The sequence below is a fragment of the Cannabis sativa genome, chromosome 5 (assembly GCF_029168945.1).
Source record: "Cannabis sativa cultivar Pink pepper isolate KNU-18-1 chromosome 5, ASM2916894v1, whole genome shotgun sequence".
Lineage (NCBI taxonomy): Eukaryota > Viridiplantae > Streptophyta > Magnoliopsida > Rosales > Cannabaceae > Cannabis > Cannabis sativa.
In genome coordinates this window covers 3,468,953-3,613,131 of record NC_083605.1, presented here as the reverse complement: position 1 = coordinate 3,613,131, position 144,179 = coordinate 3,468,953, and the positions used below count along the sequence as shown (strand labels likewise).

Genomic DNA, 144,179 nt, shown 5'->3' with positions numbered 1-144,179 from the left:
CACAATTAATATCCCAAGGAGAGAAAAAAATTAAATACTATTTTAAATCTGGATATTACATTCTACCCTCCTTAAAAGAAATTTCGTCCTCGAAATTTAACTTACCAACACTCGGGGTGTTGAGTCTTCATGTCTTTCACCACTTACCGCATAACCTCCTTATCTACTATATGGAGCCAACAAATATGCATTTAACCTATATCTTGTCGATCAATCCATAACATATATAATACAAATAACTTATTAATTAAGCATTATTATTTCTCTATACATTACTTAAATATCAAAACGTACTCAATCATAATGAATTACACATACATACTTTAAATACATAAGTTTTGCAATAGCATGCTCGTGATATTATAAAAAAAATTCTTCTCTTATGACCATCCTTACATGTTATTAAGAGTTAAACTATTTATTCTCTAATGAACATCCTTACATGCCATCAAGAGTAAAACTATTCATTCTCTCATGAACATCCTTACATGTCACTTGAGAACACATTATATAATACAAAAATAACAAACACAGAGAGTAGGGTAGAAGATCTTATGCAAACTTATCTTTAATTATTCCCATTCTTTAGTTGAATGTTATTACCTATAAAAATCTTACTTCTCTACTTGATTTTCTACTATAAGGCTACAATGTCATTCTTTCAATTTCATAGGTATTACCCACTCATCGATAGACACTTGTTCCATGACACTTGGAAATAAACATTTAAGCTCTTTAAAAGGTCTTCTATATATAAATATTTAATGATCCATTTCGACCACCTTTTTGTCTAACATTCACCTCTTGATATCCTTTATCCATGTATTCATTGCACTTGTCACGCCTTCCCATTTTCCTAGGTAACCACTGTCGGTTCCTTTTGTAGTCTCTTTCTTGTATCACTATATTGTATTTTCTTTGCTAATCTCTCCTATGGTGCTTGGTCCTCCATTACCCCCTTCAATCAAGTTGACTTGATTATGAGATTAGCTAGTTTTCTATACTAACTTTTATCTACTTTGGTATTATCTTGCTATAGTGGTGAACTTTGAATCTGTAATGCTGATAGATTCTGATAGTTATGTTCAATGATTGCTTCTTCTAATATACTAGCCATCTAAGGTATCACATAATTTCATACTTATCATAGCATTGATTATTCCAGCCATATTCATGCCCTGTATATTGTAGCCTTCTTTAATTCACCAGAAAAAAAAAAAATATCTCAACTTCTTAATTGTACCTCTAAATCTTCCAAATCTCTTAAACATACATTCCAATACTGATTATTTACTTAAGACTATAACATATATGTATTAAAACATAGAAAGCACACTAATAACCCCTTTAAAATAAGTTCAATCCTACCATAGCTTATCGTAGCCCAACTATTTATTATTTGTTGACTTTTAACAATAAGTCAACCATACCAATCTCATAATGTATTGATCATCCAAGTTATCAGGGTAAGGATACTATATATATAATTTGCAAACTATGCCGAACAGACCTTACTCTGTCCATCACTATTATACCTCCTATACCCCTACTTGTATTTGATTTATTACTGGAGACTCACTATTTATAATTCCTTAGTCAGGAATTTTTTATTCTTACTTCCCATACTACCTTTAAGCACAAGTCAATAATTCGTTCAAGCGTCTCATTTTACATCCAAACGCCACAAAATTATCAATACCTATCTTGTTTTTTTCTTCTTCTAACTTTTGCACTTTCAATTGGACAAGACTTAGTAGTGTGCAATAAGTTAGTTATTGTCAGCTTGAGAGAGTCCTTCCAAAGATCTCTATTACTGGCTTTTTAGATTGAGAAAAATATCTAATATTTTTCCTTTTTTTTTCGCTCTTAACAATTTTAGCTTTTGACAAATCCATAGTCATTTTCTTCTCGGGCATTATAGGACCTAGAAACACCATCTCTTTTCAGCAGGGCTGGACTTTGTGAGTTTTCCTCTTAGTTTCTCATTAGATGACACTCCAACATACTTATACTATTGCCCATAATATAAGTCGTAATTGGATTGTAGTATCCTTTGCTTACGTTGTGCCTTGAATTCCTTTATGTTGCATGAGTGTATTTTCTAATCCCAACACTTATCAAAAACTTGTATAGTCCTTGACATGCCATGACATTCTTCAATATATGTTACTTTGGTCCTAATTGTGTCTCACTTTTCTCCTGTCTCTAAGTGAGGCTTTCCTAACATTTTCTCATTGAGCTATACTCCACACCATTGTTGTTGTATCAGTGAGTATTTGGAATCTAGGGATGTCACCCTTGAATGCTAATTCCTCCTCTTTCTCAAGTTTTGAATTTGCGATCTACTCTCTATAGTTGTTTGTTGTACACCCGCCACAAAGTTGCATCCACAATCTCTTAGTTGTGTAGTTGTGATCAATTCCGATTAGTCACCCTCTTAGTTGTCTCTCATTCATGTTGTACCCAAATTGTTAGCCGTGCCTGGACCTTTTTTTGTCTTTCTCCTTTGAAAATGTCTCTGTCGAAACCATACACATTTTTCTCTGTTATCTCCTCCACCAAGTAGATGACCTTGAGTTTAAAGTTTACAACTTTCCTTCGGTAATCTAATATTTGTTGATGCTCTGTTTATCTCTTAGTGTTTAAGATACCTTCATAAGTTATTACCTCTAGTAATTTTATCATGTCTCTTTCTAACTTCTCATTTTGGATTCTATTCAGCACACCGCACTCATTTCTATATGATGGCATCGTCCTCTCCTGACTCATTTCTATAACATACTTATCTCCAATGTCTTTGCATACAGTACTCATACTTCTTACCATCTAACTTAAGAGTGTGTAACTTATAGAATATCCAACAAGATAGTACCTTCTCCTTAAAGATCTATTATTTCATCCTTCTTTATAAGTAGGTTTCGTAAATTATATTGTCCCAGTCCGGTATAACGTCTACTATTCTAAGTCATCCCTACTTCCTATATGTTGGGCTTCCATTCATGGCTAGGTGTAGAGACCGCTTCTTCAACCATTCATAGATAGGTGAAAATATATGCGTCAGTACTTAGTTGGCTGTTGGTACATTTCATTATGTGCTTCAAGTTCCACTACTAGTGTTGGTGATATTTTGCTGAGCCTGTGAAAACTCTTCAACAAATTGTCTTAGTCATGCTCGTAGTCCTTCCAATACCTCTATTAGATCGTTAGCCTTAACTATTATTGGGTTCTCTGGAACATTAACCATCTGTGGGTCAGCGGAACACACATCCTTAGCCCCCACCTCTATTGGTCGTTCCTTTCACATTGATTCTAACTGATCTTCTAGTTTCATGTGTGAGCTCTTACAAGAAAGGTTGATTTAAAAGAAACAAAAGAGTTCAATTATTGGAAGAGAAGATTCTATGTACATATCTAAACTTAATGTTGTCAAGCTTAACTAGTAATATTCTATTTATCAAATAAAGTCTTATGAACTCCTAATATAATTTATTCTAAATTTTCAAGAAAGGAACACGGTCCTTCCTAGTTCAATCAAGACAATAAAGAAATATAAACCTATACATCTTCTTCCTAAAAAGTGTAATCAATCATAAGAGATAGAGGGTACTATTGATGTATCTAAGCACCACCTAAGATGAGGCTCTAATTATATGTATCACATATAAGACTATTAATGGCAATACCAAGAAAATTAAAACTGACACTTACATAATAGTGAGAGGGATCTTTTTCAGTCTTTTGTATGTATACCGTGAGTATCCTTCGGGCTAACGGACGATCGGCTCTGATACCATTTGTAACGTCCCCGCTTCAAGCCTCCATTGGGCCCTTACACCCACGGAATGAATGGCTCTTATACACGAGTACGTCACTCTGGCTGCTTCCTGGATCGATGACTGACCCTACAGACCAACACGAGTGTTTCCAGCGTGCTTTGTCCTCACTCGCACGCTTCCTGGGAAAACTTCCCAGGAGGTCACCCATCCTGAAATTGCTCCCAGGTCAAGCACGCTTAACTGTGGAGTTCTTTCGTGATGGGCTACCGAAAAACAAGATGCACCTTGTTGACATAGGTAGTACCAATCAATCCATTTAAGCTCTCTTCAACTGTGTAGTCCCATACCTACACAGTCTCAGAATCATCCCACTTGACCTTCCCCAGGCGGTGTGGGATTGCACAGCTTACCCGGTATTTCCCCTTACGGATCACGGGACTACTGACTGTCACAATCACCCCCCCTTACGGGGTCCGATCAAAATGCAACAGAGAAGGATCCTTCATTTGTAAAACAAGATACAGTAAGTAAATAATTTTAAATAATGCATTTCCACTGTGTTAGATTTATCAACTGCTTAAAATAAAACTAAGGCACCACCGGCGTTCTAGATCGTTTGTCCGCCCGTAGCCGCTCACAGTATACGTACCAGAACCGACCCTGCTCACTATACATACTTCCCTGTCTAATACCTGTAGGGGGAAAGTAAGGGGGGGTGAGCTAAAAGCTCAGTAAGGAAATGCTTATCAAACAATACCATATAATATCACACATACCATTAATGTAATTATTAAGTTTTAGCAATATCATACATGCTCTTTTATAACTATAACCAAATAACTGTACATATGGAAACCTTTATCATACAAGTCTATACTATTTGTTCACACCGTACACATATACAGAGATCATAACTCCAGTATCATACTCATAACATAATCATATCAATACTATAAATAATAATGTCATTATCACAACATTGGCATATCATAGCCATTACTTACATAACCCGGGCCTAGCCTGACCCTACAATATCCTGGGCCTAATCTGCCCATATAATAACATGGGCCTATGCAGCCCTACCATTGTTATAGGATAGGGTATCTCTATATTCAACAGTAACATCACCGTATCATACCCACCATAACAATCTCATACACGACTCGGTAGAAATGCGGGGTAGGGTATCTCTACATTCAACGGCCTTATCCCGTATCATACCCCACCATGGTCCCCCACTTTACCTGAGACGTTAGCATACAACATACAACATATAACATGCAACATACAAATACATCATACAACACACAACCTGAAACATACAAATACAACATACAACATATACAAGTCATACAACCATAATCTATGTATCAATTCACAAAGTCATATTGTGTCCATACCACACATTCTCAGTACCATATACATATTCATAAAAACAAATCATAAGTCATATTTCAATACATAAAGAATTTAAATTTATGCAGATAAACACATACAAAACTATCTAATTTCCTTACCTCAAATCCCGCTGCTTAAACTTGTTATCTCGTCACTACTACCTATAATAACACATGGGTCAAGGCCCTAACATTAAAATTCACACTCTTACAGTACAGCAGAAAGAATACTATTTTTGACCAATAACTACACGAATTCAGTAAAAGTTTCCTTCATAAAAATTATAGGAAATTCAATTATCTTTCCAACGATATATAGATCATTAAAAATGGATTAAAACTGAGGGAGTTATGATAGTTTTACTGAAACTATTTCTGAGAAGGAATATGGAGTAACGAATTACAGGAGACATCGGAAATACAAAGTTTTGATACTGAAATATTCCAAATCAGAGAATACTATCTTCATAAAAGTTTTAGAAAATCAAATTCCCTTTCTAATGACACTAAAATCTTTAAAATCGGAGTTATAACGTAAGAGATATAGATATTATACCGAAACAGTTTTCTAGAAATCCTGAAACAAATGGATTTCGAACTACAGCAATAAAACAATAATTTTGACTTAGAATAATCAATAATTAGTGAATAGTTTCTTCATAAAACATTTAGAAAATTGAATTATCTCTTCAACAGTACCAAGATCGCTAGAATCGGATCATTATTCAGAGAGATATTCGGATTTTACTGAAACAACTTATATAGAAAATATGAAAAACGATTTACAACAAACAGCGTAAAAATACTAATTTTTGACATAGATAAATTTCGATTCAGTAAAACCTTTCTTCATAAGAATTATAGGAAATTTAATAAGCTTTCTATAGACACCAAGATTGCGAGAATCAGATGAGTATTTAAAGAGATATGACAGTTTTACTGAGACATGTTTCATTCTGAAAAATAAGAAAAGGAGACCTACGAAAATTCTCCTATTGTGATCAATAAATAAGTAAATGTAGAGTTTCTTACCTCAAATACATCAAGCTACTTGGATCGATAGACATAAGATGATAAGATGATGGTGATCAAAGATGAGAGTGAAGAGTGGTATAGATTTGGCTAAGGATGTAATGGAAAGATGACTTGAAAATTTTTAGGGTTAGTCTTGCTCAGATGGGTGGGAAGAATAGAACGATATAATTTTAGGGTTAATGAAACCTATACTGACTCTTATTAGGTTTAGTTTTATGAATAATAATAATATTAACATAATAACAATAATAATATGATAAATTATTAAATAAACAAATATCTAACTTTTAAATTTAAATTGTAAGCTCTCAATCTCGTAACTTTAGGGCTTAGTTTTGACCTAGAAAAATTACGAATTCTGATATAGTTATTTCTACAAAATTTATAGATCTTTAAATTATCTTTCCAACGCCACTGGAATCACCTCAATCGGAGCTCTAGAACTCCAGATATGATCATTTTAGTAAAACAGTTTTTAATCCTGCGAATTTATCCAAACCTACGAATTTTTAACATTAATTAATTAAACTCACTAAACATATTATAAAACCCTAATGGACCTTCATATTGGGCTTTAATTAAACGATTACTTACTCTGTAAAAATACCATAATATTTTACTTTCGTAGTTAATATAACTTTAACTCTCTCTAGAAAATTGGTACAATAATCTAAGCAACAATCTCAACTCACTAACAACACAAATATATAAGATAATTATCCTCACACAATTAATATCCCAAGGAGAGAAAAAAATTAAATACTATTTTAAATCTGGATATTACAAGTACAAAAATATATTTTGTATTCTTTTCAGAAAAAAAAAAATTAAAAAATTGAGACTAATTAGGAAAAATAAAAACTTGAGTAAGAAATTAATCAATCACCCATAAAAAAAATAATATTTTTTAGATAAAGGAAAGTATTGTAATAAGAATATTATTTATAACCTACATAGATAAAACCTAAACAGTTTTTAAACAATGTGGGACTTTTAGTTTGTTTGTGTGGTTTAGTTTTCAAATAAAATAAGAAAATGTGTTAGAAATTAAGAAAAATAGGAAGAAAATTTTATAAAATGACACATAAACTCTTCTTGTGCTTTCCTTTATATTATATAATATAGAAGGATGTCACCTCATTTTCTTTAGTGTTTTCTTTTATATTTATACTAGGGAATAGATCCGCGCTTCGCGCGATTTTAATAATTTTTTTAAAATTTTACATTAAAAAAATTAATTTTTAGTTATGAATGAAATTTTAAGTCTAATATTTTTTAATTATTTTTTTATGAATAATATAAAATTATATAATATATTATGTAATTTTTTTTTACATAATTAGCATAAATATTAATCATAATATAATAAAAATAAAGACGCATCTCAGATGAAGTTATTTATAATAATTAAAAGTTATTAAAAATATATTCTTTTTAAATGAGTTAGATATTATAATGGTATAAGTTTTTAAGTAATAAAAAAATCTCATTTTTCTTATTTTTTTCATTCATAGCAAACTTAATTTTATAATCATATATATTTAAATTAAATATTTTTATAGAGTTAATAAGTATAATACTCAGAAGATATATTATAAAATAAAAATAATCATAAGATGACATCTCATTTGATTTCTATTTTTTCATATATGTATATATAGAGAAAAAAAAATATTTAGTTCATTTAAAATAATTTATTTTGAAATTTTTTAAGCTAATAAAAAATACAGAATAGTATATATAAAATTCTTAAAATAAAATTATTTCATAATAAATTATATATTACATGAAAAATAAAAAATTTATAAAACAAATAATTATTAAATTATAAATAACTATTTTTAAAAATATAAATAGTAAATTGTATATTAGATAAAAAAATAACAAACTTATAGAGTAAGACATTAAAAGTAAAAAATAAATAAAAACTTATAGTGTAAGAAATTAATCAACCACCCATAAAAAATATAATTTAATATAGCATAATAAGAACAATATTTATAACATATATGAATAATACCTACATAATTTATAAATAATGTGAGACATTTAGTTCTAATATATTTGAAGAAGTAATTTTATACATAGTTTTGTTTGTGTAGTTGTTTTTCAAATAAAATAGAAAAAATTCACAAATTTTCAAAAATAGAATGAAAAAAGTCTAATATGTCACCAGGACTTGCTTTGTGTTTTTCGTATATATAAATATAGATATAAAATCCTAAGTATTTATATTTTACACAACTATATTTTAAATAAATAATAAAAAAAATATTTCACATGTATTGTTGTGGTTGCCTCCATTTTTTAGAGATGATCATCAATTTGCATTTTTACACCAATGAGAGTGTGAGACAACAATCTCTAATGAGAATATATATATATATATATATATATATATATATATATGAATATATAGTAAGGTCAAGAAATTACACAAATATTATGAAAATATCAATGAATCATGTCAATATATATTTGATGAGGAAAAAAAGTATATATAGTAAGACCAAGAAATTACACAAATTTTATGAAAAATGAAAAATAAGAAGCTATCTAATGTTACACTACTCTATATATATGCATACATAACACAAATAAAAATAATATTATTTAAAATTAGTATGTTTAATTTAGAATATGTATTTACAAACATAACTCATGATTTTTTTTTTTTCACAATTATCTTTGAAAGATCTTTTACTACCACCTGGGAGCATATGAGACAAACAATACTAAATAAAAGATTAAAGTACCCAAAATCTTAGAGCTCATTCTATTATCAATTTTTTAAAAAACAATATTAATCTATATTGTATACAGAGAAGGATGAATATGAAAAAGATAATATCTCAACAAAATACTATATGAAATACATAAAATATTATTATCACTATTTATAGAGAACTATTTAGGTTGTGAGTTATAAAAATAAAAAGTCACTATATAAATTATATTTATGAATGATTTGATAGTTTTTTATTATTTATAGGTAATTATTTAGGGTGAGAGTTATCAAAATTGAAAAGACACTATTTTAATATCTTACTATTGAATGATTTAATAATTTATTTATTTGTAAAAAATTAAAAATTCTAAAAAAAATATTGAGATATATAAACTCTCTTGTGCTAAATTTAATAATTAATAATCAATATAAGAGAGACCCATACTATTTTTTAAAAAAATAAACTATCACAATATCTAAGTTTATCCATATAAGTCATCTGTTCAAATAATAATGAAATTAACTTGACTTTTACTAACAAAAATAACACAAAAGAGTGAAGAAGAAAATAAATTAAATGAAACAGTTTGAATTATTGTAAATTCCATTTGTACATCTATTGTGCCTTACTTATAGAAATACATGGCATTTGTCTGAGCATATTATTTTTGTTGAGGAAAAAATAAGAATATAGATAATTCACCATTTCGTTTTTAAAAGGGAATATACTAAAAGTCAATAGAACTACTCAAGGAAATCGATATATGAGTTATACTTAAATTTACAAATCTATCAATAAGAATGGAATACCACTAAAAAATAATTAAGAAAGGGAATTCATTAATAAACAAAATTAAAAAATGAATATGAGAAAAAGGAAGAAAGGAAACCTTGTTGAGATCGTCATTAGAGAGAACACCACGAAGGATATAGACCCCTACATGAGATATTAGCTTGTATTTTTTATTTATGGCTTCTGATAATCAAAAAGGTTTTAGTACTATATATATTCTTTTCAAATTACGTTTTTCTTAGTATTCTTCTATTGATTGTCTTTTTTAATTATATTTATTACTTATTATAATTAATTAAAATTATCACGTAAAAAAATAATTATAATTATTATTAATTGCATGTCTATTTCTTATAAAAAAAAACACTTGTTTTAATTAACTTATACATGTTGGAATAATATTCTTTAAAAATTGACTACCTATACAAACGAAGCCTATAAAAAGATTATACACTATTTTAACAAAAATAAAAATAAAACTATTATTGAGTTTATTATTATATATTTTTATGATACAAAGAGAAGTCTAAAAGACAATAAGCTATTCATTAATTACTATTAATATTAATATGAAACTGTATTACTAATGACAGTAACATTTTGATTTTTTTTTTTCGATTTTAACAAAAAAAAAATTATTATTGGATTTATTATTATTGTTATGATCCTAACAGAAGTCTAAAAGAATATAAGTTATTCCTTAATTACTATTAATATTAAAATGTATTACTAATATTGGCAGTTACATTTTGATTTTTTTTAAGAGTATGGTGCAATTATTATAAGAATGTGAATAGTTTGTTTATTAATATGTTTGTTACACTTGTTATAGTTTGTGTATATATGTATGTTACATTTTTTATATGTAATATATTATTTTTTTTTAATAAATTTATTTTTAATCATATATGGAATGTTTTTGTTTAATAAAAAAAATTAGAAAAAACCCATAAAATTAAAAAATTAGAATCCTAGATATGTAAAAGTAAAATAAAATAATTAAATAAATAATAAAAGTGAACTAAAATAATTGAGCATACTTTGAACAAAAAAAATTATAAAATTGATTTAAAATATTATTTGTATTATTTATTTTTTATTATTATTTGAGATTTGAGATAGATTATTATTACTATTATTGAACTTTTTATTTTTTATACACAAATATGATAAAAATTAAAAAATGTATAGAAAAAATCATTGCTCTCTTAAACCCAACTATATACACTTGTGAAATTGATATAAATATACTACGTTTTTTTATAAGAGAATATATCACATCTTTATTTTTAATAAAGACTAAATAATATTCAATAGTGTGTCTTTTAAATTTTTGTATGAGTATTAATGATGATGATCAAAATTAATAAAAATCTTAAATAAATAGAAAAATAGATAAAACAAAGAATAGGAAATATAGCTCATGCCACATGGCCGCCTCTCTTATACTTTTAATAAATTATAAAAGTTCAAATATGAAATGAAAATCTAAAATAACTACAAAATAGATAAATTAGAAAGAAAAAAGGGGAGTATGTCACGTAAACTCTTGAATGCTTTCCTTTATATATATATTGATTGATATAGATATAGATGATTTATTTATTAAAAAATGATTTTTTTTCAATTTAAAATATTTTACAAAGATTAAAAAATGAAAAAATATGTGTAAATAAATAATATCTGTTATTCACATATTTGATGAAATAAATATAACTTAAAAGTTTAACATTCACAAAGTCTCATGTCACATAAGTATATATAAAAAATATATATTTAAGGTGTCTTATTATTCTAATAAATATCATATATAAATAAATCATTATAGTTTTAACTATTTAAATAAAATTAAAATAAATAATTATAAGAGATTAATTTTTATATGAAAAACAAAATTAAATGATTTTTTTTATAATTATTTATAACCTACATAGATAAAATTAAATAGTTTTGAAACAATGTGGGACTTTTAGTTTGTTTGTGTGGTTTGGTTTTAAAAAAAAATAGGAAAATATGTTAGAAAATAAGAAAAATAGGAAGAAAAAATTATAAAATGACACATAAACTTTTATTGTGCTTTCTTTTGTTAAAATAATTTATATATTTTCTGTCCATATTTTTTTTGAATAAAAGTTAGTGTAAGAATACTTTGTTTATAGTTTAGAAGTATATTAATTATGTAGTTCTTAATTCATGTGAGATTTTCACAAATAATAATAATAATAATAATAATAATAAATTACTAAGAAGTCATATTTCTCAATATCTATAAATATATAAAATAAACTAAATTTACTAAAATTCTTTTTATAGTAAAAATGGATTAAAATATTGTAGGATGCCACCTCATTTTCTTTAGTGTTTTCTTTTATATACATATTGATTTATTTGTTAAAAACTGATTTTTTTTTTTAATTTTAAATATTTTGCAAAGATTGAAAAATGTAAAAATATGTGTAAATAAATAATATCTATCATTTACATATTTGATGAAATATATATAACTTAAAAGTTTAACATTCATAATAGTCTTATATCAAAGAAGTATATATAAAAAAAGATATATTTAAGGTGTCTTATTATACTAATAAATATCATTTATTAATATATTAATATAGTTGTAATTATTAAATAAAATTAAAATAAAGAATTATAAGAAAATAATTTTTATACGAAAAAATAATTAAATGATTTTTTTTATAATTATTTTAAAATTAACAAAGATTGAAAAATGCAAAAATATATTCGGCATTCACTTTAAAAAAATTACAATGGGCAAGATTAAGTTCACCAATCACCCACATAGAAAATAATTACTATATTTTTTATATGAAAAAGTTAATTAAAGATCTTTTTTTATAATTATTTTAAACTTGACAAATATTGAGAAGTACAAAAATATATTTTGTATTCTTTTCAGAAAAAAAAAATTAAAAAATTGAGACTAATTAGGAAAAATAAAAACTTGAGTAAGAAATTAATCAATCACCCATAAAAAAAATAATATTTTTTAGATAAAGGAAAGTATTGTAATAAGAATATTATTTATAACCTACATAGATAAAACCTAAACAGTTAAACAATGTGGGACTTTTAGTTTGTTTGTGTGGTTTAGTTTTCAAACAAAATAAGAAAATGTGTTAGAAATTAAGAAAAATAGGAAGAAAATTTTATAAAATGACACATAAACTCTTCTTGTGCTTTCCTTTATATTATATATAGATAGAAGGATGTCACCTCATTTTCTTTAGTGTTTTCTTTTATATTTATACTAGGGAATAGATCCGCGCTTCGCGCGATTTTAATAATTTTTTTAAAATTTTACATTAAAAAAATTAATTTTTAGTTATGAATGAAATTTTAAGTCTAATATTTTTTAATTATTTTTTTATGAATAATATAAAATTATATAATATATTATGTAATTTTTTTTTACATAATTAGCATAAATATTAATCATAATATAATAAAAATAAAGACGCGTCTCAGATGAAGTTATTTATAATAATTAAAATTTATTAAAAATATATTCTTTTTAAATGAGTTAGATATTATAATGGTATAAGTTTTTAAGTAATAAAAAAATCTCATTTTTCTTATTTTTTTCATTCATAGCAAACTTAATTTTATAATCATATATATTTAAATTAAATATTTTTATAGAGTTAATAAGTATAATACTCAGAAGATATATTATAAAATAAAAATAATCATAAGATGACATCTCATTTGATTTCTATTTTTTCATATATGTATATATAGAGAAAAAAAAATATTTAGTTCATTTAAAATAATTTATTTTGAAATTTTTTAAGCTAATAAAAAATACAGAATAGTATATATAAAATTCTTAAAATAAAATTATTTCATAATAAATTATATATTACATGAAAAATAAAAAATTTATAAAACAAATAATTATTAAATTATAAATAACTATTTTTAAAAATATAAATAGTAAATTGTATATTAGATAAAAAAATAACAAACTTATAGAGTAAGACATTAAAAGTAAAAAATAAATAAAAACTTATAGTGTAAGAAATTAATCAACCACCCATAAAAAATATAATTTAATATAGCATAATAAGAACAATATTTATAACATATATGAATAATACCTACATAATTTATAAATAATGTGAGACATTTAGTTCTAATATATTTGAAGAAGTAATTTTATACATAGTTTTGTTTGTGTAGTTGTTTTTCAAATAAAATAGAAAAAATTCACAAATTTTCAAAAATAGAATGAAAAAAGTCTAATATGTCACCAGGACTTGCTTTGTGTTTTTCGTATATATAAATATAGATATAAAATCCTAAGTATTTATATTTTACACAACTATATTTTAAATAAATAATAAAAAAAATATTTCACATGTATTGTTGTGGTTGCCTCCATTTTTTAGAGATGATCATCAATTTGCATTTTTACACCAATGAGAGTGTGAGACAACAATCTCTAATGAGAATATATATAAATATATATATATATGAATATATAGTAAGGTCAAGAAATTACACAAATATTATGAAAATATCAATGAATCATGTCAATATATATTTGATGAGGAAAAAAAGTATATATAGTAAGACCAAGAAATTACACAAATTTTATGAAAAATGAAAAATAAGAAGCTATCTAATGTTACACTACTCTATATATATGCATACATAACACAAATAAAAATAATATTATTTAAAATTAGTATGTTTAATTTAGAATATGTATTTACAAACATAACTCATGATTTTTTTTTTTTCACAATTATCTTTGAAAGATCTTTTACTACCACCTGGGAGCATATGAGACAAACAATACTAAATAAAAGATTAAAGTACCCAAAATCTTAGAGCTCATTCTATTATCAATTTTTTAAAAAACAATATTAATCTATATTGTATACAGAGAAGGATGAATATGAAAAAGATAATATCTCAACAAAATACTATATGAAATACATAAAATATTATTATCACTATTTATAGAGAACTATTTAGGTTGTGAGTTATAAAAATAAAAAGTCACTATATAAATTATATTTATGAATGATTTGATAGTTTTTTATTATTTATAGGTAATTATTTAGGGTGAGAGTTATCAAAATTGAAAAGACACTATTTTAATATCTTACTATTGAATGATTTAATAATTTATTTATTTGTAAAAAATTAAAAATTCTAAAAAAAATATTGAGATATATAAACTCTCTTGTGCTAAATTTAATAATTAATAATCAATATAAGAGAGACCCATACTATTTTTTAAAAAAATAAACTATCACAATATCTAAGTTTATCCATATAAGTCATCTGTTCAAATAATAATGAAATTAACTTGACTTTTACTAACAAAAATAACACAAAAGAGTGAAGAAGAAAATAAATTAAATGAAACAGTTTGAATTATTGTAAATTCCATTTGTACATCTATTGTGCCTTACTTATAGAAATACATGGCATTTGTCTGAGCATATTATTTTTGTTGAGGAAAAAATAAGAATATAGATAATTCACCATTTCGTTTTTAAAAGGGAATATACTAAAAGTCAATAGAACTACTCAAGGAAATCGATATATGAGTTATACTTAAATTTACAAATCTATCAATAAGAATGGAATACCACTAAAAAATAATTAAGAAAGGGAATTCATTAATAAACAAAATTAAAAAATGAATATGAGAAAAAGGAAGAAAGGAAACCTTGTTGAGATCGTCATTAGAGAGAACACCACGAAGGATATAGACCCCTACATGAGATATTAGCTTGTATTTTTTATTTATGGCTTCTGATAATCAAAAAGGTTTTAGTACTATATATATTCTTTTCAAATTACGTTTTTCTTAGTATTCTTCTATTGATTGTCTTTTTTAATTATATTTATTACTTATTATAATTAATTAAAATTATCACGTAAAAAAATAATTATAATTATTATTAATTGCATGTCTATTTCTTATAAAAAAAAACACTTGTTTTAATTAACTTATACATGTTGGAATAATATTCTTTAAAAATTGACTACCTATACAAACGAAGCCTATAAAAAGATTATACACTATTTTAACAAAAATAAAAATAAAACTATTATTGAGTTTATTATTATATATTTTTATGATACAAAGAGAAGTCTAAAAGACAATAAGCTATTCATTAATTACTATTAATATTAATATGAAACTGTATTACTAATGACAGTAACATTTTGATTTTTTTTTTTCGATTTTAACAAAAAAAAAATTATTATTGGATTTATTATTATTGTTATGATCCTAACAGAAGTCTAAAAGAATATAAGTTATTCCTTAATTACTATTAATATTAAAATGTATTACTAATATTGGCAGTTACATTTTGATTTTTTTTAAGAGTATGGTGCAATTATTATAAGAATGTGAATAGTTTGTTTATTAATATGTTTGTTACACTTGTTATAGTTTGTGTATATATGTATGTTACATTTTTTATATGTAATATATTATTTTTTTTTAATAAATTTATTTTTAATCATATATGGAATGTTTTTGTTTAATGAAAAAAATTAGAAAAAACCCATAAAATTAAAAAATTAGAATCCTAGATATGTAAAAGTAAAATAAAATAATTAAATAAATAATAAAAGTGAACTAAAATAATTGAGCATACTTTGAACAAAAAAAATTATAAAATTGATTTAAAATATTATTTGTATTATTTATTTTTTATTATTATTTGAGATTTGAGATAGATTATTATTACTATTAGTGAACTTTTTATTTTTTATACACAAATATGATAAAAATTAAAAAATGTATAGAAAAAATCATTGCTCTCTTAAACCCAACTATATACACTTGTGAAATTGATATAAATATACTACGTTTTTATAAGAGAATATATCACATCTTTATTTTTAATAAAGACTAAATAATATTCAATAGTGTGTCTTTTAAATTTTTGTATGAGTATTAATGATGATGATCAAAATTAATAAAAATCTTAAATAAATAGAAAAATAGATAAAACAAAGAATAGGAAATATAGCTCATGCCACATGGCCGCCTCTCTTATACTTTTAATAAATTATAAAAGTTCAAATATGAAATGAAAATCTAAAATAACTACAAAATAGATAAATTAGAAAGAAAAAAGGGGAGTATGTCACGTAAACTCTTGAATGCTTTCCTTTATATATATATTGATATAGATATAGATGATTTATTTATTAAAAAATGATTTTTTTTCAATTTAAAATATTTTACAAAGATTAAAAAATGAAAAAATATGTGTAAATAAATAATATCTGTTATTCACATATTTGATGAAATAAATATAACTTAAAAGTTTAACATTCACAAAGTCTCATGTCACATAAGTATATATAAAAAATATATATTTAAGGTGTCTTATTATTCTAATAAATATCATATATAAATAAATCATTATAGTTTTAACTATTTAAATAAAATTAAAATAAATAATTATAAGAGATTAATTTTTATATGAAAAACAAAATTAAATGATTTTTTTTATAATTATTTATAACCTACATAGATAAAATTAAATAGTTTTGAAACAATGTGGGACTTTTAGTTTGTTTGTGTGGTTTGGTTTTAAAAAAAAATAGGAAAATATGTTAGAAAATAAGAAAAATAGGAAGAAAAATTATAAAATGACACATAAACTTTTATTGTGCTTTCTTTTGTTAAAATAATTTATATATTTTCTGTCCATATTTTTTGAATAAAAGTTAGTGTAAGAATACTTTGTTTATAGTTTAGAAGTATATTAATTATGTAGTTCTTAATTCATGTGAGATTTTCACAAATAATAATAATAATAATAATAATAATAAATTACTAAGAAGTCATATTTCTCAATATCTATAAATATATAAAATAAACTAAATTTACTAAAATTCTTTTTATAGTAAAAATGGATTAAAATATTGTAGGATGCCACCTCATTTTCTTTAGTGTTTTCTTTTATATACATATTGATTTATTTGTTAAAAACTGATTTTTTTTTTTAATTTTAAATATTTTGCAAAGATTGAAAAATGTAAAAATATGTGTAAATAAATAATATCTATCATTTACATATTTGATGAAATATATATAACTTAAAAGTTTAACATTCATAATAGTCTTATATCAAAGAAGTATATATAAAAAAAGATATATTTAAGGTGTCTTATTATACTAATAAATATCATTTATTAATATATTAATATAGTTGTAATTATTAAATAAAATTAAAATAAAGAATTATAAGAAAATAATTTTTATACGAAAAAATAATTAAATGATTTTTTTTATAATTTATTTTAAAATTAACAAAGATTGAAAAATGCAAAAATATATTCGGCATTCACTTTAAAAAAATTACAATGGGCAAGATTAAGTTCACCAATCACCCACATAGAAAATAATTACTATATTTTTTATATGAAAAAGTTAATTAAAGATCTTTTTTTATAATTATTTTAAACTTGACAAATATTGAGAAGTACAAAAATATATTTTGTATTCTTTTCAGAAAAAAAAAATTAAAAAATTGAGACTAATTAGGAAAAATAAAAACTTGAGTAAGAAATTAATCAATCACCCATAAAAAAAATAATATTTTTTAGATAAAGGAAAGTATTGTAATAAGAATATTATTTATAACCTACATAGATAAAACCTAAACAGTTAAACAATGTGGGACTTTTAGTTTGTTTGTGTGGTTTAGTTTTCAAACAAAATAAGAAAATGTGTTAGAAATTAAGAAAAATAGGAAGAAAATTTTATAAAATGACACATAAACTCTTCTTGTGCTTTCCTTTATATTATATATAGATAGAAGGATGTCACCTCATTTTCTTTAGTGTTTTCTTTTATATTTATACTAGGGAATAGATCCGCGCTTCGCGCGATTTTAATAATTTTTTTAAAATTTTACATTAAAAAAATTAATTTTTAGTTATGAATGAAATTTTAAGTCTAATATTTTTTAATTATTTTTTTATGAATAATATAAAATTATATAATATATTATGTAATTTTTTTTTACATAATTAGCATAAATATTAATCATAATATAATAAAAATAAAGACGCGTCTCAGATGAAGTTATTTATAATAATTAAAAGTTATTAAAAATATATTCTTTTTAAATGAGTTAGATATTATAATGGTATAAGTTTTTAAGTAATAAAAAAATCTCATTTTTCTTATTTTTTTCATTCATAGCAAACTTAATTTTATAATCATATATATTTAAATTAAATATTTTTATAGAGTTAATAAGTATAATACTCAGAAGATATATTATAAAATAAAAATAATCATAAGATGACATCTCATTTGATTTCTATTTTTTCATATATGTATATATAGAGAAAAAAATATTTAGTTCATTTAAAATAATTTATTTTGAAATTTTTTAAGCTAATAAAAAATACAGAATAGTATATATAAAATTCTTAAAATAAAATTATTTCATAATAAATTATATATTACATGAAAAATAAAAAATTTATAAAACAAATAATTATTAAATTATAAATAACTATTTTTAAAAATATAAATAGTAAATTGTATATTAGATAAAAAAATAACAAACTTATAGAGTAAGACATTAAAAGTAAAAAATAAATAAAAACTTATAGTGTAAGAAATTAATCAACCACCCATAAAAAATATAATTTAATATAGCATAATAAGAACAATATTTATAACATATATGAATAATACCTACATAATTTATAAATAATGTGAGACATTTAGTTCTAATATATTTGAAGAAGTAATTTTATACATAGTTTTGTTTGTGTAGTTGTTTTTCAAATAAAATAGAAAAAATTCACAAATTTTCAAAAATAGAATGAAAAAAGTCTAATATGTCACCAGGACTTGCTTTGTGTTTTTCGTATATATAAATATAGATATAAAATCCTAAGTATTTATATTTTACACAACTATATTTTAAATAAATAATAAAAAAAATATTTCACATGTATTGTTGTGGTTGCCTCCATTTTTTAGAGATGATCATCAATTTGCATTTTTACACCAATGAGAGTGTGAGACAACAATCTCTAATGAGAATATATATATATATATATATATATATATATATGAATATATAGTAAGGTCAAGAAATTACACAAATATTATGAAAATATCAATGAATCATGTCAATATATATTTGATGAGGAAAAAAAGTATATATAGTAAGACCAAGAAATTACACAAATTTTATGAAAAATGAAAAATAAGAAGCTATCTAATGTTACACTACTCTATATATATGCATACATAACACAAATAAAAATAATATTATTTAAAATTAGTATGTTTAATTTAGAATATGTATTTACAAACATAACTCATGATTTTTTTTTTTTCACAATTATCTTTGAAAGATCTTTTACTACCACCTGGGAGCATATGAGACAAACAATACTAAATAAAAGATTAAAGTACCCAAAATCTTAGAGCTCATTCTATTATCAATTTTTTAAAAAACAATATTAATCTATATTGTATACAGAGAAGGATGAATATGAAAAAGATAATATCTCAACAAAATACTATATGAAATACATAAAATATTATTATCACTATTTATAGAGAACTATTTAGGTTGTGAGTTATAAAAATAAAAAGTCACTATATAAATTATATTTATGAATGATTTGATAGTTTTTTATTATTTATAGGTAATTATTTAGGGTGAGAGTTATCAAAATTGAAAAGACACTATTTTAATATCTTACTATTGAATGATTTAATAATTTATTTATTTGTAAAAAATTAAAAATTCTAAAAAAAATATTGAGATATATAAACTCTCTTGTGCTAAATTTAATAATTAATAATCAATATAAGAGAGACCCATACTATTTTTTAAAAAAATAAACTATCACAATATCTAAGTTTATCCATATAAGTCATCTGTTCAAATAATAATGAAATTAACTTGACTTTTACTAACAAAAATAACACAAAAGAGTGAAGAAGAAAATAAATTAAATGAAACAGTTTGAATTATTGTAAATTCCATTTGTACATCTATTGTGCCTTACTTATAGAAATACATGGCATTTGTCTGAGCATATTATTTTTGTTGAGGAAAAAATAAGAATATAGATAATTCACCATTTCGTTTTTAAAAGGGAATATACTAAAAGTCAATAGAACTACTCAAGGAAATCGATATATGAGTTATACTTAAATTTACAAATCTATCAATAAGAATGGAATACCACTAAAAAATAATTAAGAAAGGGAATTCATTAATAAACAAAATTAAAAAATGAATATGAGAAAAAGGAAGAAAGGAAACCTTGTTGAGATCGTCATTAGAGAGAACACCACGAAGGATATAGACCCCTACATGAGATATTAGCTTGTATTTTTTATTTATGGCTTCTGATAATCAAAAAGGTTTTAGTACTATATATATTCTTTTCAAATTACGTTTTTCTTAGTATTCTTCTATTGATTGTCTTTTTTAATTATATTTATTACTTATTATAATTAATTAAAATTATCACGTAAAAAAATAATTATAATTATTATTAATTGCATGTCTATTTCTTATAAAAAAAAACACTTGTTTTAATTAACTTATACATGTTGGAATAATATTCTTTAAAAATTGACTACCTATACAAACGAAGCCTATAAAAAGATTATACACTATTTTAACAAAAATAAAAATAAAACTATTATTGAGTTTATTATTATATATTTTTATGATACAAAGAGAAGTCTAAAAGACAATAAGCTATTCATTAATTACTATTAATATTAATATGAAACTGTATTACTAATGACAGTAACATTTTGATTTTTTTTTTTCGATTTTAACAAAAAAAAAATTATTATTGGATTTATTATTATTGTTATGATCCTAACAGAAGTCTAAAAGAATATAAGTTATTCCTTAATTACTATTAATATTAAAATGTATTACTAATATTGGCAGTTACATTTTGATTTTTTTTAAGAGTATGGTGCAATTATTATAAGAATGTGAATAGTTTGTTTATTAATATGTTTGTTACACTTGTTATAGTTTGTGTATATATGTATGTTACATTTTTTATATGTAATATATTATTTTTTTTTAATAAATTTATTTTTAATCATATATGGAATGTTTTTGTTTAATGAAAAAAATTAGAAAAAACCCATAAAATTAAAAAATTAGAATCCTAGATATGTAAAAGTAAAATAAAATAATTAAATAAATAATAAAAGTGAACTAAAATAATTGAGCATACTTTGAACAAAAAAAATTATAAAATTGATTTAAAATATTATTTGTATTATTTATTTTTTATTATTATTTGAGATTTGAGATAGATTATTATTACTATTATTGAACTTTTTATTTTTTATACACAAATATGATAAAAATTAAAAAATGTATAGAAAAAATCATTGCTCTCTTAAACCCAACTATATACACTTGTGAAATTGATATAAATATACTACGTTTTTTTATAAGAGAATATATCACATCTTTATTTTTAATAAAGACTAAATAATATTCAATAGTGTGTCTTTTAAATTTTTGTATGAGTATTAATGATGATGATCAAAATTAATAAAAATCTTAAATAAATAGAAAAATAGATAAAACAAAGAATAGGAAATATAGCTCATGCCACATGGCCGCCTCTCTTATACTTTTAATAAATTATAAAAGTTCAAATATGAAATGAAAATCTAAAATAACTACAAAATAGATAAATTAGAAAGAAAAAAGGGGAGTATGTCACGTAAACTCTTGAATGCTTTCCTTTATATATATATTGATATAGATATAGATGATTTATTTATTAAAAAATGATTTTTTTTCAATTTAAAATATTTTACAAAGATTAAAAAATGAAAAAATATGTGTAAATAAATAATATCTGTTATTCACATATTTGATGAAATAAATATAACTTAAAAGTTTAACATTCACAAAGTCTCATGTCACATAAGTATATATAAAAAATATATATTTAAGGTGTCTTATTATTCTAATAAATATCATATATAAATAAATCATTATAGTTTTAACTATTTAAATAAAATTAAAATAAATAATTATAAGAGATTAATTTTTATATGAAAAACAAAATTAAATGATTTTTTTTATAATTATTTATAACCTACATAGATAAAATTAAATAGTTTTGAAACAATGTGGGACTTTTAGTTTGTTTGTGTGGTTTGGTTTTAAAAAAAAATAGGAAAATATGTTAGAAAATAAGAAAAATAGGAAGAAAAAATTATAAAATGACACATAAACTTTTATTGTGCTTTCTTTTGTTAAAATAATTTATATATTTTCTGTCCATATTTTTTTTGAATAAAAGTTAGTGTAAGAATACTTTGTTTATAGTTTAGAAGTATATTAATTATGTAGTTCTTAATTCATGTGAGATTTTCACAAATAATAATAATAATAATAATAATAATAAATTACTAAGAAGTCATATTTCTCAATATCTATAAATATATAAAATAAACTAAATTTACTAAAATTCTTTTTATAGTAAAAATGGATTAAAATATTGTAGGATGCCACCTCATTTTCTTTAGTGTTTTCTTTTATATACATATTGATTTATTTGTTAAAAACTGATTTTTTTTTTTAATTTTAAATATTTTGCAAAGATTGAAAAATGTAAAAATATGTGTAAATAAATAATATCTATCATTTACATATTTGATGAAATATATATAACTTAAAAGTTTAACATTCATAATAGTCTTATATCAAAGAAGTATATATAAAAAAAGATATATTTAAGGTGTCTTATTATACTAATAAATATCATTTATTAATATATTAATATAGTTGTAATTATTAAATAAAATTAAAATAAAGAATTATAAGAAAATAATTTTTATACGAAAAAATAATTAAATGATTTTTTTTATAATTATTTTAAAATTAACAAAGATTGAAAAATGCAAAAATATATTCGGCATTCACTTTAAAAAAATTACAATGGGCAAGATTAAGTTCACCAATCACCCACATAGAAAATAATTACTATATTTTTTATATGAAAAAGTTAATTAAAGATCTTTTTTTATAATTATTTTAAACTTGACAAATATTGAGAAGTACAAAAATATATTTTGTATTCTTTTCAGAAAAAAAAAATTAAAAAATTGAGACTAATTAGGAAAAATAAAAACTTGAGTAAGAAATTAATCAATCACCCATAAAAAAAATAATATTTTTTAGATAAAGGAAAGTATTGTAATAAGAATATTATTTATAACCTACATAGATAAAACCTAAACAGTTTTTAAACAATGTGGGACTTTTAGTTTGTTTGTGTGGTTTAGTTTTCAAACAAAATAAGAAAATGTGTTAGAAATTAAGAAAAATAGGAAGAAAATTTTATAAAATGACACATAAACTCTTCTTGTGCTTTCCTTTATATTATATATAGATTTTTAATTTCTAGAGTTATAGTTGTGATTATATATAGAGTTGAAATATGCTAAATATCAGTTCAAATATTAATATGATTTGTTTTATTATTATTTTATTATATATAAATAATATTTTATTAAATAAAAATAAAAAGTCACCCATAAATTTCTCATAAACCAAGAATTTCAGTTATATAGGCACACTTTATATAGAATAGATATTCCAACCCTAAACCATTTACTCTTAGTTTCACTAAATAAATTTTCTTAGATTTGTGAAGATTAATAATATATAGGCTTGGTAATGCTAATGCTACTTCATCAATTCTTATCATTGTAATCCATCTAAATTAATTGATTAATAATATATATTTTTTAATAATATTGTTACCAATCGAATGCTTTCTTTGTAAATTTCAAGTATTAAAAATGAAATTAATCTCCAATACTCTAGTTTTATGATAATAATATTAAATACATGTTTGTGTTTTTAGATGAGATTAAGATTCTTATTAATTTGCACTATCTATTTATATAAATCTCATTTTATTTTTTGTGTTTTGTAAAAAGTTTAAATAAATGTATAAGAAAAGTTCCACTAGCTCACTTCTTGATGAAAGTTGACTCATGTAGTTCGTTCTCAAAATCAATGAATAAACACACTAGTTTTGTATTTGAAGCCGAGAGATACAAATGGTATTATGTGTATTATATATTTTAATATTAATATGAACTAAATCAACTTTTGCTCTTATTAATTTATTATTAAAAATCTATTATATATAGGCAATTGTCATTTTATTTAAATAAAGATAAAAATTATCTATCTTTGTACTTGACGATAATATGGTGCAATGATGATGATGAGAGTGATGATATTGCTCCGAGTATTGGTTGGGAGGTTAATGTTAACTTCACTTTTGTGACGTTTTGTAACACTTTTGTTTTCTAATTTTATAATTACAAAATGAAAGTAAAATTTTTGTTTTTAAAAATTTTGCTTTTGAAAAACAAAAATGCTTTCTGTAACCACTTTTATTTTTTCAATTTTAAAAACAGAAAACAAAAGTGTGTTCTGTAAAGTTCATCTTCATTTTCATTTTTATTTTTTGATTTTATTTACGTTGGGTCTAGGTCCGGGGTCGGATTTGGGTTCAAGTCAGAGGCCGGGTTCAGCGCCAGGACCCAGGGCCGGCCAGAGGGTGGGGCAGCCGGGACCTCGGCTCCAGGCCCCATAATTTTGGAGGCCCCGAAAAAAATTAAAATTGATATAATTACACATATAAAAAATATATAATATATTAATATTTAGCTTACAAAAATATATGAAAAACACATAGCACAAATGGTAAGTGAATCATTTATTAGTAATGAGGTCAAGGGTTCGATACCTTCCTCAGTTACTTTTTAGACTTAGTTATTTGTAAAAAACTGTATAAAAAATGTCTTTTAGTTATTTGTGATAGGCCTATAACTTAAAGTATTCATATTAGACTATATAAAAAATGATTGAAGTTCTTGATACTATTAATAATATATTTATTATTTATTCTTTTAAAAAAATATATAACTTAAACACATTTTTTTTTTTTTAATGATACTATTAATAATATATTTATTATTATTTTTTAAAAAAATATATAGAATTTAAACACATTTTTTTCAAATGTGTTAAAATATATGGTACTTTAATAGAGATACTCTTAGTAATTAAATATTACTTGATCGAGTTAGCTTACGTTGTAAAAATTATTTATTACATAGAGATAAAGAATTAAAATAAAATTTAATTAAAATTTATTTTAATTTTATAAAAAAAATGCCTCGTTTTAAATTTTACCCTAGGCCTATCATCACCTTAAGACGGCCCTGCTAGTATAGTACTATAACTACACCTAAACCATTAAAAGAAGCATGTGTGAGAAATAGTGTGAAAATAATTTAAGGGAAAAACAATACAGTTATGTCATGGATCCAGGGCCGGCCCTAGGCATAGGCGGGCTAGGCCCGTGCCTAGGGCCCACATTTTTCGGGGGCCCAAAATAAAAAAATAAAAAAAATTATTAGGCTTTTATTTAAGTAAAATTAAGTGTATTATAAACAATAAATATTCATAGCTTAGTTGGTTGAGGTGGAAGCCATAATGTTCAAGGTCATGGGTTCAAATCCCATAATACTCTTTTTTTTATATATTTTTTTTAATGTATTTTTGAGGGCCCAAAATTTATTTCGTCTTGGGCCTATATATTTTCAGGGCCGACCCTGCATGGATCAAATGACAAACATTATTGTTCAATATAAAATATACCTAGCTATACATGTGTAAAATTAAGATTTCTTTTGATGGTTGCTGTTTTCTTTCTTTTTGTAACAATCAGGAATTATCAGCTACTAAATATATATACACATATTTATTATTTATTTTTTTAAAAAATATATAATTTAAACACATTTTTTTTTAATGATACTATTAATAATATATTTATTATTATTTTTTAAAAAAATATATAGAATTTAAACACATTTTTTTTCAAATGTGTTAAAATATATGGTACTTTAATAGAGATACTCTTAGTAATTAAATATTACTTGATCGAGTTAGCTTACGTTGTAAAAATTATTTATTACATAGAGATAAAGAATTAAAATTAACATTGTGTCAAATTTTAATTAAAATTTATTTTAATTTTATAAAAAAAAAGGCCTCGTTTTAAATTTTGCCCTAGGCCTATCATCACCTTAAGACGACCCTGCCAGGACCGTGGGGGGATTTAGGTCCGGGTCAAAGTCCAAGATATTGATTAAGAAAAAAAAATTGTTTAAAAAAATATTGAAAGTGATTTTTTTTTTATTTTTAAAATTTGATTATCAATTAAAAAATTGAAAAGTAAAAACAGTTTTATAGAACATGTTTTTGAAAAATATTTTCACTTTTTCAATTTTAAAAACATAAAACTGATTAAAAAAGTGTTACCAAGCGGCACTTTTGTTTGTCTATAATCAAACAAAAGACAATTACTTGGCATTTCAAGGTAATTAATGATGATGATATATTATTATAATTAAATCTACATTAATTGGTTTTTATTAATTTGTGTAATACATTTTTTTTTTTGTTAATTTGAAATTTGTAGGTGTAAGGCGTTTTCATGAGATGAAGAAAGAATGGGAATTTGAACAAATAATGTCACTCGAAACATTTAAAGATGTGCATAATGGATATGTGGTTAATGACTCGTGTGTATTTGGAGTTGAAGTTTTTACCATAAATCAAACTGCTTCAATCTCTGCAACACTTTCTGTAGTTCAACGTCGATTCATAGATAATCCTATCTTTCGTTGGGAAATTAAAGAATTTTCTAAGATAATGAACAAATATGTCCACAAATCTCAAGTGTTTTCTTATGGAAAAATAGAGTGGTAAGCTCATAAAAATACATACATATGTATAATGTATTGATAGATATTCAAACTAATTAATATTCTTGTTAATTCTTTTAATTTAATTGTTTTTGTTCTACATAGGCATTTAAGTATTGGTCAAAACGGTCAACAAAGCATAGATGGAAAATCATTGGCAATGTTTTTAATAATGGAACATCCAAAAGAATCAACAACTTATGTTGAGTTTTGTCTCCGAGTAATTGATCAACTTAATTCTAAACACAAAGAATTTAAAGGTTATTACTTACATTTGTTTTTCTTAACAATTAATTAATAACCAAATTAGTATATATATCTTTATATATTATATCTAGATTCATGATCATATTTTTTTGATTACAAATTGTGCAGTTAATAAATGTTTTAGTCTTGGCAAAAGTGGTGGCAAAAGTCATGGATGGGGTTGTTTGAGATTAATGTCACTAGAAGATCTTCACAATAATTATGTTGTTAAGGATACTCTAATTCTAGAAGTTGATTTCTCTCTCATGTCACGTACTAAAGTTTCCACATCTTCCAAACCTACAAAAAATTATAAATTTATTACATAATAAGCAAGGCCGGTCCTGAAACAAAGTGGGCTATAGGAAAAAAAAATTGAGCCCTTATGTTAGAAAAAATGTGGTATTTTTCAAAATCGGTAAAAAAAAATGTATAATTTTAAAAGAGGAAAAAAAAAATTTGGGCCCTTGAGCTGGGTGGGCCCTAGGCACAGGCCTAACCCGCTTATGCCCAGGGCCGGGCCTGATAATAAGGCTACCCACCTTAACTTAATTTGCTCTTAATTATTATTATTAATGTTACAATATTTTTGGGATTGACATTTTGTTTTGAAAAGTATTAATTATTATTTGTTAAATGATACTTTTATTTATTTTAAATGGTATGTTGTACACAATCGTCAAAAAATAAATACAAAATAAAGTAAAATATTTTTTTGAATGTCAAATAAATTGAATACGTAGTTAAAAATAATATAATTTTTTGTAACATAAAAATGGTACAAATTAATTAGATAACTTTAAAATGTACATATGACAGCTAACCTATTACATGTCCATTAAGGCTTAAATAAATTTTTAGTTTTTACCTTATCGGACTAAATAATTTTTTCAAACTTAATTTTGGTATGAATTATTTCTTATTCTTATTATCATTTAATGTTTTATTTTTCTATACATATATATTGATTAATTGACAAATCAATCAAAATTTAATAAATATATAGAAACTACTTCAAATATATATATATAAATATAATTAGTATAAATTATATAGAAACGGCTAAAAAAAGGAAAGAAACCTTAATCTATGCCCCAATAAAAGTGTTAAACTGTTAAATATTTATATATTTTTGTTAATAGAGAAGAAAAATATCTGTTACTATTTGGAGCAAACAGTATAAAATTTCCTATCATATCTTACAATATAAAATTCCCTATCATATTTTACAAAGATAATATCATAATGAAAACTACTATTCATCATGCACCTAGATATTTATATATATCTTAATCTTTTAGTATTATTCTAAAAATATATAATTTTAAAACGGAAAATATCCCATGAAGAATTATTTGCTTAAAGATATTGTGTCAATTTAAATAATAAATTACTTATATTTAAAAATAAATGCCCCCAATTTTATTTCCTAAACGATTATATCTATTTTTTATTAATAGAATATTTTTTATTAATTTTATAATATTATTATATATATTTAAAAATAAAAATTAGGAAGATATTTTACATAAATAAATTTAAATTTAAATTTATAATACTTAAAATATTATAAATATTTTTAATCATATTTTTAAATTTATTTATTTAACTTTTAATTAAAATAAAAAAAAATTATGTAAATATTTTATGTATAAAAAAATAATATAAGCTCATTTTCATATAAACTTAAAAACATTTAAAAATATGCATATTTCTTTGAACAAAAACCAAAATATGACTCAAAACTAAGATTATTGTTTTAAGCCATTAATTAATTAATTTACTTGCAAATAAATGACTCAAAAAATACATATATTTATAAATATAATTATTGTGTCTTCTTTGATCTCAGACACACTTCCTTATAATCTACCTAAGCTACTAAAGTAAAGTAATTAAACATAAAGTAAAGTAAATTATATTAAATAATATCTTAGATAATTATTCATATTTATACAATATCATTTTGCCTCTCTAACTTACAAAACACACAAAAACCATAGAAAATAACTCTAATAAAAAAAAATACATACATACATATTCCTCTATTAATTTTCAATATAAATACATACATAACATATACAATACAAAATAAAAAAAAAATGGATAATGAATAAATATGAAAAGAAAAGAAGAATTTCCAACATCCAATCAATTTAACCAAGAATTAATGTTAACTCTACATTAATTCTTCTTATTCACTTTTGGTCTTGGAAGAAGATGAAGACTCTTCATTCTCATGCTCATGTTCATGCTCATTGTCATTTGGGATACAAGATGACCAATAAAGCGGGACAACGGTGCAAATCGCCTGTACTATAAGGGCTTTCGGTAGCCCTGAAAATTCATTAGCAGGGCTCATCCCAACACAAGCTGCAAGCGCAACTCCAAGATAGCCACTCACTATCATAGCCAAAGCTATAGCCGACATCACAAACGCCATCAAAGACCCCTCGCAGCCTGCAGGGCACAACCTCGCTATCACTACGCTAAAAGGTAGTATCTTGAAGAAGAAAAGCACCTCCAAAAGCCCCGAGAATATAACTACATACACCCCGTCGGGGACTCCAATACTTCTGTACACCCCTTTCACAAACAACACATCTGATACCATGAACAATGCCATCACCACTTGAAGCCCTGCTATTATTTTCCTTGATGATGCAACTCGCTTGAGAGGGCCATTGTAGACTAGGCTCCATACAAGCATTCCTACTTGTCCAAACACTTTGGAGATTCCCAACACTGATGAGTCAATCTTTAGATGTTCGGTTTGATAAAAGAACATTGTGCCTGTCAATGCAGGAATTGCTGCATATGACAATGCAAACCATGTGATTGACCGTGCAATTGCTGGCTTTTTCAACGCGATTTGTAGCTGCGAAAGTTGCTTTCTAACCCCATTATCGGATACCCTCTTGGGAAGGTTGAGTGAACTCTCTTTTACCATGATGGTGAGAAAGAGTTGGAGAGATGCAAGAAGGCCAAAAAGGAGGAACATCTTTTGTGGGGAGACTCGGTTGATGATGAGACCACCGAGGAGATTCCCTAGGACTCCTCCTGCAGATGAAGCTATCCACACAAATGATTGGAGCTCACCCGAGGAAGAGCCTAACTCAGCTACAATGGCATCATTTGCAACCTCAGCTATTGAAGCCCCGAGATTACTAAGTAAGAGAGATAAGGCCATGGTGAATATTGTAATGCTCGAGGGAGAGAGAATCGCTAACGCCAGCCATGAAAGTGCTTGTAAGAAAGCTGTAACAACAGAGTTTGAATCAGAAAAAAGCACACCCTTTAAGTGTTTCTAAATCAATCCAAGTAGAATAACATAAACAACACAATCTTTCAACAAAATCTGCAACTTCATGGTGTCGTATAATCAATGGCTACCTTGGCCAATTAATTAAAAGATTACAAATCTCCCTAAGAAGAAAAATAAGTTCCTCTCCAATAACTTCAACTACAACTTTCAACTGCTTATTCGGGTTTAGCTTCGAGTCTAAGAAGATTGACAAATTTCAATTGCAGACATCATCAACTCCCTCTTCTCGGTTATGACAAACTCAACTTTCACTATATAATCCTCTCTAAGTAGTGATAATCACTTCAACATCAGAAACTCAAAGTAGGCAGCTGTAGGAAGCAACTCGAACCGGGTTGTCTCTCCTGTCCTTAAAGTTTGTTGGAAAGTTCCTTCTCACAAAACACAGACACACACAACCTCAACAACCCACAACTCACTCTCTCATCACTTAGTCAAAACACACACACACACACACACACACACATATATATATACAACTATACAATATCAATATATGAGTTTTATGGTACTTAAAAATATATACTCAAACAACCTTAAAAAACCCAATACTGCAAATTTGCAATTGAACAAATTTATGGCCATTAGCAAACATATAGTTCACTGCAAATACATTGAACTCAGATTGTTCACTGCTAAAGTTATGGACTGCATACACAACACATAAATGAGTTCTATTGAGAAAAAAACACCCCCTTTTGATAAATGATTGATAACATAAAAATCTATAAGATTAGAAAAGAAAAAAAGGATAAAGCTTTTGACTTTTTGAATGTTAAATAATAATATATAAATATACATATATATTTAGTACCTCCAAAGGCGATGTAAGGAATACGATGCTGGCCAGAGAAGTAGAGAGCATCTGAGAGGACACCATAGAGAGGTTTAGCCACCATGGGAAGATTGGCTGAGCTTAGAAGTAGCTGAATGGTGGAGGGATCCACTCCAATCCCATCTTTGAGGAAGAAAATCACAGCCATCCATGGCATGCATCTGAATCCCTGTACCCAATAACCAATACCCAGAATCCTCTTCTGGGTCACCTCTGGTTTTGAATCTGAACCAACCATTTCATCCCCTTTGGAGGAAAACAAAGAAAGTTTCAAGCTTTAACTGTTGGAGAACTATTCTCTCTCTCTTGTACTTTCCTTTTATGTCTTCTTCTTATAATTTTGACTGACTGAGACACATGACACGTGTCATGCTCTTTCCAAATTAAAATCTCAACTTTATTATAATAGTCGGTGAGACTTATATTTAATGATATATAAGAAAATTGAGTCTAATTTGTTTGACCATTTTGCTAAATGTGATTTATTGTTTTCTTCTACTAGTTTCTAATTTGTAACTATTTGAAGCAAAAGCAATGCATCAAAGCTTTTCAGCAGCAGCAAGCAAACACTAGGGGTCCCAAATTCCTTTTCTTCCAGATTCTGATAAGGATAACTGTAGTGTGGGGGACCAAAGTTAGAAGAACATTTTCATGATTGATGACAGATTGTATTTACATCAAACCAGTTACTCTTAATGGGATTGCCTTTATAATTACAATGCAAAAGTATATGAATAAGTTGTTACTTGTTACATTTAACTACCACATGACTCTACAATACAGCTATACAATACCCATTTAGTCATCTCACTTCAAGCACACTTGGGTCTTCTTCGGGTCGGGTCGGGTACCATATTGGAAGAAGTCCAATGAGGGGGGGACAAATGGTTCATGTTGATCTTCTCACAAAAAGCCTTAATAATATTTCCACTCCAAAGTTTTAGGCAGAAGAAGAAGAAGAAGCCTTATTCACTCCTGTAAAATCATTTTCAGTGTCTCTGTCAAAATGCAAAGCAAATTAACACAGCTCATTTTCAGTTTCCTTCCTTTGGCTACAAATAACAGCAACAATAACTAACCAAAGAAAAGTAATAGAGAAGCATCACATACCAGCCTTGGTGAAACTCCTGTGGATTTACTTGTAGTGCTTGTATGAAACTCTTCATACACATGTCCATTTTTAAGATTTATAAGTGAAAATGACATCTTGTCAAGTCTATTGTATCTTCTAAAGCATAGAGTATTAGATACAATTTTTACTATAGTGTAAGATGAATTCTGTGGATGATTATGATATGATATGGTTGAACTTGAAGCTTTGATTCATTATAAATAACAGAAAAAAGATAAATAAAACTGTTGGATTAATTAATGGAGTAGATAATAATTTCTTACAAAATTGAAGGGGTTACAAAGTAATAATTATTCTAATTACTTGTAATATAATATTTATTGTAATAACAATTTAAAGCTACCCAATTGATGAATAACTCTCTCTAAGAACCAGAAATCAACTCTTTCAATGAAGTGAAAGGTGAGCTATATCCATGGACAACAGTGTCTCTCCATAGAGCCATTCCTGTTAATAAAATAAAAAGCCAATCAGAATATCACTTTAACAAATATAATCTTACATGTTCTTTCGGGTTTTGCATCGATTAAGAGAGACAAACCTATCCACAATACGAAACCAGCGGTTGCTGCCAAGAAGAATTCCTTGCTGATACTATTGAACCTGAAGAAAAGCACAAGGTCTCATCACTTAAGCTTATCGAAAATTCATAGGATTAGGAAAACACTGTTGTAAATGAACCGAAAAAACATTACAGAGCAACTTACCAGTACAAGCAGGCTAGATTTCCATATCCGTAAAAGAATGAAGCCCAAGAAGAACCGAGAAACCTGTAATCATATCAAAACTTTAGCTTTTTTTCTATATTTTTTGTTTTGTCATAATTTTTTCTTTCAAATTGGGTACATTTTAGTTGTGGCATATTTAGCTTTTATACTACAATTTTAATCTGAAGATATCTTAATGTAATATTAACAAATGGTGTTGGGTTATGTACTCATTTTGTGAACTTTAGGCATTTGGTAGTAAGAACCGAGGGTGGTACGTTTGGTTAGGAGGAATGAAAACACAACAATAGAAATGACACTATAAACTAAATAAGATAACTAATGACACATTGACACCTACCACAACAAATGTGTTTACTAGCATAGAGCTTACAGATTGATGAGGGAAACAATGAGATTGAAAAGAAAATGCTTTACCACATGAAATCGCGAGTTAAAAGCGCACGGGGAATCATGAGTCCATTGCCAATCATTGCAAGCAACATAGAAACAGGTGATAAGCCTTTAATATTGTCAGGATTGAGGAAATTTGTCCACTGAAAAGCCAAAGAAATCAAACACCATCAAGGTTACATACAAAAGTGAAGTTGGTTCGAGTTGAGCAGACTATTACCATTTGTGATACCGGCATCCACATGAAGAGGAGTGTAGCCGTCCATCCAGATATAGCTCCAACAAATTTAGTACCTTTCTCAGATAGTTTACCTAGTCGTGCCTGAGAAATATCATAAAGCATTATCTTTGTACTCTAATTCAACTAAACAAACAAAACCCATAACATATCTAAGAACAAAGTTTAAAGCTTTACCATAACAACAGCTGCAACAGCTACAACAAACGATAGAGCACCGGGCAATATAGTGTTTGGTAAATAAGGAACAAATGTGGACCACATAACCTGCATTTTTTTCAAAATCGAAACATAATCAACTTGAATTCAACACAGCTATTCAAAATCTTACCAAAAGACTGGATTTTTAATCTCATTGAATTCAACACAGCTATTCGAAATCTTAGTTAAAGACTGGAATTTTAATCAACTTAAATTCAACAAAGCTATTCGAAACCTTAGTGAAAGACTCTGGGTTTTTAGTCCAATTGAATTCAGGTCTAAATCAAACTCAAATACTCAAAAATCCAAATAATTCGAATTTAAATTCAAACTCCTAAATAGAATCCAAACATAATCAACTTGAATTCAATACAGCTATTCGAATTCTTAGTTAAAGACTGGCCAGTCTTTTTAATCTCATTGAATTCAACAAAGCTACTCGAAATCTTAGTAAAAGACTAAATTTTTAATCTCATTGAATTCAAGTCTGAATCAAACTAACTCAAATACTCAAAATCAAAACAATTCGAATTTAAATTCAAACTCCTAAATAGAATGGAAACACAATCAACTCGAATTTAACACAGCTATTCGAAATCTTAGTAAAAGACTGGATTTTTAATCTCATCTCTTTTCTTTCTCAGATTTGCATAATCAAACTCAAATACTCTAAAAATCCAAACAATTAGAATTCAAATTTCAAATCCCTAACCTGTGGCAAAGCTGATAAACCACCAACTGTAATAACATCCTCCCAAAATCTCCACACCGAATCATTAAGCAAATAGAAGTAATTCAAGAAATTAACAGCCAAACCCGTTACAACGAGTACTGTGGTAGCAACGAAGTAAGGAAAAGGCATAGCATCGGCCATTGCAAGCTGACCAAAGACAATGAATTGTGAGATTACACCTAGGGTTTGAACAACAATGACTTCCTTCTCTCTCTTTTTGGAGAAGTAAGAAAGCAATGAGAGGTTTCCTAGTAACCCAGTGAGCATTCCGAGCCAGGGGACAGCTAAAAGAGCGGACTTGTTACCGGCGATGAGATTACGAGCGTTGAGGATGATTTGGGGAAGTTGGAGAAGGAGAAAGGGAATGTTTGCAGCGGCGGAGAAGTTGGCTGTTAAGGAATCCCATTGGGTTAGAGAGTTTGGGTGTGGAACTTCGGAATTAAGAGAAGAATGAAGACGATGATGATGATGATGATGATGATGATGATGAAGAGTGTTGTGATTGAGATTGAGTTTTTGATTGAGATTGACTGGAGTTGAGGAAAAAGGTTGAGTCTTTAGAGAGAGATGACGATGGTGAAGATGGTGATGATGATGGGTTTTGGTGGTGAAGGTGATTGGAGCGTAACAATGGGAGAAAAGGGTGGAAGATTTCGCCATTTTTTCCGGTCTGCAACTTCTCCGGTGAGGTTAGCTCCGGCACCGGTGGAGAGTGTGTGAGTGTGATATTTTATAGTCTTTTCTTTTCTTTTTTTGATTTTGATTTTGATTTGAGTAAGTGTACATGTGGATCTAAAAGGGGATCTTTTAAAAGGGTGACACGTGGCATGGAAGTAAAGTATGTATTGATATTTTGTTCAATTATTATTATGATATTTTTGGGGTTTGATTTCAAGATCCAAGGTTGAATAGGAATACTCAAATAGATCCACTATTTATGCAATATTTCTATTTTAAGACACTATCTAGTGAAGAGTGGAAGGAAGTAGTACTCTTCTAAGAGTAACACCAATAATACCTCAAATTTGAGGTTGTAGTATAAATATTACTTTAAGGGCTCGTTTGGTACGTTATTGTAATGTAACTATTGTGTTAAATTGTGTTGCATTATATTAGTATTATTTAATACAATACAATGTTTGGTATTTACTTGTATTAATTGATTGTATAAAATTATAATATATTTTTAATACACTCGATCCCAATACCAACTACGGGTCCCTGTCCGCGTCCGGGACCGGGTCCGAAATTCGGGGTCTTGGTTCGGGTCTAGGTCGGAGATTGGTGTTGACTCCAAATTCTTTGTAAATATTATAATAAAAGTTAATACGGATCATTTATTATGAATTAAATAATACAATATATATTGTATTAAAAAATTTAGTTGTAATAATTAATACAATACATTGCTTAATCCAAACATAGTGTTATTTATTATTTAATACAATACGACTCTTATACGACGTACCAAACGAGCCCTAATAGATCATTATTTCATCATTATATATTGCAATTTTAGCTACAGTATTATAGCAACTGCATTTTATTTTCCTTTTTTATTTGTTATTTTATAGTTAATTTGTGTATATATATGATTTAATGTTAAAATATATTATATTTTATTAGTGTAAATTTTAATGTTGTCGTTGGAGTAAAAAAAGTTTTTAATATCAAATTTAGTGATAGTGTGACACTTAATTTAATTTGGTGTATAGGTTGAAGATGTTCTAAGCCAAATAACACAAGTCTCTTAACTGTTATCAAGTGTATGTATGTCGAGATTCGTGGTATTGAATTTTAGGTGTGTAACTCGAAAAAAAAAAAAAAAGTGACATTGTAAGATTAGTCCAACAACTAGTTTCTTAGTATTCCAGATCAATTCAAAAAATTATGTTACTAGGAATATCCCTTTAAGGTTGGTCGTGAGGATAAGAGAGTCAGGCGTGTGTTTTGAGTTTCTAAACGCTTAGGTTTCAAAATTATAAAAAAAAAATACTAGTATATAGATAAAATATTAAATAATAAAAAAATATAATAAATATTATTTCTGTAGTGGTAAAAAATTGAATACTCTTGAGAATATAAAAAAAAAATCACGAAAATTATTATTTTAATAATAATTAAACTATACATAAAATCTCAAAATTTAATGTTGTTATAAAATTGCTTAGAGAGTAAAAGAGAGTATAGTACTATTCAATGTTTTTGGATTTAGTGTATCTAATTGTAATAATAGTCACTCCAACATTCAATGTCTATTCAAATGTATGTTTGTAACTAATGAAATATCAATCATTAAATATTATGAGTTTATTTATTGTAATAACTAAAAAAAATTATCTATTAGAACTTTTTTGTTAATTAAATTTAAGTGACATAATTGTCTTTGTTTACTTTTTCATATTTTTCTTGTTTACCAATTTCAATACATACATATATTATTTCCAAGAAGAAGAAAAAGAATAAGAAGAAAATGCTCCAACTTAAAACTTACAAAAGCTTTTAATCATTGTATGCTTACTCTTAAGAGCCCCTTCTATACTAAATTCACCAAATTAGGAAATGAAAACAAATTGGAAAATACAAATTCCCTCTGTATATATATATACAGTCTCTGTATAATTTCTTTCTATTGTTTGACAAGCATAGCCTCCATCTTTCTTCTTCTTGCAGCATGTTTTAGTTTCTCCAATGCAACAAGTCCCACTTGCCTTACTCTTTCTCTCGACAAACCTATTCTGAAAAACAAACCGAAAAACACACACAAACATGTCAACAACAACAACAACATAGGCTCGGCCCTGGGTATAGGCCTGTCCTTAGGGCCCACCTAGCTCAAGCGCCAAAAAATCCTCCTTATAATTTTTTTTTTATGACCCACTAAGTTTCAGAGTCGGCCCTGCAACAATATCACCATTCACCAACCTCTAATAACTTTAATATCCTTACCTTTTGCTAATATCCTCCCAAGTAAGACACTCGTTATCCAAACCATAGTAAAGGCGTATGATATCTCTCTCTCGTTCCCCAAGTGTCGTGTTCATCAGCTTGTTCACTTCATCCTGCAATTGTTTTACACAACTATATCTCAATCTCCATTCCCATGAAACATGAAGATATCAAAATTTCAATGAGGTGTTTGTTAGTCTCACCTTGAGCGCCCACTCCTCTACTCCGTGCCATGGGATGTTATCGGGGCATTTGTCTGCAACATACTGCAAAATTGAAAAAGAAAATAAGGTCAATAGTTATGAGAAATGAGAAGATAAGCTCAGGCCTGACCCTGGGCATAAGCGGGCTAGACACGTGCTTAGGGTCCAAATATTTTTTTTTTCTCATGACCCACTAAAGTTCAGGGCCGACCCTTGATAAAACTAGGATGGTACAAGAACTTTGGAGCGCACATAAACACTTACACTGTGATGAGTTTCACCGGGTAGACCGTTCAAAGAGGGGAATGCATCCCTATCAAGGGAGAATACCTTACTAATTGCCTACAAATACAGACATATTAGTAAGTAGAAACATACAAACAAACAGACAAACAAAAATAGAAAGAATTTTCGAGAGTTGAATACCTCAGTGGCATTCCTAACTTTCTTTTTTGACATGTTTAGGCTTTCTGCTATCCTCTGTTGAATAACAAACAACAACATATAAGAATGGCCATTTTCACTTTACATAACAAGCAAATTAAACTCAAGAAACTTACATCAATTGATGGTGTTATTCCTTTCTCTTCAAGTTTCAGTTTCGCGTTCTTGATCGAACTTAATCTTTCGTGTAAATGTGTTGGCAACCTTAAAGTTCTTGAATTTTCGACTAGAGCTCTTGAAACACCCTGCCAAAATTAGAAAAAACATTTCCATTCTTAACTATAATTCTGTTATGTATACATATAAGAAGTACAAATATTATTATATGAGATCTGTTGTGAAAATTAGTGTGTGCAAGTGCAAGTTTACACAATCAAATAAGTAATTAATTATGTAAAAATCAATACTAAGCAATTTGAGTAAAACGAACAAAAATTGGTTTAAACTAGACTAAAAACTAGAAAAGAAAGTATATAATCGAAGTGATGAGTTAGACCAATCAAATCCCTTTAGAATACAAATTCAATGTAATCTCTTAGAGGAATGTTTTAGCAATTAGATTTTGTCAACCGAAAATGTAAATGAACAGATGATTTTTCCAAACCGAAGTTATCAAGATCATTTACTTATGCTAAACTGCTTTACCTGTCGTATCCACCAGTAGACATAGGTTGAAATTCGAAACCCTTTGGAAGAATCAAATTTCTCAATCCCGCGAAGTAGACCAATCAAACCACCCTACAAAAGAGTAGCAGAAACAGATTAGAATCCATATCCACTAAAAATGAGATTGGTTGGTGGTTTACATCAGCTTGGACACCTTTTTCTCTTATGCAAATCGTTAGGAGTGAGTCCTACCCGAGTGGTTGTAACAAAATGGTACGAGAGCAGAGCCAACACCCTCTAATGGACCAATGTGGTAGTCCCCTTACTGGTTGATAGTTCTCATATCATTATGTTAGTTATTTAGTGTTAATCTTTGGTTAACAGCTCAGGTCTTTTAGCTCAAATCCTAAGTCAATTAATAAACACTTATAAAGGTTTTAGAGGTAACTCTTGTACAGATTACATTCTTGAAGCAATAAAGAAAAACCGTTTCATTTTCTCTTTGATTGTTTCTCAAATACTTGGGCGAATCGAACCAGACTAGCCAAGTTTCTCTACACATTATGGTCCAATCCATTACAGTTCAACTAATAATCTATAAGCTAGTGAGACTTTGGCACCATAGAGTACCAAAATATGGAATTGGTTAGTGGTTTATAATCACTTGGGCACTAACATTATGATCTAATCAATTACAATTCAACTAAGTTTAGCTATAGAAACAAAAGAGATAACATACCTGAACAAGGTCAGCCATTTCAGCACCCATATTGTCATATCTTTGAGCAATAGACATGACAAGACGAACATTGCTCATTGCCAACTTCTCTCTTGCCAAAGAAGATTCAATCATTTTGGACTGCAATTCCGCCCTCGAAATCTTCAATGAAGTTGCAAGTTGTTCATCAGAAGGTTCACATCCTAATCTCTCTTTCAATCTAAAACATCATCATCAAAAAACAAAAAACTTTTAGAGAAAAGATAACAAGTTATTACAGCAAATTGCGTAACATTGATGATAACATCAGACTGGAACTTGTTACCAAGATTTAACAACTGTGAGTGATTGTATTTACTATCAAAGTTCGCTTTCTCTAATGAAATTAAGATAGAAGTTTTTATTCAGATTTACAAGAGTGTCCCTAGTTTGTGTTACTCAAAGATTAGTTGTGGATGCTCTTCGGCAAACTCAGCCCTGGGCATAGTTATGCTAAGCCTGTGCCTATCTCAAGGGCCTAATGAAACAATTCTTAAAAATATCACATTTTTTCTGAGTTTTAGGACCGACTTCTTCGAATAAGCAAACAACTTGTTTAGCTAGATGACTATCATATTTTTTGTGTTCATCCATCCATACACACAACACACAAATCAACAAAACAATTTCAAACAACAAAATACCTGGTTTTGTGGTCATCCAAGGAAAGCCCAATCTTAATCATATGAGATAGTCTAACAACCTCGGCATGAGAGAGCAAATCTTCAGACACAACACCCTTAACATAACCCTTAAACCTATAATGATTTTGAAGATTAAAAGCAGCAGAGGTAATGGAACTTGTTGTGGTTTTAAAAGCTTTCTTCCTAGATGTAATCCTCCTCTGACGAGCAGAAACACCAGAACAAGTAATTGGAAGCTGTTCTTTGTTGTTTTTCCTTTGAAAAGAAAGTGTCCATTGTTTTTCAAGCATGGATTTTTGTAACAAAAGAAGTGCCTCTAAATCACTTGAATCATGAAACCATTGAGGTTGAGGAGGAAGTGATAAGCTTGAAGAAACAACATCAACATTCTCTTTAAGAGCTCTAATGGGTTGAGACTGAGAGGAGTGGTTGTGATTTTGGGGGCTCTTTGAAGATGGGAAATTTGAAGCAGCATTAATTATGGTTTTAGGTAAGTAAGAAGAATGATTATCATTGTTATTAGTAACAAAAGAAAGCTTATCTGAGATATCTGAGTATGAAGATGATGAAGAACACAGAAGCCTTTTTCCACTTGCAGCAGCAGTGTTGAGACCAATTACAGCAGCTGTAGCCATTGGTAGAGACAACAGATTCAACTAATCATCACAACCCAGTTTCAAAGATTGAATCTTTAGCAATAATAATTAAATCCCAGATTGGAATCTAATCTAATCTGGGCAAACCATGACCGAAACTAGTGGCTTTAATAAATGGTTAAGAGTAGTAGTTGTTGTTGTTGTTCAACAAAACAAGGTTGCATAGTCATAGGCGGTGAAATCCAAGTAAATAATATTATATTTAATTTATTTTAATTTATTTATCCATTTGTATGAACAGAAATAAAATAAAAATAAAAAATAAATAAGAGGGAAATTAGAAGAAGATATAGAATGATGAGATATGATTGGTTGAAACAGATATTGGGGTTCTGATTTATGTGGTTTGTGCTTTGCCATATATTACATTACATGTATCCAAAATCTTCAATACCTCTATCTCTCTCTCTCTTTATGATGAATGATGATGATCTTTCTAGCCAATTTTATTTATTTATTTATTTTGATAAATAATATTTGGCATTTCTTGAACCACAAACAAACCAAATTAGTAATATTATTTTAAATTTTTTATTTTACAAAATTTACCGATAATAAATTAAATTTATATTTTTGTACATTTTTTATATTGAGCTAAAAAGTACTATTTTAAAAAATATAAAATCTAATTTATTATTTTACAAAACAAAAAATCAAATTACATTACAAAACATAAGATCTAAAATAAAATAATATTAATCTATATATATTATCATCCAAATTTCTATACGTATACAAAAAGACACTTGTTGTGTTGTGTACATACATACGTATACATATTTAATTGTAACGGAACAAACGTCATACCTTGAAGTTTGAACAACCTTAGCCAAGCCAAAAATGAACCAAACAATATATATATATATGTTGTAATGTTGTTTGTCTTTTAATCCATAGTACAAATAATAAATAAACTCTTTACAATAACTTATGGCAAAACCTTAAAGCTTTGGCTTTGCCAATTTTGATCTGCTGCTGCTACTTCAAACTTGATTTCACCTGAAGAAAAGGTTAAAATATTATACAGTTCTATGCCATTATTTTTAATCATAATCATATTATTATTACAAAACAACACAATTAAATAACTTTATCAAAGAACCAAATTGAATCACACATTAATAATAATAATAATAATAGTGTCATTATAGATGATTTAAAAATGAAAACCCCAAACCAAATGAATTGAATTGCAAACTAAACAGAGAGGCAAACATTAACCATAAAAATAAATTATACTTGTTTCAAGCATAAACAGAATTACAGAACTCGACGACGCCCATTGAAGGATCACAGTGAAAAAGAATATATATCGATCGATTGATTGATTGCACGAGCACAACACAACACAACACGCACCCGACTACTAGGACAATTAGCAAATCATTAACCATATAATATTTATGCCTATGTATTATGTGTGCGTGAGTGCTTAATGAATGATTGTGGTCTCCCAACTTAGATGAGACGACGATTTTTTTCTTAGCCTCGGACCACACTACTCGGGTGAAATACTATCAACGACATTCTCGTTTAACATGAAAAACACAATCCGATCCCTCTCATCAAACACTAAGTCTACTCCCAACTTAGGCAATCCTTCCATAGTCTTTTCTTCCACGAGATGTTGGTGGAATGCTCGAGACAGGATGATTGACCCTACGCCCTGGTGTTACGATTAAAATTTTAAGTTAAAGTGCTAAGAGAGAATAAGGTAAGTGAGATGAAAAAAGATAAGGAAGAATCAGGAAATACCCCACGAGACGCCATTGTTAAATGTGCCATGTGTTGTTCCCCCTGCTGCTCCAGGATTATAACTGGAAGAAGGCGGTAGGACCTTCGAATGATTCCAGTCGTTACCTCTACTTGTATTGATGGGTCTCCCGTGAGACCCGTGATTGAACCGCTGATGTTGCTGGCCCAAACGGCTTGGTGAAGTTTGTGAATTATTATGAGGCATCCAATGAGAAGGTTTAGATGCCACACGTGAATATCCAGCATGTGCTTCGTCAAATGATTGAACATGCCCGTTGTTTTGTCTGAAACAAATCATATTATAAACCAAAATCGTGTCAAAGTATTATTCACAGAAATCCAAGAGCAAAAATAACTAACAAATTCCATACATATACAGAAGCACACAACAAGACCCACCTCTGGAAAGGCATACTCGAGCTAGTACTTGACGGATGGTTAATTCTTCCATGACCAACCAATGGTTCTACAGAACCAAGATCCATACCGTTGCTGAAATCAGCAGTGATGCTGGCCAAATCTGACCCATCCTCTTGGAGAAGAAGTTCTTCACTGGAGTGCAATTTAAAATAATAATAAGGCACCAACCACAAGCTATTATAAACCAACATGCCAACTGTCTAAGTACCAATGAACCTATGAATATATGTATTATGCATGACCAATGATTGGCTAATCTTATATATAATGTCTCAAGAATCATATTAATAAGAAGAAGAAACTGAGGAATTATCTTACTCACTAGTCAGTCAACTACTCTGAGTTTGGTTGGAAAGAATCAAAATATAGGAATAGGAATGAGAGTAAGAATAGGAATGAAATGGAATTAAATTTAAAATGCACAAAAAAAATTATTAAATTTTTTCTCATTTTGCATTGAATGGTCTTTCCTTCCTTTGCAAAATGGAACAGTGGTTTTACCAAAATGATAGAAAAGTCATTACATTAGAATGACATTCCAATATTTTAAAATGCTATCAAATAAAGGAATAAAATAAAAACTGTTTCATTTCATTGGAATGACATTCCAATATTCTATGTTGCTTTACAACTACACATACTATGCAAATCAATTATTTGTTTTCAATTATTACACAGTTTTTGGTTCCTTCTAATGCCACAACAACATATACTTTAATTGAAAATTCAAATTAAATTACGCGCATGTATTTTTGCATCTAAAGCATGTGTCAGCTTATCCATAGAATCATAACAATTAAATACAGCTAACTAACCTGTAATTGGGATCCCAGTCACCTGGATCAGGCAATGTCAGGCTATTATCGTGCTTATCATGATTATGATTAACTCCTGCTGCTGTTTGTGAATATTGCAAATTGGAACTGTGGCCAATGTAGCTTGGCACGCTCTGAGCAGAGTAACCGGTAGAGATACCACTGCTTCCTCCATGTTGCTTCCACCTTACAGCATTAGAATTTGAATGTAGATGAGATGGTGAACCGCCAGGTAATTGAGAGGTGCCCTCGGATTGGCTATAGTTGGTGCCATCATTAGATTGCCCTTGCCAATTTGAAGATGAACTCTCTTGAGAGCTCGCGGGATATCCCCAACTTTTTCTTCTGTTATACTGGTTGACAGCAGTCATCTTTCCTAAAGGCGATCCATGACAACTTCCCCTTGCTGGAGAAGTCGGACCATAATGTCCAGGAGAGCCAGTTGGCACTTGAGCGTAAGAGGTTGGTGGAGTGAATTGCGAGGGACTGGTGCCGAGGGGAAGTGGAGCAAAGCTCCCAGTCGATGGACTTACACCAAGTGCATTCCCATGTGAATATTGAACCATTCTCCGTCTTGCATCGGGACTACTTCCAAGTACTGACATATTTCCTGGTGCATGCATGTTCATGCCAGATGGACCGACAGGTGAACAATATGCAAACATATTACTTGAATCTCCATAACTCCCGTAGCTGCTTCCTAACCCCGTACTATCGTTGTAGCTACCGTAGCTTCCCATACTGCCATAACTATTAGCTGTGTACGGTGGTACCATTTGGAAATGTGGGCTACCGTGCACAGGAACTCTGTTCCCACTTGAAATCTAAAAAAAAAAAAGCAGCAGTATCTCAAATGGAGGAGACTCAAATGATAAGAAAGAGGGAAAAAAGCCAACCTAATAAAAAAAGTGGTTTATATTAAAATATGGAACATTTCAAGAAGGAAGTTTGCTCACATTAGGAGAGAGACCGGCAGCAAACCAATGCCCTCCACCAGGATGATGGTCAACTCGGATATTTTGAGAAACAGGCTAAGAGAGAAGCCAAAAGCAAAGAACATCAAGAAAAACAAAAATGTCAGTATTATTTCAGCAAAAATAACCAAGTCCTGCTTTAATTCTTTGTCAATTAAAACAAAGCATGAATGAACGAAGTATAACGTATTGATGAAAACCGCATGGCTGGTTACACAGACAGATAACAGAAAAAGAAACCTAAAATTTGTCTAACATATTGGTACTTGGTAGATAGTTCCCCAAGAGGCCTGACAAACTCGACCTAATCATGGGTGGAACCGTTGAAAGTATAGTTTTATAGAAGAAAAGTGCTCCAACAGAAATATTCAAGAGTTTAACAGCCTGAACATATTTAACAAAATTCCAACTAAAAGATAAATATTGGTCAAATAAATTCAGGCATTGAAAAAACAGGAATCTGAGGAAAGATTATAATGAAACATTCAACAAAAACACTAGCATGGATTAATCATGTCATTCAATTAACCAAGAACAGATTTTATTATCTAATTTAGAATGTCGGTGTGAAGAACCACTTACCACTCGTGGGTTCTCTGGTGGAGGTATGAACCGAGATGTGAAAGGTTCTCCTGTTAAAAAAGGGTGTTTTGAAGCCTGCAGGCACATGAGTTCACCTCTAACAATTCATAGCAATGAACTTATTTTGTATTCTACCCGATATAAAGGGGCACATATGATTAAAGAATAAAGAAAAAACACGAGATGCTAGTTGGAAAACCTGAAATGGTGACCACCGCTTTGCAGGATCAAACTCCAGAAGTCCCCTCAACAAATCAATCAAGGCAAAACGTGTTTGACTTTCTGCAAGACATTGTATATACAGAACTCATTGTGGACTTCTTTAGAGAAAAAAGCAACCAAAGATTAAGCAGACTAAAAGCAGTCTATTCTACTTTGAAAACTGATAACACGGTTTTAAAAGAGAAATCAGACCTTTAATGATCTCCTCCTCATTCAAGTTCTTTTTATATGGGTAGCTAGTGATAATTTCTTCAAGGTTCTTAAAATTGAAATACTCTTTACCGAGGGCTGGCTTTTTTGCTTCTCTCTGAAAGAAATCACCAACAGATGAGTTAACAACAACAATGTTACCATCCCGCCCTCCCATCCTCACTTGATGGGGACAAAACAAAACAAAACAAGAAACGTATTAAAACCAAACAAAACAAAGAAATTATATCAATTATTATAACATACTCCTAACTTTTGAAAGAAAGCATCGTAGAATAGATAACAAAAAACTTCAAATTGAACTATTTTACTTATTTTTTATTTAATCTGTAATAATACTTGGTCCTTACAGCTTCATATTCTTCTTCTGTTAATGCTTGATACACACTCCCATTCTCTGTACTGTGGATGCTCCCAACACACTTAAAAAACTTGCTTGTGTTTTTCGCCTCTTTAAGTATATAATCAGGGGGTTGTCCTCTGCAAAGCAAAAAAGAGTAAGAAAGATGGAAAAGAAAAATTCATGAGTATTTTTGGGATTATTATTCAAGAAAGGAAATAATTTTTTTTTGGGGGGGTGTTAGGAAAATTAGGCAAAAAAAAAACAGAGTAACACAATCTGAGGTAGAAGAAAAAACATATCAGATGACTGGGAATGCCACTAGAAAATAGGACACAGTTAAAAACCTAAATTAAATGGTATACCATCTTCTATCATTACAGCAGAAGAAATATATCACTGTACTGAAATACTTCAATAAATATCAGACGATTGTAAAAATTGTTCACTTAAAAGAGAGACAAAACAGCGTATGAATTTGAATTAGAACACAAGACATACTCAAGCACCATTGGGCCAAGTAACCAACTTTAAAGTTGCAGCCAAGTTCAGCAAGAAAACTCCTGAAATGTAATCATATCCACTTTGCATGACCACTAATGGTCTTGTAACCTATCAGAAACAAAATACTTCCTAATTGTGAAGTCAAGAACCATCGATATGTTTTAGTTTCAATAACAAATTTTAAAAATTGATGATGCAAAAGAAGAAGAAGAAAAAAATCAATCAAATGTCCCAACATCTTGAATTAGTGACTTTCGAACAAATATTTGAATAAGTGTAGCTTCTTATTTATTTACTTAAACTTTGACATTTCCTTGTCTGTGTAGATATATGAATATTAGTGTGTGTGTCTGTGTGTATAGAATATAGTGTACTTCATGCATACTTTATCTATTTCATACAATTGAATGTATGCACACCAAAAGCAGAATGAATTAATGTAAAACCATGAAACAGCAATAATCAGTACCATACTGAATTAACTGATAAACACAAGACGAGGCATACCCGAGTATCCTAACCATTCTTCGTAAAAGATCAAACTCTGAGGCCCCTGGGAATAACGGCAAACCTAAAAACAATTCAGCAAGTATACATCCAAAGGACCACATATCAATGTAAGTGGAATATCTGGAGAACTGTTAAGGACCAAATCAAGAACACGTGAAGTCAGGACAAAACAAAAGGCATAAACTCATCCTACTTAGAAAACGGTGTACTCTACCAAGACACCCTTCATCATCATATTACTCATTAATTCTCTTCATTTTTACTTGTAATTTTATAGGATACATTTGCAAGAATTTGAATGCAGGCTACTCAACACACTAACCCAGCAAACCCACTTATTATCATCACATATTCTTTTTTTTTTTATCGATACTTGATCTCATTAAAGACATAGTTCCATTTGCATCTTGGTAATGTTACATCAAGCCAAATGAATCCCACAATCTGGAGGGAGTATATTGCAACTCAGTGTTTCTTTTGGCTAGAGGGTTGTGAAGCCCAACTCACAAAGGCCATAGACTACTCACGAACCTTGCAAGTTTGGCTACCTAACACAAGAGCTCCTCTAGCTTTTGACGGCCAACCCACAGATCTGCCAAAGCAAAAGTGAGGAGTGGTTACTTACAAAATCACTAAATGTTAAAGATAACACCTTCAGTCATCTATCTACAAACACATAACAAACAATGTCCTAAACAATCAACTCTTCAGTAACTCATCTATGACGACCGTGGTCCTTTCAATCAATTCCAATTTATAATTTAGAAATTCTGAGATTTTAGTTCGTTAACCTACTCTAAACCTAACCTCCCAATGTTCACAATAAAACCTATATCACCCAGAAAATTTGATGTGCTCATCGTCTCTCTAATTTCTGTAGTTAGAAAAAGAGTTGTAGATCTTTCGTCTTCTTCAGGATGATTGTTTTAACCGCGTAGTGTACAATGACACCCAATACAGTTATATTCGTGCGTATAACAAAGAACAAAATGTAAATATTTAAAAGGATACTGATACCCAAGAACAACTTCAGGAGACCTGTAGTAGCGACTCTGCATGAAAAAATAACTTATATATGTAAGACTCTGCTCTGCAAAATATAGATGTACAGAAACCTAAGCTGTAGCCACAAACCTGGATGTAGGAGTAAACAGTGCGATTCTCCATGCACGCTGATCCAAAGTCTATAATTTTAATTTCTGCTGGCTTAACACTGCTGTTGTTAAAAGACAGAAATCAAGTTAATAAAAATATATTCTTAAGAAATGGTCCATGCTGCATTATTGCCAGTACAAACCTTGGACACAAGAGTATATTTTCTGGCTTCAGATCACAATGAATTATTCCAGCATCTTTTAACAGGGCCAATCCACATAGAATCTACTTAAAGCAGAAAAAAGAAATTACAAAATGTAAGATTCAAGATCACTGGAAGGCATAGACAATTAGTACAGCAACAAGAAAAAAAAATTGCAGCGTAGAATAAATGCTATTTTCACCAATAATTATCACACCTGTTTTCCGAACAACTGAACAATGCTCAGTGACAGCCCCCTAAAATGATTCATCTTGATAAGCTCATACCTGAATAACATTGTCAAAATATATTGGACCAGAAAAGATACACTGGAATATGGTTCAAATAAAAAATATTGGTATTCTAATCATCAAGGGATTTAATGACTTACAGGTTTGTGTCAAGAAGTTCAAAGCAAATGCACAAGTGACGTTGAAAAACAAAGTAATCGTAAATACGAACAATGTGATGCTTATCCTCGGGATCATAATGCTTATTTAGCTGCAAACAGAAAACACGTTTAGCAAACTTATAAGTACAGTTTTTGATACTCACAATCTTATGCATATGGTAAAGTGATAACATCATTACCGTTCTCAAAAGAGATACTTCTACCAATGCCTGTTGATAGTATGCTGGTAGATTCTTAATGATCTTCACAGCCACAAAAGCTTCATTATCCGAAATCCAGCATTTCGCCACCTGCCCAAATGTGCCATGGCCAAGGACATCTTTAACAACATACCTGCGAAACATTTAAGGCTGAGTATAAAAACAATCCTAAAAGGACCCAAGCCAAAAGGTAACTGAATGTAGCACGAACACGAATTGAATTAATATTTGCAACAAATTATGAATAATATGTCTTCCAGCCCCTTCTTTCATTAAAAAGAAGGGGGGTGAATAAAGCAATAACAAACCTTTGTTGTGTATCCGAATTAACTATGGCATGGTTCACTGTGAGAATCAAATCCGAGTTCGAATTATCATGCCCATCATTGGAAACTCCAATGGATGGGGAGGTCAAATATCTCTTTGGATTCAATTCTTCTGAATACTTAAATTGTGGATTGCATATTTGGTATGTTTCAACTATGTCCTTGGTTAGTCTTGACACCAACTGCAGAATTGAAAGCTTTATGTCAACAAAACATTCTGGTTCAACCAATGTCAAAACAATAGACATGATAAGTACAAAGATCATAACTTTGCAATATTACAAACTCAAACAACACATTATCACACAAAGGACAGTTTAAAATATATTTTCACATCAACACACAGATAAACATGTTATAAGGCAATAAGAACTTAAGCCCCCACTCAATCAAGGAAGCATGACAACATATTAATCATATAAATATACCTAGCCCTACAATCTTAAAAGAACAAAAGAAAACCATAACAATTACTATACAAGTATCCAGGAGGTACTAGAACCTCAGACCTTCTTCAAGCAAACTAAATGATGGTTTGGTATGCATATATAATACAATCACAAGAAATACAATAATAAGGTAATTTCATGAGAAGCAGCATAAAGAAAGAACAAAAATTTTGCAATATAACAAACTCAAACAGCACAATATCACAAAAGGACAGTTTAAAATATAATTGCACATCAACACAAAGATGAACATTTTATAAGGAAATAAGAGCTTAAGCCCCCATTCAATCAATGAAGCATGATACCACACCAGGGGTTTTAACAACATATAATCAGATAAATATACCTAGACCTTCGACCTTCTTAGAGCAAACTAAATAATGGTGTGGTGTGCATATATAATACAATCAGAAAAAAGACAATAATAAGCACTGCTGACTGAACGAAGTCTCTTACTTTTCTTGATTGAAAACCATGTTTATCCGTTTAATAACACATTTTCACATTTAAATTCATAGCAAAGGAAGGCGATCCTTAAATTCATTTCAGGTAAGTATAATTATAAAGATTGAATAAGAAAAAAAAGAGGAAGACTTACAGGTCTTCTGACGAGGACTCGGAGAGATTGTGATGTTTGGTTGGGAGTTTCATAGGAAGTAAAGAGCGAATTTTTAGGGCGCCAATGAAACCCCAATGACTGGTGGTTGTCAGAGTGAGGGGAATCACTGGTATCAGTTTGAGTAGTACTACTAGGGCTAAGTTCATCCATGACCATGAAGCAAAAGGGAAAAAGCTACGACTTGAGCAGTGGAACAGTCCGTTGTAGCAATTGAAATTGGGATTCAATAATTGCATAACCAACTGACTCTAATCCCATCATTCAGATAACCAATCTTCTTTTTGTGTTCGTCACAAGATTACAATCCCATCACAATCCCTAAGATCTATCATCATAATCATAATCATCATCATCATCATCAATCAATCAATTAATTAAAAAGAATAATCCAATTTCTTCGTCACATGCACCACTCACTCACTAATATAAAATCACTTAATTAATTGATTGAAGCTCTGAGCTTGAAGCAATTCGAACGAAGATTCTGAAATTAAACACATCAATCAATCACCTTTCTTCTTCTTCTTCTTCTTCTGAAATTGATTGATTGTTCCGATTAAGAATCGGTGGTGATGAAGTTAGAAAAGAACATAAGATGGTTTGAATTTGGCTGGTTGTGGAGATGATTCTGAATCAGATTTCAGAGAGTAATGGGTTTGGGTTTTTGGGTTTTGCTCTGAATTTCGGATTTTGGTCTTCTCTCTGTTCTTTCTTTCTCTCTCTCTTCCTCGTTCGACCGTCTTCTCTTTTTTTTTTTTTTTCTAAAAACACCAAAAAACAAAATATTTTTGGAAATGGCTTCTTTTTAACTCATTGGGCCTGGGCCTGGGCCTACCCTTATTTGTGGGATAATTATATAGTAGGGCTTTTTACAAAAATACTGAATTTTGGGTAAAAGTTTACAATTTTACTGTTATGTGAAATTTTTTACAAAAATACTATTTTTTATAAACAACCGTAAAATAATAAAATAGAACAATTAAAACAAAAGTAAAACAATTTAAAAATAACTGTGGAACAATAATAAAAACTTCTTTTTGGAAATGGCATTTTTTTTAACCCGTTGAGCCTCGGCCTGAGCCTAGGCTACCCTTTCTAGGAAACTAGACTATTATTTTCATTTTTTTTTTCGAAAAATGTATACTCGAAAAATTTACACAATACATTTGAAAATGGAATTTTCTATTGTTTTTACGAATTATTTTTATTTATATTTTTACGATTTATGTTATTTTAATATTGTTTTTATGCTATTGCAATGTTATATTATATTTTCGCAATGTGTAAATAACGGTTTTTTTAGAACAATGTATAAACAATAGTTTGTAAGAAAAATAATCTGTAAAAATTTGAGAAAAATAAAATCTCATAAAAACATAAATTTTTAGTTGTTTTTGGATGGTTGTGAAATAATCACGTATAAGGAAAAATAAATTTGAATTATACTAAGTGTTTACTAGAAAATATAGACATGATGACATGGACACCACTTCTAACACGTGTGGTGACGAGAAAGACACCTTGGAGCCCTAAAATCTCGAGTAGGGGTGGTAATACCCATGCATGGGCCTAGTGCCCATGTCAACACCTGGATCTAAGGCAGAACATTTGCACCCGAAAATCTACCCATCCGACAAACTCGTTCCCGACTTGAACCTGAAAAGATTGGATTTAAAAAATTAGTGGGCAAGTTTAAGCAGATTTTTTAAAGTAGAAAATATTGTCGAAATTATGTGTATTGCTATAAAAATGTAAAAAAAAATTATATTTAAAATAATAATAAAAAGAAAAGTGGCTCAACCCACTCGCAACTAAACCCAACCCAACCCATTCGCACCTGACCCACCCGAGCTCGAAACTCGAAAATCCGATCATCCACACGGATGTGTTCTGTACACACAATCTATACACCCAAAACTCAAAATTCACATATAAGTTATTTTTATTAGGGTAAATACTATTTTGGACCCTCTGTTTTACAAAAGTTATCAATTGGACCTTGTGTTTTGTTAAATGACAAAATAGACCCTGTATTTTCTAAAATAGTACAAATAGGACCCTAAATTGATTTTTTATCAAAATAAAGTTTAATTATAATCTGATCTAAAAGTGCTATATGACAAAACTGTTTATATTTTTTGTATCTGTTCGTATTAAGCATTGTCTTCAAGTTGGTTGTGTTAAAAAAAAATTATCAAAAATTAAGCTCAGGGTCCTATTTTTACTATTTTAGAAAATACAGTGTCTATTTTGTCATTTAACAAAACACAGTATCCAAAATGGTATTTATCCTTTTTATTATTATAAAAAATTAAATTTAAATATTTATGCCGCAATTTACCCAAAAATATAATTTTTTAGTAAAGGAGGTTGTCCTAATAATCTTCATTTTTTTTTAAATAGAAATATCAACATTTTCTTCTTATTTTTAAATATATTTATTTACAAAAACGGTGTCGTATAAGGGCTCTCATCATCACCATCATATCAGTTGTTACAGGCACTGAGTTCTGTTCTTCTGCATCTGAAGAAGAAGAAGAAGAAGAAAGTTGATGATTTCAGATTGAAGAAGAATGGGTTGGGGATGGACCATATACGAAGGAGTAGTAAGCTTAGGTTCCCTATGGCTACTCGGTTGGGCTGGTCTCTGGTTCTTGAACCAAAGACTTTACAAAGAGTACGAAGAAAAGCGTGTATTGGTTCAGATCATCTTCAGCGTTGTTTTCGCTTTCTCCTGTAATCTTCTCCAGCTTGTTCTCTTCGAAATCATTCCAATTCTATCAAAAGAGTAAGCTTAACTCTTAAATCTCGAATCTTCAATCTTAATTTTATTATCTACTTATTATGTTCTTAAATCTTAGGGCTCGATGGTTGAATTGGAAGATCGATCTTTTCTGTTTGATACTCTTGTTGGTCTTCATGTTGCCTTATTACCATTGTTACTTGATGCTCTGCAACAACGGTGTGTATTGTGTACTACTCACTCTCTCTTTTAGATTTTGTTGATTGTTGTGATGATTTCTTTTGAATTGCTTAATTTTGATTTTAGGAGTGAGAAAGGAAAGGGCTGCTCTTGGTGCTATATTGTTTTTGTTTGCTTTTCTTTATGCATTTTGGCGTATGGGCATTCACTTTCCTATGCCTTCTCCTGATAAAGGTTTCCTCTTTTTCTTTCTCTTCAAAGTATATATGTATACATACATTTATCTGGATTCATATTCATTCATTCACATTTCATTCTCAGGTTTCTTTACCATTCCTCAATTGGTCAGTAGAATTGGGGTCATTGGTGTTACTGTTATGGCTGTTTTGTCTGGTTTTGGAGCTGTTAATTTACCCTACAGTTATCTATCTCTCTTCATTAGGTAAATTTACAGTCTCTTCTATGCTCATAATAGTATAGAATACCCTAAGGAATGGAATGGATAGAAAACAATTTTCATTACATTTCTATGTTTGGTTTGATTTTAGGCTATGTTTGGTAGGAATGATGGGAAGTAAGATGGATGGAGAGGATAGGAAAGATGGAGATGAAAGTAGCTCTCCTTCATGTTTGGTATTAGGAGTGGAATGAAAAGGATGTAGAAGAAATTAATTGTCAATATTACAATATTATTTTTTGAAAACATAATTATTTATAAAAAAATTTAAGAAACAAACATGATATTTTATATATTGTTGTTGTCATTTTCTTTGATTGCTTCACATTTAGAGGGATTGAGAAACTTGAATTTAGAGGGAGAAAGCCTCTCTCCATCTATCCTCTTCCTCTTACCAAACATAAGATTTTCCTCTCCCTTCATCTCTTTCCCTCCATCTCTCTCCATCCACCCTTCTTTCCTCCCTACCAAATGTAGTGTTAAAGTATTGGAATGTCATCCCAATCAATGTAATAACTTTTGTATCATTTTGGTGGAATGACTATTCCATTTTTAAATGAAAGGAAATACCGTTCCAATGCAAAGACAAAATTTAATAATTTTTTTATCGATTTTTTTAATGCAATTTAAATTTTGTTTCCATTCCATTTCTATTCATGTTCTCATTCTTATTCCTATTTTTTTATTCCTTCCAACCAAACGCCACCTAAATTCATAGTGCACTCTGGAATGCTGATTTTGTATTCTTCAATGTAGTAGTAATTACTAAATCTGTGCTTGTAGAGAGATTGAAGAATCAGATATTAAGGCATTGGAAAGACAACTAATGCAATCAATTGAGACTTGCATTGCAAAGAAAAAGAGAATCGTTCTTGGTAAAATGGAGATGGAGCGTATTCAGGGCTCTGAAGAGGTATACTTACCGATAAATGTTTTTGTTCAACTTTATACAAAATATCTCTAATTAGTAAGTTGCGGAGTCTTAAACTAAGTGTTGTACTACTTTTCTAGTTAGCTATTTTTCTCATCAGCTTTTCTGCCTATGTTTATGATGATTATTTTGATCCAGATACGAGCATATATTCATATCGGATAATGTTAGGTTCAGTAATAGGACATATTCTCCTGCTCTAACTCATTTTAATATGTGGCAGAAATTAAAAGCTAGATCCTTCTTCAAACGAATTGTTGGTACTGTTGTCCGATCTGTGCAAGATGACCAGAAGGAGCAAGGTTTTCATCATAAATTATCCTTGGCATTTAATAATTTTTTAGAAAATATTACTCACATGTACACAATCCTTTTTTTTTAGCTAATAAGTATATCCTTTTTTATTTGTCTATAGATATTAAAGGTATGGAAGCAGAGGTACAATCGTTGGAAGAGCTTTCAAAGCAACTCTTCTTGGAAATCTACGAGCTTCGCCAAGCAAAGGTTTGTTATTGTTGTTCTTACGTTCTTTTTGTTACGATCGGGCTATTGTTAATGTTTTGGTAAAGGCATTGTAGTTTACTATGACCATGCATAGTTAATGTATTACTTGAAGCATGTGCTGCAGGAGCTATTTTGTTATCAATGTGATAGGCCTAATAGAAGAGTTGTATTATGATTTCTTTTTGCTGCATTCTTCACTGGAATCTGCTGTGCCAGTGTCAAAAGGAGTATGATATAAAATTATCTCTGTTTTATTTTATTTTTTAAATTTTGGCAGGAGGCTGCTGCTTATTCTCGAACTTGGAGGGGTCACATGCAAAATTTACTCGGATATGCATGTTCGGTTTATTGTGTTTATAAGATGATAAAGGTATGCACTTATATATCTATTGAAGATTGTCTTTTGATGCTAGTATCTTGATCCTAATTTTGGTAACAAAGTGGAAGTATGTTCCCTGATTGATCTGTTTTCCGTGCAGTCTTTGCAAAGTGTTGTTTTTAAGGAGGTATATTTTTTCGAACTCCACTATTCCACTTGTTCATATTCATAGTTTCATGTACCCTATCGAATTTTATCTTCGAATTTTCATTCTCAATGCTATATTGTTTGTACAAATAATTGAAAGTTCTTCTTACAGGCTGGTTCAGTTGATCCCGTGACTAGGACAATCACCATATTCTTGCAGTTTTTTGACATTGGAATTGATGCCGCGTTGTTATCACAGGTTGAATTCAAATTCTCCTTAGTTTGGTTGATATTTAATTTGTTTAGTGTATCTATGTCATCATAATGATGCAATGCCAGGTTTTTCTTTGGTGATTGTTATTTGTTTGAATCTGATCACATTTTCAAAGAAAGTCTTGGATAAATGTAAAAGGAAGGGTTTAATTAGATTTCTTTAGTTAAGTATTAGTTGTGCACTGATTTTTTTTTTTGTGGGTAATTTGTGGCGTAAATAGCTAAGTTTAACTCCCGGTTACAGATAAATAACTAAGATTAATTTTTGACGGTAATAATACCTAAGTTATATTTCTAGAACTTCCGTAGGTACCTGCCTGTTAAGGACCAAGTCAATATCCACGTGTCATTTTCTTATTGATCTGATATTGACTTGACACTTAATGGGCAGGTACTAACGGAAGTTCTAGAAATATAAATTAGGTATTATTACCGTCAAAAATTAAACTTAGGTTTTTATCTATAAGCAGGATTGAAACTTAGAGATTTACGCTTCAAATTACTTTTTTTTTTAATTTATTTATTATATCGACTCTTCTAGGTCATCTTTAAAATTCTACTTGGGGAGTTATCGTGACTCTTTTTTATCTAACTTCTGTAGGCATTTGCCAGTATAAAAGATAAATGAATAAAATTGTGTGACATATGAATTAAGGCTTTAGATTGTACTTGAGTCTAGAAATTTTGTCATTTACATTTGTTTCTTACATTTTCCAAGAAAATGTGCATATGTTTACCTGACCTTCAATTACTATTCGTTAGATTTTAACTTTATCAGTTGATTCTTATGATTTTGTTTGGTTGTTTACTTGGCTAACACTTTTTTTCTTCTTCATCTTCGTACAGTACATTTCGCTTTTATTCATTGGAATGTTGATTGTTATCTCCGTACGTGGATTTTTGACAAATCTAATGAAGGTAATTCAGCATCTACATTTCCTTTTGCTGCATACGTAAATTTACCATTAGAAAATTTGCGAATGCCTAAAGAGAAGTATTTGGGTATTTTCTTTGTATTTTCTCTCAATTGAGCAATAGACTCTTATTCCTTATCTTTGTTGTATATGTAATATGTCCATTGCATTACATTTTGCCTATTACATTTAATCAGATGGCCTTCTTACAACAACAAAATTTTATTGTCTTTCTGGTGTAGTTCTTTTTTGCAGTTTCCCGAGTCGGGAGTGGATCTTCAAGTAATGTTGTACTATTTTTATCTGAAATTATGGGGATGTACTTTGTGTCCTCCATTCTTTTGATAAGGAAAAGCTTGGCAACTGATTATCGGTATGTGTAAACATTGAAACAGTTGTTGATTTTTGTCATCTTTCCTCCCATATGATTGATTACCTAATAGTTTCTCGCTGTGTTAAGTATTTTCTTTTGGTGAGTTGGGTACCTAAAAAAAATTCTTATAATACAAATGGTTCTTGCCTTTTCTACTTGCGATTTTAAGCAAAATACATTTTTTTAAGCTGCAAACTGCTGAACACTTGCGATATCAAGTTTACCAAACATGTGGTTCGTTCCTACAAAGTCTGAAGTTCGAATCTCTCTTGAGTACCTACATAGCAATTAAAGAGAGAAAACAAACGCAAAACCAGATAACAATTCTTGTTATTCGGCAAACTTATAGTCATGAAATTTGTTATGAGGATGTGATTCATGAATACAATATTTATTTGAAAATGAAAGAGACTGAAGAAAGTTCTTTCTCTTTCATCCTGTTTAGCTGTTTGACCAGTAGTATTGTTCATAATGTTCTTATAAATGCAAGTAGTTTTTTTCTAGAATATTTAGTTGTATTGGATTGATTCAATCCTAAACCTTCATCTCTTGGCAGGATCATAATAACGGATGTACTGGGTGGCGATATTCAATTTGACTTCTATCACCGGTGGTTTGATGCAATCTTCGTAGCTAGTGCTTTCCTTTCAATACTTCTACTTTCCGCACACTACACATCTCGACAAGCTGATAAACACCCTATTGATTAGCTAACACGATTCAATTCAGTGTCCAAGTATGTAACAACGGAACTCTTTTCCAATTTAATAATATCTTGCTCGAATTTAACCCCATGTTAAATTGTGTTTGCAGGCATATGGAAATTATGCTGGTACTCACATTGATGTAATTTCCGGTGAGTGCATCCAATCCAATCTTTAAATAGATCAAAACCGAATGAAACTTATGTTTATGTCATTGTCTATTAGTCCAGTGTTTTAAGGATTTGATCTATAAATTTCCCTTTTTTTGTATGTGGAAAGTGAAACAAAACAAACTGGTGAGCCAATTATTACCATCCCTGTTGTTAATTTTGTGTATTATTAAGTCAGCCAATTGTAAATATTACAGATTACAGTAGAGAGTTTTAGTAAGATTTCAAGTTCCAATTTTTCAGAATGTTGTGTTTGAGTGAGTATATGGGAATGAACTAGGAGTTGTGTTGTTGAATATTAAGAAGGATTGTTTTGTGTTATGCCCGTCTTTAAGGTAGGGCGGCCTGTTGCGTTTCGTGTTCTTGCTGTTTGTAAAAGACTTTATGTATAAATATGTGTAATGATATGGATTTTCTTTATAACTCGGTTTTTAGTAATTGGATAAATGCTATTTTGATAGGATTAAATCTATACAAAAAAAGAAAGAAAGAAAGAGTTATGTCAAAGATATGGATTGGGATATGTGCGGCGAAACCTCCATATTATTTGCAATTGTTATACATGTGACTGTAATAAAAAAATTACAATAAAAATATTTTATCTTACGATTTTATTGCAGTTGTACTCTTTTATGGTTGTTAAGTGTTAGTTCAAAAACACGTGGAGATATATTTGTTTTGCTTATTTATAATACATAGTTCAAAAAAAGGTACGATTGTAATAAAATCATAAGATAAAGTACTTTTGTTGTTATTTTTTTTTATTAAGTTCATATGTGTAATAATTGTAAATGTTAAGAGGATTAGTGGCAACTATTCCATATGGATTTCCTTCATGTAAATTTGCTACCAAAGTAAAATAAACAAACAAAAGAGACTTTGTCTTGAGTTTTGAGAAAAAATAACCTTAATTTGTGTATGTATGGAAACCATGTACTGTACTAATTATTTATGTGTATAATATATGTGGTTTATATAAATTTGGCACTATTTATGTAATTGGGATAAGTTAGAATTATTATTTTTTATTACATATTAATCACATATAAAACATAAAATAATTTTAATTGATAAATAATCTCTTTTATAACTTAAGTACTAAATATAACTTTACGTAATTTATTAAAATTAGAGTTTCTAACACACATAATAGGAATATGATTTATAAAATTGAATATAAATTAAAAAGTAATAAAAGAAATATAAAAATTAAAATAAAAAATATAAAAGTAAAATACAGTGTAATTTAAGTAGTGTTTGGTTTCTTGTAACGGACTTTGTAATAAAATCAAAGTCACCATTACAATGTTTGGTTTGTCATTTTGAGTATGTAATGTTTTTTCAGTGTATTGAGAATTACATTACACATTGTAATTCTTATTACAATGATAAATTAATGTAATGGTCATTAAACCACAAATTTCAAAAAAAAATGTAATTTAAACAATAATAGTTAAATCAAATCAAATAACTTTAATATCTTATATATTTACTTTTACTAAATTAACATAGGTATATTTTTATCGATTTACTGCATATTTTATTACACACACAAAATAAAACAAAATAATTTTGATTCTAATATTCTTTTCGATAACAAAATAAACATTGTAATCAATTTTCAAAACAAACATGACCATTACTATTACGATTCTATTACAACAAATCAAATATTATCTTAATTTTTGAACTTTAGTGTTGTAAAAAAATATACATTTATATATATAAACTTTTCTAAAAGATTTTTGAATATTTTACCTTATGAAAAAATGTTTTGACCAAATAAGGTTTAGGGTTTTTACTATTTTTCAAAACACACAACACATGAATGGAGTACTAATAAGTAAAAATATTTTACTGTTTATTAAGATTGTCCATGAATTAGCACTACATTCACTTAAGATTGATGATAAATTAGTTTAGATTAAGAATTTTTCGTCTTTTTTATTGATGTATTAAATTCTGATTGTTGTTAATAAAAGTTTAATTTCAATAACAGCAACAATGATAATCATAGTAATTAAACAAAAACTAACACTTCATAATTATTAAAAAGAAAGAAATAAAGAGCCTCTTGAAATTAGAGGGCAACAACTCTTGGGTTTATGGCTTTCTAAAAGCCTCTAACAAGGAAAACTAAAGGAAACGAAATACTATGTCTATGTGTTTATTAACTTACTTAAACAATAGAAATAGAAAACAAAGTACCAACAAGTACTAACATACTTGTTTTAACATCCCATAATAGCACAATTGTACACAAAAGATCCTACACCATACCTTATACAATCCATGCTCCAATCCTCATCCCTATCTGGTTCCCAAGAGTACATTAAAATCATTTTGTTGTCGTGATTTGCGTGGTTCGCTCCTCCAATCACTACCAGCTTGTTCCCGCAACCTCTGAATGCCACGCCCCAACCTTCGACAGCATTTGCCCTCAGGGGCAAAATCTTCACCATTTTCCATGTGTTGTCACTTTTTTTGTACTTCATCATAGTGTTTGTAACTAGATCCGCATAATACAACTCGTTTTTTACTACCGCAACCAAAGGTGGAGAACGCATAGTAGACTCCTCCTTTCCTACCATTGGACGAGGGTGCATGTTCTCAATTACACTCCATTTCTCCTTTTTCATGTCATACACTTCGCCACAATTCAAGTTCTTTCCCTCCGCTGACATGCCTCCAATCACATGAAACTTCCCATCCATGTAGAATCCTGAGCTTAATTTTCGTGCTCTGTTCAAATTCGGTAAAACCTGCCAAGTACCGTGTTCAGAATTGTAAAGCTCAGCATAATCCACAATCTTACCTACTGGGTCACACCCTCCAGCTAGAACACCAATCTCTTTATAACTACTCGAACCAAACAAACAACGAGGGTAATTCAAAGGCGGGTTTTTAGACCATGCATGACTTAGTGAGCTATACTTCCACACAACAAGTCCAGGAATCTCACGCCCAAATACAAGTAATTCTGTCCCTACACCAAGAGACTCCTTGTCAGCGCAATTGAAACAATAGTCGCATGGCATCTTTGGCAAATTCCTCCATCTCCTTGTTTTTGGATCGAATGCCTCCCAAAGCCCAAGAGAACAAGATATGTAAATCCATTGCTCAGTGAGACCAGATTGCCTCCTCAACTTATACAAGTACTCATTTCCAATCAAGGACTTATACTTGTTATTCAAGCAAGCCAATATTGGGTAGTCTAATCTGCTGAGACATGTCAAGATTTGTAAGGCCAACTCATTAGGAAGACCCGGTAAGTAGCTATCGTCGTCTGATGATGCCTTTTCATCCTCACTTCTCACCCCATTCAATGCTACATTCTCTGGGGCACAAATCCTCTTGTTTGACATGTTTTTCTCTTCCTGCCATTACAAAATGTGAAATGTTTGTTGTTATTACATCTTCTTTAACATAAAAAGATTCAATCTTGATTATTAGATGACACTATCATTCAACACAGAAAGAGTTTGCTTGCTACTTTCACTTCAAATAGGTTCTTTTAAGAACATTATTAATGAAAATCCAAACAGAAGCAAATGCATATATTAGCAAAACTATACATGTTAAATCAGGAAAAAAAATATATAGAGAAATAAAAAACCAAAAAAAAATATAATACAAATTACTACTACTTTGAGTAGAGGAAATTGTATACAAAAAAAAGTGAAAAAATGACATAATAAACAACTAATATCCATAAAAGATTGTTATCAAACTAAACTGCTACAACATAAGAAAGTTAGTTGTCACTTACATTTGTAAAAACAATTATTAAAATTAATATTCTTTTAACATTACAAAATACTTTTGGGAGGTTTCATCTTAGAAGGGCATCTCGAACGGTTAGGCCTATGATTTTCTCTCATAAGGTCTGAGGTTCGAGTCCCTCATGAGTAAAGATACATGATAATTATCAATATTCTTTAGCATTACACAATACCTTTAGGAGGTTTCATCTTAGAGAGACATCTCGAACGATTAGGCCTGTAATATTCTCTCACAAGGTCTGAGGTTCGAGTCCCTCTTGAGTGAAGACACATAACAATTATTAATATTATTTAGCATTACACAATACCTTTAGAAGGTTTCATCTTAGAGGGACATCTTGAACGGTTAGGCCTGTGATTTACTTTCACAAGGTCTAAGGTTCGAGTCCCTCCTGAGTAAAGATACTATTCAATTATAAATGATCTTTATTCATCATATATTGAAGAGTTAAGCGAGGAACCAAATTTCATAAAAGTATCTTCTATAAACCCTATAGATTCCTTTCGGTCTTACTAGATCGGATCTTGATTTCATATTTTAAGATCCTTCATTCAACATAAACTACAATATTGGTTAGTTTTCTAGATGTAGATAAGCAATAACGCTTTAACAAAACAAATTATGTTTAGTAATATTATAATGGTAGTGAAATTTGTAACCGGCGCCGCCATTTCCTTCATAAATTCATTAGATTCATATTCTAAAAGAAAAATCAACCGAAAGACGACAAAATAATCGCCAGTTAATAACAGATTCCTTTCTCTTTCGTACAACATGTTTAAAAAGGTAAAAACTAATTGGATAAAATCATTAAAAAAAAAAGATTTCGCGAGTGTTGCTTTGAATAATGTCTCGCGAAAGGCTAGATCGCTAGACCGTTACAAGTTTAAATCGAACATGGTTAAACCTCATGCTTCATTTATGTTAGTAACAAGGAGTGATAACAAGTAACCCTAGACTAAAATTTTTGAGAAAAAAAATAATCAAAGTTGGAACAACAAAACACTTAGAATAAAAACAAACTCTACATGAAAAGATTGAAAGTATACAAACATAGAGAAGAAGTACTATATGTAACTCTCTCTTTCTCTAATCTTTTCTTTCTCAAAACAATTTCCTTCTCGTTGTTTTTCATAGTAAATCTTAGGTGGTGTTTTCACCATTCAAACAAAAGAAGAAGTACTATGTACAAAACATGGACAAAAAACATAACATTTTCCTTCTCTTTCTTTGTTTTTCATAGTAAACAATCTTGGTGGGTTTTTCACCACTCAAAAACTCAACAAAGAAAAAGGATCTAAAAATCAAGTTAAAAATATAAAAAAGAACAACAAGAACAACATTAACAAAGAGAGAAAAACATAGACATAGATTGTAAAACCATGATATGAAAAAGGAGAGAGAGAGAGAGAAATGACCTGAATAACACTGTGATGATGAAAGAGAGAGATCAGAAAGAAAAAAGGCGGATTAGTCTAGAGAGTAAAAGAAAAACAATGTGAAGAAGTGATAAGAATAGAGAATGTAATAATGTAACATATATATATATATACATATATTTGTTGTTGTTGTTCAAGTATGGTAAGAGGTAAGAGAATATATAGAAGAAGAAGATGCTCTTTGGTTTGAGGGGGATTTAATGTTAAGTTTGTGTACGTTATATTTTCATGTTTTTATTCTTTGTTTTCTTCAAATAATGACAACTTTCCTTTCTCTTCTTCTTCCTTCTTATAACTCTCTCTATAATATTCTTCATCATCATTTTCATTTTCCATGTTCATCTTCATTACACATATTCATATAAATATGTAACGCTTTCTTTTTTTCTTCTTTATTTGTTTTGTCATAATTCTCTAAATTCACACCTCGTGATGTTGCACGTGCTCTCTTCACACTCCTTATACTCTCTCTCTCTCTCTCTCTCTCTCTCTCTCTCTCTCTCTCTCTCTCTCTCTCTCTCTCTCCTCCTTAGAGCACTCTCAATAGTTTTTCTACTGGTCTATCATCTAAAATACATCACTAAAACTTTATTTTCTTCTCCTTACTCTCTCTCTCTTCCTTAGAACACTAACATTAGAGTAGCTAAAATAGCTAATAACTAAATAATTTAACTAAGAGGTAAAAATTGATGAAAATATTACTCTACCGAGCTATTTTAGCTAAAAAATTTAGCTCATGAATAGTGCTTAACTATATGTAGAGAAACATTATTTATTGAGCTATAAATATTATATTAATATTTTAAATATTTTTGCAGTATATATGTGTGTGATATTATTATATTTATTTATTTAATTTTTACAGTAAATAAAATATATTAAATAAATAATTTATAAATGAAATAAAGAAAATATAGATAAGTTGATGTATGATGTAATGTAAATGTATGAGTTAAAATTAAAAAAAATAAAATTTTGATGAAGAATTTGAAATGATAATATGGAAAAGTTGATGTGAGTTCTCTTACTCTTTTTCTTATTTTTTTTTTTTAATATTTATTACTTTCTAAAATATCAAATATTTTTTTTTAGATTTTTTTAAGTTACTATATATTACAAATGCATGCACCCATTTTAAGAATTCTTCCTTGGAAGAAAAATAATTATTACATTTGACTTTTTCAAAATGACAGTTTCTTTTTTATTTTGAAATGCATTTTTCTTGCTTTCATACTAATTTTATTTTAATTTTTATTAATGATGAACTTTATTTTTATTTGTAGTGTATAAGTTACATAATATTATGGAGGCTACTATTGTTATAAGATGAAGAAGTGTTAATCTGAGTTTTTCTTTTACTTTAAAGTGTACTTTATCCGAGTCATTTTTTAATGATCGTTTTTATTTAAATGGAATTTGATTTCGCGCCAATGAGTATGATTTGCTTTTTAATTTACCTAAAATTGCTACAATAAATTGTTTGATAGTTTTAGTGAAGTTTGGAGATTTATCAATTTTGTTGTTTAATAAATTCATTTTAAATTTATGTAAAAATCGCACATTTAATAAGTTATTTTGTAATTTAAGTGAAGTTCTAAGATTTACTGAATTCATTATTTAATAAATTTGTTATAAATTTAAGTGAAACTCTCCTCGTTACACCACACTTCTAATTGTGGTACAAAACATGTAACTCTAAGCTTAATTTTATGAAACACAACAATTAGGATTATCTAATATCTATTAAATTTTGATTGCTAAAAATATAACTAAAAATTATTTCAATAAATAAAATATTTGAGAATTAAAAAAATGCTTATTATAAATTCAGAATGTTGAAAAGTAGAACTAAATATTATAAAAGAAATGGAAAAATGAAAATAAATAAAAGTGTCATGGTGTATAATAGTTATAACTAGGTGATTGTTACGTGCCAAGCCACGTAGTGTTAGTTTTATTTAATATTTTAGTTTTTTATTTTAATTAATAATTAAAATAGTATAATTATTTGAACGATTTGTTTTATAAAAATAAAATATGTGTTAGTATATTTAGTAAGTAAAACATAGTTGTGTTATAATAATGTATGTTATTAATAGTAAAATGTACATTAATCTTCTAATTGAAAAAAGTTCTATTATCTCATTTCATATTTAATAATAGCTACACAACTATATATTTATAGACTTTCACATTCTTTGCAAATTACTAATAAGCACCAATAATATTTTCATATTCTAATATTTTTCAACCTTCTCCTCTTGGTGGTAAAATTAAAAATAAAACTAAAAATAAGCACAATCATATAAGGTAAATACTAATTACAGCCCATTTCATCTTTTTTATTATTATTATTTTTTTAAGCCCAAGCCCAAAAATCTCTAAGCCAACACAATCAATCTTTTTTTATATTATATTTTCTAGATATTTTATCTATATTTTTCTTTTTTAAAAAATAAATAAAAAAATTATTAATATTCTCCCAAGATAAGTTTAAAAAGAGATTATTAATATTTAAAAGATTGTTTATTTAAAAGATTGTTTAATTTTTTGGGTTTAATTATTGGGTTTATTTTTTAACGGGAGATCAAATCTAATCGTTAAATTTAACAGAATATTCTTTTATTTTTAAGTATATTCTGTTAAACCAAGAATGTTAAACCAAGAACGTTAGATAGGCACTTTTAATATATAAAGATATATATATTTTTTTGATTTAGAAAATCATATTTTAGTTTTTTTTATTCAATTGCTTTTCTATTTTGGTCACCATTTTTTTTTTTTTGAAATCACATTTTATCAATTTAAACTTTATACTTTGTTGCCTTTTTTATTTTGATCATGGTAATTTTTTTACATTAGCAATTTATAATATATTAAATAAAATAAGAAGGGTGAAAATTAATTTGCCAACTCACTCATAGGATAAGGACCAAACTATACTTAATGCTATTTGTATAAATTTGTGACCAAATATACATAAAAGCCTTTTATCATTTTGAGAAATAATTCAATGAAATGTTATACCTTATTAAGCCTTTTCTTTTATTTTCTCATTTACTTCTTTCTATCTATAATGGTAAAGCTTACATTTTCAAAATTATTCTATTTTTCAAATAAATAAATGATAATAATAGTGAATAGAAATTTAAATTTAGAATTCTCTCTTTACGAGGTTTAACATATAACAGTTATTTTTCTGTCTGTACATTAGCATTCTCTTATTCACACTTGGCGACACTGCACGAGTTTCCTTTATTGTCTTTGTCTCATTTATTTCTATTTATTATTTTTCTTATAACATTTCTTTTAAGAAATGAATTTAAAGTCTTCTTATTCCAACTTTCATATTTTTTTTTTATTTTGACCTACTCTACGTTACAATATGTACCCATTTCTCTTTATGGTAAAAACAATAACTGTTTTCAAAATTCTTACATCTTAAGGGTGTGTTTGGAAAGACACAATGCAATTAAATTTGTGTGTACTTAGAGGTAATTATACAATTTGACATATTTGTCTGACCGTGTAATTACACTGTAACTGTGTAATTAGAAGTAATTGAGAGGTTCCAATTATACTCTCCAATTCTCATAGTCCCCATAAGAATTGAATGTAATTACACTGTGTAATTACTTAAAACTTTCAATATTAAACATTAGCTATTAAAAAATATTATTTTCTTATGTAATTACTAACTATTTTGCCAAACAAGATATTAGGAATTCATATGTAATTACCATCTCATATCCAAACACACATTGCATTTTAAAATACAGTGTAATTACTAAACTGTGTAATTACTACCCTAGTAATTACCCTACTTAAGTACTTAGTAATTACACAGTTACTTCCAAACATACCCTAAAGAAAAAAGTTTTCTTGACTTTTCAAATAATATTTATATTTTTTCTTAAATGTATTTATTCAATACATAGTAATTTTTAATTTATTTATTTTCGAAAGTATTAATTGCATAATATTATGCATATTATTTGTATCGTTATTATAGTTAAAGTATAATTTTTTCACGAGTTTTTTTTTAGTTAAAGTGAATTTAGTTTGATTTATTCTTTAATGCTCTTTCTTAATTTGAATAATATTTGCATTAGTGAGTATGATATCTTTTTAAATGATCTACTTTTTAATTTAAGCAAAAATCTTACCTTTAATAAGTTATTTTATAATAAGATACACGATATGCTTTTTCAAAGTTACTATATATATTTTTCAATGTACAAGTTCTAGTCTTCCATCTTCTCTATTTATATTAAGCTATATAGTTGTTGATAATTTGATTATGTAGTTATGAGAGTTAGAGTCAAGTTGTTAGTAATTAATATTTATTGACTCAAGAGTTATATTGATATAGGTACAATTAGTTACTATCTTCAATTACAAACTCTAGTACAAATAATAAAGATATGTACTCTTTTTCTTATCAATCAATAATAAGAGTTATTTTATAAATTATTCTTTCTTCATGCTAATTCGGGTCTGGTATACTTCATTTTCATTATAAAAATAACATGGTATCAGAGCCTTACTACTAGTAAACTTAATTCTCTTCTCCATCTTCTTTGAATTATTGTTTTGTGATCATGGCACGCGGTGCATGTGTTCAAACACAAAACAATTCGAATCAAGGATATATTTTTTGTAATTCAAATAGATTTTTGGCTCTTGAGCCAAATAGTCGATCCTACTTTGATGAGGCTTGAAATTTTTACTTTCTCTCTCTCTCTCATGGCGATCATCTTGGTGTGAGTCTGGTGTCGAAGATCTTGATTAGATGTGAAAATTATAGCTCATGGAGATGTTCAATGATGGTTGCCCTCGTTACCATAAACAAAGTAAAATTTGTCAATGGGAAGTTGCCATCACCTGAAGAGGACGATAAATATTACGATCTAAGTTCTTACTGTCCAAGGTGCAATATAAGGCCATCTCATCTGGTAACTGATGGTTTGGGTGTCTTTCATGTCTGAACACTAAATGACTCAATAAGGTTTACGAATCCTTCAAAGGGTTGGTTTTACGGTGCCATTCTTTATAATAGTATTTTGCACCCAGTCCCTGGGAACCTTTAGTCTGACATTGGTTTAAAAATCATTGATGAAGCGTTGTTGAGACGGTTTAGAGCTTCGTCCCTTATTTGCAAGATTTCTCAAAGACGAGTTTTGAGTTGCGATTTTTGTTGTTGGGGCCATGACCCTTATTAGTTTCCATTGTTGTTTATTGTCGTGCATACGTTATTTTCATGCTGTTCCTTAGCTTACTCGCTAAGGTCATACTTTTCTCTTGTAGCAGGAAGCCTTAGGGTTGGTGGAGTTTTGTATTTGAATTATGGATCATCACTTTTGACTCTAAACACTATAATTATGACTTATTTTATTTTTATTTTTTTAAAAAAATAAAACAATAGTAAAATACTAAAATATGAGATTCACGTACTAAGTAGAAAATTACAATAAAAACTACATAATTTTACCAAGCATGATTACTTAAAATGACTTTCATATATTATGCTCTTAATAATTAAACAATAAGCATTGCATTATGATATCAACTATATCAATATACCACTATAATGCTCACAGAGTCACATGCTATTAATGAGAGTCACATAATTTTGTTACTCCATGTTAGGAGTGTTAGTTAGTTACAGGTGGTTAGTTACAGTTTGTTACTGTTCATTGAATCAGTTAATTCTGTTATCAGTTACTTTGGTTGTTAGTAGCTCTAACTGATTCTGTTGTACCTAACTAATTCTCCTCATGTAATTCATTGGCTATATAATGCCAATGTCTATTCATTCAATAGAGAGATTGCCTTTTGTTCAATCTGTCTTTCTTCTACCTTTCTCATCTTTACTGTCTTTCTCTCTCTTTCTTGTTTCTCTCCACTGTTCTGGTTTTCTTGTTACTGGTTCATCAATGGCAGAGAGATTTAACATGGTATCAGAGCTCTTTCCCCCTTTATCTGTGAACATGGCGAACGTTGGAGGCAACAACAATGCTACACAGAACAACAGCAGATCGAACAATCAAATGAATGGAGCACCTAATCTCAATCGATCGAGAAACAACACTGATGATCACAATCCTGTATATTTCAGCCATAACATGTCTATTAGACTAAATGATCACAATTTTCTTTTGTGGAAACAACAGGTACTGGCAGCAATTCGAGGAAATCGATTACAAAAATTCATTCAAGATCGAGCTCCTCCACCTCGATTCTTAAGTGATGCAGATCAAGCTTCGAATACCTTCAATCCAGATTTTCTTGATTAGGAGGTTCAAGATCAACTCTTAGTCTCTTGGTTGTTATCCTCAATGACAGAAAGCCTCCTCACTCGCATGGTGGGATGCAACACAGCAAGACAAATCTGGCATGCACTAGAAAAGCATTTCACTCTGCAAGTGTCTTCAAAGATCCTGGAATTCAGAACAAAATTGCAGAAAATACGAAAAAGATCCATGTCCTTGAATGAATACTTGTTAAAGATCAAACAACATGTTGATCTTCTTGCTTCAGTTGGGGAGGTTCTGAGTGCAAGAGATCACATTGCTGCTATTTTCAAGGGCTTACCTCCAGAATATGATACTTTCATCATTTCAACTAATACTCGAATCGAAGAGTATTCAGTTGCTGAAATCGAAGCTCTACTATTAGCTTCTGAGTCTCGAATCGAGAAGACAGATCAAGATTTGGAAGCTGAGTTTAGTGTGAATCTTGCTACAACCGAGTTGGATCAATTCTCTGAAGTCAACATTGCTTATCAAAATTATCCGAATCGCACCAATCGATTTTACAATCAAAATCGACCTCCTCCTCTCTCATCATTCACTTCATCATCTCGAGGAACTGGTCGTGGATTCACCACTCAAAGACCCTATAATGGAGGTAATCATCTGTCCACCTCTTCTTTCCCTAATTCTAACAGTCGTGGTGGTTTCAATTTCAATAACAGAGGTGGAAAGTATCCAATCAACTCCAATCGAATTCAGTGTCAGCTTTGCCATAAGCTTGGACACACTGTTCTTGACTGCTTCTATCGATTCGATAAAAGCTTCACTGGAGTGTTTCCTAACTCCAATTCTCCCCAAGCTCAAGCTAATGTTGCTCAGACAACACAACCTGAAGACAGCTGCTGGTATCCTGATTCTGGTGCATCAAATCATTGCACTCCAAATGTGCAAAATCTCAACACAGGTGTCGAATATGAAGGAGATGAACAACTCTTTGTTGGTGATGGCTCTGGTCTCTCTATTCAACATATAGGTCAGTCTATTGTTCACACCAACTCTTCTCATTCTCTTGTTTTGAACAACCTGCTGCATGTACCAAAACTCACAAAAAATCTGTTAAGTGTTTCTCGTTTTGCTCATGATAATAATGTGTTTTTTGAGTTTCATTCTGACAAATGCTTTGTCAAAGATCAGGCAACTCGAACCATCCTTCTCACTGGGACACACCAGAATGGCCTCTATACTTTTAATCCCTCTCAATTCCATGTGCAATCTCCCAACACAGCCACTGTTCCCAGAGTTTTAACTGCATCTGTAGCTTCTAATCCTGTTGTCTCAAGTGTTCACACAGCCTCTGTGTCACCACCTAATGTGCCAGAAAATTCTCCTTGTATTCATTGTAATAAGCCTCAAGTTTCTAACTTTGAGTTGTGGCACAATAGGCTTGGCCACCCCTCTGAAAAAATTGTCAAAGCTGTATTGCAAACATGTAATATAACAATCAGCAATAAAGATTCTTTGAATGTTTGTTCTGCCTGTTGTTTGGGTAAAATACACAAGCTTCCTTTCCCAAAATCATCTCAAACAGTCTATAGTGAGCCTTTACAATTAATAGTTGCTGATTTATGGGGGCCAGCTAAAGCAACTTCTGTTAATGGCTACAGATACTACATTCAATTTATAGATGCACACTCTAGGTTTACTTGGATTTACATGTTGAAAAATAAGTTTGAAGCCTTAAAGACCTTTTTGCAATTCAAAACTGAATTTGAGTTACAATTAGGCACAAAAATCAAATGTCTTCAAACAGATTGGGGAGGGGAGTTTAGATCATTTACTGAGCATCTCAAACAGTTTGGCATTACTCATAGACACCCTTGTCCTACAACACATGAACAAAATGGGTTAGTTGAACGTAAGCATAGACATGTAGTGGAAAATGGCCTTACTCTTCTTGCTCAAGCTTCAATGCCATTAAAGTATTGGGATGAAGCTTTTCGAACATCTGTTTACTTATCCAATAGACTACCAACACCTGTTTTACAAAACATATCACCTATTCAAAAACTGTTTGGCATCATACCCGATTACACCACTCTTAAAACATTTGGTTGCAAATGTTTTCCCAACATTAGACCTTATAACAAACATAAACTCCAATTTAGGTCTTCACCATGTACTTTTCTTGGGTATAGTCTTAACCACAAAGGTTACAAATGTCTCGATGTTTCTGGCAGGGTATACATTTCAAGAGATGTAATCTTTGATGAAATGTCATTTCCTTACACCTCTCTTCCCAAACTTGCAACTGATACATATACTTACTCTGAATTTCTTACATCTGCCAACATACCTATTGCTCAAATGACCAACTCCCAACATACCCCTGTTCTTTCTAATTCGACTATGCCTACTGTGGCAAGTCCATCTGTTCACTTGCAGGAACACATTATGCAGCAGCAGCCATCTCCACAAAGATCAGTAATAGCACCTGTTTCTCAAGTTGTATCTCCCACACCTGATGCTACCACTATACCAGAAACAAGATCTCAACACTGCAATACTTCCACCACTGCAGTAACTGCTCCATCTTCAAGTTTCCCTACTGTTTCTGCTACTGCACAGACAGATAATGCAGCAACAGATGTGGCACAACCAAGTCATTCCACTAATACTCATGCCATGCAAACTCGTGCCAAATCAGGAATCCATAAACCGAAAGCATACATTGCAACAAAAATTCCAAGAACAGTCAAAGAAGCATTACAACATGAGAAGTGGAACCAAGCTATGACAGATGAGATGCTAGCTTTGACAAGAAATGCAACTTATACTCTAGTGCCTCTTCCTGAGGGTCGAACTCCAATTGGCTGCAAACGGGTGTTTAGAGAGAAAGAAAATTCAGATGGCACACACCATAGTTACAAAGCACGCCTTGTTGCCAAAGGATTCCATCAACAACCGGGGTTTGATTTCACTGAAACCTTCAGTCCAGTTGTCAAACCTGTCACAATTCGACTGGTTCTAAGTCTTGCTTTGTCTCATGGCTGGCCAATCAAACAACTTGATGTTAATAATGCCTTTTTAAATGGCACTCTCAATGAGGAAGTTTATATGGTGCAGCCACCTGGATTTGAGATTCCTTCAGCTCCTCACTTGGTATGCAAGTTGCACAAGGCTCTATATGGCTTAAAACAAGCACCTCGTGCTTGGTTTGACAAGCTTCACCACTGCCTATTGGATCTTGGATTTCACTCCTCAAAGTCTGATCATTCACTCTTCATCCAGCATACTGCCCGAGACACAACTCTAGTGCTCATCTATGTTGATGATATTCTTATAACTGGCAGCAACCCTAAACTCATTCAGCATCTCATCACGGCTCTCAATGACAAATTCTCTCTTAAAGACCTTGGCAATTTGCACTACTTTCTTGGTGTTGAAGTTCAAACAACTCCATCTGGTTTACACTTATCACAGGCCAAATATGTTCGAGATCTACTCACAAAAGCTCAAATGCATGATGCAAAACCTGCCCCCACACCTATGACAAGTGGTCTTAGACTCTCTGGTTTTGGTAGTGAACCAGTCCCTGATCCTCAATTGTACTGATCAATCGTAGGAGCTCTTCAATATCTTCTCATTACTAGACCTGAAATCTCATTCAGTGTTAATAAAGTCTGCCAGTTCATGCACAATCCACTTCTCACTCATTGGCTTGCTGTTAAAAGGATACTTCGGTATTTAAGTGGCACAATTTCTCATGGTCTTCATCTTAAGAAAGCTCCTCTTCATGAAATCGTGGCCTTCTGTGATGCTGACTGGGCCACGGATCCTGACGATCGTCGATCCACATCTGGTTTTACCATTTTTTATGGACTTAATCTAGTTGCCTGGCAGTGTAAAAAGCAACATACCATCTCTCGTTCAAGCACAGAAGCTGAGTATCGTAGCTTAGCAAGTACAGTTGCTGAATTAACTTGGATTCACTCTCTGTTTTCTGAGTTACATATCACACTTCCTCAGCCACCAACAATATGGTGTGACAATCTCAGCACTGTTCTTCTAACTGCTAATCCAGTTCTTCATGCCCGCACCAAGCACATAGAACTTGACCTGTACTTTGTGCGAGAAAAGATACTGCAGAAACTTGTCCAAGTCAAGCATGTTCCAGCTCATGATCAACTTGCTGATGGACTCACCAAAGCAATCTCTACCCCTCAGGTTCATCATTTTCGAACCAAGCTTACCATTGAAGACATCTCTGTTATCATGGATGCTTCCAATTGTAAGCTTGAGGGGCCGTGTTAGGAGTGTTAGTTAGTTACAGGTGGTTAGTTACAGTTTGTTACTGTTCATTGAATCAGTTAATTCTGTTATCAGTTACTTTGGTTGTTAGTAGCTCTAACTGATTCTGTTGTACCTAACTAATTCTCCTCATGTAATTCATTGGCTATATAATGCCAATGTCTATTCATTCAATAGAGAGATTGCCTTTTGTTCAATCTGTCTTTCTTCTACCTTTCTCATCTTTACTGTCTTTCTCTCTCTTTCTTGTTTCTCTCCACTGTTCTGGTTTTCTTGTTACTGGTTCATCAATGGCAGAGAGATTTAACACTCCATATAAAAATTAAGATAATTATGACATAAGTATTTAAAATTTTGTGTTTGTAATCGGTATAAATTTAATAATTAGTTTACATAAGTATCCAACGTTAAACTGTATTTTTCATCCAATTTGTCAATACAATCTTCTTTCTAAATTTATTAAAAAAATTAAAATATTACATGTTTCCGTCCAGACTTAATAATTTAGAATATGAATTTTATATGTGTCATGTTTAAAACACTAACAAAATTTGTACTAATGAAATTGGAGAAAAATTACACTTTTACTAACATTTAGTACTTATGTAGTTATATCGCTAAAAAATTATTAAATTTATATCACCTACAAACTAAAAATTTAAATATTTATACCACAATTTACTTTAAAAATTATATTATTTTACTACGAATTAAGGTTAGGTAATTATTTAATGTACAAGAATCTCATTAAACACAAATAATTGAAAGTACATATAATTAGTTAGATATAAGATTCACAAACCATGACAATAACTTCTAATATATGAATCCATTTCACTCAAAACCAAATCATGTGTTTGGAAATAACTATGTGATTACTATACAGTCTAATTATTAGGGTAATAATTATTTAATTTTGTAGCTAATATTTAAAACAGAAAGTTTTTTGTAATTTCACGTTGTAATTACATTCAATTTTCATGGGGCAATGAGAATTGAAGAGTGTAATTGGAACTCATCAATAATTTCCAATTACACAATTACAGTATAATTACATGGTCAGATAAACATACTAAATTGTGTAATTACCTCCAATTACATCTAAATTGTTATTTAGATGTTATTTTCATGTTGCTAGTTTTCTTGTTGTTTTCGTGTTGTTTCTATAAAAAATCGTAAAATTGTAAAATAAAATTCTCTAAACGTAAAAATGTAATTTTTTTTACAAAAAATAGTGTCTTATGTAATTATTCCGAAATTAAACTCATATGTAAATCCATTTTTTCATTAAAATATATCAAAAAGAATGTCCTATTTTTGTGTAAAATAGGCAAAAATGTTGTAGGAATGGCATATGCACAAATAAAAGAGGAGCCATAGAAGATAGAAGCCCATTAAAAAGCCCAAATGTAAAGAGAAGAAAGAAGCCCATAGAAAAGCCCAACAAAGGCCCAATGGCCGCCTCCGCCTTCTTCTTCCGCTTCCACCTCCTACACGATTACGAGTGACTCCGCGTAAAAGAAATAAATTAAATTAAAAAATAATATAAATATTATATAATATATTATTTTTGAAAAAATAAAATACAATATCTTTAAATCTTTTAAAAAATGTGATGAAATAAATAATAATAATAATAATAAAGCACCAAGGGCAAAAAAGGAATTTTCTATAATAATAAATATGAATATGATGAGTTATATTTGTACTCCATAAAATAATAATTACACCCAAATATTTTGGGTTTTTTTTATTTATTTATTTTTATACTTTAAAATATTTTTTTTTTGTATTTTTACGGAATTCTATAGTAACCCTATATCGCAATCAAAATCCGTATAACAACCCACATAGAAATCATCAGAGTAACTCAAACTGTAAATTTTAAAAAAATTAAAAAAATAATATATGAAGTAATTCCTTAAAAATTAAACTTAAATGATAATATATTTTTCTAAATTTTCTTCTCACACCAATTCATGTTAATTTCACTACTTACTTTAATTTCATTAACATAATCTTTTTAAAGAGCATGTATATTTTTTTTCAAATAAAATTTCACATAATTTTTTATTTTAACTTTTTTATTATAATATTTAAAATATAATAATTTTTTTTTTTGAAATGTATAATTTTTAAAAATATGAATTGAAATTTTTTTTTTAAAAAAACTAATATAATTAATAATATATATTTATGTAAGATAAAAATTATTAAAATATGGTGTATTTATAAATTTTTAAGTACTAATAAAATTCTTAATAATAATAATAATGATAATATAGAGAACACCAAGGTTATTTTACAATAATTTTTATTGTTGTGTCTTTTGAGAGGTAAATAAAACAAAATATAGATTTTTTAAGGTTAATTGTGATGCTGCAATTTTTTTTTACCGATCTTATTTTAGTCTTTTTATCAAATAATCTAAGAATTAGACAACTAATTATATGACTCGTTTTTTTAATTTTAATTTTAGTCATCTCTAATGGAGAAATATCTTGATTGAATTGAATTGCAGACTATTAATTTCGTTGATTGTCATTAATAAAATTTTATTATTATTTAGAAAAAACAAAGGGCAAAGAAAGAATTTGTTATAATAATAATATAAAAAAGGAAATGGAAGTTTTATTTACACCTAAAATTTTCTAAAGACACCCTATTTTAATAATTTTTATTTTATATAAAATTTATATCTTTAATTATACTAAGTTTTTTAAACTTTTTTCTTCTAATTTATATTTTAAAAAAATATACCTATCAAACAAAATTAAATTATATTTTAGATATTATGATAAAAAAAATTAAAATAAAAAATTATATGAAATTTTCTTAGAAAAAAATAAAAAAAAAACTATGTACATGAGTTAAAAAAAATTATGAAAATAAAATCAAGTATTCAAATTAACATAAAATAATGTGAAGAAAAAATTTTAAAAAAATATTAAGAGTAATTTAGTAAAAAATTAAGTTTATATTTTTTTTAATAATAAAGTGTATTTATAATTTTATTAGATGCAAATTAAAAAAAAAATTGAAGAGAATTAATATTTACCTATTTTCGTTTTCAGAAGGGAACATTTTCCTTCTCTTCTCAAAAACCTTATTCACTATATATATATATATATATATATACATGTATACATATATGTATATATACACACGTCTTCTATAATAATATGCAGATGAAATGAAATGGACAAGAAATTTCAGTAGTCAGATCACAGATTAACAGTCTGAAGAAGAACAAGTTTGCTTTCTTTAGAGGTACTCTACCCATTTTCCTTTTCTCTCACTGTATCTATACATATATATATTATATATATTTTTATATATGATAAAAAATTATTTACCAATTTCATGATTCTACTACTCTATCTACACTATACATACACTTAACAATTTGTATATGTATGTATTTGTGTATATATATATACCTATATATGTATAGGTGTATGGGTATAGGATCCTCTTTCTTTGTCACGTATGTATTTAGATAGATAGATGAATATATGGATGGATGGATGGATTGATTGATACATAGTTTCGGATTGTGGTTTGCCCTATCGATAATACCTCTAATTTCGATTTCAATTCTTAACCAATTTAGGGTTTTGTTCTTTCTTTCAATCTTCTTCGATATTGTTCTGAGATGAACATCGAAACCTGTCAATTTCTGTAATTAATTCCCACTTTCAGACCTTTCTTTGTGATTCGCTCTCTTCCGATCCTTTAACTGAGGATGCCAAACCCCAACGAACGCCTATTCCTAGACCTTTACCACCACACCCAGATGATTTTGGAACCAAAGGCATGGAATCCTTTTTTAATTAGGGTTTCTCTTTTTTAGTCATTTGGGTTTTTTTTCTTTTAATTTGATTGATTTAATTTTGGGTGATGTTTGTTCATTACATGTTCTTGCTAAGTGGTTTATGGATTAGTGGGGTTGTAATTAATGTAATTTGATGTGCTTTTTAGATCACACCAGTCTTGAGAGGGAGTCATCGCATGCAAGGTCATTCTGATGATGACATTGATCATGATACTCAGAGGAATATGGTGAGATAGCAGGGTAATTCTACTTTCTACATACATTCTTCTGTCTTTTCTACCATTTTCTTTTTGTTGTAACTTTGTTTTTCTGCTAAAATCCTCTGTTGTTTGTTGGATCGAGCTACATGTGTTATAAGAAGTGGAATTTCTTGCTCGTTTTTTATGGGCTTTTGTTTCATGTAGGGAAAGGCTACAATTTGGTTTTCAATGGTGGGAGGGCAAGTAACTCCCTATTTTGATTTGAACCAATAGCCATTATATCTGGTAGCTTAGGTTGATCGTGGATTATTTCTTTTAAATTGCCCATTAAACGTAGTAGTGTAAAATCCTCTGTTGTTTGATCAAGCTATAGCTAAAACCCTTTGTTTTCTTGCTCTTGTTTATGGGCTTTTGTTGTATGTGTTGAACGCTTCAATTTTCTTTTTCATTATGGAAACGTGAGCTTCAGCTCTTTTAGTTATTTAGCAGTGGTTCAAAAGCAAGTAACTGCCCAAAGCGCATTCCAGGGCATTAAGTGTAACTCCCTATTTAGATTTGAATCAATAACCATTATATTTGCTAGCTTAGGTTGATCTGTTGTTTATTTCTGTACAAACATTTTAACTTGTTGATCAAACGTAGTAGTTTAGGACAAATGGATAATACATCTTTAGTACTCTTCTCTAACCTAAGTTGGTTATCATCTGTAGATAATGTAATTAAAGCCAGTTGTGGGTGTTTTTTATTCATTATGTTCTAAGTTTATGCATTTTTCTTATTAGGTTTCATCTGTATCTGAAAACGGATTCAGTGAACATTCCATGAGCCATAAAGTTCCTATGAAAGGCGAGTCTGGGGCTTGTAACGTTTGTGCTGCTCCTTGTTCATTGTGTATGCACTTTAATCGATCTCTCATGGCTTCAAAAACTGAAGAATTTTCTGACGAAACTGGTCGTGTTGTAAATGTTGCTAGCCAGTACTCTGTGAATGTGGGTGACACCTCATCTTCCTTTAAGAATAAGACATGTGACAGTTTACAGCAAGCAAACAGTGAAACAAGCAACCTAATGAGTGTTAGTTCTAGTCATGATTCGTTATCTGAAAATGCTGACAGCAAAGCAGGCGTAAGATCTAAGGCTTTAGACACTGAGGTGCCTCCCGTGGTCTCTGGTGGAATTAATGGAGAGATTGGAGTTCCCCCTAAAGCAGTTCGTACTTACCCACAAGGTTTCTCAATTAAGTGCGAGGATTCCAAAGTTGTAGAAGCTCATGATGATGACATTTCATGTGTTAGTAGAGCTAATGACACATATGTTGCAATCAGTAATAGTAGCAAGAATGTAGACAAGAAAACTCTTTCAGGTAGTTCAGCTTCAGTTAGTAATTTAGGTTTAGAAGAATCAAAAAAGAGACACGAGTCAAAAGTATGTGAGACGCCAGTTTCAAAAGATGCAGATGCTAGCAGTAGCTACTCTAAGGTGCAATGCTTCTACTTTTGTCCTTGCAGTGTTAATATTTGCCACTTAAATTACACTTTACTGACTTTTGAGGAGGTTTGATGCGTATTTACAGGAAAAATTAGTTGATTGCACTTCTGAACAAATTGGTGCCTCATCGAAAGGAGCTGCAGCAGCTGTTGATGGTGTTTCTTCTCAGAAATCTCCTGTCCATACTGATAATCCCACAACAATATCACCGAAGCTGGAAGCAGAGATCACTAGTGATATTCAGGAGTCAACAGGCAAAACTTTGAAATGTTCAGGTCAAGGTGAGAGAGATGAGAAGTCAAGTGAATTTGACGTGCCGGAACCTCCTTTGAAAACCGAATATGATGATAGTGATGAATCGGACATTGTGGAGCATGATGTAAGTAGTGAAGTTATTTTATTCCATTAATATATCTCATAGTGACAATTTTTTTTTTGTTTCATTTCCCTTGTGATTATGTTTTCTATGAAGACTTTTGTTGCATTTTTCATTTACTTTGTATATTATGGTTCCTTTGGTCTCTTAATAGTTATAGGGTTATAGCATGAGACTTCATACATTTTTGAGACATTGACTCACTGAAGTGAATTGTGAATTGCATTCAAAAGAGGAAAAAGAAAAATGTAAACTGATGTGCTCTTTAGTTTTGTGGGTCTCAGTAGGACTGAAGAAGGAGTTTGTGACTTGGAAATGTAGTTTTGATTCCAGTCATCTTGGTCTCTCTTCACCATTTTTTCTTAACTCATTTCTGAATTTGTTTTGAACCAACACAACAACATTGTGTTCCACTCCAAAATTCTTGAAGTTCTTTTATGTATAAATTTTAATATTTTTATTTATCTCAGGGTATTTCCAAAGATTTTCCAATAAATTCGAATTTATTGTATATTACATATTTCTTCACTACAGTGTTCAAATTTTGAGTCATTAACTTCTCTGATTTCTTTTGTTGAGAACAGGTTAAAGTATGTGATATTTGCGGGGATGCTGGTCGTGAAGATATGCTAGCTATATGTAGTAGGTGTAGTGATGGCGCAGAACATACGTAAGATTAATCCATCCTCTTCACATGTATTCTTCTGTTGGTGTATTTTTTGTTGCTTTGTTTGTTAGGATTATTTGAATTCACATTTTGACATTTCTATTGCTATAATAGCTATTGCATGCGAAAAATGCTGAGGAAGGTTCCTGGAAGTAATTGGATGTGCGAAGAATGCAAGTTTGCTGAAGAAATCAATAGCCAAAAGCAAGGTAATGCCTCAAGAGTAAAAAATGCTTTAAAATTCTATTCTATTGTGAAAAGACACTTATTCTCTATCGATATGTGTGTAACTTTTAGAAGTGGAGGGAAAGAGAATGAGCAAAGCCAGTTCAAGTACACAAGTTCCGTCCAAGAGACATTTAGAAAATCTAGAAGCAACCCCTGCTGCAAAAAGGCAGGCCCTTGAGTCAAGTGTAGGATCACCTAAATCCTCCAGCTCTAACAGAGTGCCATCGCTATCACGTGAGTCTTCATTTAAGAACTCAGATAGGGAGAGAATAAGGCCTGCGCGACCGGCATCTTTAGGCAAGCAATCTGCTAATGATATGCTTGAAAGTTCACGCTCTCCTGCAGCTGGTCATCACATTCAAAAGGGTGAGCAAACAGCCTTTTGCAACTTGTACATATTTCACATTTATTTTTGTAATTGTTCTACTTTCCATCTTTTTTTATGTAAGAGTAAATTTATTTGTTTTGTTCATCCACATATTTTTATTGTTGCTTCTCTCTCTGAGAACCAAGAATATATTATTTTTGTACAGGAGCACTGTTTAAGTCAAAATCATTTAGCGCCTCAAATTCCAAACCAAAAGTTAAACTTGTAGATGAAGTTATTCCTGAAAAGCAAAGGGGAAGTAAAGAGCACATGTCTCATGATACGAAGGAGAGGCCTGGAAGACTGATAAGCAAATCAATGTCATTTAAATCTACAAACACGGGGCGCTCAAGTGCCGGTGATTCGAAAGTAAAAATGCTTTCACCTAGGTTTGCCCCTGCTGTTGATATAAAAGGATCGAAACAAGTGAGAGAGCGGCCTACATTTGAGAGAAAACATTTATCCAGACTAGATCGCCCCCCTGTTTGCTCAACAACTAGCTCTACTGTTTCAACTCCTAAGGCTGACCAAGCATCTCGTGTTGAATCCAGTCTGATTTCTTTTGCTAGTAATAATCGAGATTTAAAAGTTCAATCTGAAGGAAAATCAAGTACATCAAAATCAATTGGTAACCTAGCTCGTAAACCTGTAGAGACTCCAGTTTCTTCAGGTATGATGTGACATTTTGATGGAAGTGTCTGAGTTGCTATATTTGTTTTTCAAAATCACATTTGTTATAGTTTCGTTGCTACTTATCTATACCATCACATATTATTTTTGACTTGCTTTAAAATATATATTTTGTTGAGTAATGTAAGCGTTTGGTATTGAATTTTTATTTTTATTTTTTGAATTGTAGTCGGAGTTTCTTGTGCTAGCGGAGTTAACAACTCTGGTACTGAAGCGAAATCAAATCATAATATCATCAAGGATGAAGCCTTATCTACCTGTTCATTTAATTCTGATAAACCATCTAACAATGTCGATGGAGTTATGGAGGATGGGTTAACTCGATCACAGGATATAACACAACAGACAGAGAAACTAAAGGAGAGCGCTGCTGTTCGCCCAAGGCCGACTATTACAACTAGTTCTAAAAGTACCGTCTGTCAAAAATGTAAAGAAATCGGCCATTCTGCAGAGTCTTGCACAGGTGGAAGTTCACAGGCCTCTGGTATTGATTCTTCTGGTGCTAGAAGTTCTAGGGAGGAGACACAAAAGGGCAGTAGATTGAAAGATGCAATTCAAGCCGCTTTGCTTAGAAAGCCTGCAATACATAGAAGAAAAAGAGTTGACGAGCTTTTGACACCAAACTCAGATTTGAATTCAGAAATATCCAGTCAAGACCAAACATTGTCTCTAAATAAGCCAAAAAATATTATTCCTCCTGAAGGAACATATGAAATGCGGCAAGCAGTTCCAGTGAGTACCGCCTGTGATTCTATCCATACAACTGCGAGCAAGATGATGCATCAGACTGTGCCTACACCAGATTCTAAATTCTCTTGTAAAGTAGAGGATTCGGAAGTAGTTGTCCCCTCTGTCGTAAAACCTATGGTGAAGGATTTTATAAGTTATGCACTGGCAACGTCGCCTCAACTTCTGAAGACGCCAGCCATTCCAGAATATGAATACATCTGGCAGTAGGACTCTCTTTATTGCCATTTATTTGTGTTTTTCATATGCAGAGTTTATTTATTTCTCCTTCCTTTCTTTTTTCATTTTTTTCAATTCTTGTTATTTTTCACGTACAGGGGTTGTTTTGAGATCAATAGAAGTGGCAGCTCTCTCGATTTATGTGGTGGAATCCAAGCACATTTATCAACTTGTGCATCCCCCAGGGTACTTGAAGTAGCAAGCAAATTTCCACAGAAACTCTTACTGAGTGAAGTTCCTCGCCTGAGTGCATGGCCAGCACAGTTTTATGATGGCGGTGCTAAAGATGACAACATTGCTCTCTACTTCTTTGCCAAAGATCTCGAGAGGTTAGTATTTATATTCTCTAGTCTTGATCGGTTCTGATCACACATTTAACTTTTATTCCTTAGTTTGAAGTTTTGTATGATTGCTACCTTGCAGCTATGAGAGAAATTACAAGGGCTTGTTGGATGGTATGATCAAGAATGATTTAGCTCTTAAAGGAAATCTTGCGGGTGTTGAAATTCTAATATTCCCCTCGAATCATCTCCCAGAGAATTCACAACGTAAGAATATTTTTGAAGATATGTTTTTCACTACATGCTTTATAAACAATTGTTTTGATTTGATTGCTGGCCGTTCAATTTCGTTACACTCAAAACACAGAATATAAATAGGATAGTATAGCATGTTTTTATGTGGCTACTGCAAGTTTTAACAGGAAAGGATATTAATCACTGTGTTTGCCAACTATCTACATTTACTACTCTTTGTGGCACGAGCACACAGATGAGATTTTTGTGCAACTCAACTTTTATACATTAGATGCAAAAATATAATAATATTTAAACACTCCATTGTGGATTTATATGGACAGAAAGATGTATTTTTATGTATATATGGGTATGGACCTGTAGTTGAATATAACAGCCAACCATTTTTTTATTTTCGTGTTGCGGTGTAATCATGCCTCTCGTTATTGATGTGCCTTTTGATTTAGGTTAAACACTAATTAATTTGAGTTTCCCAACTTGTTCTACTATTGCCAGGTTGGAATATGTTATTCTTCTTATGGGGTGTGTTCAGGGCAAGGAGGCCGCGTTCCGCTGATTCATCCAAGTTACATCTCCCCAATTATAGTACGATGTCCATGGACAAATATGCACCTAAAGCTGTCATGACAGTGTCGGATACACTCTGTTTACCCAAGTGTATAGATGAAGAATCTTCAGCAAGTGACAGATATTGTAGTCCGGTCTTAGCTTCTAGTCCAAGTGATCAGGCATGTGCTGGAATTAGCGGAGATTGCAACAACCAAAAAGTTTCTGAACCAGTGTGTTCGGGATTAAAAGCTAACTCAATTCTGGAAGATAGTATAGTTGACTTAAAATACATAGGCAATGTGGTCACTCCAAGCGGAATGGTGAGACACTTGACCTTTCTTTCGTAATATATTTTAAAAGAAAAAAATGTTTCCTTCATAGTTCTCTACATCATGTTTGGCATTATAATCTGCTCTTCTTGTTAGTATGTTTGCCTTTTATATTCCGGGTAGATTTGTCTTATTTAAAAAACCCTTTCTGTGAGAAGACTTTTATATGTATAGTCAGGATTGTGTTTGACATTTTCTCATCTTGGTGGAAACATTTTTAAGCAAACACGTGTTGCAGGCTTGACTAATCTGATTTTCACGTGGAAGATTGAACTTTTGTAATGTTCTTTTTTGTCATCCTCAGTTTTTGAATTTATTTATTTTCCAATAGGTATTTTAATAATTGATTTGTCTTTCAACATGTTTCGAGCATTTAGAATATATGAATTTTCTTTTGTTAAGCTTATCGTGTTTTTGGCCTTGTTTCTGCAGCAAGAAATAAGTCCTCTAGAGAACAGGCCGACCACAGAGCCGAAACCTTTTGTTGCTATCACCAAAGCAAACAGCTCTAACATAGGTGAGGAAACGAAAATGCATTGCGATATCAAGGATACCTCATCTTCAACACCGAAGATTCTTCCATCTTTAAATGACGATGTAGAACTTACAGAAACAGATTGCGAGGAAAAAAGTTTAGACGGAAGAATTGGTGCCACTGCCAGTACTGTCGGTGATTGTAGGGCTTCAGATGGAACTAATAGAAGTGGTGGAGCGCAGGGAGATAATGATGGGTTTGTGAATAAGAAAACAGCGTTAGTAACGGATTTGAACAGCATAGAAGTTGAGTGTTCGTCGGACAGCATAGGAGTTGAGTGTTCTTCTATGGAAAGGAAACGGCCTCACATAGATCTTTCAGAGGCCCCTCAAGCTTCAAATGTTACAAGTCAGAACAGTACTCCTTGGAATGGAGTTAATAATCTGCTGTTAGATGAAGAAATTTTCGTGAAGAGGCGAAAAACTGTTCCAACTGACGTGTACGGTTGTGGTAGTCATAGTTGTAGTAGAGATTCTCTTGGATCAAATAGGAAGAATTCGAGTCCCTACTTATCTACAACAGAGGAGAAGAGATGTGTCGAAGCTTGTGATGAGAAAGTCATCCCCGAGGACTTAGGAACGACCGAAAGGCGCTTCTTTCCCGTGGATTCACGTCAAGGAAACAGCTCTGCAGGTTGGAAGAATATGGTGTTGGGCGGAAACGATGATGGGTTTCCAAATTTGGAGCTCGCGTTAGGAGCAGAGACAAAACCGCCGCTACAGAGTAACAAAGCTATGCCATTCTTTGTGGGTTTGGTTGATAAGAAAAACAAACAGGAGAAGCCTCCTCCAGATAAACCGATAGAGGTTAAAGAGGAAGACGATTCTTCATCCCTTAAATTGTCTCTTTCGTTCCCATTCCCGGATAAAGAAGAAGCTGTTCCAGTTAAAGCAGTAGCGAAATCGGAACAACCGGGGGACAACAGACATCATCATAATAACCATCCTCCTCCTGTGAATACCTCATTGCTCCTGTTTGGGGGTTTCCCAGAAAAATAGAATGTACATTATATTATTACTTAGTATTATTATTATTATTATTATAATATAGTTATTATTATTATTATGATTAATAATAATAATACTTAAGAGAAAGAGAGAGAAAGAGAGAGAGTTCACTTCACAATCCAAATACCAGCACAGCAGAGGGCTTTGGTGGTTGGGGCCTTGGGGGCATTTTAGGAATTTGTTCATATCCCATTACACAACAACAACAAGAAGTTACTAATAATTTTTCTTTTTACCTTTTAGTCATCAGTCAACTTTGGTCTCTCTTTCTTTTCTTTTTTTTTTAATATTTTTAGTGTTTAATTTTGGGTGGGTAAAAGGGTTTGATCATATCTTGGTTTTTGACTGTTTTTTGTATATAAAGAGAATGTGATAGCCGCCGGCATAATTTGGAGACAATAGGAAATGAAATGGCAACAAAGGAAAATGGACATCTTCTTGTTCTTTTGAGTATCTTTCTTTTTTTGGGTTTAAAATTTGTTTTACCTTTCATTATTGATTACTTAAGCAACTATGATGTGTTGTGGGGGTTGTTGATGGCTTTAAGATTTTGTGTTTTTGGAGCAATGAATGAATGATATGATATTGAGGGGGCCATAATTTGGGTTATGATATGTTAGTTTGACACAAATTCAACATGAGATTTGTAGGTTTGATGCAAGACAAATTTATGGAGTCTGTGTTTTATCAATTTTTTGTGATGCAATGTCTTTGTGTCAGTGAAATTAAGTAGGTTTGACACGACACAATTCATGTGAGTTGTGTGTTTTATAAATATTTTGTGTCACATGTTGTGTTAGAATTGGTAAGATTTTAGTAAATTCAAGATTTTAACATAACACGTTAACACTTGCTTCTAGGGTTAACATTTGGGTCGGATTTGGCCCAAACTTGGCTTGCGAAAAGATTTGATCATTGAAGAAAATTCATATAAAATAGGCGGGTTGAGTTGAACTCGTTACTAATGAACAGACGAATACTTGCTCACCTTCCCTCTCTCTTTCTCTCGGACTTTAACCTTTGTTCTCCCCCAACCTTCAGGGAAGACTCGAAACTCATGAGCTGATGAAACACGTGGCCTTCACGAGCGAGTATAGGTGTAATTTTTTTCCCTAAAACCCATGAATCTGAAATTTGTAAAATCTACTCGATGTTCAACCATACTTTTTCTTTTTGAAAGAAATATTCAACCCTATTTCTTTGAAAAATATTGAACATTGCTATTAAGTACTAGTGGTGTCGAATATGTGATACACTTAATTACACGAAATGACAACTAGTAGTGGTGCTTGAACACCACTAATCACTAGTGGTAATGGTAGCACATGAATGTGCTAATGAGGACTAGTGATTAGTGGTGTTCAAGGTGCTAATGGGCACGCAGGTTAGCGATATTTCTTAAATATTATATTCTTAATAATATATATGAGATTCGTTACTTAATTACACCAATAACAATATGACATGAACGAGAGTACTAAGCACTAATGATGCCCTTTAGTAATTCTCTTTTTCAAATATTACCTACACCTACGTGGTATAAAATTAGGGTAAATAGTATTTTGGACCGTGTGTTTTGCAAAAGTTACCAATTGAACCATCTCTTTTGTTAAATGACGAAATAAATCCTAGATTTTTCAAAATAATAAAAATATGATCCTGAGCTCAATTAACAAAAACATTACCATATACATTTTCATGTGCTACCATACATAATTTACAAACAAAATCATTGTCCTTTTTTCTCTGAAAAAAAAAATCAGCCCTTTTCCATAATTTTTTAATTAATTATATATTATTGGAGTGATCTCTTCAATCTACTTTTATAATCTTTTAGTCAATATTCATGTAAGAAAATACAAGCCAATATGTATTTTTTAATTTTTTTTATGCCGGTGTTCGTTATACTTACAACATTATCCCTATAAATAATTATAAAAAAAATATCACCATATAAATTTATAATTTTTTTAATAGTTTACAATGTTAAAATATCAAAAACGTTTATTTTCGATACTGTAAATTACTCGAAATTTTCTAAAATCTTACCGAGATGATATTTTAACTACAATAAATATCTCTATAAAAAAATTGAAAAAAAAAAAGATTTCCACATTTGATTTCATGAAAATTGACTAATAAATTATAATTAACACTTTATTTTTTTCATTTTAAATCCTCATATAAATAAAATAAAAATTCTATTACAAAATAAGTTTGAAAAATAATGAAAAAAAATGGGCGGATTAATCGATACTCCATTCATTTTATTTCATTCTTTAAATTAAAAAATAAAATATATATTTTTTCCAAAAAAAATAAAAAGAATATATTTTTGTGTATAAATATAAATATAATTGGTGTAAATGAAATAATCAAAGATCTCTTCTTCTGTAATTTCTTCATCTTCATTCATCCATGGCTACTTGCTTTGCTCCTTTGTCCCTCTCTTCCGTCTCTGGTAACAATCTCTCTTATTCCTTTTAGGGTTTTCTTTACGTTCATATGATTGATTTTATTTTATTGATTAATTTGATTGATTTGCTTTTAGGAAGAAGATCTCATCTTCATCCCAATCTCAAGGTTTTCCCAACTAAAGCATCAAACTTTAGAATAATTCAAACTAAATCCAAGTCAACCAACCGCAATTTCTCTGTTCGTTCAGAATACCGGTACCCCCAATTTCGTTTCTTCAAAATCTATTTTCTATACCCCTAAATTATAGTCTTGGATTTGAAGAAAGTTTACTCTTTTTTTGATTTTTTAGGGATGATGATGGTAATAGAGGTGGTGGTGGTGGTGATTTTGTGGCTGGGTTTCTTCTTGGAGGTGCTGTGTTTGGTACCTTGGCCTATGTATTTGCTCCACAGGTCATTCATTCCCACATTTGCATATGCTATTATTATTATTCTCTATTTACATAAATTGGATATGGGTTGTTTGAATCTCAAACTTACTTTCTCTTGCATGAAATTGAACTTTTAGATGATTTGAGTTTGAATTAGGAAAGTTCAAAACTTGGGATATTCTCATGTCATGACATTTATAAACTTACTTTCTCTCCAGCATGAAATTAAGTATGTTGTAATACGTAGTATTGTATTTTATTATATTTATACAATATTTTTAGATAATATTATGTTAAATTTTAATTTATACTGAAATAATATATATTTATATGATTGTAAAAGTTAATATCACATATAATTTTTCATATAAATACGACATAAGATATAATTTAATATAATACTATACAATACAATAAAATGTAATACGACGCACCGAAAGAACCATTAGATGATTAAGTTTGGTACCTTGGCTTACCTATTTGTTCCACAGGTCATTCATTCCTTCATTTGCATATGCTATTATTATTATTCTCTATTGATTTTTTTGTTCTTTACTTGCTCAAATTGGATATGGGATTTATAGTTTTATCTCTTGAAAAGTGTTGTTTCACTCTCCGAACTTATTTTTCTCTTGCATGAAATTGAACTGTTAGATGATTAAGTTTGAATTAGGAAAGTTCAAAACTTGGGGTAGTCTCTATAGACTTTTGCTTCAATTTTCCTCCCATGATTCCATGGTGGGAATTCACACTCATCATTCATTCAATGATAGGGAGATGGATACTCAAATCTTTCTTGTGCTTAAAATCCCTCTGAAATGTTGGTTTTGGTTGGTCACTATGTGTTATGTGTTTTTGTTGTTTTGGTATCAATACATCTCTCTTACTAGCTTATTATCAGGCTCAGCTCTTCTCTTTTCTGGTTTGTATAATTTACTTTGCATCTATTCATGATGATACAACTTTCACGACTCCATTTTCAAGTTGAAGTTTTCATCAAATCCACTAGATTTTTTTTTGTGCGAAACATTCATTTTGTATCAAATGTGTTGTTTCTTTTATTTGAAATGCATGGCTTACACACGCAGATTGTGGTTTATTTTTCTCTTGCATGAAATAGAAGTTTTAGATGATTAAGTTTGAATTAGCAAAGTACAAAACTTGGGATATTCTCTATAGACTTTTGCTTCAGTTTTCCTCACACTCATCATTCAATGATAGGGAGATGGATAGTCAAATCTTTCTTGTTCTTTCTAAGCATCTCTCCCAAATGTTTTTTTATGTGTTTTTTCTTAACATCTCTGTTACTAGATTATTTTCAGCTCTGCTCTTTTCTGTGAACTTTCTGGTTTGTACAATTCACTTTGTATCTATTCTTTTCTTGGTGAATTCCTTTTGTACCAAATATCTATGCAGTGTGTGCTGAAGGTTGGCTTAGACAAATGCACGGTTTTTTTATGTTTTGTTTTGTTTTAAAGTTGGTGGGTGATACTACACACACAGAGATTGGGGTTTACATTTTCTTTTCGGTGGTTGGTTATAGATTAGAAGATCTCTTCTTAATGAAGATGAATATGGATTTCGAAAGGCCAGGAAACCAAATATGTTATTATTATTCTCTGTTGATGTTTTTTTTTTCTTTATTTACTCAAATTGGATATTTGGTTTATAGCTTTATTTCTTGAAAAGGGTTGTTTCAATCTCCGAACTTATTTCTTACTGCATGAAATTGAACTTTTAGATTATTAAGTTTAAATTAGGAAAGTCCAAAACTTGGGATATTCTCTATAGACTTTTGCTTCAGTTTTACTTCCACTGTTGATCAGCCTCACATGATTCAACTGTGGAAAATCACAAAACAAAAAGTCCATTCAGTAACTTTTGCAAAGCACAGAGCTTAAAATAATATTTACCCATAATAATATTCTCTATTGATCTTTTTTATTCTTTATTTACACAAATTGGAAATGGGATTTATAGCTTTATCTCTTAAAAAGGGGTTGTTTCAATCTCCAAACTTATTTTCTCTTGCATGAAATTGAACTTTTTGATGATTAAGTTTGAATTAACAAAGTACAAAACTTGGGATATTCTCCCTTTTATATATCTTTATACACTTTTGATTCTGTTTCCCTCCCACTGCTAATCAGTCTCACATGATTCCATTGTTGGAATTCACACTCATCATTCATTCAATGATAGGGAGATGGATTGTCATATCTTTCTTGTGCTTAACATTCCTGTGAAATGTTGGTTTTGGTTGGTCACTATGTGTTATGCCTTCTTGTTTTGGTATCAATACATCTCTCTTACTAGCTTATGATTCAACTTTACAACTCCATTTTCAAGTTGAATTTCATTTTGTGAAAAATTCATTCTGTATCGAATATCTCTATGCATTGTGTGCTGAAGGTTGGCTTAGGCATTGCTTCTTTCATTCGAAATGTATGGCTTATTGTTGTTTTGTTTTAAAGTTGATGGGTGATATTACACACACACACACAGATTTTGTTGTTTACATTTTCTTTTTGGTGGTTGGTTATAGATTAGAAGATCTCTTCTTAATGAAGATGAATATGGATTTCGAAAGGCCAGGAAACCAATATATTACGATGAAGGCTTAGAAGTAAGCTAATGGCAAAGGTTTTTTGTTCTCTTTTCTGGCTAGTTGAATATGCAAATTTCCTTACTCCGTTTCCTTTTTGCTTGAAATCAGAGAACCAGGCAGACTTTAAATGAAAAGATCAGTCAGCTCAACTCGGCCATTGACAATGTGTCTTCCCGTCTCAGAGGTGGAAACAACTCTCCCCAAGTGCCTGTTGAAACCGATCCCGAAGTTGAGGCTACCATATGAGATAGGTTTCGGTCTGCTTTGGGGGTCAAGTAGCTATGGTTGGACAGCAGAATCTGAACGGTTGAAGATCACATGTATCGATGTGTGGTTAAGTGGTCCGGCCTTAATTTTGCTTGGTGGTTGTTTTTTCAATTGCAGAAATGAACTTGGTCTCATTGTCAAGTATAGTTGAACCTAACCATGATGACATTGTTTTTGACTTTTGGGTTTCAATTTCATATAGATTATAGTTCTCATAGTGATGCATTTGGTGATATGGGTTTATTTGAGTGTTCATTCTTACTTTCTCTCCCAAGTCAATACATAAAAATCCACAAATCAACAAGAAATATTGACTAGACCAAATTAAAAAAAAAAGTCTCTTTATTTGTTCTTAGGTTTTTTGTCCAAGACAAACTAGATCTTCAATAGGACCTTGACACAGTCTTCATGCTTCAACAACTGAAATGCTTTGGTAATATCAGCCATTGAAACTTCATGAGTTAAAAGCTCATCTAGCTGGAATTCCTGCAAAAAAGAATGAAGCCAAAAAAATTATGTGATCTTTTTTGATGAATGCTTATGCATTGTATGATATGGAAAATTTATATAGGCTTTCTTGTTTACCTTATTTCTCCATTTCTCAAATACAATAGGAAGGTCTGTTTTGGCTTTGAGCCCTCCGAAAATGGAACCTTTCAAGGTTCTTCCGGTCAGTAGAGCGAGATTGTTGATTTGCAGGGTTGGTGCATTTGATACACCGATTACAATGGCTTTGCCTTTTCCAATTTTTGTGGCTTCAAGTGCCTCATTAATCAAGTGTGGGAGGCCGGTGCACTCGAAACAATAATCCACACCCATCCCACCAGTTGAGTCCTTAATAAGTTCTGAAACAGACTTGTTTGAATGAAGAAGAGGATTTATGAAGTCAGTAACTCCAAAGGCCTCTCCTTTCTCCTTCCTTCTTTGGTTCTTATCAATGCCAATGATCTTAGTCGCTCCTCGCATTCTCGAGCCTTCCACCACTCCTAAGCCAACTGCGCCAAGGCCAATGACAGCTACAGATGACCCCTCTTCAATCTCAGCCTCCTTCCAAGGGGCACCAAAACCAGTTGAGAAGCCACAAGAGAGGAAGCTGGCATGGTGCAAGTTGAGGGGAGCTGGATCAAGCTTAAGGACAAAGTTGGCATCCACAACAGTGTATTCTGACCAAGTAGAGCAAGAAAAAGCATGGTACAACATTTGGCCATTGACAGACATTCTTGAAGTGTTGTTGGGCATTAAGCCACTAATGTTCAATGGATATTTGAGGCACATGTTTGTCTTTTCAGACAAGCAATTTTCACACTCACTACACTCAGACATATATGTTGGAATCACCAAATCTCCTTGTTTCACACTTGTTACTCCCTCCCCAATGCTCTCCACTACTCTGCATTGTATCACGTCAAGTAATTGGTGAAAATAGATCATTTTTATGTATCTAGTAGAACCTTTATATAAGAATACTCTATTTAAGAATAACCTCAATTAGAAGTTTTACTATATATATAAATATTTTAAGATACGTAGATTTGACATACCCTACACCTTCATGGCCTGGTACTCTAGGAAAAAGTGGTTGTAGAAGAAGAAAAGGAAAGCTCAACCACACAAGTCAACTTTATTATCATAATCAATAAGCAAAAGAAAGAATTTTGAGATATATAGAGTAGAGTAAATACTATTTTGAATTCTGTATTTTGTAAAAGTTACCAATTAGATCTTCTATTTTGTTAAATGATAAAATGGATCTTGTATTTTGTAAAATGGTACAAATAGGACCATGAACTGATTTTTTATTAAAATAAAACTTAATAATAATCCAATCAAAAGATGTTATGACAAAACTGGTAATATTTTTTGTATATGTTCGTGTTAGAAATTGTCTTCAAGTTGATTATATTAAAAAAAATAGTCAAAAATTGAGCTCATGGTCCTATTTTTATCCTTTTAAAAAATATAAAATCTATTTTGTCATTTAACAAAACAGAAGATCAAATCGATAATTTTTACAAAATACAAGGTCCAAAAGTATTACCCTATCTATTATGTATATAAGAAGATATAGAAGAGACCATTGGGAATCCTTGAGTGCAGAAAAAGATATCAGTATGGCAAATACTAGCATAGATCATCTTCAACCTAACTTCATTTCCTTTTGGTGCCTCAACTTGTATCTCTTCTAACTTTGGTGCCTCCCCACTTCCCCAACACACCACACCTAACAACAACTCAAATTCAAACACAACAACATACTAATTAACTAATTAATTAATATTAACAATACATATATATATATACATAGGGAGAGAGACAAAAAAATGTTTGTAGGGGGGCAAAGTGCAAAAAAAATATTTTTAGGGAGCTAAAAAACAAATTTATAATAAAATATAAAAAAAATTACAAAATTATAACTTAATTTTGAAAAAATATATTTGAGAGGCATATTGAATACATAGATTCGTCCCTGAATATATGAATAAATATAGATATGACTTTCACTTCTTACATTACATACCTTTGCATGTTAAGAGTTGTGAGGTCTCCATTATCACCCTTTCTTCTTATGGGGTTTAGATTTTGGCCTGAAAATCACTTTGTTCCCTCTACTTAGCTACCTCTTTTCTTCTCTTCTCTTTTTCATTGCAAATAAGTAAGCATAATAAGGAAAGTTAGGAGGTTAGTTAAGGCAAGTTTGGCAATGCCTAAAGGCTTTAAAAATCATTACTTTGTGATGAGATAAAAACTCTCCTATTGCTATCTATAGAGACACAAGCAAGGCCACATCATCAATTATATAAAAAAAAAAAAAAAAAAAAAAAAAAGAAGCAAGGACACATTACCTATCCTCCACAGAAAAGCCCAATTTTCCACAATTTTAACCAAAAAAATAAAGGTTGTACCTTTGGACTTGGGTTTAGGCCTAAAGAAAATCCAAAATTAGGTCCCACTAAGGTGAGTAACATCCAATACTAATCCAATCCTATCCAATTATAATTGGATTAGATTGGATGTTAAAAGTTAGATTCTAATTGGATTGAATCGGTTCTTATATGTCATTCTTAAAATTTAATTAAAAACTGATTTGATCCAATCCAATTACATTTATATATATTTTAATTATTTTTAGTGGATTTTTTGTATGTGTTGAATTTGTAACATTTAATCATTTTGTATATTTATTTTGATGATGTTTTTTTCTATTTTTATTTTACTTATTTCGAACTTTTAGTTGCATTACACTTGTAACAATGATAGTTTTATAAAGTATTAAACTTAAATAAATGGTGATATTTAATTTTTTTACGTATTTTTCTTCATATTTTATGCTAATATTAAAAATTAAGTGTATAATTGGATATCCAATTAAAAAGTTGATCCGATCTAATTAATAATTGGATTAGATTGAATTTTGACGTCTAATTTAATTGGATCAGATGATAATTTTCTAAAGGCTAATTAAGATTTTTGCCCCCTGAACTTTGACATGTACCAAATCATGCCTCCTGAACTTTTAAGGTCATTGAAAATGCCCCCTGAACTATTGAGATTGTTGGATTTAAGGACTTTTTTCTAATTTTAGTAAAAAAGTCTAACATGGATGAAAGTTCAGGGGGCATAGTTTAGTGCATGTCAAAGTTCGAAGGCATGATTTGGTAGATATCAAAGTCTGGGGAACATGGTTTAGTACATAAACAATCATTGAAATAGTAAAATTGAATAAAATTAGACAAAAGTCATTAAATTCAACAATCTCAATAGTTCAGGGGGCATTTTCAATGGCTTTAAAAGTTCAGGGGGCATGATTTGGTGCATGTCAAAGTTCAGGGGGCAAAAATCTTAATTAGCATTTTCTAAATCTAATTACAAATTGGATTAGATCAGATGAGAAAAAAATATTAGATTAGATCAGATACCCAACCTTAAGTCTCACTCCATGTGAGAAAAAAAATTCTCAATTCATAACTATATTATAATTTCACAAAACCAAAAATGATAAAAAAAAATCACTACCTTGAAAAGAGAAAGAGAGAAATGATAAAAATTATTGCTTTGAAGTAGTGCTGCAAATTTGTGTGTGTCGTGTTGGTCCGAAGTTGATAAATTAGGTAGGTTAATTAAGGCAAATTTAGCAATAACTAAGGCTTTAAAATATAATAGGCCTCATACCTTTAAATGTAAATTTAAAAGGTTTCTTTGAAAATAAAAATTTATTAGCTACCGAAAATAGTATCATTTCATTAATTGGGTTATAGATTAGTTGTTCACATTGAATTAATGGTATAAAAAAAATTTAAGAAATAATTAAAAAGGTAAAACGATAATTTTGATCAACTCTAATTATGAACTAATAATTGGAAGACGAACTACTTATATTGATTATATCAATGGACTACAAGTAAGAATTCTGAAGAAAAAAAAAATAATTCTATATTGTTAAAGAGTGCAACTTTATATTTATAGTGGAGTAATAATAGAAATAATAAAGTAGATTATTCTATTGAAGAGTTCAATAATAATTAAGTGTTTATTGGAGCTTCGAAATATAGGTTCATTTCATGGTACCCTACACCTTCATGACCAAAAGCTCTAAGAAAAAGTGGCTGCATAAGAAGAAGCTCAACCATATCAAAATCAGCAAATAAGCAAAATGCAAAGAAAGAATTTTGAGATATGTTTTAACTAATTTTGACTAATTTTTTTTTAAGTACCAAAACAATCTTTTAAAGGAGTCGACTCCAAAAAATTTCCTATTGTATGACAAATACTATATAGATCGTTTTCAGCCTAACTTATTTTCTTTTGGTGCTTCAACTTGTATATCTTCAAGCTTTGGTGTCTCCCCAATTCCCCAACACACCACACCTAACAACAACTCAAATTCAAAGTCATTATTTGACTTCAATCATAGATTTTGTTTTTTTTTTTATCTATTATTATTATACCTTTTAAAATTAGTTGTTGTATTTATAAATTAATGGGTTTGATCTTTGTCTTGTAGTTATGGGATTGTTGTTTTATATTAGCTCTTATTAGTAGTCAACTAGGCTAATAGTTTATAATATTTTGGACAACCATTTATTGTAAATTACTAATACAAGACATTGAAACACATCTCTTATGAACTTTTTTTTGGTAAGTAAACAAAAATGCAAAACTTTTTTTTAATGGAAAAATTATCTTTATTAAGTTATTAGGTAAGGTAACAAATCGGTTGGAAATTACTCCAAACTGAAGCTACAATTAGGATATAAAATTATAGCTCTAACAATTAAGATATAAAATTATGAGTTGCCATATTAGTTGATCCACTGTTATTAGGCTAATAATTTATAATATTTTGGCTAATTAGCAATTTTTTCCCTCTGAATTGTGACATGTACCAAATCATGCCTCCTGAATTTTTTTAGCAGTTCAAAATTCCCCCTGAACTATAGAGATTGTTAAATTTAAGGACTTTTGTCTAATTTCATTCAATTTTACTGTTTCAGTGATTGTTTATATACTAAAATATGCTCCCCAGACTTTGATATCTACCAAATTATGCCCCTTAAATTTTGATATGTACTAAATTATGCCCCATGAACTGACATCTATGTTAGAATTTTTTTACTAAAATTAGACAAAAATCCTTAAATTTAACAATCTTAATAGTTCAGGGGGAATTTTTAACGGCCAAAAAAATTCAGGAGGCATGATTTGGTACATGTCAAAGTTCGGAAGGAAAAATTGCTAATTAGCCATAAATTAAACAAAAACATTACTCAAACTAGGAAGTAATTTTTACAATCTTGAATAATAAAATCAAGTAAAGAAATCATATTAATAGAGCTTCGTAATATTTATACCTCTTAAACAATCAGTCTCCATTGTGACATTCATAAGATGAGGTATATTGTTATTATAACATATATTTTGTTATTATTATAAAATTTTTTGAATAATTTACGGTGCTAAAAAAATGAAATTTAAATGATTAAATATGTTTTTTTTTTATAAGTAGGTAAAATAAATTATTTAAACGTATCAAACAAAATAATTGAGATATTTTTTTTAAAAAAAAATGTACCAAAAATGAAAATGTTACCAATATGAACAAAATTGAGCTTGGTTATGGATGGTTTAGCCAATGAAAATGGATACTTGTTCTTCAAAAGGTAGTATTTTTTGGCTTTATTTTTTTGGATGTGTTGTCAATATTGAAGATCAAAATCAAATTTTTACTTATGTAATATGTATGTAAATTAATATGTTCTTTTATATGGTATACATAATTGGGTCAGATTATTGTGGAGAGCGATTCGAGGGTAGTTATAAGTGCTCTCAATGGGAAGGAGTCCCGTTGGGTCATTAGTAACTATGTCTCTTTTTGTAACAGTCACTCTTCACGTTTTTCCAGTTGTATTTATTCTAATATAAGCAGGACTTGTAATTATGTAGCCCATAATGTGGCCAAGTGGGCTTTTTCCCACAATTTGGTTGGTGATATTCCGCTATCTACCATCCCTTCGAACATTTTATGTAATGACCATGAGGTCTAGTTTTGTCGGTTAATCAAAGACGCTTTCCTTCAAAAAAACATAATTGGGTCAGATTATAGTACACTTTCTTAAGTATTTTTGTAGATTCTTATCTATTTCAGTATTTAGAAGGATTTTTTAGTTTATTATTTTTTTTTTTTGTCATGATCATGTATTTTGTAGTTATTTAGGATTGTCTCTAAATTTTTAAAAAAATTTAAATAATTTTACATTATCAAAAATACAGTTTTAATATTTTATTACAAGCGCAATTATTTTTTCTTATACGCATATTAAGTATTATTTGAACTTTAATTTCGACACTGTAAACTATTCAGAATTTTTTGAAAATTTTACAAATAGTTCTATATGACTACAACGTATTCAATCACTAAGAAAATTAATTAAAAAAACTATTCTGAATGCCGAAATAAATAAGGGATTTACCAAATTATTCATTTAAGAGGATGTACTGCCGAAATTTCGTGCATAATTTAGTGTTAGAATTTAAATGTAAATACAATTTTGGACTCTGTGTTTTGTAAAAGTTATCGATTGAAGTCTCTGTTTTGTTAAATGACAATTCGGATCCATATTTTTTAAAATGATAGAAAATACACCTCCATATTATTTTTTTTAAAAGAAAAATCAAAATCCAAGTCCCTAATCTAAGAAAACATTCCTAGTTCATAACCATATGATAATAATTTCACAAAACCAAAGATGATAAAAATCATTCCTTTTTTTTTTTTCTATTAACAAATAAAAATCATAACTTTAAATAGAGAAAGAGAAATTGAAAGAGAAAGCCTTTGCATTTTGCAATGAGACAAAACTCTCCTCTCCAATCTACAGGCACGCAAGCAAGGAAGAAGACACGTTACAACATTTCTCCCTCCACACAAAAACCCCAAACCTTAATTCCCTTCCTCTTCTATTTTCCACAATTTTAACAACAACAAAAAACTATAAAGGTTGTACCTTTCGACTTGGGTTTACGCCAAAAACAACAAACAACCCTCCTTATAGATAACAAAACCAACATTGACAAACCACTTCTTTTCTGGGTTTTTTGTTTTTCACAATTTTGATTTTTGGGGTTTATTAGTTAGTTTCATTTTATCCATCGAATGAAGTGTGTTGATTTATCTCTTTACAATAATAATAATTATAATAATACAAGTTCAGGTTCAGCTATATCTGATGGAGGAAGACACTGCTAATAGTAATACTTCTTCTACTACTTCCACTACTACAAACAAGGTATAATTTTATTCCATTGATTTCTTTCTTTGTTTCATTCTTTTCAGTTTTGTTTTCCATTTTTCTCAAATGGGGTTCCTTTTGATAAGTTAAGACTCAATAATTTCATACTACTAGTACTTTGATTTGGATTAAAGCTAAATGGGGTTTGGGATTGGAAACTTTAGAATTGAGATTGAGCTAAATGGGGTTTGAGATTGGAAACTTTAGAATTGAGATTAAGCTAAATGGGGTTTGAAATTGGAAACTTTAGACTTGAGATTAGCTAAATGGGGTTTGAGATTGGATTAAGTTAAATTTCATTCTTTTCATTTTTTTCTCAAATGGGGTAGCTGAGACCTTTGATAAGTTAAGACTACATAAGTTTCATACTACTAGTACTTTGATTTGGATTAAGCTAAATGGGGTTTGAGATTGGAAACTTTAGAATTGAGATTAAGCTAAATGGGGTTTGAGATTGGATTAGCTAAAGTTCATTCTTTTCACTTTTGTTTTTTCATTTTTTCTCAAATGGGGTAGTTGAGAAAACATTTGATAAGTTAAGAGTACATAAATTTCATACTACTAAATTCTAATACTAGGATTTGGATTAAGCTAAATAGGGTTTGGGATTGGAAACTTTAGACCTTATAAATTGGGGTCTTTTCTTTGGATAAGGAAAAAAGTATTTTGGAGTGAAATGACTAAGAATGAATGAGAAAGAGTGCATTATAGATTTGATGATATGTTGTAATGACTTAGCTATATATATGAGTGTAGATTTCATTTTGGTTGGGTTTAATCTGATTGGCCATTGTTGTTCACTTGTTTAAAGGATTACTACAAAGTGTTGGAGGTTGATTATGATGCAACTGATGAGACAATCAGAATGAGTTACAGAAGGCTTGCTTTGGTATCCCATTGCATCTTTTCTTTGCACATGTTTTTTAGCACAGTTGGTTATGACATTTTCATTCATTTTGCTTGCCGACTATTTTCAGAAATGGCATCCTGATAAGCACAAGAATGACAGTGCTATTACAGCAAAGTTTCAAGAGATTAATGAAGCTTACAGTGGTAAAAAACCAAGGCCAATGCCTTATCTTTTTTCATGCCTTTGTTTTGCACCATTCTTAACAAACCCTATGGTAGTCTTAGTTTGAATGTCTTTTACATTATGGCGTGCATATAAACAAAACCCTTTGATTTTTGTGGTCATTTATGGTAAAACAGTGATGTAGGAAAGGGAAATGAAAAGAAACTATGGGGTTCATTCTGGTTTGCAACATCGGTTTATAGAACAAGAGGTTTACGTACATAGGCTAAGTTGTTTTAGTGTTTTAATGCTATCGGTTCAATTGTAATCCTAGGTGGCCTGGCTCTTTTTAAGACCAATGCTTATAAATATAGGGAGGAACCTCATTTAGATTAGCTTGGAATTAGAAAAGAGTATATTCTTTGTGGAGAGACCAATTCTCTCGAAAGATTGGGAATTTGGAGATTTAAGCCTCTCCAAAGCTTATGCACTGCTGGATTTCGGTGATAAGAACCGAAAACTACAAACTTAAGAAGACAATTAAACAGTAGCGAACCAGTAGCCAAACAGAAGGAAAATTGTATAGAGTGAATGAGAAAAACTAGTCACAATTGATGAGAGCCATTAAGCCCCTTTGATGCAAATAAAGTTTTACTCAATTCATTGCATACCCTTCTATTTCCCTCACTCACCTATTTATACTATTCTATTTACCACTCAATAAACTTAGTCAAATCTCTCTTGTTTGCTATACTCAACCTCACCATACTAATACTAGAGTCTATCATAATGGGGTTGTATCTTGTACTAAGACAACACTCTTATCTTATGGCTTAAGACTTCTGATCTTTTTTAATATTTTTTGATGTATGCCTTAAAGCTTTATCTGTCTTTGTGCCTGTTTTACTATTTTTAATTGTTACTACGGTTTTCCTCCGCCATAAGTGAGGCTCCCTATTAAAAATGAGAGGAGGTCAGTCTACGACTTTTGACCTCCATCTCTTTTTCCGAAAAGAAGAAAGAAAAAAAATTGTGGAACTTCTCCTTTTTTGGTTTTGTCTATGTGATACGGCCTTGTCGCGATAATCGCCAAACTTTTGCGTATTGGCGTACACCTTAGAATTGTAGAGAACCGAAAGAGAGTATAGAGAGAGAGAGAATAAACTAGAGGGGAAATAGAAATTTATATACATTCTTCATTAATTGGTAAAGTGATAGCCAATAACTCTATTTAACAAGTCACCAATCTTCACACACTAACAAACAAATATCTTCTAAACTAATAAACTACTAAACCGATGAGTAATACACATTATGTAATATAGAGCTAATATAACTAAGTGCTTATTATTTTCTATTCTTTAATATTGGTGTATCACTATGCTTTACTTGTTTCAGTTTCTTTGGCAACCAAATAAAGATACACATTGATACAGCAAAAAGTTCTGTTATAGCATGACATATAACCCATAGATTTTTGATACAGCCATTGGTAATTAATTAGTGGATAAACAGTGATGATATATAGGAAATGAAAAGAAAATATAGTTATTTTGGATTGCTGGATTTTGGTGTTAAATCTATGCACTATGCTATTCTTCTTTGAAAGAGACAGATGTTACTTGTCTTTGACTGAGCTCCTCCCAAACATTATTCGGGAGCCTTGCTCATGGTGGAGGAAAACCGTAGTTACAAGCTAAGCTATAACTTCCGAGAAGAAAAGATATATAAAACATAAGACTCCATTCTCTGGTCAAGTCGTGAAAAGATAGCTCCTTAAAACCTTTCGATTTAAATAACCATGTAGTCACCCAGAATTTAATCGTTCACCATACATCTTCAGCCCATTCTTCTTTGATCGATCACTTGGCAACCGAAAAGGAGAAGTACCACAAGCCAAATTTATGGATAGAATGTCATGTGTAAGAATTAAAATTATAGTTTCTATAACTCTATGCCGTTGTAAATCGGTAGCTTCAAAACAACACCAAGTTCACCAAAGTCCATAACGATGTCTTGAACAATTGACCCACCTTCATATTTGCTTTCTGTTTTGTGTTACTGTTGTTTTATTATGTGTATAGCTGAATGAGTGTCCTTAGGTCATTCTTTTATCTAACTTCTTTGTATTTCTCATTCATTATATGATTGGCATATTGAGAATTGAAATGCATGTGCTGGTTTAATCATGAAATACACCTCAGAAGTTACGTTTCGAAGTAACTGCATAATTGCTAGATTGTGTAATTACTAGCACTATTTTAAAATACAAGGTGTTTATGAATAAGTAATGTCTTGTTTGTTTGCCAAAATACTAAATAGTTAGCAATTATACATGAAAACAATAATTTTTAGTACTTAACATTTAAAATAAAAAAAAATTATAGTAATTATACTCAATTTTCATGGGGCTATGAGAATTGGAAAGCGCAATCGAGATCTCTCATTTACTTCCAATTTTACAGTTACTGTATAATTATGTGGTCACATAAACACACAAAACTGTTTAATTACCTTCAATTATACATAGGTGATGTTTGGTTGGGAGGAATGAGAATGGGAATGAGAATAGGGCTGGAATAAAATTTAAAATGCATAAAAAAATTATTAAATTTTTTCTCGTCATGTATTGAAATGGTCTTTTCTTCCATTTTAAAATTAAATTATCATTCCACTGAAATGGTAGAAAGGTCATTCTATTGGAATGACATTCCAACACTTTAATAAATATACAACCAAACAAAGGAATAGAATGGAAATTGTTTCTTAGTCTTTCCATTCCATTTCATTATCTCCAACCAAACGCCACCTTAATTCCAAGCCCCTCTTAGTTTTCCAAACGCTCTCTAAAACTTATGACTTATTTGTTGTGTGTGCAGTGTTAAGTGATCCAGCCAAGCGATTGGAGTATGATTATACTGGAATTTATGAGATTGATAAGTATACTCTTAGGGTATGTACTATGTACTATGAATAATCTAAGTAATCTTGTCCTATTATTATTACTATTCTTCATTCATTTTCAGATTCAGATGCAAATAGTAAGTGAATGAATGAATGATTGATTGTTATATTTTGTAGGAATATCTTGCAAGATTCAAAGGAATGATACTTACATGCAATGGCCTTGGTATTAGTCAAACATCACTATGGTAATACATATACAAATACACCATATAATGTTGTTGAAATTTGAGATCATAGTTATTAGCTGATAAAGAAGTTGTTGACTTTGAACTGTCATATAACAATGGCAATACATATATAAGTACATATAATATTGTTTACTTTTGAACTGTTATATAACAAAAGCAATACATGTGTATACAATATATATATATATGCTATATAAATAAAGTTTCTGACTTTGAACTACTAATTACAAATTTACAATTGCAATACATGTAAAAGTACATATAATTTTGCTAGTGATCATATTTTGCAGATAAAGTTTCAGACTTTGAACTATTCATAACAATAGCAATACATGTATATACAATATATGTTATATATATATATATAAAATTTCTGACTTTTGAACTGTTAATAACAATTGTAATACATGTAAAAAGTACATATAACTGATAAGATTGTTGTCTTGTGATCATACTTACCAGATTAAGTTTCAGACTTTGAACTGCTAATAACAATTGTAAATACATATACACACATATGATACATGTATACATACAATTTTGTTGTGATCATATTTACCAGATAAAGTTTCAGACTTTGAACTATCAATAACAATAGCAATACATCTATATATATATAAATATATATATATATTATATATGAAGTTTCTGACTTTTGAACTGTAACAACAATGGCAGGACACAGCAATTAAAGGAAGAAGAAGGTATTGAGAAGAATGTGGATAATATATATAAACCATAAATAAACCTCTCTTTCTTATTTTCATACCATAAACATAAGAATCAGAAATGACAGTACAACTCTTTTCATAATCATATTATTCTTATCTAATCAAATCCCAATTCTTCTTCTTCTTCTTCTTCTTCTGTTCTAACCCTAAAAACAAAATAAAAAAAAAAAACCATTACTGAGATTCTAAAAAAGAACGAATATGATCCATAAAGGTTCGATCTTGAGGCCTATCTTTCCGTTTGACATACCCACGAGCCACCTCCTCTGTATACCCAACCAACCCTTGTCGTCCATTCTTGTTCCAAAGCTTACCGGCGTAGCTAGAATGAGCGAAATAAGCCTCACCGGCGGTGAGAACAACACCATCATCATCTTGATGATCCAACGGTGATAATTGAATTGGGAGTCTTTGGTAATGAGAACGAGTGATGCCCTCGAGTTCATCTAATCGAGATAAGCCGGAGGATGAAACTGCGTACAATTCTCCGATGACTTTTTGACCGGAGCCGGGAAGGTTGATGAGAAAAGGAACTCTGTATGGACCGCAAACAAGAGGGTAATTGAGATGGGTTTTGTAGTTTCCGATGAAGAGAGCGTCTCCTGTTGTGATTAGATCTTGTAAGAGGACATGGTTGGAGAATCCTTGCTTCAATGTTCCGTAGGTGAAGATCAATTTCACCATTTTCTCTTTCTCTGAAACCATTTTCTTCTCTGTCACCATTTTTGGGTCTCTCTGTAAAAATATAAAAATCGAAGCTTTTTTCTTTCTTGCTTTGCCTTTCTTTAAGTTTATTTATATATATATATATATATATATGCCATTTTTTAAATTATTTTTATTACTATTTTGGTTTGGTACATGAATTAGATTTTGCAAAATTTTAGAATGCTAAAACGAATGTATAGATGCATTTGATTCTGTTTTGGTAAAAATAATTTTGATGGTGATGACCTTTAGTTATTTAAGAATTATAATAAAATTTAATATGTCGAAAACAAGATTTAAATAGTCTATCTATATTGTGATTTTTTTTTTAATATTTATAAAATATTTTAAATAATTATAACGTACATGAATATGAAAAAAAAAATAATTAAAAGATTATTTTGAATGTCAAAATAAGTAGAGAATATATCCGTGCATCTCTTTTAAGGTGTAAGTACTTTTAGATTTTTTTTTTTGGTAAATAATAATTCCTTTTTTCTTAAAATAACAATTGAAAATTCTATAATGTACTTTCCTAATACGGGTGCATTGATGCACTTTTAGCATCTGAGAGGTTTTTGAGTCATTTTTTATGGTCGTATTTATTATTTAAGACATTTTATAAAATTTTGAACGATTCGATAAAAAAAATTAACATGTTGAAAACATGATTAAAATTGTAAATTCGTATACATGACTTTTTCTTTCTTGCTATGCCTTTCTTTAAGTTTATTTATATTAGCACTCTACAATTCATCCCCTTAAAAAGAATGCATTGATGACTCTCTACATGTTTTGACATTCAAAAAAAATTTAAAATGTTGAGAACACGATTCAAATTGTAAGTTTGTATGCATGATTTTTTCTTTCTTGTTTTGCCTTTCTTTAAGTTTATTTATATGATCACAACAAAATAGTCTAATTTTTTTTTTCTTCTACACAATTTTGAGAAATTTGAAATAATTTACAATGTAGAGAGCAGTGTTCAAACAGTCTATTTCAAATGTGTATAAAATAAAATAGTCACGCGTGCAGTACACTGTTTGAACCTTGTTTTCAATGTGTCAAATTTTTTTGAATTTCTTAAAATTTTGCAGGATGTCTTTAATAACCATAACGTATATACCATGAAAGAAAATTGATTAAAAAATTATTTCGGATAACAAAAACATATAGAAGTGTATCAGTACATCTCTTTTAAGGGTATCTATTGTAAATTTTTCCATTTATGTATGCAATTTTTATTTATTTATTATATTTTTTTTTTGGTTTGGTACGTGGAATTAGATTTTTTTTTTCTAAATAATAACTCTATTAGAAAATTCTACAATGAACATTCTTAAAATGGGTGTACAGATATACTTTATCTGTTTTGGTATTTGAGAAAATTTTTTAGTCTAATTATTTTAAGGTCATGATGTTGTAGTTATTTAAGACATCCTTCAAAATTTTGAAAAATTAAAAAAAAAAAAAAAACATGTTGAAATAGGGTTCAAACAATATGTTGCACGTGTGACTCTTTTATTTTTTATGCGTGAAATAAACTATATAAATATTATTTTATGTATTGTAAATTATTTCGAATTTCTCAACATTTTACAGGATATCTTAAATAACTATAATATACACGACTATAAAAAAAATTAAAGTAAAAAATTCTTCTAAATGCCAAAATAGATAGGGGGTGTATCAATACACTCATGTTATGAGGTGCATCGTAGAAGCACCAAATCTTTCCAACAATAATAATAATAATAATAATAATAATAATAATAATAATAATAATAATAATAATCTACAATGCACCCCTAAAAGGGTCCACTGATGCAATCCCTATCTCTTTCGACATTTGAGATAATTTTTTAGTCTAATTAATTTTTTCATGGTTGTCTATGTTGTAGTTATTTAAGATATCCTGCAAAAATTTGAGAGAATTAGAAAAATTTAACACGCTAAAAATAGTGTTCAAACATTCTGTTGCATGCAAGACTCTTTTATTTTATACGCGTGTAAAATAGATTGTTTGAACACTACTTTTTATATTGTAAATTATTCTGAATTTCCTAAAATTTTATTGGATATCTCAAATAACTATACCATACACCAATAGAAAAAAAGTAGACTGAAATTTTTTCTAAATACCGAAATAAATAGAGGGTTCATCTGTGCATCCCTTTTAAGGGAGTATATTGTAGAAGCACCCAAATAATAATCCCATTTTCCTCAAAATAATAATGAAAATCTTTACAATGCAATCCTTAAAAGGGATGCACTAATGTATCTCAATCTATTTCGTTATCTGAGAGAAATTTTTTGTCTAATTTTTTTCATGATTTCGTATGTTGTAATTATTTAAAACATCCTGCAAAATTTTATAAGATTCAAAAAATTTAACACGCCAAAAATAGAGCTTAAACAAATTGGGTTGCACAACAAGACTCGTTCAAAAAATTTAGTCTACACTTGTAATAAAAAAATAGCTAAAAATAATAATAATAAATGGAATTATATACACTTGTAAAATGGTGCACCCCACCTTTTAATGATTTCAATTATTTTTTTTACTAGATTAGAATTATTGGTTTTTTGTTAATCCTATATTCGTATTTTATAAAAGTCACCAAAATAAATTTTTTATTTTATTAAATGATAAATTTATTTTTTTTAAGAAAGTATAAAATAATATACTGAACTTAATTTTTAATAATTTTTTTTTAAATATAATCAAATTGAAAATAATTTTTATTGTATACAAATATAAAAAACATACCTAATCTTGTTATAACACTTTTAAATTGAGTTACTACTAATTTTATTTTTGATAAAAAATTAACTCATGATACTATTATAAAAATAAAAAGTACATACTCAAATTTATCATTTAATAAAATAAAATGTACAATACTTTTAAAATACACTTACCCTTTTCTTCTACTAGAATTAATAATAATAATCCCATTCTCCTAAAAAATATTAAAAAAAAAATAATCATTTATCCTATACTTAAAAAATGGTGGACCCCACTTTTTAGTGATTCCAATAATTGTTTTTTTCTATATATTAAAATAATTAAAAATAAAATAAATTTCATAATATTTTATATAATTTTTTAATTTAAAATTAAAAAAAATTATTTATCTAATTTAATTCTACGCAATATAAGATAGTATTAAATTATTGAGGAATTACTCTATATACTATTTTCTTAATTTTTTTAAAAAAAAATTTACAGTTTGGGTTGCTATGATAGTTTCTATGTGTGTGGGTTGCTATATGAATTTTAGTTGCGATATAAGTTGCTCCGTTAATTCCGTTAATTGCTATAAGAGTTTCTGTGTAAAATTCCGTAAAAATACAAAAAAAAATATTTTAAAGTGTAAAAAAAAAAAAAAACCTAAATTATTTTAATTTCAATATAATGCAATAATTATACTCAATCTTATGCACCAAATACATTTATTTATTTATTTTTTTCTTTCTCTTTTTCCTAAATATTTAATTTAATTTTAAGGTTTAATGTTTAATTTGTAGAAAATAAAAGGTTTAATTTTTTCACTAATAATATATATTCTTTTTGGCAAATAATAATTATTTAAATATTTAAATGAGTGAAAATTTCGAAACGACAAAAAAGGTGGGACCCATTGCTTCAACTTCACCATCACAAATAACAAGGCATGCATTTGGACTTGGACTTTGTTGACAAAATATAATAATAATAATAATAATTTATAATATTATTATAAAAATAGAAGAATTTGATGGGGTTACAATCTACAACCACATGATTAATGATTATTATTTATTTATTGAATATTGATTAGGTATTTGATAATTACTATTTTGGTTTTGGCTATCAATTTTTTTTTTCATTTTTTAAGCCTTAACCTAAAATTGTGTCTTTTAGAGGTGATTGATGGCCAACTTCATTGATAAGGCCTTGCCCTCTTTGTTTCTTCTTAGAACAAAACATTTCATATTTAGTTTCAATATGCCATTAGTTTTTGTGTTTTAGAAAATGATAAAATGAAGCTTTGTTTTGCAAAATAAATCAAAATAAATACCAAATTTAATCTATGTCAAAATTAATTAAAATGAAATATGAATTAGGTATTTTTAGAATTATAAAAATTTAGAGTATTTTAGTTATATTGAAAGAATATTTAACCGAAATCGAGTTTAGAATCTATTTTGTGAAACACCGAATTTGTTTGGGGAATTTTCATTTTTATGATTTTTTAAAGTGTAAGTTTGCGAAAATATGGTTTTTTCTCAAAAATATTTTATGGCAAAATTTTAGAAAAAAAATAAAAAATATGAAAAAAAAAAAAAAACAGCATAAGATTACAAGGTTACCCTTACTTAATTTTTCCATATTTTTTAACTTTTTTTTTATCAATTTTCCCATAAAATAATTTTTTTTGAAAAAAAAAATCATATTTTTGCACAAAAAGTATAAAAACCAATAGAAGTTGTAATTTTTTCAATTTGTTTTACCTTTTCATAAAAAAAATATAAAGGCTAGTCACATACAAATAATAAGGATATTTTCATAAACACTTAAAAACGTTTAAAAAAATTAAAAATACAGTTATACGAAATTTTAAACATTTTCACAGTTTATACTATTGATGCTTTAATGTTATTTTTGTGCTCTAATTTCGTTATTTCTTTATTATTTATTTATTTATTGTTATTTGTATATTATTCTTATGTCGTTTTGATGTTATTTTTATAAGACACTACAAAAATGCAATTAAAAAAATAAAAACTATAAAGTTGAAATAAAAAAGTTTTGTAAAAAACATAAACAAAGGTAGCGTTTGGTAATACTTTTTTAATCAGTTTTCTGTTTTTAAAATTGGAAAAGTGAAAATATTTTTCAAAAGCATGTTCTATAAAACTGTTTTTACTTTTAATTTTTTAATTGACAATCAAATTTTTTTTAAAAAAATCACTTTCAATATTTTCTTAAACAATTTTTTTTCTTAATCAATATTTTAGACTTCGACGAGACCCGAACCCAAATCCTCTCCCCACGGCCCTTGCGATGAACCCGGCCTCTTATTCCGAACCCAAATCCGACCCCAGACCTAGACCCGACTTAAATAAAATCAAAAAATAAAAATAAAAATAAACTTTACAGAACACACTTTTGTTTTTTGTTTTTAAAATAGAAAAACAAAAGTGGTTACAAAACGCATTTTTACTTTTCAAAAACAAAAATTTTACTTTCATTTTGTGATTAAAAAATTAAAAAATAACATTGTTACCAAACGACACGAAAATTATTTAACCATAAAAATATTAAAAATTATAAAAAATATATATAGGTATACTTATACTCATGAGTCCCATTATTTGTTCTCTTTATTTCTTTCATATTATAACAATAATCATTTGAAGAAGAAAAATGTTATCATTCTAATTTTTTATTTTAAGTTTAAAAAGAATCAAAAGATGAGTAGATAGAGAGTAAAACAAGGAGAGAACACATAAGTAGTGTACTTGAATTGAAGATCAATCTCCACTCTTTCAAATTTGTACTTGAAAAGAATAGATGTTTGAACCAATAGTTATTCGACAAAGAAAGAGGAATTGTTTTTTATTAACATTTAGTAACTAGTACACTTTTATATATACTTTATATAACAATATATGTTAGTAATTAGATAAACTTTACTTTGTGTGATTAATTCAACTACAAATTTTATTGGTTTTTATGTGCAAAAATATTATTTTATAGAAAATTGAAAAAAAATTAAAAAAATATGAAAAAATTAGGTAAGAGTAACTAGGTACTCTTATGGTAATCAGAAGGGTAACCAGTTACCATAAGAAGGATAACCAAGTATTTTATGCTATTTTTTTCATATTTTTTTAATAAAAATTATATTATTATAAATTTCTATTAACAAAATCTAAACAATAATAATAAAAAGAATAATAAAAAAAAAGATGTGGCATTTAATTGTAGTGTAGTGATGTTGTTTTTTGGGTGATGAATCATCACACACATCACTTTTTAATAATTTATTTATTATTATGGTGTGTGTGTGGGATGGGACTTTAAGAGTGATTCATCCACTTACTCCCTATCATATCATATTATATCATCTCTCATGTGTAGTGTTATGTTATGTTGTGTTGTGTTTCTCTTTTCAACTTCCAAGTGTTCCTTTTATTCAACTACCATTTGTTCTCTTCTCATCTTATTCTCTTCTCTCCTCTCCAACCATTCCTTTTTCTATTTATTCTATATTATTTATTATTTTAAATAATAAAAAAATAAGAAGAAGCTAGACCATGACTAATGTCTTTCACAAATGCTAAAAAATACTATTAGTATCTAATACCAGTTTAAGTATCTTATAATTATTGTACAATTAAGTATCGGGTCTTACATAATTTAAAATAAAATTATTGGCCGCGAAACCTCTTTATATTTTAATTTTATACACTTGACTCTCTTATCTTTTTTTTATTAGCAAAACTCTTTTATATTTATTTTTTTTTTTACAAAATTGAGGTTTCAATTATATATAATTCGATTACTACTGTATTGACTTCAAAGTTTTACTGTCATGTATAAATAGGTGTATACAATAGTTATCCAATTAATATTTGACGATAATATTTAACTTTTAAAATAAAAGGATTTCGTTACCATTTACCTTTAAAATAATAACTTTTATAAAATTTCACTAACTAATCGCAAAACAACACTTCTTAACAATATTAGACACCACTAATAACTTATAGCAATATTTTCACATACAAACAAAACAAAACACATTCATTCCTACTATTCTATTTCTCCCCCAATCCTCATTAGACTTTTAAACACACTCAAACCAATGAAACACACAACCCTTTAACCCTTCTTTCCTTTCTCTAAAAAATACAATAAAAAAGCTTCCTTTTTCTCATTTTTGTTTTTCCCAATACAAAGACATGGATGATGATCATGATCAAGAACCTACTCCAACAGTCAGAGAAATCAAACCCAAAAGCAGAAGAATCATGGTACTAATCAATTTCATCATCTTGTTCACTACTTGTTTGTTTATTTGTCTCTTAATAATAAAAATATGATCTTTATGAGTAAAGTTTGATTCTTTGACAGGGAGGAGGAAGACCAGAAGATAAACATGAAGAAACACTTGAAGAAGAAGAAGAATTGATTAGAAGAAGAAGTAGTAGTAAATGGCCTCCATGGATTAAACCATTACTTCAAACAAGATTCTTTGTTCCTTGTAAAATCCATGTTGATTCACACAAGAGTGAATGTAATATGTTCTGCTTGGATTGCTTACACCTTGGTGCCCTTTGCTCTCTATGTCTCTCTTCTTCTCATTCAAACCACAACACCATTCAGGTATATATAAGTGCTAATTACAATCTCTTAGTTAATTTTTACGTTTGAAATAGCAGTATTCGTTATAGTTAGAGAATTTGGGTACTGTAATAGGAGATTAACAGTAGTACATGTAACTATAACTATACATGTGTAGTCTTCTTCTTTGGTTTGATGGGGTTTGATTGTTGTTTTTGTCAGATAAGGAGGTCTTCTTACCATGATGTGATAAGAGTATCAGAGATTCAGAAACATGTGGATATAAGTGGAGTACAAACATACATAATCAACAGTGCAAGGATTGTGTTCTTGAATGAAAGGCCTCAACCTAGGCCTGGTAAAGGTGTCACCAATACATGCCTTGTTTGTCACAGAACACTACTTGATTCATTCTCTTTCTGCTCTCTTGCTTGCAAGGTCATCATTCATTCAATCTCTCTTACCCTTTTCATATAATGCTAGTTATGATTTTTAAATTGTTAGATTTAACAACTTCTTTCTAATCCCATTCAATTTCCGAATTTTGATATACCAAATTAATCATAGTAAAATTAGACAAGAAACCCAGAATTTTTAACGGCCTAAAAAATTTAATTTAAGGGCAAAAGTCATAATTAGCCATCATGTTATGAATGCTTATATATATACTAATATCCAATTGAATTCACAGATTGTTGGGAGAAAGAAGAAAAGGGGTGGTGATGGTTATGAAGTGGAAGAAGAAGAAGGTGAGGTTGAAAATGAGTCTGGTGGGAGTAGTAGCAGCAATATCAGCAACTACTTTAACAACAATAGAAGAAGTAATAAGATGAGTAGTTTAAAGGGTACAACAACTGGTTTAAGTTATAGAAGTAATGGGAAGAGAAGAAAGGGAATCCCTCATAGAGCTCCCATGGGAGGTCTTCTCATTCACTTTTGACTTCTCATATGATATGATATGATATTTAAACACTTTACTCAGATTAAGCACTTCTTGTCTTTGTATATTTTTAATAATGAAAAAAGCATAAGAGTCAATATATACTTTAATAATGTATATAGGAAAGGAAGTAATAATACAAACATATACATACATTACATATATGTTATGTACTAATGATGATGATGAATGATGATAATTGTAAATGTAGTAGGTGAATTTGTGTAATATATATTTTGATGTAGTGTAGTGGTTTGTTTGTAGACTAATTTAATATACATGAGTTTTGTTCTCTTCTCTTGTGTTGTAAAATTATGAATATGAAATGAAAATAAAGTGGGATTATGTAGTTTGATCACTATTTTCATTTAAGCTAATTAGGAATAAATTGTACCTCTGAAATTTTTAGGCTTTTAAAAATTCTCTCTATTTTATTAGCAAAAGTTTGATATAGATGAAAGTTTAAGAGACATAATTTTGTATATATTAAAGTTTAAGAGCAGGATTTAGTACATATTAAATTTTAGGAGGCACAATTTCATACATGGAGACATGTTAATAAAATTAAACAGAATTAAATAAAAATCATCGAATCCAACAAATTCAATAGTTCGGGGAGAATTTTTAACGGTCTTAAAAATTTGAGGGCCATACTTTAATATATGTCAAAGTTAGTGATAAAAATTTGATCTGCAGACGGATACCCACTCTGAATGGGGCGGGAATTATCTACCTTAATGGGTAGTGGGACGAGGTGGGGTGCAATTTTATATACCCAAAGTGGGTTCAAGGCGAGATCAGGGTAATACTACCTACTTTATACTTATAAAGTTAACTATTAATCTTCCCTAATTTACTATGTAATTATTTTTTTAATTGGTAGAATTAATATTTAATTATTTTAAAGTTAATATCTTGTTTTTTATTTTTATTTTCAATTCAATTACATTATTTTCTTTTTAATCTTGATGGTACCTAAGGTCGACGCTCAAAATATTTGTGGGCTCTTATTTAGAAAAAAATATAGTATTTTTTAAAATCAATTAGGCTTTAGACACAGGCCTAACCCGCTTATGTCTAGGACCGAGTCTACCTAATAATGGGTCTCCATATCCAATAAGGATTTTCCAATCCTGAACCCATCGAGAGTTAAGCAGAGTAAGAGTAAAGCGGGAATGAGAGGCACAAATAAAAAATAAAAATAGCGTTAATAGGTTCATTATCTGTTTATTAATTTTACTAAATTTTTATCTCTAATTAAAGTTCGAGAGTCAAAAACTCTAAATAACCTTCCATTTTATCTTTACATAAACATGAGGGAATGAAAAGTTGTTCATTAGTGAAATTCAAAGTGATAAGTAGTAAGAGTTGTAATTGTCAAAGTGAAAGACTTTGAAATTTGAATTGAATGAAAAAGTGGTGTTTTGAAGTTTAAGGCATGTCACACGTGTGACTGAGGACATTGCTGACTTTTTCTATTCAGATTACACCACATTCACACGTGTCAAACTATAATTATAAATATAATGCTTCTTCTTCTTCTTCTTCTATCTATCTTTATATTTTCTTTTGAGTTGTACTTTGTTGAACAAATCAAACCATTCAATAAATAAATAAATATTCTTATTATTATATCAATTATTTTGGCTGCATTGATGGTGCTCTGTTTTTATTAATATATTATTTTAGAAATTTAAAAGAAAAAAAAGGCATTTTTGTGTGTGGTCTATGATGATTGCATCAAAATAATATGGAATGAATTAAAATATATATATACATATATTTATTGAAAGTGGTGCAAGTTGCAATTTATATAATATAATATAAGAATCTGATTCATTAAAGATATTGTTTTGATAAGTTATTACATTACTGCGTGAGGAATGTTAAAAATTCTTAATGCTTATTTTTGTTATTACGTTGTTAGTATAATTAATTATTGAATTTTATATAATTTAATATAATAATTTTTAAAAAATATCACTAATTAATTATAAAAAATTTGATATTTTAGTGTACTAAACGTGTTTAAAAAAATTTCAAACGTATTTTTAATACGGTAAACTATTTAAAAATTTACAAAAATAATATTGTAGGCATAACAAATAATGCCATGAAAAATATTTTTTTAAAAAAATATTCTAACATATATTTTCGAGCCCATTAATTAAAAGACTATAATAAAAGATTGACCGTAAAACTTATTACAGTTTAAATATAATCAAGCTTTTGATTCCTTTCTTTCTTGAGTTGTTCTTTTAAATTGAAAATAGATCTTCTCTCATTTCTCAACTCAATTATGATACTTACACAATTTCACCCCTAAATAAATTATTCTTTTGTACAACATTTCTCTCCAACTATAGAAATAAGTAAATTCCCCCTTTTGGTTATATTTCGTGAGACTAAGTATAATGACTTTAAATATTCAAGTGATACCTCTAAAATTATGAGACACAATTTCGAATTTTATCGTTCTAATACTATCGACGCAATTATTTTTTGCTTGGACTCTCGAATTGTAGTATATTAGCTCTGAATCAGTCTTACATCAAGAAACAATTTACAAAAATATTAGAATGCGAACGAAGAAATAAATTTATAATTATTTTCATAGTTCGAGAGAGCAAAACCCTATAAGATTATAAATCGAGGTAAAAAAATGTCACACTCCTAATCCAAAGCCATGAAAGTAATAATACATATAAACATATTTAATCATGATTCTATAACCAAGGCCAACTCCATTAATGCCTTTCAAACATTGTTTTTTCTCTTTCTCATTTTTCACTTTTGGCAATTAGAATAATGAAATGATTCAATTTACAATGTAGAAATGATATGAACACATGGAAAGAAAATCAACTTGTAAATATGATACCTCACTAGCAGCTTGATATATGATCTGACCCGAAATCTGACTGAATATTACCAGTGGAATTTGAACTTGAATTGTCGAGATGGAATGCAAAACACTCGGCTAACTTTACTGCATCTTGAACTCTAAGACGAGTACCTTGTTGTCCAACGACAGTGGCAGCTATTCGAGCAGCTAGACCGCCCATTCTTTTCAAGTCAGACATCCCTCGTAATAGACCGTACAAAATGCCAGAGGCGTATGCATCGCCTGCACCACAAGTGTCCACCGGTACGCATGGAGAAGGGGGGATATATACAGCTTCTCCTTTCACACCGATGTAGGATCCTCTTGGTCCATCGGTTACTGAGACTAGAGGTACAAAATGGCTTAGATATCTTGCAGCTGAAACTGGACTTTCTTCTGATGAAAAATCACATAATGCTTTAGCTTCATCGTTGTTTGCAAATATGATGTCTGCGTAGTTGCCAACGATTTCCCTGAGAAAAATTAATCCAACCGAAAATTAGTGTAATGTGGTATTATGAACAAGCTGTCGATAGTGTTTTTCGGGGAATTGTTTCCTTTCTTTTCTTTGATGGTTTTTTAGGTAATATGGATAACCCCCAATACATTGGAACTCATTGCCAAAATAGGGATAAAGAAAAACTGTTTCAACATCAAAAACTAGAGCAAACATATAATAACAGATTCGAAATTGTAACCAAGAATCCCCGGTTCTATTCCCCCATTCATAACTAGAATTTTTTTTATGATAGATTACTCTTGATTGAGCTAAAAGCTTTTGATGATAAACTTGATGGAAGATCATAGTTCTGTAAAGATTTTTGAGGGATTCGAGGTTGTTCTTTGATCTAGGAAAAACTCGAAGATCATAGTTTTGTATACACTGAAACATGTAAAAATCTCGAGTGTTCTTGTTTCTGCTCAAACCATTTTCAATAAGCAACTAATCGAAAGAGAAACATTCCCCGTGTATCTTAGACTTGAATTCATCTAAAGACTCTAATTTCATTCGTAAATGCAAATGAAACAAGCGAGCAAAGTAACAACAATCGCGTACCAGAATTCATCGTAGTGTCTCTCAATGCAAGAAACATCCGATGCTGTGATGGCAACAAGGGAACCACTCCGGCATGCTTGCTCGCATGCTTTCTTTATTGTTTTAATTGTGTCAGGAAGCTCGAATAGGTATCCTTCAACGACAAGTATCTTTGTATTCGAAATTATCTTAGCTAGGCACGGATCAAAGTTAATGGTCGAAGATGTACCCTGTTCACATTTCATAAATCATAAGCTAAATCAAACGAAGAGATCGAAATGTTTACCCCAAATATAGTTTCACTTTCAAGAACAACTTTAAAGTACATAGAAAACTCCTTGTGAGTTTAGAAACTTTATAAAGGACAAGATTGTTCTCACAACTCCAAATGCCAACCGAAAAAGATTAAGTTTGGCACCACAATAGATTGTAAAAAGTTATACTTTACCTGATACGATAACATAGTTCGTTGGGCATCTGGAGTTGTGAGAACTATCACCGTCCCAGTCGTACCATCCTTGATTGGTTCGGAAAGAAAGTTGACATTTGCTCGACGCAATTTCGCCCTATAAAAGAGATATTTTCTAGTGTAAGTAGAAAACATAGATATAATAGCTCTAAATGCTGAGAACAAACAATACATTTCATTGTCTAACTTACACATAAGAGCAAATATAAGAATTGTTATTGAATGATCAAACAGAAAAGAACACACTAAAACATTGAGGAATTCGAGATTCGAGAGACCCCGACTCTCCCTAAAAGGTATTCAAGAGACCTCAACTCTCAATTTCCTGAGTCTTGTAACATTGTCTGATCAACAAAACAAAAGAACATTCAAACAACAACAAAAAATAATACTTAATGCGGTTCATCCTAGGATATCGATATCCATGGAAAGGAAAGCTCTTTCAACAAGATTATTACTATCAAAGACACTCAAATCACACCAATTTACTTTCCAACAACTAACTCTTTACAGAAAAGTCAATTGTTGCATTGATTTAACTAACTGGTTTATAAATCTTTAGAAACTACTAGCTGCTAATTACTAGAAGAATAGCTTCTAACTACTAATAAAGCTTCAACCAAATTCAATATAACAGCAAAGGAAACACTAATTTGCAAAACTTTAGTTATGTCAACAAAATTGAAACAAATTTAAGTTTAACTCAGAACACAATTTCATGTCATTATTTGATTCAATCCACAACTACATTATCAAATCTAACAAACCAGTAAACCAACCAAAACATTAAGCTAGTAAAATGAGAAGTAAACTGACCTGTAGAAGCTACCCAAAGGATCACTACCAACACTTCCAACCAAGGCAACATTGAGAGGAGGAGGAGGAGGAGGAGGACCCCCAATGGGCTTGTTATTACCAAGCCTTGCCAAGGCAACCAAAGTGTTGGAAAGTGAGCCACCAGCTGCAGCCTTGTAGCTACAACCATCCATTGCCCTCAAAACTCTTCCTCTCTCTTCATGATTCACAACCTTCCTTATCCCCTTTTCCAGTCCCAACTTCTCCAAAAACTCATCATCCACCATCCCAGAAAAATCCACCTAAAAAAGATTGAAACTTTGGGGGTAAGTAAAGTTCAAAAATGAAAAAAAGGAAGTAAATTTGTAGTAATTACCATGGCTTGGCCAAGACCCAAAACATCCCATTTGTCAGGTAAGAGAGAGGAAGAAGACCCATCTGTCAATTCCAACACATTAGCTTCTTCTTGTTTCAAAGCTACTAATACTTCTTCTTCTTCTTCATCATCATCATCAAAATGGGAAACTCCATCTTGTTTAGGAGTGAAGCTATGACAAAATGAGAGCTTTCTTAGTCTGCTAAAGCTGAGGAAAGAATAAGAAGAAGAAGAGGAAGAGGGAAGAAGGGTGTTGGTGGTGGAAAGTGTAAGGGAATGAAAAGAAGAAGGTGAAATGGGAAGAAGGGAGAGAGACATGCTCTTCTCTTCAATGGGGTTTCTATTCTTTATTGGAAGAGTAAAACGGTGGTGGTGATGGTGGTGGCGGCCTCATCCACAAGAGGAAGAAAAGCCAGACCAACAACAAAGGGAACTTGTCCAAGTTTTCAATGCCAAATGTTTTTTTCTCTCTTTTCTTTTTTTTGGTTAATACAGTTGTGTTTTGTAAAAGTTAGAATATTTGTTTTCTTAAATGATAATGTAAATTATGTATTATTTAAAATGATAAAAAAAAAAAACTTAATTTTTAATAATTTTTTTAATATAATTATTTAAAGATAATTTTTAATAAAAAAATATAAAAAACGTAATTAATTTTATCATAATATATTTAAATTAAATTATTATTAAGTTTTATTTTATTAAATTTGGAGAATTATTTAGTATTATTTTAAAAATTATATAATTCAATTTATCAGAGAGTATAACTTTTAAAAAAACACAATATCAAAAAATGGTATTAATTTTTTTTCACCAAGTTACAAAAATACCAGCTTTGGGTTTTCTTCTTTGATTTGTCAAACAAAAAGGGAAAAAAGTTGGGTTCTTTAATATTTTTGGGGGAAATAATTGTCATGTGTTTTCAATTATTTTATTTTTTTTATTTAATTTGTGGAGTATGTAGTGCCACACCCAAAACCCATATACCATACGCAATGACTCATCATTTATGTCTATTAATATTAATATAATTTTTTTTTTTAAATCTCAATAATTTATGATATCAAAAATATAATTAAAATAATAAATTGTAGGTGCTTATTTTATTTTATTTTATACACATGCATCTTACTATTTTGATCCCAATAAATTATTCAAAGTATTTTAAAAATTCACATGATATTTAGTATAACAATAATATAAATCACTATAAATGACAAAATTAGAATATAATTTGTCTTTGAACTAAAAATTGAAAATGATCCAAGAAAAATGAATATATTTACGATATATATTTTAAAACATTATTATTAAACATTAATAATATGGTATCGCTTTTAAAATGGTTAATGATATTTCATAAAAGATATTATTACAATATATCGTGATTTAATATATTTTAATTTTTATGAAATATCACCTTTATAGTAATTTAATATTGAATCTCACTTTTTTTTTAAAGCTTCCATCTCACTTATTTTAATTTAATAATAATTATATAAATCCACTTCGATTTATAGAATGTCACCTCGTAACGGCACCATATGCCTAATAACAATACTATTAAATCTTGTGAGGTTTTTTTTTATCATTTCTTATTTGTTTTTTTATGAGTGATTAGCGGTAAAATTCTCTTATATTTTAATTTTATACATTTAACTCTCTGATTTTTTTTTTTGTGGCAATATTCTTTTTTTTTTTGAAGGAAAATGGTAACTTTATTAATAAGAAGATTCAACCATTACAATAGAAAGAAAATCAAGAGGAACATCATCCTCACTAAAAATACGATCTGGATACAAACAAGAGCTACGAGCAAGACAATGTGCAGCTTTGTTTACAAAACGTTTAACAAAATTAATTGAGACTAGCGGCAAATCGGCCAAAAGCGAACGACAAACCGCCATCTGAAGGCCAAAAGGAGAAGGTATCTCCACCGTGCTTTGGACTGCCTGGACAACAACCAAAGAATCGGTTTCAATCTCAACCGGTCCCCAATGTTTCCTCTTTATCCAACTCAAGGCCTCCTTAACCCCTACCAATTCAGCCATAGCCGAATCCACACACCCCACTCGTAAAACTGTGAAGCCTTCAATGAATCGACCCCGAGAATCCCGGGCCACCCCTGCCGCTCCAAATCGACCATCACTTGCAAAGATTGCACCATCGACATTAACCTTAATCTTTCCCATAACTGGTTTCACCCAATGCTCTAAGTCCACTCTTGAATCCGTAGGAACAAGTAAAGACCCCATTCTCCTTTGTTGAGCATTTCTCCATTGATTAAGGACTACTCTTGCCAATAGAATAACCTCCGCCGCTGACATTGATTTGTCCCGCCAAACCACCTCATTTCGGGCATACCAAATCGCCCAAAGAACCATGAGCAATTCTTCCTGGGCCGTGGATGAGTGTTGTAGCAGAATGTGGCTAAACCAATCCCAAAAAGACTCCATAGGCGTATGACTCCAATTTAGAACCGAAAGATGCCAACAAGACCGTGCAAAAGAACATTGCACCAACAAATGGTAAATGGTCTCAGGCACCTGGTTACACATAGGACAAACTTGGTCTAGAGGAATATGTTTGGTGGTAAGTTGAACCTTAGTAGCCAAACAACCAGATAAAGCACGCCACATGAGTTGGTGCACTTTGGGAGGGACATGAAGCTTCCATGCAATTTTCCATATCTTAATCTCAGACTCACTAGTATTAGTGATCTCTGAATGGTGCAGCAACCGATATGCCTCCCTCACAGTATAGAACCCATAAAGATCCTTATGCCAATACCAAGTATCAATAGGAGTCTCCTGATCAATGTTAGTTCGAATGATAATCTCTTTATCTCGGTCATTGAATATATCAGAAACCACCTCTAAATCCCAAGCCCGTTCTCCTACCACCATGAGATTATTAACCGTCCACGTCTCCATACCAGTAGCTCTAAAAGTAACCCACGGTTGAGAATCATCCGCAAGCCACGGGTCAAATTGAACACTAATATTCGTACCTGGACCAACCCCCCGACGAGCTCCCTCCTTAATCAAAGCTTGCGTTTCAAAAATACTCTTCCATATGAAACTAGGATTCGGCCCAAGAGAAGCACTCAAAAAAGAACCCTGAGGATAATATCGGGCCTTATATACCCGACTAACAAGAGAATGAGCATTTGTAACTAACCTCCAAGCTTGTTTTCCCAACATGGCTAAGTTGAAATCCCTTAAGTCTCGAAAACCAAGCCCCCCATGATGCTTATGGCGGCACAGCTTCCTCCAACTCACCCAACTTACCCCACGGGTCTGATTGGATCCCGAACTCCACCAATATTTGCTCATTATACCCTCTAGCTTATTACAGGTTTCCACCGGCAACAAGAACACAGACATAGCATATGTAGGAAAAGATTGAGCCACTGTTTTAATCAATACCTCTTTTCCGGCTTTTGAGAGCAAGCGACCTTCCCAACTCTGAATTCTCTTCTGCATCTTATCCTTCAAGAAGCCAAGAATAGCATTCTTATTACGACCCATGATACAAGGAAGGCCAAGATACAAACTGTTTTCAGGAGCTTCATTCATTCGAAGAAGATTACACATATCTTGTCTAGAGGCCGAAGTTGTGTTGAGGCTAAAGAAGATAGTAGATTTAGAGTAATTAACACACTGACCTGAGGCTTGTTCAAATAGTTGAAGCAGAAGAAGAACACTACGAGCCTCCCTTTCAATAGCCTTACAATAGATATAACAATCATCCGCAAACAACATATGAGAAATTATGGGGGCACCATTACACACACGGCAACCATGAAGAGCTCCCCGAGCTTCAAATCTTTTTATGAGAGAAGAAAATCCTTCAGCACACAAAAGAAATAAATAAGGAGAGAGCGGATCTCCCTGTCTAATACCCCTTCCAGGAACAATTGCCCCCATCTCACGACCCCCATGAGTAATAGTGTACGAAACCGTTGAGACACAATGCAAAATAAGATCTACCACCCGCGCATCAAAGCCCATTTTTAGCATGATATTCTTAAGAAAAAGCCACTCAACACGGTCATACGCTTTACTCATATCAAGCTTAAGAGCCATATAACCTTCCTTTCCAACTCTTTTCCGCTTGAGATAATGCATCACCTCAAACGAAATCATAATATTATCAGTTATAAGACGCCCGGGAATGAAAGCACTCTGATTCTCTGAAATGACTGCAGGAAGAACATGCTTCAACCGATTAGCTAGAACCTTGGAGCAAACCTTGTAGAGGACATTACAAAGAGCAATCGGGCGCATGTCACCCATAGTAGTGGCATTTTTCTTCTTAGGAATCAACACTAAATTAGTATGATTAAGACCAGTAGGCAACTGTCCAAATAAGAAAAAAGAGCGGACCTGTTTGATGACGTCATTACCCACAATTGCCCAACACTTTTGATAAAAACCTGGAGTCATGCCATCGGGTCCAGGGGATTTATCTGGGTGCATCTGAAATAGAGCATCTTTCACCTCCGCATCATTCAAAGGTTGCAAGAGAGAGTCATTCTGAGTTGAAGTCACAGTAGCAGAAATCCCATCAAGAACATCATTTGTGGCAATATTCCTTTAAGTTTACTTTTATTTGCAAATTTAAGGCACTAGTCCAATTTTACTGTTAAATGTTAATTAGATTGTCATTGTGTAACACATGTATACATGCCATGTTTTTATTTGATTCAAGGTTTAAGTGTTATGTGTACACATATATTCATAGTGGCAAATCCTCTTGACATTTAACAGTAAAATTTAATTGACACCTCAAATTTGTAACAAAAGTAAACTCAATGGGTATTGCCACAAAAAAAATCTGGAAGTTAAGTGTATAAGAATTAAAATAGTGAGGTTTTGCTGTTAATAACCTTATTATTATTATTGTTGTTGTTATTATTATTATTATTATTATTATTATTATTATTATTATTATTATTATTATTATTAAAGACCAATTAAAAAATAAATTAATTGTTATGATTTGGAACAACTTATGACTAATTTTTGGTGAAAGTCGTCTGCGAATTCCCGTCAAAGCATTTCTTAGATGAGTTGGGAGAGGATGTCACGTATCAAGGAGGTTGGGGGAATGAGGTTCTGTTCAATTCATGATTTTAGCCTTGCCATGTTGGGTAAACAAGTTTGGTGCTTTCTGACTAAGCCTGACTCGTTAGTTTCTAAAGTGTACAAGACCTGATATTTAAAAAATGAGACCTTTCTTTCAGCACAACTTAGTATTAACCCAAGTTATAATTTGAGAAGTCTCGTTGAAATGTAAGAGTTGGTTCATGAGGGATAGAGGAAGGGAATTTGTCATGGGGAGAAGACCTTTTCGTTTCATGATTTGTGGCTTTTGAATGGTTCAATTTCGAGTCTAGCTAATTTGAATTTTGGTTTGGCTAATGAAAATGTTAGTAGTCTTTTTATGGTGGGTGAAATAGCTTGGGATGTTAATGTTGTCAAGGATTTGTTTGATAAGAATTAGGCGGCTGTTAGATAAATTAACAATTAACCCAAGATCTATTTGTATATAACATAGAACACAATAATAAGATATAATAATTAGGTATGTGTTAGGGCTGAGCATCGGTCGGTTTGGTCGGTTTTTTTACAAAAAAAAATCTGAAATTCGGTTTTCGGTTTGGATTGGTTCAATCCGAAAACCGACCGACCAATCCAGAAACATCCTTAAAACCGACCAATGTGAACCGCGGTTTGGTCGGTTAAAACCGACCAAACCGATTTTTTTTTTTGTAAAATATAATAAAATTTATTCTATAAATACATTAATACAAACTCTAAACACATCATTATATATTTTACAAGTCCAACCATACAAATTATAATGTCTAGTTAAAAGCTCAAACTCTAAAATACAACATAATACAACACAAATCAAATATAACTTATAAGTCCAAAATAGTGAATGACTTTAATAAAATTATTACTTTTAAATTTTAATATTAATAAAATAATAATATATTATATATTATATATTTTACTTATCAGTATATACTATATAGTATATACAATTAGAATATAATAAACAAACTAAAAAATTATAAAATTATATATGTATAAGATATTTCGGTCGATTTCGGTTTTATTGGTCGGTTTACGGTCCAAAAAAAACCGACCGACTATTGGCGGTTTAAACCGTTGTCAGTTTTTTTGGTTTTCGGTTCCGCCGGTTTCGGTTCCAGCGGTGTTCGGTAGGTCGGTTTAAACGGTTTTTTCGGTTCTCTGGATTTTATGCTCAGCCCTAGTATGTGTACCTGATTGATCCATAGCAATTATCTCTGATTGATCCACAGCAGTTACTCCAATTCGATAGTGCAATACTATCAACTAAGTCTTCCTCCCTAGATCTCCAAATCAGAAGCAGTTTATTTTATCTGATTATCAAAAGGTATACAATTGTGATGAGACAATATGTATTTATAGAGTTAGGGAGGGGACTTAGCTACAAAACCCTAGTTGGGCTGGGCCTGCTCATCAAAGGCTTCAGTCAACTAGAAAAGCCCACACTTCTGCTTCACCTAGACTTTACTCACAGATGCTAAGCCCATTAACAATTGATCACCAACAACATGGGCTAACACAGCAAAGAACTATCCAATCAACCCAAGTTTTAATAAAACCAATAAAATTTAATGTAAGCCCAAATAAAAGTCTAACATTCTCCCACTTGGGCTACATTGATTTTAATACATATATATTATATATCAAAATAATTTTGTTTGAAAACGACTCATGGGTTGAACAACAGGAAAACATTTGTGGCCACTTTAAAAAATGATAGTTCTCTGATAGCATCTCAACATACCGGTCCAATTTAACCTTTGATAATGAACTATGACAGTCATATTATTTTTAGCTCAACAAAAGACATTCATAATCACAAATACCAAAGTATTAAATCGACATGGTCAATAAGTCTAGTAGTGTGGTAAGGAATTATGTTCAACATGTGATCAATTTAAAATAACATAATATCCTTATCAGTCCTCAATTTCACTGATACCGTGATGCTTAATAAATAAGCCAGTGAAATTAAACATACACCACTTAAAATAAGTAAGTGTCACTAAACTTGCTTAAATAATTAAGCCAACAACATATCATTGTCAATAAGCAAATAAATTTAAAAGACAATGATCACAACAATATGAACCACATGCTTTCAATTCAATCATTCTCGAGAATATAACAAAACATAATTGAAAACATATCCATTCAATAATAAAAAATATTGAAACATAAAATGTAGTTCATAACTTTATTCAGAAAATTATAAATAATAATTTCTAAAAACAAACAGAAAACAAAACTCCCACTAACCCAAAAGATCAAAAGATTCTAAAATGCCCATATTAACAACATGTTTATTAAACAACACGGCACTTAACCCTTTGGTTAGAGGATCTGCTAACATCGACTCGGTCTTGCAATTTTCAATGACAATGTCTCCTTTCTTGACCAAGTCCCCCCGACAAAGGAGATACTTTATTTCCATATGTTTAGAAGCACTACTAATCTTGTTATTCTTTGAAAAGAAAACAACAGCATTATTATCACAATAGATTAGCATAGGTGTGGAAATAGAATCAACCACTCGTATCTCCGAAATAAAATTCTTCAGCCACAAAGCTTGCAAAGATGCCCCATAACATGCAACAAACTCAGCATACATAGTAGATGATGTGATCAAAGTCTGTTTGACACTCTTCCAAGAAATAGCAGCACCTGCCAAGGTGAAAATATAGCCAGAAGTTGACTTTAAATCATCTACACAACCACCAAAATCTGAATCTGAATAACCAACAACTCGAAGATTGTCAACATGCTTATACACAAGCATAAAACTCTTCGTTCTTTGCAAATATCTCAAAACTTTCTTGGCTGCAACCCAATGATCAAGGCCAGGATCAGATAAATATCTCCCAAGAACATTGACTACGAAAGCTATGTCAGGTCGAGTGCAAACCTGAGCATACATCAAACTCCCTAGTACACTTGCATAAGGGATGTTCTTCATTGCTCCTCTTTCCAAGTCGTTCTTAGGACATTGCTGCTTAGTGAACTTGTCCCCTTTCAGAATAGGAACAGAACCAGCTTTACACAAATCCATGTTGAACCTTTTGAGCACACGATTAATGTAAGCTTCTTGAGATAAGCCAAGAACTTTTCGATTCCTGTCACGATGGATCTCAATCCCCAAAACATAGGATGCCTCTCCAAGATCTTTCATATCAAAATTGGAAGAGAGAAAATTTTTGGTCTCATTTAGTAGTGACAAATCACTGCTGGCAAGTAAAATGTCATCTACATAAAGAACAAGAAAAATATAACGACTCCCACTGATCTTCATATAAATACACTGATCAAACTTGTTCTCTACGAAACCAAACGATGTCACAACCTTGTCAAACTTCAAGTACCACTGGCGAGATGCCTGTTTGAGACCATAAATGGATCGTTTCAACTTGCAGCTGCTAACCATTTTGAAGATTGTGGACTATTAAGTGCTTCACTAAAAGTGACAGGATCCACAAAATGATCAATATCATATTCTCCTTCTCCAAGATAAACAAAATTATCATGACACTTTGTTGACTTCTTTTGTCTCTGAGATCTTCTTAGAGGAGGTACTTCTGGAATAACTTCTCTTTGTTGATCATTGTTTTGAATAACATCTTCCACAACTGGAATTTCTTCAATAACAGGATTCTCATTAACAATAGGAGCTTCATCATTAATAGGCCCTTCATCGATAATATGACCTTCATCATCTTCGATATCGGGAGCAATGTATTCATCAACAATGGGAGCATTACCAACTGGAGTAGGATGGAGACTACTATTATCATCTCTTGAAAATGACATAGGAATACAAATTCCTTTAGAGGACTCCCCCATTTCAAGAGATGTTGAAGGAATTTTTTCAGCAACATCAAATTCCAAAAATTTAGCAGTCTGAGATTCAACAATTCGCGTACCACGAGTAGGACAGTAAAAGCGATAGCCTTTCGAGCGCATTGGATAACCAATGAAATAACAGCGATTTGTTCTCGGATCTAACTTTTTCAAATTAGGATCATAAATCTTTACTTCAGCTGGACAACCCCATACACGAAGATGATTCAGACTAGGCTTCCGCCCAGTCCATAACTCAAAAGGGGTCTTGGGAACAGATTTACTGGGAACACGATTTAAAATATAAGTTGCAGTCATAAGTGCTTCACCCCATAAAAACTCTGGAAGATTTGTTCTACTCATCATACTTCTAACCATATCCATGAGAGTGCGATTTCTCCTTTCAGCAACGCCATTTTGCTCTGGTGAACCAGGCATAGTGTATTGAGCAACTATACCATTTTCTTGTAAGTACTCTGCAAAAAGCCCCATGTGTTGTCCAGATTCTGTATAACGACCATAATATTCTCCTCCACGATCAGAATGAACAACTTTGATGACTCTTCCTAATTGTTTCTCAACCTCATTTCGAAAAATTTTGAGTTTATCAAGGGCGTCAGATTTTTCTTTAATTAAATAGGTGAATCCATGACGAGAAAAATCATCGATAAAAGTGATAAAATACTTATTTCTGCACAACGTGGTGGAATAAGGACCACCGATGTCCGTGTGGATAATTTCCAATAAAGATTGACTGCGGTTTGCAGTCTTCTTTCTCGTTTTAGTCAATTTTCCACGAGTACAATCAACACAAGTATCCCAATCAGAAGCATCAAGAGGAGGAAGTATTTCAGATTTAATTAAATGATCAACCCTTTCTCTGGAAATATGACCCAATCTTTTGTGCCATAACAATAAGGATGTTTCCTTAATATGAGGTCTTTTACCCACAGTATTCACAACATTAAAAGAGGAATCTAAAGGAGCCAATGACAACTTGTAAAGACCATCAGAATAAAAGCAATTTCCAATAATTCGAGAGTCAAGCATAATGTCAACATTATCATTTGCAAAATGAAAAGAATATCCTTGTTTAACCAAAAGCGGAAGCGAAACTAAATTCCTTTTAAAAGTAGGAACATAAAAAGTATTGTTCTGATAACTCTAGAAATTAGAGTTATTTTTCACATTTTTTTTAACTAAAAATTGGCTTAGTTCTTAAGTTTTTAATTAATTGAGTAAGTTTTTAATTATTTTTGGATTTATTAGCCTTATATTTATTTTATAGTTTATTATATGTTTTTATAATTATTTTATGATAATATGTTATGTGTTATTTATTTAAAATTTTATTTTAGTTTCTAATTTATTTTATGTATTTTTAGGTGTAATTGGTGGTAAAGATTAGGAATAAATTGGAGAAATATTGAAGAAATGGGGCTAAAATACAATTTCAAAAAGAAAATCTGATGAGCCTTTATGCAAATCCCACTCTCGGTCAAAGTCAACAGCCAATCAGAGCCGTCCGCCTACAGATCTAACGGCCCAGATGGGCGAGTGCACCTCACCTCCAGACAGGCGCAAGTGGGCGCCAGATCCTCCTGCTGCTTTTCTTCCACGCGGGGCCCACGAGCAGCTGCAGCCCTCTCCTTCCGCCACGCATGCACCCAGTCAGCCCCAGCCTACCAGCCAGCGCCACGTCCCGCCTCGTCAGCCTTCCCAACGAACCAGCTCGCGCCAAGTGGCACCTGCAGAAGAAAAAGAAGAAGAAAGAAATGAAGTGTTAATTGATTTATTTTATCCCAAAATTATATTCACAAACACCAAAAATTGCATTTTCTCCCACATATTACACATAAATACTCTATTTACTCTTTCCAATTTATTTCACCTAAATAAACATTCCTATTTTATTTTTTTACCCTATCCTTTCACTACTTTTACATCCTTACAAAACATTTATTTTTTCCAATACTCGTACACATACTCTATTTATCTATTCTCTTCCCAACACTAATTAAATTAATCATTTTATTTATTTATTTTGATTAATTTAATTCTCTAATTTTGCCTATAAATATGGTGTTGGAAGACCATTTCAAAACACATCTCTTCACCCCCTAAACACCTCTTCAACCCAAAACACTTCTCCATTCCACACTCTTCATTTTTACCATTTTCTTTCTACCATTTTTACACTTTGAAGAGCATGTCAAGTATGTTTATCTTTTGTAATTTTTATCTAGTTATGAGCTTCTAATCTTTTTTCAAGATTATTAAGATGATGATGAAGCAAAATGTAACTAGATAGTGTTTATGTTTGTATGTTGATTTCCCATTTGTGCTATAAAGTTCATGGATTTTTCCATCAAAAATATGTCTTTTTCATCTTCAATATCATGTATTTTTTATTGTTAAAGCATATTTCCACTTAGTTCTTCATTATGCAAAAATATAATACTCTTTGATTAAATGTCTTTCATTAAATTGTTTACATCTAATTCTTAGAATATAAGTGTTATATTTTGCCTAAACATAGTTTCTTTGATTTTGTGTAGTTTCATTAAATTGTAACACATTTAATGCTTAGAAATTATACATTTTATAAGTGAAGAAAAATCCTACCTTTTTGAAAATAACTTGTACTTAAATGAAAAATATATTTTGGAAAATATGGTGAGATTTATTTCAACTATATCTAAAACTTGGGAATCAATATACTTATAAATATTATTGAACTTGCATTTTGTGGATTCTAATATCTTAATAATCTTATTTTACACATCTTATTTGAAAATTATTTTCATACTCACTCATCTTTAATCTTAAGTATTTTAGTTACTTGTCTTTTATTTTATTTTGCAATCCCATCAAATATTTGGAGCTAGGTTAGAATATTCTTATTTTGTTTGAAATAGTTTCTTTTGATGTTAGTCAACTCCCATGGGTTCGACCTTGCACTTACATGAACATTATATTCCGAAACGATTCGTGCACTTGCGAGTATAAATATTAAAACACTCACTTTTGAGGACAATAAGTTTTTGGCGCCGTTGCCGGGGAGTTGCTAGAAAGAAACGATCTTTCTACAAGGTAAGTAATACTCTTCTACTAGTTATTTTTTTTTATTTTCTCATTTTCGTCAAAAAAAAAAGTTAAAAAAAGGGAAGTTATACATATATATTGTTATATATTATATATTATATACTATATATATACATATTTATTGGTAGTTGATGGCATTTTGTGCCTCCTACCTATATGTTAGTTGAGTGCATTTTTGCCTCCTAACCTTTTTTTCTTTTAGTAGTTGAGTGCATTTTGTGTCTCCTACATACTTGATAGTTGAGTGCATTTTTGCCTCCTATTATCCCTTCTCTAGTGATGGCATTAGTGCCTCCTAGCTTTTATTTTTGTTTATCATTTTAGTTGATGGCATCTTGTGCCTCCTAAAATCTTACTACTACTACTACTACTACTACTATTATTATAGTTAGTTGATGGCATCTTGTGCCTCCTAACTGTAATATAACTATCTATCATTATTATTGTCATTTTTTATTGTATTTATTTAGTTTTAATTTTATTTACTTTGCTTAAGAAAATACTCGAAAAAAAAATTAAAAACAAAGCTTGTTCTTTCAACATAAGCAATTTTTGCTTAAAGGAAATTTGGCAAAGTTCCCATCCACACTTAATAATTAACCCCGGGGAGTTGTTATTAAGTCGTGAGTAAGTGGAATCAAATAGGCCTGGGAACAAGTCAAACCAAAAAAAAAAAATTGAAAAATTAAAAATTTACAAAAAAATCATAATCTCTTTGTGTTATAAGTATGCTCTGTGGTTGCGGTTTATAACTGATCTTCCACATCAGAAATTTGTCTTCTTGAGATTATTGTGTGTTATTGGTGTTTCTTTGTGAAATTTGTGACATTGCATGCATCATTGGCAACGTGATTCTAAAAATCGTTTGGTAAAAAGAGTAGTAACTTTAGGTGAAATTGAAAGTATTTTTAAAAAATTAAGCATAATGGAACAAGAACCTAATATTGCGCAAGAAAAAACACTACTTGAATATTTTTCACCTATTTCATCTAATGCTCCATCATGCATTGTTTTGCCTACTACTAATGCCACTCATTTTGAACTTAAACCTTCAATCATTCAATTGTTGCCTTCTTTTTATGGTTTAGAAAGAGAAGACCCTTACATGCATGTAAAAGATTTCTTAGAAATTTGCTCAACTTTTCGTTTTCAAAATTTTTCGGATGAATCGGTTAAACTTAGGTTGTTTCCTTTTTCTTTAAAAGATAAAGCCAAAGCTTGGTTAAACTCACTTCCAACCGGAACCATAACAACTTGGGATCAACTTTTTAATAAATTTCTTGCCAAATTTTTCCCCATGTCCAAAACTGATAATTTAAGAAGAGAAATCTCCGAATTTTATCAAAAAGATAATGAAGAATTTTATGAATGTTGGGAAAGATTTAAAGATTTATTATTAAAATGCCCCCACCATGGTTTTGAAAAATGGAGACTTGTAAAATATTTTTATGATGGTTTAACCCCTTCAAACCGACAAATGATTCAATCTATGCATACCGGAAAATTTTTGAAATTACAAGGGCAAGAGGCTTGGGAAGCTCTTGAAGAATTGTCTGTTAATTCACAACAATGGAATTATTCTGAGCCTAGGTCTAGAGCAAATAATTCACCTAAAAGAGGAGGAAAATATGAAATAAAAGAAGAAACTGATTTGAGAACATCTTTTGAAAAATTAGCAAGAAAAGTAGAAGCCTTAGTCATAAGTCAAAATATGAATTCTCATGTTCAACCAAAAAAAGATGTTTTTACTAGTACTTGTCATAATGATCAATCATGTCCTTCTTTTCTTGAAACATTTTCCGAAGAGGCTAATGCATTACATTCATATGGTAAACCAAATGATAGCCCATTTTCAAACACATACAATCCTAATTGGAGAAACCATCCCAATTTTTCATGGAGACAAAACCAACCACAAATGAACCAAGGAAACCAATTCAACATGCCAAATCCGAATCATGCCCAACCAAGTCAAACTTACCCTCCACAAAGAAAGCCTTCCTTAGAAGACACTTTACAACAATTCATGCAATCCACCCAACAAATCATGCAAAATCAGTCTCAATCCATTGCCAAACTTGAGACACAATTGGGTCAACTTGCCAATGCCGTAACTGAGAGAGAAAAAGGAAGATTTCCTAGCCAACCCGTCCCAAATCCTAAAGGCCAATATGAAGTAGGAGTTCCTAGTCATAAAGAAGAAGCCAAGTCTATTTCAACTCTTAGGTCCGGAAAACAAATTGTCAAACCCGATTACATACCTCAAGTTGAAAAAGACCAAAGCCAACCTCAAAGTTCCAACACAAATGACTTGTCAAAAGATAATGATCAAATTCTTCCTTCCATTCCAAAAGCTCCTTTTCCACAAAGATTACTCCCACTCAAGAAAGGCAACCAATATAGTGACATCTTAGAAGTGTTCAAACAAGTAAGTATCAACATCCCATTCTTAGATGCCATTAAACAAATTCCTGCCTACTCCAAATTCTTGAAAGACCTTTGCACTGTTAAAAGAAACACTAATGTTCCAAAAAAGGCATTTTTAACTGAACAAGTTAGCTCCATAATTCAATATAAAAGCCTTGTGAAATATAAAGATCCTGGTTGTCCAACAATTTCATGCATCATTGGTGATCATTTTATTAACAAAGCTTTACTTGATTTAGGAGCTAGTGTGAATTTATTGCCTTATTCTGTTTATAAGCAACTTGGTCTAGGAGAATTAAAACCAACTTCTATAACACTTCAATTAGCTGATCGTTCTGTGAAAATTCCTAGAGGTATTATAGAAGATGTTTTAATTAAAGTGGATAAGTTCTATTTTCCTGTTGATTTCATTGTTCTTGATACTCAACCTGTTGAAAATGCTCATGCTCAAATACCCATCATTTTAGGTAGACCATTTTTAGCTACATCTAATGCAATTATCAACTGTCGTAATGGTGTATTGAAATTATCTTTTGGAAACATGACTGTTGAATTGAATGTTTTTAATGTTGCTAAGTCTGTTGAGTGTGAGGAAATACATGAAGTAAACATGATTAACACGGAAAATATGTTTGAAATGGACATGAATGAATCTTTTGAAACTTATTCAAAAATGTTTGGAATGTGCTTAAATGTTGATGATTTTATTCATGATGTCAATTCTTTGCTTGAGTCTACCCCACTAATGGATACTGAAAAATGGAAAGCCAAAATTGAACCATGTATTCCATTAGAGCATGTTGAGTCAACTCCTGAACCACCAAAGTTAGATCTTAAACCTTTGCCCGACACTTTGAAATATGCATTTCTAGGAGAGTCTAACACTTATCCCGTTATCATTGCATCTGATTTAGATGAAAAACAAGAAACAAAGTTGTTAGATATCCTTAGAAAACATAAAAAGGCCATAGGTTGGACCATGGGAGACATTAAGGGAATTAGCCCAGCTGTGTGCATGCATAGAATTCATTTAGAAGAAAATGCTAAGCCCTCCCGAGAAAGTCAAAGAAGATTAAATCCAAACATGAAAGAGGTAGTAAGAGATGATGTAATTAAAATGTTAGATGTAGGGATCATTTACCCTATTTCTGACAGTCCATGGGTTAGTCCTGTTCAAGTTGTTCCAAAAAAGTCTGGGATCACTGTTGTTAAAAATGAACAAAATGAGTTAATCCCTACTAGAGTCCAAACTGGGTGGAGAGTGTGTATAGACTATAGAAAGTTGAATAGTGTCACTAGGAAAGACCACTTCCCATTACCCTTCATTGACCAAATGCTTGAACGATTAGCTGGCCATGCTTATTATTGCTTTCTTGATGGGTACTCGGGATATAACCAAATCCCCATTGCCCCCGAAGATCAAGAAAAGACTACCTTTACTTGCCCTTTTGGAACCTTTGCATATCGTCGCATGCCTTTTGGTCTTTGTAATGCTCCTGCAACATTTCAAAGATGTATGATTGCAATATTTTCTGATATGGTTGAAAGAAATCTTGAAGTGTTTATGGATGATTTTTCTGTGTTTGGAAATTCTTTTGATGATTGTTTGCACCATCTTTCTCTTGTTTTAATTCGTTGCAAAGAAATGAATTTAGTTCTTAATTGGGAAAAATGTCATTTCATGGTTAAAAAGGGAATTGTCTTAGGTCATGTGATTTCATCTCAAGGAATAGAAGTTGATAAAGCAAAAGTAGATCTTATTTCAAAACTTCCTCCACCTAAGACAGTAAAAGAAATTAGATCATTCTTAGGCCATGCCGGTTTTTATAGAAGATTCATAAAAGACTTTAGCAAAATTTCACGCCCTTTATGTCATTTACTTGGAAAAGAAAATGCTTTTGTCTTTGATAATGATTGCCATGTTGCCTTTGAAAAATTGAAATCCCTTTTAACTAGTGCACCCATTATTCGCCCTCCTGATTGGAATGTTCCTTTTGAAATAATGTGTGATGCTTCTGATTATGCAATTGGTGCTGTTTTAGGACAAAGAATTAACAAGTTACCTCATGTAATATACTATGCTAGCAAAACTTTAAATGAAGCTCAATTGAATTACTCTACATCTGAAAAAGAATTGCTTGCTGTTGTGTTTGCATTAGAGAAGTTTAGGTCTTATTTGTTAGGATCTAAAATAATTGTTTATTCTGATCATGCTGCATTGAAATATCTCTTGTCGAAAAAAGATGCTAAATCTCGTTTAATTTGTTGGATCTTGCTTTTACAAGAATTTGATTTAGAGATACGTGATAAAAAAGGTTCTGAAAATGTTGTAGCTGATCATTTGTCTAGAATTGTTGTTGAAACTAATCATGATTCCACCACTATCATTGAAACTTTTCCTGATGAACAACTCATGCATGTATCTTCTTTTCCTTGGTATGCTGATATTGTCAATTATTTGGTCACTGGTGAAATTCCTTCTCATTGGTCTAAACAAGATAAATCTAAATTTTATCTTTGAAGTGAAAAATTTCATGTGGGATGATCCTTATTTGTTTAAATATTGCCCTGATCAAATAATAAGAAGATGCATTCCAAACTGTGATCAACCTAAAATCATATCTTTTTGTCATGATCATGCATGTGGTGGACATTTTAGTGGTAAGAAAACTGCTTTGAAAATTTTACAATGTGGATTTTATTGGCCTACTATTTTTCATGACACTTATATGCATTGTAAATCTTGTGAGCGTTGCCAAAAATTAGGAAGTGTAACTAGGAGAAACATGATGCCTTTGAATCCTATTCTTATTGTTGAAATATTTGATGTTTGGGGTATTGATTTTATGGGTCCATTTCCTAATTCTTTTGGTAATTTATACATTCTTGTTGGTGTTGATTATGTGTCTAAATGGGTAGAAGCTATTGCATGTCACACTAATGACCACAAAGTTGTGCTTAAGTTTTTGAAAGAAAATATTTTCTCACGATTTGGCTCACCACGTGCTATCATTAGTGATAATGGTACACACTTTTGTAATAGGCCTTTTGAACATTTAATGAAACAATATGGCATTACACATAAAGTCACTACACCTTATCACCCACAAACTAGTGGCCAAGTTGAAATATCAAATAGGGAGATTAAGCACATCTTAGAGAAAACTGTCAACCCCACTAGGAAAGATTGGTCCCTAAGACTCATTGATGCATTATGGGCATATCGTACTGCATACAAAACGCCCATTGGAATGTCTCCCTATAGACTTGTTTATGGGAAGGCATGCCACTTACCCGTTGAGTTAGAACATAGAGCCTATTGGGCTATCAAGCAACTTAATTTTTCCTTAGACAAAGCGGGTGAGAAAAGAAAGCTTCAATTGAATGAGTTAGAAGAGCTTAGGCATGATGCATATGACTATTCGAAAAAGTATAAGGACCGAATGAAATTTTACCATGACAAAAACATTTTGAGAAAAGATTTTTCTCCCGGTCAAAAAGTCCTTTTATACAATTCTCGTTTGCATCTCTTTCCGGGAAAGTTACGCTCTAGATGGGTAGGTCCATACATTATCCGCACTGTTTTTCCACATGGAGCTATTGAAATTGAAAATCCTAATAATGGTAATGTATTCAAAGTTAATGGACAAAAATTGAAACCATTTTTAGAATTGAAAAATGTGAAAGTGGATGAAATCCTCCTTGAGGATCCAATTTACCATGATCATTGATTGCTCTTATCAATTATTGGTAAATGTGTGTTTAATTTATGTTTTAGATTAACTTTTTCTTTTGATTTTGTTTCCCTTTTGTTGCACTCTTGACATTGCTCCAAGATGAGGTATGACCATTCTAAACTCTCAACTCTTTTACTTTCAATTTATATTTGTATTTTGATACATTGAGGACAATGCATAAATTAAGTTTGGGGTGGTGAGTTCCTATGGTTATTTCTTTCATGTGCTTAAAAATGGTAGAGTATTATTTTTCACTTTTAAAAATTGTTGTTTGGATGCTAAAGAAGTTATATTATATAATTTAAAAAAAAATTATAAAATAAAATGTTTATTATTATTTTTCTAGTAAAAAAAAAAAAAACCAAAAAAAAAAAATATATATTTATTTTCTATATATATTTATGCCTCAAAAAAAAAAAAAAAAAACTTTGGTGATATCCCATTTTCCTATGATAATACCCTTGATTGAGTTTGATTTTAATTTATAAAAATATGAATCTCTTTTAAGCTTTATTTTTAATTCTTGGGTCAATTTTGCTAAAAAATCAAATTTTGAAAAGAAAAATTATTCATCTTGTTATGTGAAATAAATATTTTGTTACAATAATTTTTTCAAAATTCACATAATAATTTGATGAATAGATTTTAGATTTAGAATTTAAAATATATTTTCAAAGCAAGATTGACTATTGAATTAATTAGATAAGCTTAATTTTTATTCATATTTTATATAAGCTATTTTCAATGTGCAATTTTTGAGGACATTTTTGATATCACCAAAATAAAAAAAAAAATGTGTGTTTTTAATTTTTCTTTTGCTTGAGGACTAGCAAAATTTTAAGTTTGGGGTTGTGATAACTCTAGAAATTAGAGTTATTTTTCACATTTTTTTTAACTAAAAATTGGCTTAGTTCTTAAGTTTTTAATTAATTGAGTAAGTTTTTAATTATTTTTGGATTTATTAGCCTTATATTTATTTTATAGTTTATTATATGTTTTTATAATTATTTTATGATAATATGTTATGTGTTATTTATTTAAAATTTTATTTTAGTTTCTAATTTATTTTATGTATTTTTAGGTGTAATTGGTGGTAAAGATTAGGAATAAATTGGAGAAATATTGAAGAAATGGGGCTAAAATACAATTTCAAAAAGAAAATCTGATGAGCCTTTATGCAAATCCCACTCTCGGTCAAAGTCAACAGCCAATCAGAGCCGTCCGCCTACAGATCTAACGGCCCAGATGGGCGAGTGCACCTCACCTCCAGACAGGCGCAAGTGGGCGCCAGATCCTCCTGCTGCTTTTCTTCCACGCGGGGCCCACGAGCAGCTGCAGCCCTCTCCTTCCGCCACGCATGCACCCAGTCAGCCCCAGCCGTCAGCGCCCAGCCTACCAGCCAGCGCCACGTCCCGCCTCGTCAGCCTTCCCAACGAACCAGCTCGCGCCAAGTGGCACCTGCAGAAGAAAAAGAAGAAGAAAGAAATGAAGTGTTAATTGATTTATTTTATCCCAAAATTATATTCACAAACACCAAAAATTGCATTTTCTCCCACATATTACACATAAATACTCTATTTACTCTTTCCAATTTATTTCACCTAAATAAACATTCCTATTTTATTTTTTACCCTATCCTTTCACTACTTTTACATCCTTACAAAACATTTATTTTTTCCAATACTCTTACACATACTCTATTTATCTATTCTCTTCCCAACACTAATTAAATTAATCATTTTATTTATTTATTTTGATTAATTTAATTCTCTAATTTTGCCTATAAATATGGTGTTGGAAGACCATTTCAAAACACATCTCTTCACCCCCTAAACACCTCTTCAACCCAAAACACTTCTCCATTCCACACTCTTCATTTTTACCATTTTCTTTCTACCATTTTTACACTTTGAAGAGCATGTCAAGTATGTTTATCTTTTGTAATTTTTATCTAGTTATGAGCTTCTAATCTTTTTTCAAGATTATTAAGATGATGATGAAGCAAAATGTAACTAGATAGTGTTTATGTTTGTATGTTGATTTCCCATTTGTGCTATAAAGTTCATGGATTTTTCCATCAAAAATATGTCTTTTTCATCTTCAATATCATGTATTTTTTATTGTTAAAGCATATTTCCACTTAGTTCTTCATTATGCAAAAATATAATACTCTTTGATTAAATGTCTTTCATTAAATTGTTTACATCTAATTCTTAGAATATAAGTGTTATATTTTGCCTAAACATAGTTTCTTTGATTTTGTGTAGTTTCATTAAATTGTAACACATTTAATGCTTAGAAATTATACATTTTATAAGTGAAGAAAAATCCTACCTTTTTGAAAATAACTTGTACTTAAATGAAAAATATATTTTGGAAAATATGGTGAGATTTATTTCAACTATATCTAAAACTTGGGAATCAATATACTTATAAATATTATTGAACTTGCATTTTGTGGATTCTAATATCTTAATAATCTTATTTTACACATCTTATTTGAAAATTATTTTCATACTCACTCATCTTTAATCTTAAGTATTTTAGTTACTTGTCTTTTATTTTATTTTGCAATCCCATCAAATATTTGGAGCTAGGTTAGAATATTCTTATTTTGTTTGAAATAGTTTCTTTTGATGTTAGTCAACTCCCATGGGTTCGACCTTGCACTTACATGAACATTATATTCCGAAACGATTCATGCACTTGCGAGTATAAATATTAAAACACTCACTTTCGAGTATAAATATTAGACACTCACTTTTAAGTTGCTTGATAGCCCAATAGGCTCTATGTTCTAACTCAACGGGTAAGTGGCATGCCTTCCCATAAACAAGTCTATAGGGAGACATTCCAATGGGCGTTTTGTATGCAGTACGATATGCCCATAATGCATCAATGAGTCTTAGGGACCAATCTTTCCTAGTGGGGTTGACAGTTTTCTCTAAGATGTGCTTAATCTCCCTATTTGATATTTCAACTTGGCCACTAGTTTGTGGGTGATAAGGTGTAGTGACTTTATGTGTAATGCCATATTGTTTCATTAAATGTTCAAAAGGCCTATTACAAAAGTGTGTACCATTATCACTAATGATAGCACGTGGTGAGCCAAATCGTGAGAAAATATTTTCTTTCAAAAACTTAAGCACAACTTTGTGGTCATTAGTGTGACATGCAATAGCTTCTACCCATTTAGACACATAATCAACACCAACAAGAATGTATAAATTACCAAAAGAATTAGGAAATGGACCCATAAAATCAATACCCCAAACATCAAATATTTGGAGCTAGGTTAGAATATTCTTATTTTGTTTGAAATAGTTTCTTTTGATGTTAGTCAACTCCCATGGGTTCGACCTTGCACTTACATGAACATTATATTCCGAAACGATTCGTGCACTTGCGAGTATAAATATTAAAACACTCACTTTTGAGGACAACATGTTCAGAATAATCTTATCACGAGACTGTAATTCAAGAATAAATGTTCCAACATAGATAACGTCAACTCCAACATCATTGCCCACTTTAAGCTTGGACTCCCTCTCACTTGGCTTCCTGAGATCCCTTAGCCCCTGTAAGGAAGCAGAAACATGAACAGTAGCACCACTGTCTAACCACCAAGAATCAATAGGAACATCAACTAGATTAGATTCAAAACAAACACATGCTAATGGATTACCTGATTGTGCTTGCTTCTTTTCTAACCAAGTCTTAAATTTGTGACAGTCCGTTCTCCGATGCCCCAATTTTTCACAAAAGTAACACTTCACATTACAGTATTTGGACTTTCCATTGTTATGCTTCTGTTTATTCTTATGCTCCTTACCATTACCATTCTGTTTTGTAGCACCATCATTTTTATTCTTGAATTTTCCTTTTCCTTTGTTGGGCTTGAGGTGAGAAACATAGTTAGCAGATTCATTCTTCTCCCTTTTAAGCTTGCTTTCTTCAGCTACACACTGAGAAATTAGGTCGCTGATAGTCCATGTTTGATTGTAAGTGTTGTAGGTACATCTTGATTAGGCTGAAAGAGGCAGGAAGAGCATGAAGAGCTCGATGAATAATGAAAGAGTCAGGAAGAGGAATATTATGATCTTTTAACTTGGACTGAACATTCACCAATTTCAAAATAAAATCTCGCACTCCTTTTAATTCATCATACTTAATGGTTGTCATTTCATCCATAAGATGTCCAGCTTCAGCGTTTTCACCAGTGTCGTATAATTTTTCTACAGCATTGAAAAACTCTTTGGCATTTGTAGTGTCTGGCAAACCACTCAATAGATGTTCAGGAATGGATCTTTTCATAGTAAGAAGACTAAGACGACTTGACTTTTCCCATTGTGCATGATGAGTTCTCTCGGCAGCTGTACTGGAGTCAGTAAGATCAGCAGGTTTTTCTTCTCGTAGGCACAAGTCCAAATCCATTATGCCTAAAGTAAATTCCACATCTCGTTTCCATGTCTTGTAGTTGGAAGCATTCAAAATATGGATGGAAGCATTATTGTTGTTCACAGAAAAGGAGACTGAAAAATTCAAAAATTAAAACTTGAATAAGCAATATGAGCAATGTATTAGAAAATATTGTAGAATCAACTGGTCATTATAAACTCCCCTTTGGGGTGAGAATATAACACACACATGATCTACCTTCATGAAGTTAACAACAAAGAAAAAAATACATATCATTTAAGAATTTTATTACCTTTGGGCAAATAAATTTCTTAAAAATATGTATTAATTCAAGCAAAAAATAATAATAAATTTATATATTTAAATTATTACCTTTGGGCAAATAATTAAAATATATACATTTAATATTAACTCACTTCATGGAATGTGAACTAATATATGTAAATACTACCTTTGGGCAAGTAATTACACATATAGTCAACCAAAAATATAATATTTTCTTCAACATGTGAAATTTGGTGATAAAACAATCATTGAAAATTAATAATTTTCAACCAAATTTCCAAAAGAGATATATAATTGCTTTTATTATATTGATAAGCAAAAAATAAAGTGTCCACCATAACACATTATTTTTGGATCAAACAACCAAGTTTTATAATTTTAGAACAACAAATAATTAAAAGATGTGAATATAAGAAAATTGGTGGAGACTACATAGTCAAAATAAATTAAATAAGAGAGTGACTATGTCTTATGGAACGAGAAGAAACTCAAAAAATTTTCTATGATTGACAAATTTCGAAAAATTATCAAAAAATATTTTTAATAATTTTTTAACTACATAATTATCATTAAAATAATAATAATTATTAAACGGAGTCAAAAAATTAATTAAAAATCATAGAAAAATCAGAAATTAAATTTCTAAGCACGCTGAAAAAAAAAAGTCGAAAAACGACAACCCACGTGGCCGCACGCGCCCCCACGCGCCACCTGCGCGAGTGGGCTTCGCGGCCTGGCTGCTTCTTCTTCCTTGGGCGGGTCTCAGAAGTCGGGTCACGCGACCCGGTTGCCTCCAGTCGGGTCTGCTTGCTTTTTCCGGCCAAAAATCGACGAAAAGATGGGGAAATTGATGGGTTTCGATCGGGAATCAATTTCTAGTTGATTTACACTATTAATTTCGTGTATTAAAAACTAAATGGGTAGATCTATGGCTAAAATCAATCCCAAAATTGAAGAACACAAAAGAAAAAAAATTGTAATGCTAATCTTAGTTAAATCCGAAATTAATTATGTAGGAACATTCTTAAACAATTAAGAATGAGAAATCTATTATCAATTTTAGATCAAAAACTATAAAATTAAAAAACACAAATTATAATTTCATATTATAATCATATAAACCCTAAAACTTTAAATTTAAAATTCTCATAATATACACAATGATTTCATGCATATAATATATCAATAGAACAAGAATTTAATGATAAACAAAACCCCTAAAGTTTTAAGATTTAAAAACAAAAAATTCAACATAAAATAATAACGAAATTAATATGAAATTATGGATAATTAACATATACAAATTAATTATACTAATTATAGGTTCTAAATCATATACAATAGGCAATCTGATACCACATGTTAGATAAATTAACAATTAACCCAAGATCTATTTGTATATAACATAGAACACAATAATAAGATATAATAATTAGGTATGTGTACCTGATTGATCCATAGCAATTATCTCTGATTGATCCACAGCAGTTACTCCAATTCGATAGTGCAATACTATCAACTAAGTCTTCCTCCCTAGATCTCTAAATCAGAAGCAGTTTATTTTATCTGATTATCAAAAGGTATACAATTGTGATGAGACAATATGTATTTATAGAGTTAGGGAGGGGACTTAGCTACAAAACCCTAGTTGGGCTGGGCCTGCTCATCAAAGGCTTCAGTCAACTAGAAAAGCCCACACTTCTGCTTCACCTAGACTTTACTCACAGATGCTAAGCCCATTAACAATT

At 30.1% G+C, this 144,179-nt stretch overlaps 14 protein-coding genes, 1 non-coding gene and 1 pseudogene across 29 annotated transcripts; 7 read left to right on the top strand and 9 right to left on the bottom strand.

The window, feature by feature from the left end:
- The first annotated feature begins 27,335 nt into the window (after positions 1-27,335).
- Positions 27,336-28,006, top strand: LOC133038087 (uncharacterized). The gene is made up of 3 exons (XM_061116133.1): positions 27,336-27,571; positions 27,677-27,791; positions 27,947-28,006. The coding sequence occupies exons 1-3, from the start codon at positions 27,336-27,338 to the stop codon at positions 28,004-28,006; spliced, it is 411 nt and encodes a 136-aa protein (XP_060972116.1).
- Positions 28,007-29,719: 1,713 nt separating this feature from the next.
- On the bottom strand, positions 29,720-32,490 carry LOC115716706 (probable folate-biopterin transporter 7). The gene is made up of 2 exons (XM_030645575.2): positions 31,957-32,490; positions 29,720-31,075 (listed from the first exon to the last, which is right to left on the bottom strand). Exons 1-2 carry the CDS (start codon positions 32,213-32,215, stop codon positions 30,012-30,014), a joined length of 1,323 nt encoding a protein of 440 aa, XP_030501435.2. The 5' UTR covers positions 32,216-32,490; the 3' UTR covers positions 29,720-30,011.
- An 834-nt stretch (positions 32,491-33,324) lies between these two features.
- LOC133028939 (maltose excess protein 1-like, chloroplastic) lies at positions 33,325-36,190 on the bottom strand. Its single transcript, XM_061116039.1, has 7 exons — positions 35,382-36,190; positions 34,646-34,735; positions 34,451-34,552; positions 34,255-34,373; positions 33,817-33,879; positions 33,651-33,712; positions 33,325-33,556 (listed from the first exon to the last, which is right to left on the bottom strand). The coding sequence occupies exons 1-7, from the start codon at positions 36,060-36,062 to the stop codon at positions 33,474-33,476; spliced, it is 1,200 nt and encodes a 399-aa protein (XP_060972022.1). The 5' UTR covers positions 36,063-36,190; the 3' UTR covers positions 33,325-33,473.
- A 1,675-nt stretch (positions 36,191-37,865) lies between these two features.
- On the bottom strand, positions 37,866-41,990 carry LOC115716580 (RNA polymerase sigma factor sigA). The gene is made up of 9 exons (XM_030645408.2): positions 41,006-41,990; positions 40,344-40,542; positions 39,644-39,736; positions 39,115-39,243; positions 38,981-39,034; positions 38,819-38,896; positions 38,555-38,617; positions 38,352-38,464; positions 37,866-38,140 (listed from the first exon to the last, which is right to left on the bottom strand). The coding sequence occupies exons 1-9, from the start codon at positions 41,638-41,640 to the stop codon at positions 38,032-38,034; spliced, it is 1,473 nt and encodes a 490-aa protein (XP_030501268.2). The 5' UTR covers positions 41,641-41,990; the 3' UTR covers positions 37,866-38,031.
- An 875-nt stretch (positions 41,991-42,865) lies between these two features.
- Positions 42,866-52,075, bottom strand: LOC115716973 (dual specificity protein kinase YAK1 homolog). Of its 2 annotated transcripts, none has more exons than XM_030645901.2 (18): positions 51,276-52,075; positions 50,211-50,410; positions 49,882-50,035; positions 49,682-49,791; positions 49,508-49,577; positions 49,291-49,373; positions 49,128-49,209; positions 49,005-49,045; positions 47,991-48,113; positions 46,990-47,119; positions 46,622-46,736; positions 46,407-46,489; positions 46,208-46,282; positions 45,608-45,682; positions 44,652-45,475; positions 43,816-43,968; positions 43,417-43,700; positions 42,866-43,327 (listed from the first exon to the last, which is right to left on the bottom strand). In XM_030645901.2, the coding sequence occupies exons 1-18, from the start codon at positions 51,450-51,452 to the stop codon at positions 43,251-43,253; spliced, it is 2,856 nt and encodes a 951-aa protein (XP_030501761.2). In that variant the 5' UTR covers positions 51,453-52,075; the 3' UTR covers positions 42,866-43,250. The 2 variants fall into 2 exon arrangements, with proteins under 2 accessions (XP_030501761.2, XP_030501762.2); XM_030645902.2 differs by having other exon boundaries at positions 49,128-49,206.
- Positions 52,076-53,725: 1,650 nt separating this feature from the next.
- On the top strand, positions 53,726-59,429 carry LOC115716777 (GPCR-type G protein 1). The gene is made up of 14 exons (XM_030645676.2): positions 53,726-54,084; positions 54,158-54,258; positions 54,346-54,453; positions 54,541-54,661; positions 55,460-55,589; positions 55,831-55,909; positions 56,023-56,111; positions 56,389-56,481; positions 56,591-56,617; positions 56,750-56,836; positions 57,697-57,768; positions 58,007-58,137; positions 58,694-58,873; positions 58,951-59,429. The coding sequence occupies exons 1-13, from the start codon at positions 53,870-53,872 to the stop codon at positions 58,845-58,847; spliced, it is 1,407 nt and encodes a 468-aa protein (XP_030501536.1). The 5' UTR covers positions 53,726-53,869; the 3' UTR covers positions 58,848-58,873; positions 58,951-59,429.
- Positions 59,430-60,972: 1,543 nt separating this feature from the next.
- LOC115717457 (F-box/kelch-repeat protein At1g26930-like) lies at positions 60,973-64,529 on the bottom strand. The gene is made up of 2 exons (XM_030646443.2): positions 64,213-64,529; positions 60,973-62,388 (listed from the first exon to the last, which is right to left on the bottom strand). Exon 2 carries the CDS (start codon positions 62,374-62,376, stop codon positions 61,243-61,245), a length of 1,134 nt encoding a protein of 377 aa, XP_030502303.2. The 5' UTR covers positions 62,377-62,388; positions 64,213-64,529; the 3' UTR covers positions 60,973-61,242.
- Positions 64,530-77,911: 13,382 nt separating this feature from the next.
- LOC115716575 (protein PARALOG OF AIPP2) lies at positions 77,912-87,020 on the top strand. 12 transcript variants are annotated; one of them, XM_030645400.2, is made up of 13 exons: positions 77,912-78,065; positions 78,777-78,857; positions 79,642-80,308; positions 80,403-80,696; positions 81,278-81,363; positions 81,475-81,569; positions 81,658-81,954; positions 82,122-82,625; positions 82,815-83,598; positions 83,710-83,940; positions 84,035-84,159; positions 84,643-85,016; positions 85,458-87,020. In XM_030645400.2, exons 2-13 carry the CDS (start codon positions 78,823-78,825, stop codon positions 86,556-86,558), a joined length of 4,593 nt encoding a protein of 1,530 aa, XP_030501260.2. In that variant the 5' UTR covers positions 77,912-78,065; positions 78,777-78,822; the 3' UTR covers positions 86,559-87,020. The 12 variants fall into 12 exon arrangements, with proteins under 12 accessions (XP_030501260.2, XP_030501257.2, XP_030501265.2 ...); XM_030645397.2 differs by having other exon boundaries at positions 79,613-80,308; XM_030645405.2 differs by having other exon boundaries at positions 77,968-78,065; positions 78,777-78,870.
- A 1,833-nt stretch (positions 87,021-88,853) lies between these two features.
- LOC115716319 (uncharacterized) lies at positions 88,854-92,507 on the top strand. Of its 2 annotated transcripts, XM_030645083.2 has the most exons (5): positions 88,854-89,028; positions 89,119-89,239; positions 89,335-89,437; positions 91,961-92,041; positions 92,132-92,507. In XM_030645083.2, the coding sequence occupies exons 1-5, from the start codon at positions 88,986-88,988 to the stop codon at positions 92,267-92,269; spliced, it is 486 nt and encodes a 161-aa protein (XP_030500943.2). In that variant the 5' UTR covers positions 88,854-88,985; the 3' UTR covers positions 92,270-92,507. The 2 variants fall into 2 exon arrangements, with proteins under 2 accessions (XP_030500943.2, XP_030500944.2); XM_030645084.2 differs by lacking the exon at positions 92,132-92,507 and having other exon boundaries at positions 88,871-89,028; positions 90,959-92,041.
- Positions 92,508-92,614: 107 nt separating this feature from the next.
- On the bottom strand, positions 92,615-95,030 carry LOC115716320 (CYP enzymes assisting alcohol dehydrogenase). The gene is made up of 5 exons (XM_030645085.2): positions 94,809-95,030; positions 94,367-94,511; positions 93,832-93,870; positions 92,876-93,680; positions 92,615-92,776 (listed from the first exon to the last, which is right to left on the bottom strand). Exons 1-5 carry the CDS (start codon positions 94,837-94,839, stop codon positions 92,666-92,668), a joined length of 1,131 nt encoding a protein of 376 aa, XP_030500945.2. The 5' UTR covers positions 94,840-95,030; the 3' UTR covers positions 92,615-92,665.
- A 4,535-nt stretch (positions 95,031-99,565) lies between these two features.
- On the top strand, positions 99,566-105,747 carry LOC115716763 (uncharacterized). Of its 2 annotated transcripts, XM_030645659.2 has the most exons (6): positions 99,572-100,074; positions 100,889-100,966; positions 101,055-101,130; positions 103,969-104,042; positions 104,171-104,241; positions 104,923-105,747. In XM_030645659.2, exons 1-6 carry the CDS (start codon positions 100,015-100,017, stop codon positions 104,984-104,986), a joined length of 423 nt encoding a protein of 140 aa, XP_030501519.1. In that variant the 5' UTR covers positions 99,572-100,014; the 3' UTR covers positions 104,987-105,747. The 2 variants fall into 2 exon arrangements, with proteins under 2 accessions (XP_030501520.1, XP_030501519.1); XM_030645660.2 differs by lacking the exon at positions 104,923-105,747 and having other exon boundaries at positions 99,566-100,074; positions 104,171-104,245.
- Positions 104,952-105,698, bottom strand: LOC115716761 (putative gamma-glutamylcyclotransferase At3g02910). Its single transcript, XM_030645658.2, has one exon. It carries the CDS (start codon positions 105,696-105,698, stop codon positions 105,150-105,152), a length of 549 nt encoding a protein of 182 aa, XP_030501518.1. The 3' UTR covers positions 104,952-105,149.
- A 6,041-nt stretch (positions 105,748-111,788) lies between the features above and the next one.
- On the top strand, positions 111,789-114,251 carry LOC115717628 (uncharacterized). Its single transcript, XM_030646612.2, has 4 exons — positions 111,789-112,709; positions 112,810-113,061; positions 113,242-113,457; positions 113,711-114,251. The coding sequence occupies exons 1-4, from the start codon at positions 112,638-112,640 to the stop codon at positions 113,957-113,959; spliced, it is 789 nt and encodes a 262-aa protein (XP_030502472.2). The 5' UTR covers positions 111,789-112,637; the 3' UTR covers positions 113,960-114,251.
- A 2,288-nt stretch (positions 114,252-116,539) lies between these two features.
- On the bottom strand, positions 116,540-120,032 carry LOC115716946 (uncharacterized). Its single transcript, XM_030645873.2, has 5 exons — positions 119,520-120,032; positions 119,165-119,445; positions 118,328-118,445; positions 117,901-118,109; positions 116,540-117,316 (listed from the first exon to the last, which is right to left on the bottom strand). Exons 1-5 carry the CDS (start codon positions 119,835-119,837, stop codon positions 116,845-116,847), a joined length of 1,398 nt encoding a protein of 465 aa, XP_030501733.2. The 5' UTR covers positions 119,838-120,032; the 3' UTR covers positions 116,540-116,844.
- A 12,456-nt stretch (positions 120,033-132,488) lies between these two features.
- On the top strand, positions 132,489-137,721 carry LOC133038086 (uncharacterized; annotated as a pseudogene).
- Positions 132,876-132,982, bottom strand: LOC115715353 (small nucleolar RNA R71). Its single transcript, XR_009688106.1, has one exon. It is a non-coding gene; the product is annotated as a small nucleolar RNA R71 (small nucleolar RNA).
- Positions 137,722-144,179: the final 6,458 nt, after the last annotated feature.

Excerpts from the sequence above, each read along its gene's own strand:
- LOC133028939 (XM_061116039.1), bottom strand. The coding sequence starts at position 36,062 with ATGGCGAAATCTTCCACCCTTTTCTCCCATTGTTACGCTCCAATCACC. Across the intron at positions 34,553-34,645 it reads CTGTTGCAGCTGTTGTTATG|GCACGACTAGGTAAACTATC; the intron begins GTAAAGCTTTAA and ends GATATTTCTCAG. Across the intron at positions 34,374-34,450 it reads GGATGCCGGTATCACAAATG|TGGACAAATTTCCTCAATCC; the intron begins GTAATAGTCTGC and ends TTGGCTTTTCAG.
- LOC115716763 (XM_030645659.2), top strand. The coding sequence starts at position 100,015 with ATGGAGGAAGACACTGCTAATAGTAATACTTCTTCTACTACTTCCACT. Across the intron at positions 100,967-101,054 it reads GTTACAGAAGGCTTGCTTTG|AAATGGCATCCTGATAAGCA; the intron begins GTATCCCATTGC and ends GACTATTTTCAG. Across the intron at positions 104,043-104,170 it reads TTGATAAGTATACTCTTAGG|GAATATCTTGCAAGATTCAA; the intron begins GTATGTACTATG and ends TATATTTTGTAG.
- LOC115716706 (XM_030645575.2), bottom strand. The coding sequence starts at position 32,215 with ATGGTTGGTTCAGATTCAAAACCAGAGGTGACCCAGAAGAGGATTCTG. Across the intron at positions 31,076-31,956 it reads TCCTTACATCGCCTTTGGAG|CTTTCTTACAAGCACTTTCA; the intron begins GTACTAAATATA and ends CTGTTGTTACAG.
- LOC115716580 (XM_030645408.2), bottom strand. The coding sequence starts at position 41,640 with ATGGCTACAGCTGCTGTAATTGGTCTCAACACTGCTGCTGCAAGTGGA. Across the intron at positions 39,737-40,343 it reads AAATGGCTGACCTTGTTCAG|GGTGGTTTGATTGGTCTACT; the intron begins GTATGTTATCTC and ends ACTCTTTTGTAG. Across the intron at positions 38,618-38,818 it reads CCGGTGAAACTCATCACAGT|TATGTTGCAGACAAATGCCC; the intron begins GTAAGTGTTTAT and ends TCAATTTTGCAG.
- LOC115716946 (XM_030645873.2), bottom strand. The coding sequence starts at position 119,837 with ATGTCTCTCTCCCTTCTTCCCATTTCACCTTCTTCTTTTCATTCCCTT. Across the intron at positions 119,446-119,519 it reads TGGGTCTTGGCCAAGCCATG|GTGGATTTTTCTGGGATGGT; the intron begins GTAATTACTACA and ends AATCTTTTTTAG. Across the intron at positions 117,317-117,900 it reads AGACACTACGATGAATTCTG|GGAAATCGTTGGCAACTACG; the intron begins GTACGCGATTGT and ends AATTTTTCTCAG.
- LOC115717628 (XM_030646612.2), top strand. The coding sequence starts at position 112,638 with ATGGATGATGATCATGATCAAGAACCTACTCCAACAGTCAGAGAAATC. Across the intron at positions 113,062-113,241 it reads CAAACCACAACACCATTCAG|ATAAGGAGGTCTTCTTACCA; the intron begins GTATATATAAGT and ends TGTTTTTGTCAG. Across the intron at positions 113,458-113,710 it reads TCTGCTCTCTTGCTTGCAAG|ATTGTTGGGAGAAAGAAGAA; the intron begins GTCATCATTCAT and ends TTGAATTCACAG.
- LOC115716319 (XM_030645083.2), top strand. The coding sequence starts at position 88,986 with ATGGCTACTTGCTTTGCTCCTTTGTCCCTCTCTTCCGTCTCTG. Across the intron at positions 89,240-89,334 it reads TCTGTTCGTTCAGAATACCG|GGATGATGATGGTAATAGAG; the intron begins GTACCCCCAATT and ends TTGATTTTTTAG. Across the intron at positions 92,042-92,131 it reads ATTACGATGAAGGCTTAGAA|AGAACCAGGCAGACTTTAAA; the intron begins GTAAGCTAATGG and ends GCTTGAAATCAG.
- LOC133038087 (XM_061116133.1), top strand. The coding sequence starts at position 27,336 with ATGTCACTCGAAACATTTAAAGATGTGCATAATGGATATGTGGTTAAT. Across the intron at positions 27,572-27,676 it reads TCTTATGGAAAAATAGAGTG|GCATTTAAGTATTGGTCAAA; the intron begins GTAAGCTCATAA and ends TGTTCTACATAG. Across the intron at positions 27,792-27,946 it reads ATGTTGAGTTTTGTCTCCGA|TTAATAAATGTTTTAGTCTT; the intron begins GTAATTGATCAA and ends CAAATTGTGCAG.
- LOC115716320 (XM_030645085.2), bottom strand. The coding sequence starts at position 94,839 with ATGGAGACCTCACAACTCTTAACATGCAAAG. Across the intron at positions 93,681-93,831 it reads CCAGGCCATGAAGGTGTAGG|AGTAGTGGAGAGCATTGGGG; the intron begins GTATGTCAAATC and ends GATACAATGCAG. Across the intron at positions 92,777-92,875 it reads TTGAGAAATGGAGAAATAAG|GAATTCCAGCTAGATGAGCT; the intron begins GTAAACAAGAAA and ends TCTTTTTTGCAG.
- LOC115717457 (XM_030646443.2), bottom strand. The coding sequence starts at position 62,376 with ATGTCAAACAAGAGGATTTGTGCCCCAGAGAATGTAGCATTGAATGGG.
- LOC115716761 (XM_030645658.2), bottom strand. The coding sequence starts at position 105,698 with ATGGTGACAGAGAAGAAAATGGTTTCAGAGAAAGAGAAAATGGTGAAA.
- LOC115716973 (XM_030645901.2), bottom strand. The coding sequence starts at position 51,452 with ATGGTCATGGATGAACTTAGCCCTAGTAGTACTACTCAAACTGATACC. Across the intron at positions 47,120-47,990 it reads AGAATGGTTAGGATACTCGG|AGGACAACCCCCTGATTATA; the intron begins GTATGCCTCGTC and ends TTTGCTTTGCAG. Across the intron at positions 46,737-46,989 it reads CAGAAGAAGAATATGAAGCT|AGAGAAGCAAAAAAGCCAGC; the intron begins GTAAGGACCAAG and ends GATTTCTTTCAG.
- LOC115716575 (XM_030645395.2), top strand. The coding sequence starts at position 78,541 with ATGCCAAACCCCAACGAACGCCTATTCCTAGACCTTTACCACCACACC. Across the intron at positions 78,610-78,776 it reads AGATGATTTTGGAACCAAAG|ATCACACCAGTCTTGAGAGG; the intron begins GCATGGAATCCT and ends TGTGCTTTTTAG. Across the intron at positions 80,697-81,277 it reads CGGACATTGTGGAGCATGAT|GTTAAAGTATGTGATATTTG; the intron begins GTAAGTAGTGAA and ends TGTTGAGAACAG.
- LOC115716777 (XM_030645676.2), top strand. The coding sequence starts at position 53,870 with ATGGGTTGGGGATGGACCATATACGAAGGAGTAGTAAGCTTAGGTTCC. Across the intron at positions 54,085-54,157 it reads ATTCCAATTCTATCAAAAGA|GGCTCGATGGTTGAATTGGA; the intron begins GTAAGCTTAACT and ends CTTAAATCTTAG. Across the intron at positions 56,837-57,696 it reads ATGCCGCGTTGTTATCACAG|TACATTTCGCTTTTATTCAT; the intron begins GTTGAATTCAAA and ends ATCTTCGTACAG.